Source organism: Bacillus rossius, chromosome 16 (assembly GCF_032445375.1).
Source record: "Bacillus rossius redtenbacheri isolate Brsri chromosome 16, Brsri_v3, whole genome shotgun sequence".
Lineage (NCBI taxonomy): Eukaryota > Metazoa > Arthropoda > Insecta > Phasmatodea > Bacillidae > Bacillus > Bacillus rossius.
In genome coordinates this window covers 11,883,431-12,006,397 of record NC_086343.1, presented here as the reverse complement: position 1 = coordinate 12,006,397, position 122,967 = coordinate 11,883,431, and the positions used below count along the sequence as shown (strand labels likewise).

General features: G+C 37.3%; 3 protein-coding genes and 1 long non-coding RNA gene across 12 annotated transcripts; 2 read left to right on the top strand and 2 right to left on the bottom strand.

Moving 5' to 3' along the window:
• Window positions 1–1,287: 1,287 nt before the first annotated feature.
• LOC134539989 (probable dimethyladenosine transferase) lies at window positions 1,288–28,573 on the top strand. 2 transcript variants are annotated; one of them, XM_063382400.1, is made up of 6 exons: window positions 1,288–1,526; window positions 2,719–2,905; window positions 6,809–7,112; window positions 9,705–9,926; window positions 26,586–26,692; window positions 26,797–27,052. In XM_063382400.1, exons 1-6 carry the CDS (start codon window positions 1,472–1,474, stop codon window positions 26,837–26,839), a joined length of 918 nt encoding a protein of 305 aa, XP_063238470.1. In that variant the 5' UTR covers window positions 1,288–1,471; the 3' UTR covers window positions 26,840–27,052. The 2 variants fall into 2 exon arrangements, with proteins under 2 accessions (XP_063238470.1, XP_063238471.1); XM_063382401.1 differs by lacking the exon at window positions 26,797–27,052 and adding an exon at window positions 28,333–28,573 and having other exon boundaries at window positions 1,318–1,526.
• Window positions 27,044–65,545, bottom strand: LOC134539986 (peroxisomal acyl-coenzyme A oxidase 3-like). 6 transcript variants are annotated; one of them, XM_063382392.1, is made up of 13 exons: window positions 65,142–65,545; window positions 59,676–59,887; window positions 57,808–57,966; window positions 56,849–56,995; window positions 54,073–54,220; window positions 52,334–52,624; window positions 50,808–50,971; window positions 47,201–47,323; window positions 44,097–44,217; window positions 42,237–42,476; window positions 38,493–38,647; window positions 30,357–30,492; window positions 27,044–28,567 (listed from the first exon to the last, which is right to left on the bottom strand). In XM_063382392.1, exons 2-13 carry the CDS (start codon window positions 59,793–59,795, stop codon window positions 28,308–28,310), a joined length of 2,064 nt encoding a protein of 687 aa, XP_063238462.1. In that variant the 5' UTR covers window positions 59,796–59,887; window positions 65,142–65,545; the 3' UTR covers window positions 27,044–28,307. The 6 variants fall into 6 exon arrangements, with proteins under 6 accessions (XP_063238462.1, XP_063238464.1, XP_063238465.1 ...); XM_063382394.1 differs by having other exon boundaries at window positions 59,676–59,847; XM_063382395.1 differs by lacking the exon at window positions 65,142–65,545 and adding an exon at window positions 60,664–64,875 and having other exon boundaries at window positions 47,210–47,323.
• On the top strand, window positions 42,327–44,280 carry LOC134539990 (uncharacterized). Its single transcript, XR_010076379.1, has 2 exons — window positions 42,327–42,426; window positions 44,104–44,280. It is a non-coding gene; the product is annotated as an uncharacterized LOC134539990 (long non-coding RNA).
• A 1,510-nt stretch (window positions 65,546–67,055) lies between the features above and the next one.
• Window positions 67,056–93,966, bottom strand: LOC134539988 (peroxisomal acyl-coenzyme A oxidase 3-like). 3 transcript variants are annotated; one of them, XM_063382397.1, is made up of 13 exons: window positions 93,755–93,966; window positions 87,573–87,722; window positions 84,190–84,348; window positions 81,885–82,031; window positions 81,166–81,313; window positions 79,270–79,560; window positions 78,643–78,806; window positions 76,279–76,401; window positions 74,257–74,377; window positions 73,419–73,658; window positions 71,902–72,056; window positions 70,637–70,772; window positions 67,056–70,055 (listed from the first exon to the last, which is right to left on the bottom strand). In XM_063382397.1, exons 1-13 carry the CDS (start codon window positions 93,779–93,781, stop codon window positions 69,796–69,798), a joined length of 2,121 nt encoding a protein of 706 aa, XP_063238467.1. In that variant the 5' UTR covers window positions 93,782–93,966; the 3' UTR covers window positions 67,056–69,795. The 3 variants fall into 3 exon arrangements, with proteins under 3 accessions (XP_063238467.1, XP_063238468.1, XP_063238469.1); XM_063382398.1 differs by having other exon boundaries at window positions 93,618–93,958; XM_063382399.1 differs by having other exon boundaries at window positions 87,573–87,717; window positions 93,755–93,958.
• Window positions 93,967–122,967: the final 29,001 nt, after the last annotated feature.

Here is a 122,967-nt window from a genome sequence, read left to right as displayed (position 1 = left end):
TTTAAAATAATGTAACTATCATTAGTTCTCGGCCAATCAGGAGCCATATTTTAAATATGGCAGGCATTGTTAGATTACTTAAATTAAGGTTTTACAAAAGAACGTAATGACCTATTAATGAATGGACATGTATAAGACATCGTCGGAAATTTATCCTGAAGAATAGCTAATCAGAAATAGGCATCCGCGCCAAAGGATGAAATAAACGTATTGTTTAAGTGTCAGTGAATATTAATAGGGCTTTATCCAAAAGGATTAAGATACTAGGAGCGTATAAAAACGTGAGTAAGAAATGACTGTCTCTGTTACTCCATTTCGTTAGTACGAAACACGTATCACATCCATACTTAGTTATTTTGCGGCCTAATTTCAAGAAAAACATTGAGAAACTGAAATATTGTAACATTAATTACGTGAATCTAATTTGACATACAATTTAACACACAACCTTAATTACCCAGTGGTCTGGGAGAGAGAGCATCAAAGCTCTACATACCGACTTAAATTACTTTGATCTAGCCGAGGTAAAGGTATATGTAAATCATAATTATATACTAAATCTGAGTATAAGATTTCGAACCCGAACAAAAGAGACACTTGATTATTTAATAAATGTGCGCATCGTCACTCCAGACATTTTCCAATATATATGTGTTCTGCAGTGCCAACAATTATTAGGATTTTGGAAGCAATAAATAATTTTACATTTTGATATAAACCTGAGATATTTTTAATTTCATTAATAAATCATTAAAATTACCATTGTGTTTTTATGATATTGTAATCTACTCATTACCAACTATATCCCTATCTATAAATGTATCTGTATACCTATCTATGTGTCAGTACAAGTAAATAGCAACAGCGGTTAAGCTAGTAACTGCACAATTTAAACGGACTAACAACTGAGAGACCTCTAGTAATGGAGCTCTAATTAAGCTAGCTCTACATAGGAAACTGGGTAGCAAAGTGGGGCCTCAGAAGGAGCTCTACAAGACTCTATGTAAATATCTTAGAAAATCTCTTAATTAGTGATCTATACTTAATCAAAGGCAAAATTTCAATATTAAATTATAAACATTGCAAAATTATAATATTAAATGATAAAATTTGTGTTGGTCTATAAATTATTGAACCCAATATGCATTTTAGTTCTATACCATTTCACCGTTAAAAAGAAAACATATCCAAAATTCTCAAGTAGAACAATTTATTATAGTGACATCCAAATTCACGCATACATATTTTCGCAATATTTTCCTGCATACTCTGTATTGTTTGTTCTATGGTGGCCATATTCAAATTCAACGCCGATTCTAATTTCTCAGCGATTCTACGTTGCAAGATGGCGAACGTTTACACGTTGAAACCTTTACGTTAATACCTTGGTTAATACCTGACTAGAAGAAAATGTGGTTCCGTCAGTAGTGGTATTTGTGTATTATTTTCTTTGTAAACATTACACGTCAAGATGCCAAAAGTAAAAACAGACAAGAAAAGGGAAAATCTTACAGTTGCCAAACAAGGTACCGAGTTATGTTAGCAATGATAGATTTAATTTTTAATTGAATTTTTGGTTGTGTCTGTCAAGTTGATTGCCCTATTCAGCCAATTTACACTATTTTATACAGTATTCTTTAATGTAGCTGTATTTTCTAAGCAACCATTCATATGAGAAACTACCGGTAAATTACCTAAATTATAGCAATGCCATTTTGCAGAATCCATACATCCCTTTGACCCTTATTATTATATATATATATAGCTGCAATTGGGTACAAAGTGCCTGGTGGCAAGCATTCTCCCTACTTTCTCCGCACTCTTCTGAATTGATCCACACTCCCAGCCGACACACTCTCCTCCTCCAGCCTATTTCATTCCCCTACCGTCCTCACGACCATCGCATTTTTTCCCCTTTCTGTTCTCCTCCTCTCTTTGAAAACCTTCTTAGTATTTTCCTTCCTACTTCTAGGCATTCCCATTTTGACTTTTCCCCCCAGCTCTCCCCATCCTCCCACTCCACTCAGCACCTGGTACATCTTTACCAATCTCTCCTTCTGTCTTCTATCCTTTAAGCTCTCCCATCTCATCCCTATTATCATCTCTGTGGTACTGCACTCCCCCTTCCCTTCTCTGTCCGTTCTCCTCCACTTGCCCTTCACCCATCTAGCTGCTCTCCTCTGTACCCCCTCCAGCTCCCTCTCAAGTACTGCCGTATATGGGTCCCACACTGCTGCGGCATACTCCATCATGGGGCGGAGCATAGTTTTATAGGCCTTGTCACGTATGCTGCTGCTTCCCCCTCTGAGCACTCGTCCCAGCATGCCCAGGGCCTGTCTGCTCTTCTTGACTACCTTGTCTACATGCTCCCCCCACCCCAGGTTACCCTGCAGCACCACCCCTAGATATTTATAGCTGTGGGCCTCACTTATCACGTCTCCCCTCCAGCGATATTCCCTCCTGACAATCTTCCTCTTCCTGGTAAACCTGACCACTTTCGTCTGTCCACATTTATTTTCATGCCATTATCTTCCACCCACTCTTCCAGCCTTTCCAGATCATCCTGTAACCCATTTCTCTCCGCATCCATGTATACCACGCAGTCATCTGCAAACAGCCTGATATGCCCTTTTATCTCCTCACCTGCCTTCATTGGTTAGAGTATCTGTACTAATGGTAAAACATTTAGGGTTTCTATGTGTGCTTTCGTTTTTACAGGCATTCTGTTCAACAAGAACTTTGGCCAGCACATATTGAAAAACCCACTCATTATACAAGCAATGGTTGAGAAATCTGCACTCAGGCCAACAGATGTTGCTTTGGAAGTTGGTCCCGGAACTGGAAACATGACAGTCAAACTGCTGGAGAAAGTGAAGAAAGTCATCGCGTGTGAAATTGATCCAAGGTACGTATTTACAATGTAACCTCCTTAACAAAACTTTTTTTTTTATTTATAACCATTAAGTCTACTCCCTCTATAATTAATTACCTATAGCTATTTCATTCAGTGATGCCAATGGGGGTTTCCCCCCTCCCCCCCAAATGTGGGGAAAAAAATTTTAAAGGGATTTTATTGATGAAAATATTTTTTAATGTATTTTTTTCATAGAAAATTAATTATTGTTTAACTCTGAATTTTTTTGTCTTATGTAAAATCTAAACTTCTAATGGAAGTCTCTGTTCCCCATGGTCTTCAACTTGAGCTAGACAGTAGCGTAACCAGAATATCTTTCAGTATGCTAAAAAGTTAAATGTGAAAATGTACGACTTTAAAAAAATACTGACACAAATGAAGAACAGGAAGCAAATGAGTTCTTTAAAATTATTAAGTAAGTCAGACACACTGAGATCACAAGGGGCACGGAGGGTGAGAGAGTCAGCCAGGACGATAGCGAGACAGTGTGCGATACAGTGAGCGAGACAGCAAGAGTCTCTTGTTAGTGATAACGGTGAGGGCGACCTACTAGAAAAAGACTCTTCGGTGGCTGTATCGGGTGACGAGCGAAAGGCTTTTGTGTGCAAAGATTGGAACACCTTGGATGGTGTTGCTGTGTGGCGGACAAGTGAGTAGTGCGAAGCAGTGTGTTGGGATGGAGGGGCGTGGTCAGAGACGAATAGTAGAGCTCCAGTGGGGGGTGTGATTGTGAATTTATTACAGTGGTTTTATTTTGTGGACAGCTTTTAGACTGTTATAAGTAAAGGAAAAAGGTTAAACATTAGTTATTAAATGAATGCATGATTAATTAATTTGGCTATACTTTCGAACCCTTTTTCCCCAGTTTGCAACATTATGAATAAAATAACCATATAAGAACTTGCTAAGAAACATCAGTGAACACTTTCAGAAGCTTGAGAGAAGTTTTTTTTTTGTTAGGTTTGATATTCCAGATAAACGATCACATCTGCTTGATTCCTCAGGCAACATTTAGTGTTGGAAGCCTTTACCTTAATCATGGCATGCCGGCTGTAGTTCTCGCTGCCTAAATATAGAGCTAGAAATGGGTTTAATTCTTTGGGCACACCACGTGAAGCACGTGTCTGCTAGCAAGTGGCGACATATTGTTGGTGTGCTCATGGCTGGATATGAGGTTGCCAGAGCTCGAAGGGCACCCAGTGAAGAGGGCTAGGTTTTAAAAAAAAATTCCTCATTACTTTTTGATTATAAGTTCCTGTAACAGCACTTTGACAGCATTGACTTCAGTGCTATTGACAGTGGTGCAATAAAATAATTTATAGTTGCCTGCTGCAATAATACCCATGTATGTGATGTTGAATTTTGAATTTTTATTAGTTATTTGTGACTAAATTATAACAGTAGTCAAGGAATTTTGTTTTCCAAAACTAAAATTAAGGGAATTTTTCATTACAGGTTTGCTAGCCAACATGCCAGGGCATGGGTACCAGGAGAGGCCCCGTTTGAGTTTCAATATTTTTTTAATGTGTAACATCTTAGCTCTCAGTATACAGCAATTGGTGGGAGTGATTTTGTGAATGCGATGGAAGTCGATGAACGGAAATGTGTAACAACCACGGTGCTGCCATCTGTGGGGGATGGCGCAAACCAAAGTTCACAAATACAAAGATAAACTTCATAGGATTAAAGTTGGGCAGGATTTTAATCAAAATTTCTTGTCAAAAACCAGGTTTAAAGCCAGAGTTTACAATTTTATCGGAGCTGTTAATCTGATGATTTGATAGTCTACGTAGCTGCTCCAGCAGATAACTTCTAGCTGCAGGTGCGGTAACTATGTGTGATTCACATCCAAAAATGTATTTGAAAATACAATTTGCATTTATTGATCACGTTCAGCATTTGTTTAAAAAATTTGTACTTAAAATTTTGTGTCCAAGTTTCATATTATACCGGTAAGTGTTTTTTGCAACATGACATATGAATTTGCTCGTTACCGAGGTTAGATTTTATACATCACTGGCGAGTACTGAAAGACTTATCCACTTTTCTTCTTCTTCTTCTTTTTTTTAAAATAAACTTTAGTTATTTCTAAGAGAAAGGGAACTTTTTTCATTGTCATCATGTTGGTACCATATGTATTAAACACATACGATGTTCATCCTGGGATTACCATGAAATAAGGAAAATAGATATTTTAAGTGGCTTACCATGATTTTTGAAACAGTCTATCAACGTAATTGTGCTTGATCTGCACTTATTTATTACATGCATTTTAATTTTTAATGACAAAGACAATCCCCCAATTTTTAATGACAAAATTAGCATTTTTCATGATGTCATTAAATCTTGGCTGTAGTCATTATTCTATGGATTTAATACCATTTACATTTGCACCCGTGCAGTGCAAGGGAAAGCCAATTGCACTGCAGTTGCACCCAACTTTTTTTTTTTTTTTCTGCCTGTGCCACAGTAGTGGTGCATGTGGAATGTGTTATTTAATTTGCATTCTCGTGTTGCATCAGCAGAGAGAAATGTTGCATCTGTCACATGGCCAGTAGCAAATTTCATTTTTATGTTCGTAATTCTGCAGCAGCACAATAAAGGTGCAGATTTTGTGTTGTGTCATAGGACAGCTGTATTTAATTGCCTCCCTGATGTGTTGTTAGTTGGATTAGGTGTAAGATTGGCTGTTAAAGCTTTAAGACTTTGTTTAACATGCCTAGTTAGTTTTTTTTGTCATTACTATTTAGGTATTTTTCTGTTAATTTATTCCATTGGGTCTCTTGCTTTTGTTGTTGGGTCACAAATTTTCTCACCAGATATTCACTAAAAGTTATTTTCAAGAGTTGTAAAAGGTCTTGAAAGTAATAATAGTTATAATTAACACTTGCGTGACTTTTTACAGCAATTAGATTTTTTTTTTTAATATGTGTTAAGGAAAGATGAGATATATTTACTGGAAAAACCATTTAAATACCAGCAGTAACAAAAAAATAAATAACCATCATGGCAGTTGATATCAAGCCTTGGGTGAAATTTTGTTTACAATTGTGAAAAGGTTTTACCAGGAGCATAAATACAATTCTATTTTAATAAAGGGGGCAATAGAACCATTTTGCCTGCTGTTTGCGTTAAAATTATTTCGATTTGGGGGTATCCAAGTTTATCTCTTGGTCCTAATGGCATGATCCTGTGGTACATGATGATGTACCTGATGTTATAATTTATAAGTTCGAAAGAATCCTGGACATAACAAAAACTTCTTGAGTAACAGTGAATTATATTCATAAGTTTAATGCAAGTGAAAAAAATTTTCCACAAGATGTGACATACTTGTTGAATTGTGATGTTTTTATTTGGTCAGCATCTTTCGACATGCTGAATTAAAACAGCAAGCATCATGTACTACAGTATCATGCCTTCGGAATCAAGGAATGAACTTGGATACATGATACAGAACAATTATACAATTATAGACCTCAGGGGGGGGGGGAAGGGTATTTTGCCCCCCCCCCCCTCCCCCCCTGAAACCATGAAGTGGGAGCAAACGGGGGCAATGAAAGTGCTGTGTAATAAATTTTTAGATAATAAACTGCTTAAATAGCACCATTTTCCACCTTGAAATACAGATTTTCCCGGGGTAGGACCCCCGTTTCAATAGGGGGATCGATGATTCTTTATAAAAAGGTATATTGCCCCCCCCCCCCCCCCCCCCCCTACTCCCTTCCGGAAATTTAGTTGTTGCGCCCCTGATGAACCTCCATTTGTTGGTGGGGAAATAGTTTTCTTAAGATATTTTAAGGGGATACATCTCCCCATAGTTTGACATTTGAAATTTGCTTCGAAGTGTTCAGGGAACGCACTATAAACGTGCACCACTCGTGTGCCGTGCAGGCTGGTGGCGGAGCTGCAGAAGCGCGTCCAAGGCACGCACCTGCAGTCGAGGCTGCAGATAATGATCGGGGACGTGCTCAAGTCGGACCTGCCCTTCTTCGACGTGTGCGTGGCCAACATCCCGTACCAGATCTCGTCCCCGCTGGTATTCAAGCTGCTGCTGCACCGGCCGTTCTTCCGCTGCGCGGTGATCATGTTCCAGCGCGAGTTCGCGCAGCGGCTGGTGGCCAAGCCGGGCGACAAGCTGTACTGCCGGCTGTCCGTCAACACCCAGCTGCTGGCCCGCGTCGACCTCCTCATGAAGGTTAGCGTGCCCCACCCCCGACGGTCCAGAGGCTCGTCTTAGCTCGGCATTTTGTAACAAACAAAATGACTAACATAATGAAGAGTCATGATGTCTTTACGGCAATTGTGGTGGGTACGTGCTACATTGTAACTGAAATCATTTGGAGCCAAATGTGGTTGGAGGCGTTGTATGCTTGAGCTGGATCCTATCGTTTCCTTTAGTATTTTAGCTAATGTGTCCTAGATATCGTATCCTACTGAGTTGAATGTTTTATCCAAATGTGTGTCCGTTTCACTGAATGTTTGTTGACAAGTCTGTAGCCAGGGTTGAATATGTAATGGTTCAAAAACCACTTGGTCTTGTAGTAAGCATAAAATACATATTTCAGGGATGTTTCAGGGATAAAAAATCACTACCCGTGAAGCAGGACCGAAAGAACGTCTCCACTCCGATTCGCACAGTCAGGTTAGGCCGCACTTCAACAAAACCAATTTCCTTGACTTAGCTTCTTGTAAAAAAAAAAATTTTTTTGAAGTTGAAGGCTGTGAAAACTGGTTTATTTGGGTTTACAAACATGAACATTAGAATAGGATTTGGTGTGACAGCAACAGGTTAGAACGCTCGTGATAATGCGACGAAGGATACCAGACGTTGCCAAACCTGGAAATTCCGTACTCTCAGTTGACGAGTTAAGCTACAGACTTTTGCATATATTTAGGATCTAATAATCACGTTAAATGAATCCAGGCTTTAAGGCCCCGTATCACGCGCTATGTTGATTTTTTTCCTTCATTTCTTGTTACAATCTTTATTTAAGAGCTATTTCTAAAAAAAAATTAAATAATACCTCCCTTGCATTAGTTGTTCTATCACAAATGTTTTCAACAGCATAATATAATGGGTGTGAATATTCATGAAAGTGATAAACAGTTAGAAAGTTTTAAGTGACTTTTACACACATGATATTACACTAAGTGAACATCTGTTGAAAATATTTGTAACAACAACAAATGCAAGGGTGGTATTATATTAAAATTTCAGAAATAGCCTTTAGAGAAAAGAAATTACAGAATAAAAAAATAATTGAGGCCATGGAATGTCAGGCCAAGCCTCAACCTCTCATCGACATTTGGGTCGTTGGAGATGTGGAGGTGGTGATGAAAGGAGAAACGACTTATTGATAAAACGCACCCGAAAAAAAATAGGCCACCATATTTCCCACTTGCAAAAAATCTTGTTTCAACTCCCCAAGGAAGGTGATTGATCATACAGCTCAACCACGAACTGGGCCCACTTATATTTCAACACGCCCCAAGTTGTAAGCCATTATGAAACCAACTGCAATTGAACGTTCATGTCACTCAAGACTAGATGTCTTCTTTCAAGGACAGTGGCCAATGAATAGGGAGAAGATTTTATTATTGTTTTTTTTATAAACAGGTTTTTGTGTGTTTTAATTTTTATATATTGCCTTAATTCATTTATAAAATGCTTACTAAAATATTTCTTGATATTTAAATTTCACCAAAATTGTCACATTTTTTTTGACACCTGATGCACTTATACATTAAAATCATTAGTAATAAGAATGTCTAGAACAGAACTACTCAGGAAAATAAAAATAGACAAATTTCTGTCTCTTTGAAACATGTGCCGTCATTTACGTAAAAACATGTTACTGACGTAATAAATGCAAGATCAAACAATTTTTTTTTTTTTTCGTGCACTTAGGTTATACATTCTTATACAAAATTGATGCCAGTTAAATTAAATGAATTTACATTATTAAAAATTAAATTTTTGTAATTTGAGTTAAATTTTGTCAAATTTTCATCACATTAAGGTGTTAATCTGTGTATTAACTTGCATTATGGTGTTTTATGTGATGTATTGCCGTCATGGAAAGTCAGGGACTTTACTTGAAATCCTGGAAAAGTCATGAAAATTTTCCTGTGAGAGTAATTTGAGAGGATAATGTCATGCTCCAGTTCTGTCATCAAGCATACTGTGAAAGCATTTTTTGTTCAGATGGTGTTTTATTATGTGGTCATTCAAAGGATAAAATGTTGTATGCTTGATTCTGTTTGAACCAGGTTAGCCATGGTGATGGCTGAACCTGAATTATCTTTATCTCTTTCGGAAAAAAACTAAAAGATTTTAATTAATGTGAGAAATTTGTAATTTTGGCTGTGCAAAGACAGTGATAAGTGCAGGTGATTTTATTACAAATTTGTGTGGACAACCTGGGTTATGATTGGCTCAGGGTCATAACTTATAAAAAAAAAGTAAACCTATGTATATTTAAAGTAAATGTCAGAATTTTTAATTTAAAAAGACTTAAAATAAGGTGATACCAGATATGATATTCTGGGGACATATTTTTTTTTTTAAAATTACATGTATTAAAACAAAAGAATTCATTGAGCTTTAAGTAGTAATGTTTTTGTGATTTGAGTGTAATATGTTGGTAGATTTAATTTTATTATTTGACTTAACTAGCATTTTGGATTAATCTGTGACTTGCTGGGGCTCTAATTGTAGCGTTGTCATAATTGTTTTTTCAGTGCTGTGGCTTTCTGTTGTTTTATTTTGCTTTCCTCTTGCCCGCAGGTTGGCAAGAACAACTTCCGACCACCTCCAAAGGTGGAATCCAGCGTGGTGCGCATCGAGCCGCGCAATCCGCCGCCGCCCGTCAACTTCACAGAGTGGGACGGCCTGACGCGCATCGCGTTCAACCGCAAGAACAAGACCCTGAGCGCCGTGTTCAAGCAGTCGCTGGTGGTGACGGCGCTCGCCAACAGTCACCGCATATACTGCTCCATGAAGAACATTGTGAGTACCCCTACCTGCTTGAGGCACACCGTGTTGGGTCATTTCATTTTCTTGTCAATGCTGTTATTTGAGGGTTTTTACTGTAAATTGAATGTTGTTTGCTGTACTTCATTTGTTGATGGGGGCACAAATTTTCTCACCAGATACTTAACAAATGTAATTTTCGAGCTATTGGAAGTTTACAAGTGATTGTTACAGCTATTTTATATATTATTAGCTTAAGTACCTAGCATTTTCCAGGCTAAACGCATCATAATATAAGGAACATCACTACCAGTTTCAAGTCTGGAGGACATACACTTGAAAAATGGTAAATTTTGATTTTAAAGTGCCATTGATTGCATTAAGCCTACGCAACAGCAAAACTGGGACACCATTCATTCTTCAGCTTCATTTTGTGGGAAGGCAGGTAACCCCAAGGCAAGACGCGATGGACGAATCAAACAATAGCACTTTACAAATTCAAGGCAATGCCATCTATTGACGAAGTTCTAAACTAAACTGTTATTAGCACCTCCAGTTCGCTAGCAGCCGCAAGCTTCACTAAGCGGATGGATTTCGTCGAGAAGGATAGGAAGTTGCCAGGCCTTACTATATGTCAATGTGGCGGATATAGAGAAATGATATAAATTAAATAAATATCTTGTGATGACTTTTTCACACCACTATACCATTACAATTATGCAGGAATGGTACTGTAACGTTTTCCACCCCCGACTCACGTTTGTTCGGGCGCCATTGGTTGTTGCACAACTCCCCAACCAAAGGGATTTTCCAGCGGTTCAGTGGTTACCGAAAAATGGCTACACAAGAGTTTGTCGCATCACTTCCACTCAACCAACTCGCAACACGTTGATCCAGTCCTTTTTCAGTCTCGCTTCCTTCCTCCTCCCCTGTGCACCTTACACCCCCCGTTTTCTCACAGCGTCCCCTCCTCCATCTTGACCTTCTTTCTCCTCCGTCCTCACTTCCGCTGGCAGTCCGTATCCCTCCGCCACACGCCAAATGAGGGAAATTGACTTCACCACTGTTTAGCAAGCTCACTTATTCTAACAAAGTCTAATTTCAGAAAATGTTTAACCACTATTATTGACGTCCTACAAGTTAGTTCACACGCAAAAGTTTCAAGCTAAAAACTAAGTGGATCAGGGCGCAAGAAAGTAGTTCCTAGCCAATAACAGCCCCCTGGCTGTAGACAATACTGCTATCAAAGTTGGAAAAAAGTGGCTTAACTGCCATTTTATCAGGGCATGGGGGTAAGCTGCAGTCCACCTCACAACCCCCCAGATAAAGTCATCCTAATGGGTGACTCTCACAACATTCAGATGGCTTTCTCTCTCAGCAGGCTCACATCAGTCACTGCACTAGTAGCATGATCAACACAAATAACATTCCTCATTCTCCTCTATATAATAACACCACTTATCTACACAGGTTCTTAGTTGTCATGGCTTCTAGTCTCCCACTAGGGTAACCCAACCATGTTGCCCCTACCACATGAGATCCAGTCATGGCCCCTTTCTTTAACACCCTCAAATCACATGTCACAAAAGTAAGGCTTCAGTAACCCTTGATTAAAGATACCCCGCACTTCATTATTTTTGACCCCCACCAGTTCCCAAACATTCGGGCCCACTGCCTTGCTTAACCTGAAAGGTCCCTCATAGAGTAGGTGAAGTTTCTTGGTTTCCTTCTGCAAATAGTTACTTTTCTCACTAACTCTGAGTAATACTAGGTCCCCTACCTGGAATCTCTGAAACGGTTTACTTTGTTGCTGACCCCTCTTTAACGCTGCATGCTTCAAGCGAAGGCGTACTTCTTTCACCCTATCTTCCCTACTCAATTCATCACCTGCAGGAAACACACATTGTCCTGCTAGCTCATCCCGTTGTCTTTCATCTGTCACAATCTCTCGAGGAGAGAACCCGGTCCCACTGTGTACCTGCTCATTAAGCACTCTGTTGATGAGCGGAACTGCATCAGCCCACTTACTATGGCTATCATGGCAGTAGGTCCGCAGCAATCTCCCTATTTCCCGCATGACTCTCTCACTAGGGTTGCTTTGGGGATGTCGGACAGAACTGTGCACTACTTCTGTTCCTGCCCAGGCGCACTCCCATCTCCACATGTCTGATGTAAATTGCGTCCCATGATCGCTAAGCACCCTCTTAGGTACCCCATACTCACTGAAATACTGATTGATCAGCTTGCTAACACAAGCAGCTGCGGTAGCTTTCTTTAATGGATAACAACAGACCAGCTTTGAGAACACATCCAACACTACGAACAGATACTGAACACCGCCCCGACCCTTTGGTAATGGTCCATACAAATCAACTGCGATTAGCTCCCCAGGCCCCTCAGGAATAATCGGCACCCAACTGCCCTCCCAGCTCCTATTCGGATACTTGGCCTTCTGGCATATGTCACAACTCCGTAATATCTTCCTAATACTTTTCTCCATGCTCACCCAGTAGTAGCTATTTGTTGCTAACCACAGAACTTTCTTGGCCCCAAAATGACCATTGCTGCGATGCAAATGCCAAACAAGCCTTTTCACCCAGCACTCAGGAACACATAACTTCCAGTCCACTGTACCTGCCTTTTCCTTTCTAAAAAGTAACCCCCCAGATAAACAATACCACTGCTTTAAATTTTCTGCCCTTGCATTACTTCCCCCCTGACTGGTGGTTTCCAATGATTTGATTACATCACCCCACACATGATCCTCTCTCTGCCGTTCCCCTAGCTGACCGAACTCAGCCACCAAGATCTCGTCTCGCTCCACGGTCATCCCTGCCATCACTGGTCCCGTTCGTGGTTTTTCCTCCAGCATTATCTCCCCCCCCTCTATCACGGTGCGGCTCAACAGATCAGCATCTTGGTTTTCACCCCCCTTCACATACACTATCTCTAGACGATATTCCTGCATTGCTAAACACCAGCGTGTTAGCCGGCTTCCCATTAACTTGCAAGACATAAGGAACGAAAGCGAATGGTGGTCTGATAATACCACAACCGAGCTGCCTAACAACAGATTACGCAGCTTTCCCAAACCCCACACTACGGCCAGACACTCTCTCTCAGTGACTGTATACGCACGCTCCGCAGGGCTCAGCGTCCTACTCAGCAACCCTATAAGCTCCTCTTCCCCCTTCTCGCCTCGTTGAAAGCACTTCACCCCTATTCCGTAACTGGATGCATCAGTGCACAAAAAAAAAGGTTTGCTCATGTTAGGATGCCTTACTATACAGTTGTCAATAAACAAGGCCTTTGCTCGTTCAAAACTGTCTTCACACTCCTGCTCCCACTGCCACTTACAACCTTTCTTTAATAACCTGAGTAATGGTTCCACAGTATCAGCAAATCTTTCGGCAAACCGCCGGTAAAAATTGCACAACCCTAAAAATCCCTTCAGCTCCTTGACTGACTGTGGCCTAGGAAAATCTTTTATTAACTTTACTTTATCAGGGTCCGGTCTGATCCCCTCTGCACTGAGCTGAAACCCCAAAAACTTTACTTCTCTTCTCAGAAACTTTGACTTGGATAACCTCAGCGTCAGGTTCACCTCTCTAAGCCTACACAACAGTTTATCCCAAATCTGTACATGCTGTTCAAACGTCTCTGTGGCAATCAGAACATCATCTACATAAGTATGCACCACTGACTCTAGCTCGGGTCCCAACGAAGCATCCACCGCTCTGCAGAACTCCCCAACGCTATTTGGTAGGCCAAAAGGGAGCACTTTAAATTGATACGACCGCCCTCTGTACAAAAAAGCTGTATACGGCCTATCTTCCTTCTTTAGTGGTACCTGCCAATACCCTTTTGTGAAGTCGGTCGTGCTGATATATTTACTGCCGTAAAATGATTCAAACAGGGAATCAGGTTCGACCGGGCTTTGCCTGTCAGGCACAATATGATCTTTCACCCCCCGGGAATCAACACAAATTCGTACACTCCCGTCGCTTTTCCTTACACACACAAGCGGATTGACAAATGGGCTGTTCCCCCGCTCTATAATACCCTTCTCCACCATTTCTTTGATCTGTCTTTCCACTTCCTCGCTGCATGCTCTAGGTATTGGGTAACTTTTCCCTTTGAATGGGGTGGTTCTGGTCACCGGTATGGTTGCAGTATACTCGGTTGTCAGCCCTGGCTCGTCGCTGAACACATCGCTATAGCGGCGCAGTACTTCCCGCAGCTCCTCTCTCTCCCCTTCGCTCCCCTCCTCACAGGCCGCCAACACACTGTCCAACCTCTCCTCCCAGCCACTCAAGGACACATGGCTCCTGCTTATCTCTTCCCCTCCTACAGCAAGCGCTAGTTCTCTCTCCTCTCTCCCCTTCTCCCACTCCTCTACGTACTGCACTCGCAGCGACCCCCCACCCCGCTCGAACACCGTTGTGCCCTGCAGCATTCTGTATTCTTTAGTGCTGACGAAAATACTCCCTGTCACAAAGCTTACTACTACCTCGTGCGTTGCCATGAAATCAATGCCAATTATTATTTCCTTAGCTAACTGTGGGATGACCAAACAGTTTGCAAAATACTCATCTGGCCCTATCTTGAAATTCAGATATACCTGTTTATTTACTTTCTTGCTTTTTCCCCTTGTTGCTCCTATTATGGTTAACTGCGGCACTGGAAGTACCGGAAACTCATATCCTAACCTGTTTAAGTTCTCCAGAAACTGTTCGCACACACCAGACACTTCTGACCCAGAATCAAACAAGATTGCCACACCCTGGTCTCCTACTTTGCATGCCAGTTCCGGAACGACTCTGCCTTTCACTACAGTTTCTGCCTCGTTTAATAAAAAATTTCTATCGTCAGTGAAAATTACATCAATACTATCACGGGTTTCTGCCCGGTCAACAGACTGCCTCCTATCAGTGTGGATCTGCCTAACCTGGCAGCTTAGGCTAGGCGACCCTCTCCGTTTCCCGGAACAGCACCGTCCTTGTGTTCATTGTTTTGATTTCTATCTGTCCTCTCTCCTGCTCCGCGCCCTTCACCGGCTGTCGCCCAGTCTCCCTTCCTTCCACCCCTCCATCTGTCCCTCCCCCCTCCTTGCCACCCCCCTCGCCAGTTGCTGTTGCCATCGGCTGGCCTGCCTTCTTCCCTGCCTTCCCCCCTCACATTCCCGGGGTGACCTTGGGCGTCCCTCCCCTCCTGCGCTACTCCACTCCATCCGTCGCCTCTTTGGCCTCCGCCACTTCCCCCCATCCCACGCTCTAAGCGATGGTCTGTGTCACGATTTCCTGTCCTGTAAAATCCTCCCCCCTTCTTACGCAGCGCACTGAGCCTATCCAACTCCTTCAGCACTTTTCTAAGTTGCTCAATTGTCGTGATTTCCTTGCCCACTAATGCCTCCTGCACCCGCAGTGGTGACTGTGTGTAAATCATGGTTATTATTTCCTCCTCACCTAATGGCGTGTCATAGTACCTGGCTCTTTCTACCACACTACTCAGATGGCTCTCCAGGCTCCCTTCAACACACCGTCCCCGGTACAGTTCAGCTCTATCAGTTCCCTGAATTCTCTTGTCCCAGTATTCCGCGGTAAACTCACGCTCGAAGTCAGCAAAATTCGCCATTCGGTGGTCACAGAGCCTAAGCCAGTTGCTACTACCCCCTGTTATTGACCTCTTGGCCACTACCAATTTCTCCTCACTCCCACAACCATACATAGAAAAAAACTCCTTTAGGTTGCTGGTATGTTTACGCGGGTGTACATTTCCGTTCCCGGTGAACTTCGGTATGTCACGATCGTGGTATTGTGGTGCACAACGTCCGCCCCTACTTGTGTTGTCCTCCCTGGTCTCTCCCCGCTTGTTTACTTCCCCCTGACTTTCACAGGTAGCTGTTTCTACTGCTGCACTTCCCAGCCTGCTTGTTCGACTCCGGTTAACAAGCTCACTTTCCCCTGGCTGCACCCTGACCTCCTGTTCCAGCGCTAACATTTTATTCCCAAGCCTTGTTATTTCCTGGCTATGCTCAGCAACTTGTCCGCTGACCTCCATCCACCTTCCCTCTCCCTGTTCCTGCCCACTCTCTACTACTCTCAGGCGATTTTCAACCTCACCCAAACGCAGTTCACAGGAGTTCTCAAAGCTAATCTGCCTAGCCATCACTTTATCCCCTTCCTCCCTCATTTCTTTTCTGAAAGCACTCATTTCCTCCCGCAATCCAATAAACTGATTATTCTGTTCACGAAATTTGTTCTCCACCGTTAGTTGGAATGATTGCTGACCTTTGATAATTTCCCTCAACATGTCCATAACTTCACTACTTTCGCTACCTTGCGGAGATAGCGGTGTGCTGTCGGCCGCACTGGGTGGGCTAACAACGCTCGCGCCAGCCCCTTCACCATCTCTCTCCCTTCCCCTACTTTCCCCTCCTTCAGCGGTTATCCCCAAATCCTTTTCATTCCCGTTACTCCGTTCTGCGTCACCCCTCGCGCCCCCGCTACGAGTATCTACTGGGGCCATGACTGTCTCCTGTGTTTACAATATTAAACCACTTGCACAAAGGTTATATAACGCCTAATTACGTAACTATGTTTACCCTGATCCACAAAACACTTGAAAGCAGGACAAGAATAACAGGCAGACGGCCATAGTTATAGAACACAAAGGACACCAACTATTGTTTCACAGGAGCTCGGCTCGACGGAAAACCACACCATGTGACAGTTACTTCTTTCCTCCGCAAAACACCACTCCCTCAAAAACCCGCGGAACACAGCTCATCCATCTAGTCTCGTATCGGCACTTCACTCATGTTTGTTATGGCAAATTACACTGACCTTAATCATCCTGTTTCATGAATACCTTACACGCAGCTTCTCCTTTGTTTCTCTTCTCTCGCAGCCATATTTCTCCCTGAATACTTCTTTCTTCAGGTCCCTGTTCGGGCGCCAGCTCAGTTGTAACGTTTTCCACCCCCGACTCACGTTTGTTCGGGCGCCATTGGTTGTTGCACAACTCCCCAACCAAAGGGATTTTCCAGCGGTTCAGTGGTTACCGAAAAATGGCTACACAAGAGTTTGTCGCATCACTTCCACTCAACCAACTCGCAACACGTTGATCCAGTCCTTTTTCAGTCTCGCTTCCTTCCTCCTCCCCTGTGCACCTTACACCCCCCGTTTTCTCACAGCGTCCCCTCCTCCATCTTGACCTTCTTTCTCCTCCGTCCTCACTTCCGCTGGCAGTCCGTATCCCTCCGCCACACGCCAAATGAGGGAAATTGACTTCACCACTGTTTAGCAAGCTCACTTATTCTAACAAAGTCTAATTTCAGAAAATGTTTAACCACTATTATTGACGTCCTACAAGTTAGTTCACACGCAAAAGTTTCAAGCTAAAAACTAAGTGGATCAGGGCGCAAGAAAGTAGTTCCTAGCCAATAACAGCCCCCTGGCTGTAGACAATACTGCTATCAAAGTTGGAAAAAAGTGGCTTAACTGCCATTTTATCAGGGCATGGGGGTAAGCTGCAGTCCACCTCACAGTACTCTTACGATTGACTCATGAATTATAGAAAATTGATGTGTGCCGTTTCTAATCTAATTATAAGGGACTTATTATTACTATTTATTAATTATAACTTTCAACGTAGAAAATCAGAAATTAATAAAATAAAAGGATTACCATTGAATTAGTAATGACAAGACAATATCAGTCACTGAGTTATATCTCTACTTTTCCACTAATACAGTAGAACCCGTTTATAGTGAACCCGCCTATAATGAATTCCCGTTTATTGTGAATTTCTGTCTCAGTCCCGGCAAAATGATTTGAGGTTATGTATTAATTTATTGGATATAGCGCACAACTTTTGTCAATGTTGATACGTTTTCCCGTGTACCACGAACAAATTTTGCCGACATAATGCACATTTATCTCAAATATTTTCATATAATTAAAAGTTTTTTCACAAAACGTCTATTCTGGATCACATTGAAGTTTTTCTCCGCAATACGCTACTCGATTGTCCACTGTTCATATTATAAACAAGCCGTATTCGAGTGGCCTCGGTAGGCTACGTGTAGCCAAAAATGGTGATCAGTTTGGTTAAAATAAAAAATAGTTTTCCCTGCATAGTTAAAGAATGGGCGAACGCATGTACATTTATTATGTTATCAACATTATAAATAAATTACCGCCACACAAATATATATTTACATTATAGCAGCAAATTCAATATTTTTACGTCTCATTTTTATCGTTCACGTTTCGGACATTTTGATCGGGTAAGGTTCGTAAGACTACCACTAGATAGAACTCTGTGGACAAAATTTTTCCATAGAAAGTGAGAAAATTTCGTTCCAGCTTTAGCAACTGCGATACTAAATGATACGTAGTAATCTTTGATGCATCAGACTCGTTATTTTTCGTTTATTTACTTTTGACGGTAAAAAGAATTACGTGTTATTAAGCTGCAAATGTGCTTCAATAAGAAATACGTACATAAAAATGGGTGAAAAACGCGGTAAAAAACGTAAGGCATTATCTGTGGAAGATAAACTGGACATTATTGAAAAGGGAGACTCCAACCCCACTGTCCCGCACGTGTTAATAGCAAAGGAACTGGGAATTGCAACATCCACATTAAGTACAATATTAAACAAGCTGAACAATCTTCTTTCTCAAGCTGCGATAACGTCACAGAGAATTAAATGTCCGAAAAAAGGATAATACGCCGATTTCCAAGAACCATTAGGTAATAGAAAGTGTAGTTCATTAAAAATAATATCTGCATTTGCTCATAAAACTGTTGCTTTGAGTATACATTAAGTACAATATTAAACAAGCTGAACAATCTTCTTTCTCAAGCTGCGATAACGTCACAGAGAATTAAATGTCCGAAAAAAGGATAATACGCCGATTTCCAAGAACCATTAGGTAATAGAAAGTGTAGTTCATTAAAAATAATATCTGCATTTGCTCATAAAACTGTTGCTTTGAGTATTTTCATTCGTTCTTTTCTTGGCTTAGGCCTATGTGTAATTAAGATTTTGCTTTTGAGTATGTATTGCCAATATGAAAGTTTTCCCAGATATAAAGTTTTCCCAGATATAAAGTTTCCCCTCTATAGTGAACATATAAACTACTCCCTTCAGATTCGTTATAACAGGGTTCTACTGTAATTAAAAAAATTTCATTGCCCTGATCAGTGTGAAATTTGATAGCAAATAATTTTCCTAAATTCTCAAACCAGTAATAAATAAGTGTTGGTTACTTCAATCTCACAATGGTTCTTTTTTGCAATATTAATTGGAAACACTGCCTTTGAGTAGATACATTAATCACAAGCAATACATGTTTCTTTTAGCAATTAAAATAATGACATTTTTGAAGATAAGCAAGTTTGAATATTACGTATGTAGGGAAATGCTGTCTTCTAAGGAGTATCTTGGAAAATATGTACTCACATTGACATTACAATAAGTTCTTCTTTATAGTCTCAACTGTGTAGTATTGGGTTACGTACTTGAACTATATGACAATCGTGATAGTTTGGGGGTATAACTGCACCACAGCTCCGAAGATGATTGATTCTGCAACCGTCTATATTCCTCGTAGTATCTTCTCTCAGCGCACCAAATAGTAATGTCAGTATTAACACCAGCATTTGCTTAAATGTATAATATTCTTCATAGCACACATCAATTGTATTTATTTTTTATTTAAACTTCAGTAATATTCTTTGAATACTATAAAATTCGGTAGGTGAAATGTGTGTACCACTATTCTGTTTGAGGAGTCTGTACATCCTGGAATGTTTTTCAGTCACAATGTTTTATTGCTGCTATAGTAATCTCTTGATTATCTATGTTATTGGGACCTACCAATGCCCGGGATAGTTGAAATCCTGTAAAAAAAAAAAATTAATCTGTTTTACAATAAGGGCCGCCTTCAAATTTGAGTCACACCATATGTTTGTCTTCAGTAGATTTCTAAACACAAGTGAAGTCTTTGTGTTCTGAGTCTCAGCTTATTGGGATGTAAACAATACAGCAATGAGTCACCATGTGGTCTTTCTCCGTCTGCTGGAGGCAGTAATCACCCACTCCTCTCCCCCCCTTCCCCTTTTATCCTCTTGTATTTAATTTTTTTACCCCTCAGTGGCAAGTTATTTTTCTTCAGAGTTCCTCGTCCTTTCGTAAACTAGCATGCAGAGAAACTTGTGCCAGGCTGGAGGAATATATAAGTAGCATTTCAATACATTGAGTTTCGGAGGCATGTTTTTCAAAGACTGAACACAGGAAAGTTTCCACAACTAAAGCAATACGTGCACATCTTGCGGAGCTGTGGCTGAAGTTTTAAAAGCGTGGAAAATAAATAGCACGAGAAAACGTTATTGTTGGCCTCATTAAAACCTGTTGTGATACACGTGAAGATTGCCGTCACATATGTTGCTAATTCATGGTAATTTGTAACTGTTGAAGAGGGAAAGTAGGTGGTGGATGATATGAAGGATGCAAGGATCCGGGTTGGTCCAAACAGCTTTCTGACACTGCAACAGGGTTAAAGATCTCGAAAGGCCAAGCAAAGAAGGGCGCCAAAGCAATGCTATCTTTTTGTACAACTTTGGAATACAACAAACTAATAAATAAACTAAATTTAAGCACGGAATACCGGATAATCTGCACCCTGAACATTTTGAGTTTACTGTAATTACAAAGCACAATTCTCTTTTATGTTAAAAACTAAGTGTCCTTATTCTATTTGTAACTAATACCACATGGATACTGAATTATTAGTAAGTCATTGTGCATAGGTGCATATAAGTGGAAAAATTAAACAATTATTTACATTTATAAAATACAACTCTGTGAGTAATCTTATGATCTGTTTAGAAAATTTGAAACGAAGCGTAAAATTTAAGAATGCCAACTTAATAAATTTACAGTAAAAATTTCAAATTAAAATAAATTTAATAATCAAGATGGTATTTAAAGACAGAGCCTCAATATTTACCGTATTTACCTGCGTATGGGTCGCAGTTTTTATGCAGATTTTTTGTTTAGTAAAATGTACTGTGGACCAAACGCGAAAATTTCCATTTTGGGTAATAAAAAAAATTGCACTTTTGTGGTTGACTATAGCTTAAATAACTAGCCTGTGTTGGTGCAGAGAAGGTTAGACAGTTTTTTTTCCTGGACAAATACAGGGAATAATGCTTTATCCAACATATTTAAAATTGACGAATTGAGGGCACGGCTTGTGTAATTCACTTTAGGATGAGACTCGGTGTATCACTTGTTTACCTTTAGGATGTTCACGCCTTAAAATAATAAAGCGCACTGGCCAGCCAATTTATAGAAAAAAAAGCCTTTCAAAATTTACGCATGGTTTGTGTACTAGTTAAGTTTCACTTTGGCTAACAGCACAGCTGCCTAGCTGGTAACGTACTTGATGCCACCCAAACAGTCAGGATTTGATTCTTGCTGGTCAATTTTTTAAAATAATTTAATTAATTAATCTACTGTTTACTAATGTTATTTTATTATTGATATATAAATAATTTTGTTTGATTAAAAAAAATAATTTGTTAGATATTATTTGATATTTAAATTACAGTAATAATTCAATGTTTAAAATATAAAAAAGTAATGATTATAATAATAGTTATAATTAGTGCTTATAATAAATAAAAAGTTAGATTTTTAAATATGAATTTGTATTTTATATATATATATTTTTTAAAAAAAAAAAAACACCTGTATAATAATTATCATAAAAGCAATGGAAACTAAAAATCTTTTGGCATCTTGGACTGTAAATAAAAGATGATTATTTTCATTAACTATTACTCTATTATGAATTATTACTGTAATTTAGATTGCAAATATTTGTACAGTGGAACCTGGATAATTCGAACTTCTTTAATTCGAAATCTTCTTTAATTCGAATTTTCCTCTTGGTCCCTAGCATTTTGTATCTAAACAATGCTAAAAATCGTGGATGATTCGAATTTTATTTTGGATAATTCAAATTTTTGGTGCGTCTAATTTAGTGAATAAATTATAAACTACGGCTCAAAAAATTGTAAATTTATCGGGAAATACGTTTTACAAACAATACTCGGCAAAAGTTAAGCGTTTGACCAAATGCGCGGTAGCTTGTAGTGTGATGACTCACCCTTCCCCTCCCGCACACTTGTGCCGAGTGCCGACCGCCTGCGCGTAGCAACAACACGCAGCAGTAGTATCTCCAAGGTCACCCCTCCCCACACTCACCCCTCTCCACTCCGTACTGTACAACTGTGCATCGTTCTGTGTATCGTCTGTTTTGTAACATACAGTGTACTGTAGCTTATTTAAAATTGTCTTTTGATGTGTGATTACGTGTAGTTTTTACGTACAGTGACGTTTAGTGAGTGAACTGTGAGAGTAGCAACCATGGCGTCGACCTCATCTACAAAATCCCGTGCTTATAAAACTTTGACTCTAGCTGAAAAAGTAGCGGCGATTAGGGAAGTGGACAAAGGCGTGAAAAAGAAATTGGAAATCGCGAAGGACTTTGGGATTCCACCCAACACTCTATCCACTTTCTTGAAGAATAGAGATAAAATTCTCAGCAGTGCAGAGGAATTTGATAAAGACCGAAAATGACTACGAGAACCAGATAACCCAGACGTCGACAATTGTGTTCTTAAGTGGTTCAAGCAAGCCAGAGACAAAAAAATTCCGTTGAGTGGTCCCCTAATAAGGGTAAAGGCCGAGCAATTCGCTAAAGAATTGGGCAAACAAAATTTCAAAGCTAGCACTGGATGGCTGGATGGTTTCAAAGAACGTAATAAAATTACGTTCAAAGCAGTCTGTGGCGAAAGTGGGGCAGTGAACCAGCAAGAAGCCGGCCAGTGGAAGCGAGATTTAGAAGAGATGATCCAAGATAGAGACCCAAACAATATTTTCAATGTTGATGAGACTGGCCTTTTTTTTAAATGCACACCGGACAAAACATTGGCATTTAAAAGCGAAAAATGTCATGGTGGAAAACTAAGCAAAGAAAGAGTGACGCTTTTAGTCGGAGCAAACATGGACGGCTCAGAAAAGCTGCCCTTGTTGATGATTGGAAAATCGGCTAATCCCCGTTGTTTTAAGAATGTCAAGTCGAAACCGGTGGATTACGTTAACAGCTCAAACGCTTGGATGACAGGCGACCTGTTTTCAAAGTGGCTAATAAAGTTGGACAAGAAGTTTATTAAAGAAAAGCGTCAGGTGGTCCTCTTCATCGACAACTGTACTGCGCATAACACCATACCAGTGTTGAAATGTGTTAAAGTGGTTTTTTTCCCAGCCAATATGACATCTGTTGTCCAGCCAATGGACCAAGGGATAATAAAAAATTTGAAACATTTCTACAGAACCATGCTGGTAGAAATCATACTGTCCGGAGATGGAAACGCCCTGAAAATAAAGCTCGATATTCTGCAAGCTTCCAGAATGTGTAAGCAAGCGTGGGACAGAGTGAAGCCAGAAACAATCAAAAACTGTTTTAAAAAGGCAGGTTTTGTTAAAACCGAGGACGAAACTGTGGAAGCCACTGAAGCAGAAGCCATTCCAGCAGCAGTCGACGGCTGGGAGAATGTGGGAGCCGACCCGACCATCTCGTACGAAGACTTTCTCAATGTCGATGAAGATGTTGCGGTGTGTGGTGACGTCACTGACACCGAAATCATCGCAGAGGTGCTCGGCAGTGAGAAGCAAGACGATGACGGGGAAGGTTCGGAAGAAGAGATCGCTGGAGTAGAAGAAGAACCGGTGCCGAGTGCAGCTGACGCCATGAATCACATAAAAGAACTTAGACTTTTTTTGAGAGCCGAATTAATGTAAGTGATTCATACTTCATCTCTTTGAATAAGTTAGAATCTTTTGTAATGGCCGAGAGCCTTAATTCGAGAAAACAGGCCAAAATATCATCTTTTTTTCAAAAACAATAGGTTGTTTTTATGTTTCAGTTCAATAGTTTTAAGGTCATTTTAATATGTATGTATCGTTTAGGCATTAATCGATGTATTTATTCAAAAAATGTCAACCAATAAAGAGTTTTAATAGAAAATATGATTTTTTATTGTTTTGGCCCTATTTATATTACGAACTTCCTTAATTCGAATTTTTGGATAATTCGAAGTTTTTGACTGGTCCCTTGAGTTTCAAATTATCCAAGTTCTACTGTATTAAAAAAAGGTGACTCATCAGCGAGAATCAAAACCTGTGCGTCTGGATGGCATACAAGTACGTAACCACCTAAGTCACTGTGCCGTTGGCCACAGTGAAACTTAACTAGTACATAAACTGTGCTTAAAATTTCAAAGTACAGTAAAACACCGTTTTAACGAACTTCATTAGAGCGAACAATTCATTACTACGAACTATGCCTTTGGTCCCGTCAGACGTCCATATAACATAACGTAAAAAAATTTCACTAGTACGAATTTTCTGGTTCAAATTTTTTAAATATTCTATAAATATTCATTTGAACGAACACTTTTCTGCCCGGCACGGTAAACGACAAACGGATAAAATCGTCGCCATTCACCCACAAACTGCCATCTTATTTATTTTGATACGCGCCATAGATGACTGCAATGGACTAGTGTTGAAATTAATGCACAAAACTAGTGTAGCGACTAAAGCGCTGCATTGTGGTGTTCGCTGACATTACTCTTTGTTCTATGCTCGCACGACGTGTTTAACCGATGCGAAGTGCTACATCATAAAGTATTGCTACACACACATCTCTGGTCGTTTTCTTGTTTATTGTTTGAGAAACGTGCGGTAGCCCACAACTCACATAGTTTCGGTTCCCTAGCACGTTCGTGCAACTTCGGATTTCTCTCAAAAATTGAAATTATAAAAATCGAAGGGTTGTGTTAGGTTAGTCACAACATGCTTGATCTTCTGATGTAGTGGCTGAAGTGGCGTTAATACCAAATCGCAAAACTTCGGAAATCTTCGCAAATTCTTGCAGGGAACCGAAACTACGTGAGTTGTAGGCTTCCCAGAAACGTGGCTATACTACATGTATAACTTATTTTTACATGTGTAGGGTGCATTTGTTTTTATAGTTTAAAAAACCGTACTACTGAACATGTCTTCTAGGAAACGACTTGAAATGTTAAAAGCAGTAGATAAAGAAAATAAAAAGACTGATGTGGCTAAAAAGTTAGGTATCTCCAAATCAACATTATTTACAATTCTCACCCAGCGATCCAGTTTGGAAGACAATAAAATGTAAAAAAAAAAAATTCCTAACTTTTAAATTTTATATTTTTGATTTATTACAGCATTTTTGCAAACAGCTTGTCTTGATTCCAAAGGTAGGCTTACTGCTTTGGCAAACAACTTACCTACGTATTTCTGTATTGTACATATACATACTAGTATGTATGTATGTATGTAGTATGTATCTTGATCCCAAAGTATAGCTGTTAAAGTAATTGATGCTTGTACCACTCATATTGGTATTAGATTTTCTACTTTGTTTTTTAACAAGATCGAGTTATGTTCAAAACCCCAAAACAGGCAATCATTGTGATTTCGGTATAAAGAACTTCATTATAACAAACTGCCATAATTTTGGTCCCTTCGTGTTCTTTATAATGAAGCTCTACTGTATTTTTTTTTTAGGCATTGACTGACAAGTGCAATTTATTGTTTTAAAGCGTGAACATCCTAAAGGTATACTATTAATACACAGAGGCTCCTCCTGATGTGAGTTTCCCAAGTCATGCCCTCCACTGTGAGATAGAAGTGTGTCTCTGCTGTAGATTAACCAAGCGGATTAAACTATGTGCAGTTTAAACTTCCTGTGTATATGCACAGTAAAAGGTCTTATCTGGCTGGCATGTTCGGGAACATGCTGTGCTGAAATCAAAACTGACAGTAATGAAACTCACTGCAAAGGTTTGCTGATTTACACCACAATGGTTTAAAACATGGTTTAATCCATGTGGTTTTTATATAAAAAAAGTTTTTTTAAAAAAATATATCTTAATTTTTTAATGAGATTCTATACCCACTCTAATAACATCAAAAGTTTGATCATTAATGTTTCTTTTGATTTACAGGAACAAAATACTATATAATAATGAAGATCTTATAATTTAAATTATCTGAATAAGCCGTAAAGCATACCCAACTAAATACTCATCTCAAATTTAAAAAAAAATATTAAATAGTTAATTTCTATTCTGTGGGAAATCCCAGACTGTTTTGTAAATCCCTATTCTATGCGAAACACCCATTCTATGTATTTCCTGTAGGGAAATATCCTTTCTGTGGTTAAGTCCTAGTCAATGTGCAGATTTGCTGAGATTCAGTTCTTTGATTTAGAACTTCTCTGGTTAAACATGAGTGGCAGAAAGTGAGATGTATGGCTTTCATTTAAACATGGTGAGAACCGAAATAACTAATGTGATAAAAAGCATGGTTTGAACATTAAATACTTGGTTTAAACCACCTGGGTATCTTTGCACGGGAGCAGATCTATTGGGACTGGAGTACAGAACGTGCCAAATCATAGAACGCCGGATTAAAGACCTTTCATTGTGTTAAGGAAATATTTAACTATTAACTTCATATAAATTACAGCATTCATGTCGTAGATTGAAGTGGTTTTGTTTTGTTGTGTTGTGTTCCCATAGCCCATTCCTGAGGATTTTGACATGAAACAGAAGATTGAAGATGTTTTGAAAACTGGCGACTGGGAAACAAAGCGGGCCCGAACATTGGATATCGACGACTTCATGATGTGAGTTGGCTTGTTGGAAACATGTCCCAAGCATTTTAACTAGTCTTTGTCCAGAGCTCAGGTTTGATTCATTAATTTTTTTTTTTTTTTTTGTATGTTTTCAGGCTACTTACAGCATTCAACAAAGAGAACATTCATTTCTCGTGAAATTCCTTAATGGAAAAACAGCAGGTGTAAAAATTCCTCTGCTGATTTAATGAAAGATCAGATACATTTGTTGTTTAATTCTTTTATATTAAAACTACAAATGCATCTCAAACATTACAGCATATTTTTATGTCGACACATGAATAATATGATATAGTTGTCAGATGAGTCAATTTGTTTTGTAAATAAAATATAAAACAATGGTTTACTAAACAGCTGGTTACTTTAATATTTTTTCTACATTGTTAACATAATTACAGAAATAATGTGTTAAAAAGTTTTAATGGTTCTAGTTAATACTTATGTTTAAATCTGCATAATACAAACAGACCTTGTAACTAGTCAAGATTTTATAGTGAATTGGGATAGAACTGGGATGTATGTTATTCACCATATACATAGACCATCACGTAAGCACATGCATGCTGTATACGACCAAAATGTTCATTAACTCAAGGAAATTATGCAGCATTTAAGCTAAACTATCCGACACTTTTTTTTTATTTTGTAAAATTAATTGATCATCATTATTTTAACTTGAATTACGTAATTAGATTTTTTACTACTCAAAAAAAACTCTACCTCTGGAAAATTATATGTGACGACTGATGGATGTAAATTCAAAGGTTGAGTTGAAAAAAAATTAGTGCAGCTTATAATTTTTAGTATTTTTGCTCCATGGATATGTGTGAAAACTCGCTAACCATTATTTTTTCATCCTATATTTTCTTCCTTGAATTCTTGCTTTAAATTTTAAAAATTATATTCAACAGCATTGATTATGCCTGCTCACTGTGGTGATCACAAACATGAACCAGCATTATGGATGATCAGGTGTTTGCCTTTCAGTTAACATCTGCATGATGAGAATGCAATTGATAACCCCGATTTTTCAAGATGACAACAGCAAAGTTCATCTGGCTGATGCATATGAGACTGGTTTCATGAACACTCCCCCAACCCTATTACATTTCAATTGGCCTGCGAAATCTCCCAACTTGAACCCCATTGAAAATCTGAGTGACATGTTTGAACAGCACATAAAACACTGACATCAGATTCCCTGCGATTTAGTGGAATTGTGCGATCAAATCTTCAGTGGGTAGCTTAACATGGATGTGATGTACCTGCACAACCTAGTGGACTCACTTCCTAACTGAATCCAGACTGTTAACAAGTCCGGAGTTCGAGTTACTCTGTATTAAATGATGCTTACAGCGATTTCTCCGGTAGCTTAACTAATTTCAACGAATTTTAAAATAAAAATTTCCTTATGTTATTTGTGATAGAAGAGCAAAATTTATTTATTGTCAATGTTATTTGTCTACTGACACTTGCATGATGATGTGCATCAGACGAGAGCATGTGTGATGTCCATGGTTCATTTTCGGTGATACTCTAATGCCTGCTGCCAGGAGAACAGTGTTGTAAAAGTTGTCGACCCCAATGGAGACACAACCACCAGGCATCACAGCTTGGACTGGGCCTGCCAGGCGGTGACGTCCCGCCACCACGCGGGCCGCTCGAATGCCTGCGGGGTCTGGTACACGGCCGCCTGGATGTTGCGGTACACCTGGCCGTCCGACCGGCCCAGCACGGAGTTGAGGAAGAAGTCCGGGGGGGCGACGGCGTCCGCCAGCGCGACGGCCTCGGGCTTCAGCTGGGCGCACAGTTGCAGGATGCCGTCCCGCAGCATCCTGGCTGGACCGCTGCCAGACACGTACCGGCCTGCAGGTGAGACACAAGTTAACTTCATGTGCTATCATAAAAAATTTTTTACAAAACTAAGTTACTGAATTCTCACGTAAATGAAAAATTACAGTAAAGCCCTCATTAAGAAATTTACACTTTGTCAATTCCTAAGAAATAATTTTAATTTTTGCATCATTTGTGTGAAAATCATAAATGCTGTAATATAAATTTATATTCATTAAAGTTTTACACAAACCATATTAAAATTTATTTTTTCCATATGAACAATGTTGACTATAATACGCCATGACCCAAACATTCAAGGTATTATAGAGTCAGTGTAGCATTGAAATACCCTCTTATCGCATAATCGTCGCACCCATATTTTAGGGCGTCAAAATTTGTATTTATAAACCCTCTCGAATAAACGTTGCACAATGTTTTTGGTCCCGCTATTAGATTACAAGCGCTTTGTGTGGGTATTTTTTCCGCATGAAATGATGTATTTTAAAATAGAAATCTAATATTTATTCGGACATTAACTCTTATTTAATTAACGAATATAAGAAGTAGTCTGATGTGTAAATTTTCTTTTAAAGACATTTTAAAAGTTACAACCTTCATTTGTTCGTCTTGTGTCGCTGCAGTGTACTGCTTACAAAACTGTAGCCAGCGCTCGTTGCAATCATTAATGTTTGGTTATGTTGCTTTCCATATAGAGCGCGCACACGTAGCCGAATATCAATATCTCGCCAATGCATGCAACATGCGCTCTTTTTGGTTATGTTGCTTCCCGTATAGAGCACGCACAAGTAGCAGAATATCAATATCTCGCCGATGCATGCAACATGCGCTCTTTTTGGTTATGTTGCTTCCCGTATAGAGCACGCACAAGTAGCAGAATATCAATATTTCGCAGAGTGCATGCAACGCGCGCTCTCTGTCGATTGCAGAGTTAACTACATATGATGGCCCGCACTCTTTCGTGGTGTGTACTGCGATGATAGTCACGCGTTAGTTCGGCTTGCATTTGGATCACAGATTTTGTTTTTATATTTAAATTTTTAGAAAGGTTTTTTTGCATGACTTATTAATTTAAATTGCTTGGCGTGCTCTTTTATACTTCACTTTTTAAATAAACATACTTTACATGAATGGGTTTTGTTTTTATGAATAACTATATCTAACAAAAAAAAATATTTTCCCGCATAATCGTTGCAACCCTACTTTTTAAACTTGATATTAGAATAAAATGTGCGACGGTATATAATTTGTGTAGTTTTCCTATAAGAGTTGTAAAATGGCATTCTAAAAGTTAAAACGATCTGCTGTGGATCACATCTATTATGAGACATCATCTAACATTGTAGATAGTCGTTAAAGTTTTATAGTCTTACATTTCACGTTAAACTAATGAAAATTTTCGTATAGACACTTTAATATTAATTTTAGTTAACAGTAAGTGGAACAAGGTGGTGCAGTTCCATAGTGTGCCTCACTCTTTGCAGTACAGAGTAAATGATGGCCATTGTTACCAGACTGGTAATATCTTGATGCTCTGTTGCTAAATATATGCCGTAGAATACAAAAGTTTTATAATAAACATTATAATGTTATTAAATGTATCTGAAACATTGTATTATGGAAAGGAAAAATTGGGAATGCAAATTTTGGTAATGGATTTTATTGTCATGTTCCGAGAAACTCACTCATGCAGTAATATATTTAACATGTATGAGTTGTTAATAATATAAATCTGAGAAGCTGAAACTAGAAGACCATGAGTTTGAATTCAATAAACTTTCTTGGCTAAAATGAATCTCACCTTCATAAAGGGTTGTCAGGTGCTTCTCCAGTCTCCATGCCCCAAAGAGAGAGCACAGTTTGACTAGGACTGCTTGTAGATTTGGTGCCATATTTTTACTTGTTGCTAGTTGCCAAAATTTCAAAATAATGAAGTGCTGAAAAGAAAAATTTTAAAATCAATTATTTAACAATATTTCCCCTATTTTTGAAAAGAAAAAAAAACCTAGAAACATATCATTGAAAGAATACACTATTAAATTTTGTGTGATAAGTTGGTTCCAATTCAAGGATTCACAAACCAATTTTAGCTAAGTCATTTTTTTTCCCTACTTAATGGAAGAAAATAAAATGCTACGTTCGAAAAATTACAAAAAATATCAATGACTTTCTAGAACATTTCCGCCCAAATTTTGGAGAAAGTTTTACGGTGTTACAGAACTTTCCTTAATGGTTGGAATGTTACAGAATATTGCATAATTCACTAAGAAAATTGTTGCCTTCTAGAATGGCTCTGAGACTTTGAATGGACTTCTTATTGCTTACTTAACCACTGGTTGGCATAGAATTGTGATTTTCATCCACAGGGCTAAGATGAAACCAATGGATTTTATTTAAAGGTTTTATTTTTTTTTTCTTCCTCAATGTACCTTTCAAACTAATGATTCATTCCAAGACTGTTCTTACTTGCATAAGACATACAAATAAAAAACAGCTTTCTGTTAAAAACTAAATTTTTAGTGAATTATTAACAATAAAAGCCCTATTTGCTGGAATACAAGATATTATCAAACTGATGCAATATTTAGTCACATAAATTGAGTTAAAGCTTTTTTCTGTTTTTGCAAATACTTTCCCCATTTCTAACTAGTGTTGGGCCGATTCCTAAAATATACCGATTCCATTTTCGATTCTTAAATCAAAGGGTAAATTCTTCAAATCCAATTCCGATTCCTTAATTTTTAACTGACAATGTTCAACAGAGTAATATACTCAGAAAAAAAAGTTGTTTATGATTTTAAAAATGTAATTGCATTGTGCTTCATTTTCTGTGCATAAAATAACGTTATATAATGTTAAAAAAGCATTTTCATTACCCTCAAGTTACGCTACCTTGAATTTCTAGAACAACTAGCTGCCCGACCCGGCTTCACACGGTTGTATTTATGGGGGGGGAAATGAGACCAAATCTCCTATTTACAGTTATAATAAATGAAATAAAATGAAAATTAATTAATTTTGACAAAAACTTAATACAATGCTTTGTAATGTACCGAAGAAAAAACGAATAGCACCGATGGTTTCCCGACTCTCAAGCACGCAACGTTGTCATGGAAACGAAGTACCCACTGTTTCCCGGGCTTAAACACCAATCAACATTGATAATCAGTTTATTATTAATTATAAATTATTAAGACTATTAATCAAAATAAAAACTACCCTATCTCTCAAGTTGGAAACAATTACACATAAATGCCAATTTTCATCGAAATCGGTTGACTTGGTAAAGAGTTCACTGGACCTTTTTAGAAATCAAATGTAGTTAGTAATTGTCTTCTTAATTTGAATAATTTATATCACTTTCAAATCCCGACCGACTTTGTTCTACCAGTGTATAGTTATTTACCTGTATATATCTAAAAATTGGTGGTCTGTATTTAATGAGTGATGAGGACTACACTAACAATGAAATAGTCGTTGCCATGGAGACGAATGAAGCATCAACAATGCTACAGCCGTTGCCGTGGTGATTTTCTGCCAACTCATACATACATCACATTAGAAAACTCTAAAATTATCAGATTAAGACCATTAATCGAAATAAAAACTATCCTATCTCTCAAGTTGGATCGAACTGCACATGGTGTGCGAATTTTATTATAATCGGTTAAGTGGTTTAGGAGTCCATTGAGGACAAACATTGTGACACGAGATTTATATATATTAAGATTTGGCCTTTTAACCTTGCATATAATAAGACGAAACACATGTTCAAACACTACCAATAATCAAAGATATCTTATGACGTAAATTGTAAATAATGTTATAACTTAACCAACTTTAGATACCTTACATTGTCAACTCAATTTATTTATTGTAAAAAAAGAAGGTTTTTATGGTTAGGTTAAGAATTTTATTTTCAAGCACAACTACATAATGATCCAAATAAAATGACAATATAACCTCATTTTTACATATTTCAAGGGACCAGGGCCAAAAAAAATAAAAAGAGGGAAATGTAAAAATAAAACTTTATTATCTCATTATGATGGAAACAAATATGCACCACACTAAAATAAAATGAGATGTTTACTTTAATATATTAACTACAACTTAATCATCTCACTTGGTGAAAAGAATAAATCCACCCAGTCTTGCAGTTCTTCACAACCGTAAAGAGAAAATAAATTTTCTGTTCTTGAGTAAGAAATATCTGTGCATGTTTAAGCATCTCAAAATTTCCACATTTTGTGGTGAGATTTTCTTACACAAAATGGTAAATATGTAGTTGGGCGGTATTTGCGAAAAAAAAAAAAAATGTTAAAGATCTGAAAATACTTAAATTCTATGGTCTTTAGCTTCCTCTTTTCATTAAACCCGGCGGAGATAAGAAATTCCAAATTCTTTAGGAGATATCGCCGTTCTTATTTTGCAATACAGACCTGTGCAATAATTCGACCGAAGCAATTTTTTATTTTGCAGTGTGTTCATGAATGCCTAATTAATTAAAATGGTGGATTAGGTCAGGTCAGTTACATTATAAATACTTTCAAACTAAGCGGACATTAAAAATAATGTGAATTAATTTTAATGGTTGTTTAGTTTTAAAGTATTTATAATGTAACTGACCTGACCAAACAAACCGGGACAAAGGATGAACAGTAGGAACTCATGTAATTTTTTGTTTACTTATTACTTGTGCAACAATATCCAAATAACAAATAAAACATTAAAATTTGAAACGTTAAAAACTCTAAAAACTCACCTAAGTTAGAGGCGGGTACAATTCCTTTGCCATTAGTAGAAAATGATTTAGTCATTCTCCTATGTCGCGAAAAAAAAATTCATACTCGTAAACAAGAAACAATGGTGAATGCCGCATGAATGCACATATATTATGATGGAAATTAAAAAATTCAATATTTCCTACAGAATTTGGAATTTCTTATCTCCGCCGGGTTTAATGAAAAGAGGAAGTTAAATAGCATTAATAAAAGTATTTTCTGATTTTTAACATTTTTTTTTTCCACAAATACTGCCCAACTACATATTTACCCACAAAATATTTAAACTCTTCAAATAAGCCATGTTAACATTTAATTCATTTCAGAAATTTTTGGAAACAATTCTGTTGATAACACAACTACTTTCAAAAGATTGTTTATGTTTAGTAATAAACATTTACGAACGTTTCAGCAGAAATGCTTGGAAATTCAGATTTGCCAACTGCCTTTCCAAAATATTTCTAATGTAAAACGAGCATCGCTAAACACACACAAGAACGCAGATTTACAGCAATTTGGTCATGTTGCTTTTAAACTTATTTTAATATGGTCACAGTAATCCACTGAATTTTAGTAAAATCTCATTAAAAAATTATTTTATTTATAATTATTTAAAGTGCAGAGATGTGAAACATCTTAATTTTCACGTTCACGTCACCAAAGATGTGGTTCATGACCGTATGGTTTACCATGGCAGGTAGCACAAACAAAAAATTAGGTTGTTTACAATGGCAAACGTAGCTGCCATGATCAAATAGTTAACGTTTAGTAAATAAAATTTACATTATTTTCTTTAAACATTGATGGTTTTGTCTAATTTTTTTGAAGGTTTACTATTAAATGCAGTGCTGCTGCAACGTAATTTCCAAAAAATGTTTTCGCTTAAAGCGGGAAAGTAGATACTGCATTTGTACTGTAGGGAAAATGGTGGTGCAAGTAAATAAATACTTTAATCACCAAAATTCGTAAATCTCAGTTCCGTAAAAGATTTTATTATGTAGTTCAAAATTAAATTTGCATACATTTTGATATTTTCTTACGTTGCGTAGGAGATGTATTTTGCAAACTTACAAAAACAATGCAGGAATCGGTCATCATTCCAAAACCATTGTATTCTGAATCCCGCGATTATGGCGGAATCGGTCTGTACCACCGATTCCACCATAATCGCGGGATTCAGAATACAATGGTTTTAATCGACCATGACCGATTCCTGCATTGTTTTTGTAAGTTTGCAAAATACATCTCCTACACAACGTAGGAAAATATTAAAATGTATGCAAATTTAATTTTTAAACTACATAATAAAATCTTTTTTACAGAACTGAGATTTACGAATTTCGGTGATTAACAGATTTATTTACTTGCACCGCCATTTTCCCTACAGTACAAATGCAGTATCTACTTTCCCGCTTTAAGTGAAAGCATTTTTCGGAAATTACGTTGCAGCAGCACTGCATTTAATAGTAAACCTTCAAAAAAAATTAGACAAAACCATCAATATTTAAAGGAAATAATGTAAATTTTATTTCCTAAACATTAACTTTTGATCATGGCAGCTACGTTTGCCATGGTAAACCATACGGCCATGAACCAAATCTTTTGTGACGTGACCGTGAAAATTAAAATGTTTCACATATCTGCACTTTAAACTTAATATAAAAAAAAAATAATTATTTAACGAGATTTTACCAAAATTCACAGTGGATTACTGCAACCAAATTAAAATAAGTTTAAAAACAACATAACCAAATTACTGTAAATGACGTTCTTGTGCGTGTTTAGTGATGCTCGTTTTAAATTAGAAATATTTTGGAAAGGCAGTTGGCAAATCAGAATTTCCAAACATTGCTGCTGAAATGTTCGTAAATTGTTATTACTAAACATAAACAATCTTTTGAAAGTAGTTGTGTTAGTTAGTTCAACAGAATTGTTTCCAATAGATTTTTGAAATTAATAAAATGTTATCACGCAATTAAATATTTTGTGTAAGAAAATATCACCATAAAATGTGGCCATTTTGAGATACTTAAACATGCACAGATGTTTTTAGTGTGGTGCATATATGTTTTTATCATAATTCCTCTTTTTATTTTTTTTGGTGCTGGTTTCTTGAAATAAGTAACAACCAAGGCCCTATTTCATAAAACTTGACAGGCCTGACATTTGTAAATTTTGACATAATTGTCGCATAAATGTCAATTTGTAATTACAAGTGTACGTTTCATATAAAAAGAGGTTGTCAGGCAAAGAATCTTAGGTGTTGTCTACATAATGGAGCCAGATGTTAGGAGGGCAATTACTTATGCTAAGTGCTTTTTGCTCAAAGTTCTCCATAAATATATTGGCCATAAATGGTGAAAGAGAAGAGCCCATTGCCATGCCATCGGTCTGTTTGTAGAAAATATCCTTGAACTGGAAATGTGGTGTGGTGACAAAGAGGGTAATTAATCATTTCCATTCTGGATGGGATTGCTATTATGGTTCTGTCCTTTAGAGTTGGATCAGCCTCCAATTTGGCCTTGACAATTCAGAGTGTTTCGGCTACTGGCACATTGGTGAAGAGGCTTTGGAATTCAAAACTCACCAGGGTATCATTGTTTTCTATTTTCAGTGTTTTGACTATAGAAATAAAAAGATTGGAATCATTGACAAAAGTATCTGTCTGTCCTGCTAGTGGCTCAACAATTTTCAGGAGATATTTTGATAGTTACTGGCATGGGGAATTACAGCAACTGATGATCGGGCACAGAGGCATGTTGGGTTTATGAATTTTTGGAAGACCGTAAATGTGGGGTGCTTTACTGCTGTGTGGCGTCAGTTCTGATCTAGTTCTTTCTGGGATGTGATTCTGATGTTTTTTTAGAGTTTGGTACACTTTTCTTTCAATGCTGGCTGTGGGGTCTTTTACCAGTTTTGTATATTGATCTATGGTGATCAAATCAGTAATTTTTTGGTCATAGTCTGGTTTGTCAAGTATGACTGTAGCACGACCCTTCACGACCCTTATCAGCTGGGAGGATTACAACGGTATGGTCGATTTTCAGAGTTTTGATGGCCTTGAGTTCATCAGGCGGCAGATTTGGTTTAGGCGGACCAGCTGAGGTGATGGAATGTGCGTACAGCAATCACCTCAGCTGGTCCGCCTAAACCAAATCTGCCGCCTGATGAACTCAAGGCCATCAAAACTCTGAAAATCGACCATACCGTTGTAATCCTGCCAGCTGATAAGGGTCGTGCTACAGTCATACTTGACAAACCAGACTATGACCAAAAATTTACTGATTTGATCACCATAGATCAATATACAAAACTGGTAAAAGGCCCCACAGCCAGCATTGAAAGAAAAGTGTACCAAACTCTAAAAAAACATCAGAATCACATCCCAGAAAGAACTAGATCAGAACTGACGCCACACAGCAGTAAAGCACCCCACATTTACGGTCTTCCAAAAATTCATAAACCCAACATGCCTCTGTGCCCGATCATCAGTTGCTGTAATTCCCCATGCCAGTAACTATCAAAATATCTCCTGAAAATTGTTGAGCCACTAGCAGGACAGACAGATACTTTTGTCAATGATACCAATCTTTTTATTTCTATAGTCAAAACACTGAAAATAGAATTCAATGATAACCGGGTGAGTTTTGACGTCCAAAGCCTCTTCACCAATGTGCCAATAGCCGAAACACTCTGAATTGTCAAGGCCAAATTGGAGGCTGATCTAAATCTAGACAGAACCATTATAGCAATCCCATCCAGCATGGAAATGATTACCCTCTGTGTCACCACAACATATTTCCAGTTCAAGGATATTTTCTACAAACAGACCGATGGCATGGCAATGGGCTCTTCTCTTTCACCATTTATGGCCAATATATTTATGGAAAACTTTGAGCAAGAAGCACTTAGAAAAAGTAATAGCCCTCCTAACATCTGGCTCCATTATGTAGACGACACCTTCACTGTCTGGCAACATGGACTTGAAACTTTGGAGGAATTTGTGAACCACCTTAACTCTCTGAGGCCATCAATAAAGTTCACCTATGAAAAAGAAACCAACGGTAGCATTCCTTTCCTGGATGTACAAGTCAGCAGAAAAAAAACAACAGTCTGGAAACTAAAGTATACAAGAAACCTACGCACACAGGCCAATACCTTAATTTTGCATCCAACCATCCTAGAACAACAAAAACTGGCATAATTCACACACTAACCAACCGAGCCTAGATTATTTGTTCTGATGAGAAATTTATTGCGGTTGAAAACAATCATATAAAAAAGGAACTCATAGCCAATGGTTGTTAAGGTGTCAACACCATCAAACAGCATATGAAATCCAACAAATCCACAGAAACTGAGAAAAAGGCAGCAACCCTAGTCATTCCATATGTTCAAGGGGTTTCAGAAAAAAAATAAGACGCCTGGGAAACAAATATGGACTTAAAACAGCATTCCATTTTAAATCTACTATTAAAAGTATTGTTACCAAGGTGAAACCAGCCACAAAAAAATTACAAACCCCCAACTGTGTGCTATCAGATTCCCTGTGAATGTGGACACATGTACGTAGGTGAAACTGGCAGAGCTCTATCCACCCGAATCAAAGAACACAAAAACAACTGCAAGAAGGGTGAAACCCTAAAATCCAGACTTGCTGAACATACATGGGAAAATAGCCACAAAATTCTCTGGGAAGACTCCACACCACTCATACAGGAATCTGATAAAATAAAAAGGAAAATCAAAGAATCAGCTTTCATTATTAGCTTAAATTGTGTTTTTGTCATTTGTGTTTTTTGTAGTTTTCTTCTACAGACATACATGTGCTTAGCAATGACGTATGTCCAAAATCTTACATCAAGTCAATATATTTTAACTTCTTCAATTTTTAGGCAATATTGTTTCTAAGTCTCACATGATAGACCAGTGTTAGTTTTTGACTAGATATTCTTTGGAAAAAATCATTTGAGTTTTATTTAGGCCAATAAAGTAGCAAATAAGTAACAAATTTGAAGAATCTGTATTTGGTGAAAATATGTCTTAAGAAATAAACTAGTTAATGAATAACACGTGTCTTATTTCTCACTTATTTAGCAGCAACCCATTAATAACTAATTATTTGAAACGAAAGAGTGTTTCACTAAACTAACCTCCACAAATGCAACGGACAGGTTCCTGGCAAAATATGCCTGCGAGTTGTTCTTGGCTTCAAATGAATCAAGTCCTTGTTTGCGCAAACTTCTCACTTTCTCGTCGAAACTGCGCAGCAAGTAACATACAAGCCACCTGTACGCAGCCAATATCGCTGGAATAATAAAGTAACCAGTCTAAGACTTTTGTTGACAACTCAATCAATGCTTTTTTTTTAATGATAATGCATGTCTAGGGATGGGGCGAATCCAATTTTTTTTTCTGAATCCGAATCTATAGCCGATTGCAGAACCTTGAATCTGAACCCAAATATTCACAAAGCTACGCAAGCTTATTTTTATTACAGAATTTTTTAAGTGTCGTGTCGTGTCATGTCATGTACTAAAAGCAGCAGTGTAAAACCAGAAATATAAATAAAATATTTTGTTGTCCCTCTTGAAATACAAGTGTGTGTTTCCACACACAGCACAATGAGTAACTTATCATGTTTGAGGCATTCATCAATACTATTGATTTGTGCTGTGGTAGAGAAAATTACTACAATTGAGATATTAAATTTCTCTCTTGTGTTACAAATGTATTACATACCACATGATTCTTTCAGAAATGGCATCAATTAACCCATAGTTATATTTCGCATAAAACTTCTTGTTTCCACAAAGTTGAGAATTCACTAGAAATGTAAAAAAATATAGTAATTATGTAATTTATCACGTTTCACTAATTCTTAGGGTCCTTAACTATTAATCTGTGTCGTGGTAGCAATTCACTGTTAATGTGGTTATATTTACCTAAAAAGAAATATTTTTATCACAAGTTTTCAAGATGAAAATAATACAGTGAAACCCCTTATTTACGTTTTCCCGTTATTTGCACTATATTCTTCAGGTCCCGTTTAGTTCCCATTTAATCCAATACAATACTTTCACGCGAATTACGTCTCAAAAATTGAATCCATCTCGCTATTTAAATCACATAACAACCATAGTAGGCCTAAAAACATTGTGAAAAACGTAACTTTTATAGTCGGCAGTGAACATTTTAAATCTCAAAATATACATATTTTATAACATGAAAAGTTGCTTTTATTTCTAAACATATAATAATTTAAGCCTAGGCGTGTAAAAGTCTGAGTAATTATAGCAGGAGAAAATCTAAAATGTACTAGGGAAAAACGTAAACTCACGAATGTATAAACGTTCTGATACTATATTTATGCCAACTTAGGCGAAATACTGGTACGAGACATAAACTTCACAAGATAAAATGAGCGGAGTCTTGGTAACTGTTTTATACATATTTTATAATTTCGGAAGTATTGTACAGTTGACACGTATTTTTTAAACTAACCATTTATTTCTGAAGATCGTAAATAATTAATTATTGGTATCAAGACATCAAGATGAACGTAAACTTGAACACGTTACAGCAGCGAGAAAACTGGTGCGTATACCAATAAACTGGTATTAGAACTGACAAAACTGGTACACGGGAGGTGGAGCTTATATTTTTTTCCGCTAAGCTCGTATCTATTGGCTGGCTGCTGATGGAACGTCACGATTCTGGGCGGAGCGTTGAGTGAGTTATACTGCGCATGCGCAGCTCAGAGAACAGAGAGAGCCAGCCGGCGGCTACTCCGCACCGTAACAGCCGATTGAGTACGATGACCTTTCTCCGCGCAGGGCGCGCTATTGACGGTAAATTTCCAATTTGCTGCTTTTTTTTTTTTTAATTTTTTTTACTGTGGTGCAATGCGTATGTGTAATGTAGCCCATATTTGTTATGAACGCTGCAGGATGCGACTGTATTTTAATTTTAATTAACTTTAACGCGTTTCTTACTTTTCCCTTTATTTACACTTTCCCGCTTTTTAAACTTTTTTACTTTGTCCCCATGAAAAGTGCAAATAAGGGGTTTTGCTGTATTTGTTTTGCTTTCGAAGCATTTGATGTATTTTTAAATCATTTTTGAGCATAGCATGTCATGATAATGCAAATCATACGCTTTCTTGTACAACAAACGTAACCTCAATGCCATGTCATCAAAATTTAATTTTTTAATGAACGGATCTTGATATGAATACTACATTGAATCTTATGAATCCTAATATCCCAAGAATTCAATGGATTAGTTGAATCTTAAGATTCAATTGCCCCATCCCTATGCATGTTACATTAGTAGGGACAAGAAAAAACTAAAACACCACCGAAAAGCATGTCAGAGCACAGTGTAATGCCAAAAAGCAATTAAAATCATAAAATCAATCAGCATTTTTACACAACCAATAACAAAAAAATAAAAAAAATTTTAAGTAGAAAATTTTAATAAATATAATTTACTCAGAATAAATTTTTTACCAAACTGAAGTGTCTACATAGATTGGCAAAATTAATAATATATTTATTGTTCCAAGTAATTTTGCTCTACACATGCTGATTACAAATTATTTTAATGTATAAGTGCTTCACGTATCTGTCAAAATGGACTTTTTTTAGTGGAATAAGTAATTATATTATATTTAGGTGTTATATCTGTTAAAATACATATATAACTCACATTAGCAAAATCCCAAAGTCAAAACGATTTTGTGTAAGGACAGTTTTGATTAGCCAGGACTTGCCAATAATGTACTATAAATGCCTAATCCAAATGTTTATAATTTTTTTTATACCCGGATTTATTGCATAATTGTATCACGCGCATAATCGTCGCAACCATATTTTTGGGAGTCAAAATTTGGATTTAAAAAGCGTAAATGTTGCATGATGTTTTTGGCCCCACTATTAGATTCCGAGCGCTTTTGCAGGTATCTTTTCTGTATAAAAATTTTTTTTAAGTAGAAAGCTAATATTTATCCGGACATTACCACGTACTTATTTAATTAACAGAAATACGAAGTTGTCTGACGTGTAAATTTTCTTTTAAAGACTTTTTAAACGTTATAACCTTCATCTATCGTCTGCGTCGCCGCAGTGTACCGCTTATAAAAATGCCAGCGCGAGTTGGCATCATTCATGTTTGGTTATGTTGCTTCTCGTATAGAGCGCGCACACGTAGTCGAATATCGAAATCTCACCGATTCATGCAACGCGCGCTCTCTGTCTAGTGCCGAGTTAACGAATTTTAATAGCTAGCACTCTTTTGTGGTAAGTGTGTACTACGACGATAGTTACACAGACTCAAGAGGCTTGCGTTCGGGTCACAGATTTTGTTTTTCTATTTAAAGTTGAAGAAAGGTTTTTGTTGCATGAATTATTAATATAAATTGTTTGGCATGCTCTTGTATACTCCACTTTTTTTTTAAATAAACGTACTTTCCAAGAACGGGTTGTTTTTATGAATAACTTTACCTAACAACAAAAGTTTTTTCCCTGCATAATCGTCGCACCCCTATTTTTCAAACTTGATTTTAGTATAAAATGTGCTACAATTATGCGAGAAAACACGGTAGTAAGACAGCCCAACAATTGTTAAATTTTTGTTTAAATTATTTCCTATAATGTAAATTTAGAACTCACCCTTTATTTAAAAAAAAAAAAAAAAATTGTAAAATATTTTTGTCTAAAGGTTCTGAAATTGGTTCTTTAGATATTTGTAGACACACTGAAAAAACAACACCACCAAAATCTTCTGTTTTAAAAACAAAATTGACTTAACAATAAAACCTTAAAATTTTTTGCCTCGGCGCTTCAGTTAAAATATATGTTGAAAAGCAGCAAGTAAACCACAAACGTGAAGCTCACCCTCCGGTCGGACGGCCTCGTCGGCGCTGGACGCGGAGAACCGGGCGGCCAGTAGCCGGTCGGCGTGGGCCAGGAAGCCGACGGACCCCATCGGGCTGGCGAAGGGCTTGTCGGAGCGGTCGCCCCGGCGGGCCCACAGCTGCAGCAGCCAGTTGCTGTTCTGCTGCACCAGCACGCTGTTCTCCCCCTCGTAGGTGCAGCACGCGTCGTTGTTGTTGCGCAGGTCCCCCAGACCCGCCGCTGACCACGGCACAACAAAAAACATATATATTTTAAAAAAATTTGTCTTTACTTGGTATCAGGTCACTTACACTTTTACACTAACATAACTTTAGATCCTAAATCATGTCGCAGACAATTACGGTGGCCTTATAAATCTCTAATTTAACAAATTTTCAAAGCCTTGCATGAAAATCTACTTCCAGCCCAATCTGAATTGCAGTATTTAGGGAAGGGACAGAGAACAGTTGTATAAGTTTCTCTGTGGCGTGTCAGTTAAAATCAAACATCTTGTAAGCTGGGCACTATATTTCAATGGAAATGTGTTGGAAGGAACAAATTGGCAGAGTAAAATATGTAGTAGATGGAGTTCTACAGAATCAAATAGTGCCAACTCTGCACAGCCCAGTTATGCATCAATTGTTCAAAAATAATTTTTTTTTTATTGTATGCTTACCAGGCTCCATCGCCCATTAACCAATACATGGTCAATATATTTTGAACAGGTAAAGCACTTGAATAAAATGGAGCCTACTAAATATTTTCCACCCCTTTTAACCACTCCCTACTTAAAAGAATTTAGTTCCCTACTTCTCTATTTACGTTACTCTACCCTGTGCTGACAGCTCATAAGATGTTTGGCTGGTACTATATCTGTCTTCTGCCAGATGATGAATATGTACAATATTGTGGTCCAATTCCAGTAAAGATTCATGTAAACTTATGTAAAATGTTTTATTTGATTGTTTAATCTTTGCACTGTACTGTACTCCCTTTACTTTTTCATCAATCTATCAACTCCCATCAGGTCCTAACAGGCCAGCAAACAAAAGTGACCTTGTTTAAGCTCAAATTGTAACTTAACTCTCAATCTTACCACTGAAAAACATATTTGCGTGTGCTATCATGCGAGAGTTGCAATTGTCTCTTAACCCCTGAGGAAACTGGCCCACAACCAAATAAATTTTACTTCCCCACATACCTACTTATAAATATGTGTAAGATGAAATTTTTTTTCCTTCAAAAATATAGTTCTGCTGACACTGAATATATCAAACAGACAGCCATCGAATTTATTTAATTCTAAGGTGTTCCAATTTTTTTCAAAAATGGCATGTAGCTTAATTGGTTATTTTTATTTTCTTGTAATTACTATTATATGAGGGCTATTCCTGCACATTTCTGACAGCTCTGTTGTATGTTATCTCAACAGATATTATACTAAACATTATTTATTAGTGGTAAAGGTCATAATTATGATCACTTGTGTGACCTTCTACAACTCAAAAATAATGTTGAGTAAATAATGGTGACAAAAATTCCTGACCTAACAACAAATGCGAGAGAGCTACGGAAAAGAATTTACACAACAATCATCTGAAAATAGCATGAAAATGAAATAACCAACTTTGTGTGAGAGCCAGAGCCTTGAAAAAATCGAATGCACCAATACTAGCCTTCACCTTAGGTAATCTGTAACTTAAATTTAAATGTGTCTTACTGAGAAGAGTGCAACTATAGCATGTTAAGCCATTATATATATATATATATATGTGTGTGTGTTTGTTAAAGTTACTTCTAATTTTAAATCAGCAAATCAAAACCTTTGGCAAACTTGGCCAACGGTCACATCGTTTTTACCTTTCAGATAGCCGTGGCCACCGCACGCCTCTCGACACTCCTGTATGCCGTCTCGCGCGAGCCAGGCGCAAAGTGGCTTGGCCCCTGAAGACAGACCATGGATCTCTGCACCCAGTGTCATCTGAAAATATCAGTTCCTGCCAAAATTAGTCTGACAATAAATACAGACAATTTTATCATGGTATTACAGGTTATATTTTATTATTGCTGTTGTTTTCCAATGCTATTTTTGTCAAAATTATGTAAATTTGATTATGATTCAGTTTCCATATTATTATTATTTAATACCAGTTTGTAACTTAGAGGAACCAGGATAGTTCAGACGAATTGAAAATCTCAGTGAATTAGACTTTGTCACTAATCTTGTATGTAATTCGTTCACAGAAAATTTTACAGAATACAAACTCTATAAGGGGGGCAGAATATGTATAAAATTGAGATTTATTAACCTAATTAATGGAGATTTAGTCCAGAACAAATTTAGCTGAAACGCATACATTTAAGCAACCGGGGAGCTGAGCCAAATAGCCACTGTCCCTCTTGACAGTGTCACTGGGAGCTATGTGAGAGCTTGGCAGCTTCGTCATCACCATGGGCTGAGAACTGGTGTTTTATTGTGAGTACACTAGAGTCCCGTTATAGCGAGGTGTCACGGTTCCGGGTTTGATCCTCGCTATAACCGTGTCCTCGCTATAACCGAATTGGACAAATTTTGGCCCCAAAAAAATATAAATTAACCGAAAATAGCATAAAAATTGTGTTTAAACCTGTATAATTGGAAAATAACAGGTTATATTAACGAAATCTTAATTTCTGTGAGCAGATGTGTGAATTCTCTTTAAAACGATACCCCATAAGTACGGGTGCGATCACCGATTGCGTCAAAATAACCAGAATACCCTGCCACGCCACGTAAGTATAGCATCTTGGCCCGCGGCCGACACAGCATTGTCCTGCTATCTATTGACGCGGGCTGTCTGCTAGCGGCCATGTTGGTTCGGGATGTTGCTAACAGGTGGTGCTAGTGTAGCGCGACGATTTAATTCATTACAAAAAAGCAGTAGTGCGGTTGCGGCAACGCACGTACGCCTCAAACGTAATAGTCGCTGGAAAACTATACTTTTTTTCATTTAAAGAAACCTGTCAACTTTTTTAGAAAATAAATTTGGGATTAAACTCAAACCATCACCACCCCTTTCCCGGACAGATACTACAACTGACCAAAACAAAAGTTACAAGAAAACTGCCCTAGCGATTCGGAAATAAATACGGTAGTGCCTACTAGAGGTGTAAAAGTAACGAAAAAATGTGTACCCGTATGTATTTGTTACTATAACAATTAGTACTCATTACTATTGTATCGTTACGTTACTCGTTACTTCTGATACCGCATAACATGCTATGTTATGATGCAGCAACGACTCGAGTCGTATAGCGTACGCGTACAGTATGACGGTGCGTAAATAATAATAAATAGAATATAAACAATTAACAATATTTGATATTTAACAGTTTTTGTTAACCAAGAAACAATTAAATCTCATTAGAGTGGCTTTTTAATATTATCTCTTAAGATAACCAAGAAAACGTGAAAATACGCGATTATAAAAACAAAAACATACATATTTCTAATTTGTAAAAAATACTTTCTTACGTTGTTTCTGTTCCAATCTCAAACTTTGTCAACACACGGCACAGATAACTCACGGAAGTTTGATAAAAGAAAGAAAGGACGGGATTCTATTTTTAAAGCCACGCACTTAGGTGGCGACTGCAAGGCTGAATAATGTGACAGCGTTAACGGCAAGACGTCTAGCGGCGAGCGAGAGGGGTGGAGATAAAGCAGACAAATAACAAAAGCACGCTTCAAGCCATCACGCCGTAAATTCCTCAAAAATACCTCGTTATAGCCGTGTTCTCGCTATTACCGTGCTCGCTATAACGAGATTCTACTGTAGTTAGCATTTGCTATCAGCGAGAGAAACAATCATAATCACTGCTGGTCATCTACATTTAAATTCTAAACAACCAAACGAAATCTTAAAATGGTCAGATCTCTTGACAGTAAGAAGTCGACTCCTCCTTAAATGTCCCGCCTGTAAATTAGAAGAATTTGCAAAAAAATATTATTTGCGAAAGGGAGAGTTCAGCAGAAGAGAGCTACTGATCGTGGTTAGTCATGTTACTGCTTCCACTTGATTATTTATTTTACTTATGTTCAAACAGTGTTTTGTGTAATACTCATGTTCTAAGAAAATTTTTTTAATCAATGTTAAAATTAAACACGGTAAACTGTCTTAAAATATTCTTGAGTTATTAATCAAAAGTAACAGCCCTACTATCGCCAGCTAGAATCTGCTGTCGCTTCAACAGTAAAACAAGTATTTATTCTAAATGGATAATTGAGGATTCATCCAGTATCAAAAGGAATGCCAGAGACAGATACGTTATATTCCTGAAGCCAAGATTTTTGAGCAAAATTTTTTGTGTATGCTGCGTAAACTGTGACGGCTTCTTCTTCATCCAGTATCATAAGGGATGCCAGGGACAGATACTTTCTGTCCCTGAAGCCAAGATTTTTGAGGAAATATTTTTGTGTTTGCTGCGTAAACTATGTGAAGGCCTCTTCTGTGGCTTTAGTAGTCCTCCTAGGGCCTTCATGCTAGCTTTCTCCTAGGTTCCTGGTGCTACAACATCATAGCGATAAATTGGATACTAGTTGTCTTGTACTTTATAGTATTGGGATCATTTTCTCCAGTACCATACTGTAATTTCATAACGAGTCCCTTGGAAAGAAATATTTTTACACAACAGTAAATTGTGAATTCTGATCCAAATAAGAATATATAAAAGCTTAAGTTTTCTTTAATCATGTAGAAAACATACATGTAAACTATTTTGAGAAAGTGCTCCACCAATCAGTAAAAACATATATACCTATCCACTTTAAAAAGCATAGGAGTAACTTAATTTGGCTGAGATTGATTAATCGAAAAGAAATTCCTGTTGAAACATTTACTAAAAATCTCCAGTGGTGCCAAAGTATTGTGAATTTCTAAGTAAAATAGTACCATAATTATAAATATAATGCTACCAAAGCTCACCAAACTTGCCATGTCTTCAGTTCGTCCTGAATTCTTGCTGAAGTCCATCATTACACTGGTGAAGAAATTTGAGAAATTTATGAAAGCATATGCTGCTGCCAAGTAAGGAAACACACGCCATTGCTGAAAACAGAGACGACATTTGTCAAAACTAGAAACTGGAATTGCTACAAATAAATTAGTAGGTACTTAATCATAGCCATGTCTATCACAAACTGCTTAAACATAAAAGTGAAAAGCAGTTTTAAGAGTGAATGAACCCAAGACACAGTAAGATTGTAATTACAACATTTCTAAGAATTGATTATTATACATAGTACCAACCTACTTGCATAATACCCACTATAGAATAATAGTTACTGTCTTTATTTTCAGAGTCCTGAATAAATTATAAAAAAATCCTCTAGCTAGAATACACAACTAAACATCAACCCACATCTCAACAGATACTTCAAGTTAATATCATATCCTTAATCTTAACTTTTAAAAATACAAGAATAACCAAATTTCAAAAACAGAACTGTGACACGCATTTCAGTAACGCTGCTCTAGTGACGCAATGGAAATAGAAAATATTTCTAATCAGAAAGTGTCGCATTCGCAGTTTTTGTCACGCTGACGTGATTAGTGCTTGGCTACATTTTCATTTTCATGTATGCTACAAAGCAGAGATGGCACAGATAAAGGTTATGATGTTTGAAATAGTGTTAAAAGGAGAATTTATGCATCAAAAACTTTATTTTTTTTTTAAATTAAATAAGTTAAACAGTAATATTCTAACGAAAATGGATGTTGTTTCATACGGGAAACTACCTAAGTTCTTGGGCAACTTCTTCAATTGTGTGGGAAAACATACATCAGAGAGAAAATGGTGCGCCTGAAACTTTTGACCGCATCTTTCAGGAAATCATATTGGACGGGAATGTCTTAAAACAAATTTTTTGTCCTGCGATCCTTGGCAAGGTCATGTTTACTACCTACAAAAATGCTCTGAATCTAACGTTTACTAAAAACATCATGTGGTGGTTCTGCGACAATTTTTTTCCTAAAATAACATTGCAACGATTATGCAATAAAACACAGTATTTGAAATAATGTCCGACCAGTTGGCTCTGTGTTTTGAGCTCCTGAATGGTGAATGAAAGGTGCCAGATTGGGCACCTTCATGGATTTAAGACTGGGTATCGTGTTGCCCCTTCACCTCCATAATGCAGAATATGCCAACACCACAGTACAACCTGGAGTCACCGTGCTCAAAAATGAGTTTCAGGGACTGGTCATCATTTAAAAAAACTAACAAATCCCTATTTACGTTATAAACGAGATGCTGCAAATAACGATTATGGCCAAGGGTTTCAACTTAGAAAGAGGTCCACATTACAATTTTGATAAATACATCGAAGGATGGGCAATAACATCATAAATAATTTGGTGCAGGGTGGGGATTCAAAAACTTTAGAAAAACTACAATGCTCTTTGGATTTTGTTTTTTTTTCTTCTTTTTATTCAGAACCATATTTTGATGATCTGATCAACTGTTTTCGGCTTGACGTTGAGTTATGGAACATTCTGTATATTTATGCATGTACAGTAAAACCTCGCTCATACGGCCCCCGGTTCGTACATACACCTCGGTCGTACGTACATTTTATCTTGTGAAGTTTATGTCTCGTACCAGTATTTTGGCTAAGTTGTGACATAAATACAGTATCAGAACTTACAAGCAGTCACATAATATTCCCGACATTCCCGTTACGTTTATATATTCGTGAGTTTATGTTTTTCCCTCGAGCATTTTAGATTGAAAGTACCCACAATAATTTTTTTTGAGCAATTATATTGTGTGTTAATTATTATTTTATTGATATAAATATAAAAAAATGTAAACACTGGGCTTACGACACTGCCTTCAGTGTCGAGTTTTTATTTTATTTTTGCATTTCATTAGTAGGGACGCCAGAAAATGGTAAATAAAACTGGCTCATTTCGGTGTAAAAAAATGACAAAAGCGGTGCAAAAAATCGGTGTAAAAATAAGCAAGCGGTGCTAAAAATCTGTGTAAAAATTTGGTGAGATACATTAAATTAAAATTGAAATTGGCAAACGAGGATTGTTTTGCTTCAAATTTTTTTAAATTTTAATATTAAACATAAAATGCACTCAGTTGGCAAACACTAAAAAGTTTTTAATGTTTCTAGTTTTCTTCTTGGTCTTGTCTCCTTTACAGCAACCCTGTGTTCCCCTAGCCGGTTCTATTCCATCTGTTTCTAACAAAATAATTAAAAAAAATTAAAAAATGCAATAAAAATACTGAACCACAGTACCTTGAACATATTTATTTAACCAGGTCCTCATGTTTGGGTCATCTGCTTTTTCCAAAGGTATGTTTGCCCCCACCATCATTTCAACAAAGTCAATTATAAATTGTTGTTTGTTTACAACTATGTTTTTAGAAGTTTGAAAAGCAGCTCCTATAGACGTCTGTTTTGCAGTACCGGTAGTCGACGTTGATGCCGCACATAATTTTTTTTTTATGAGTTGCGTTAGAAACGTGTTTTAGGCATGTGTCTCGACGCATCCAGTCCACATGAACGTTGTAAAACTTACACATTATTATCTTATCCTTAACATCAAATATATAAAATCCTTCCTGCTTCATCTCTCGTTCTCGATCGAAAACCGTAACTATTTTCGGCATCTTAACACAAAAATAAGCACTACTAACTAGATGCTTGGAAATTAATACCGAGTAACCGAGACGTCATAAAAAAAAACACTACTGCAAGCTGCACCGTAAAAACATTTATGCCGTAGTGGCACACACACGAAAAAATATTATGTTCGGCCAGAATGAAACTATTATGTAAGCGTAAATATTGTGTTCGCTTCTGTGCGCTAGAATTTTTGAGAACTAATACCAACTACACGAAAATTGTGTTCGTAACGCTGCTACATAGCGGCAACGTAAATATACACGTTTGCCGCCATGTTGGAACTACAATCGATTTCGTTACGCAATATCAATACAATTGATAGTAAGATTATTTACAGTATCCGACCAATGTAAACATTCTTGGTAACGGAAATTACGTGGATTTCGCGCAAAGTTTCGTGTTTTGTGAAAAATAGCAGATTTCGTGAAAACTGTGAAATAGTGCCCAATTTCGCGGTATTTCGTGTATTTCGCGGTTCACCATTTGCTAGGGTCCCTATTGATTAGCTCAAGTGTTGTTTCTGCAAGAATAGGATATAATTTCGATCGAAAATACATCAGCATAAGATATAGACACGGCAGGTCATTTCCCGTGGCAGCAGGACTCGGCAACTGCAATTCACTTCCCGCGGCAGCGGTGGGAAAAATGGTGGGGAGGGGGGGAGGGGGAGATAACCACAAATGGACGTAATTTGGCCTCGCTGGTTCGTACGTACAACTCGGTCGTAAGGACAAATTTTGGAGACCCGTGAGTGTACATAGAATCGAGGTTTCACTGTATATAATTTTAACAGCAATACTTATTTTTTGAGAAGGATATTGGGCAAAATCTCGACTCTAGTTGTTGAACACGAAGATCAGCTAGACAGGCCTCCGCAGAGGGACCGCGCTCACCTGCAGCTGGTACTCGATGACTGGCAGCTCCTCGTCGTCGGACGGGCCAAACTGCCTGCGCACGGCCGAGTACCGCACCGCGATGGTCATGGCCTTGGTCAGGTACTGCGTGCAGGAGCCGATGATGGAGACACGGCCCGCTGACAGGTTCCCGAGCACCGCGCCTGCCACACACACGACATGCACTGAAGCTAGCGCATGCACACACCTGTACGTGCATTCTAGCACAGTAGAATTCCGCTAATCCAGACCCCCCTCTCACCGGAAATCTGATTAAACCGGCATCAGTTCATAGGTTAGGTGTACATATGCATTAGTATTAAAACTAATACATATTAAAATTAAGGAAGAGTTATATTTATAGAAAAAAAATTGGTATTTATAATTTTGCCAATGTAAAATTTGTATTCCGTGCATCCCGTTTAACACTGACTTTCAGTGATCCAGAAATGGTCCATTTCCATCTAGTCCAGATGTACTGTACTGTCATAACATAATACTTGAACGCAGTTACTTAAAAATCTTTTTATAACATAACGAGTAGATCATTTCTCATCAGAATATTATCTTGTGAATACAATAGAAACTCATTTTCCCCAATTACGGGTTTTACAACTTTCATTTTGCAGTTCCAAAATTTTTAACCCACTCTTAATTATCCTTACACCTAACTCCATGCATAATATTTTAATATTCCATACACAGGGCTGCTAATGATCCTTAAAATTCCCCTAAAGTCCTGTTTCCTATCCTTGAATCCAAAAAAATTAAATGTTTCATTCTACACTCTAACATAAGACCAACTTCCAAATTACACAACAGCCATTAAAAATAAATTTTCTATACGAACTTCCAAATTACACAAAATCCATTAAAAATCTATTTTCTACACATAAAAAACCTAAGGTATAAGCTGACAAATATTGTACATATTATTATAATTGATAATGTATAATTAAACAGAACTGGCATCTAACTTGGAACTAAAACTTGATCTTCACTAATTACCATAGACAAGATTTTATGGTTTAATATTTTAAAAAAAATTTATTTTTATATATGCTGTTTGTTTTATGAAGATGGTGCGACATACAAAATAAAATATATTCAAAAGTAACAAAAATATGTTTTTTTTTAAAAAAAAGGAGTGTCATTTTAATAGTGGTACTAAACACATTTTATTCTCAAACAAAAAGTTAATTGTCAAAAATGTGTGCATTTCAAGTTTAGTATCTGCAACTTTTCAAACCTCACGATTAAAAAAAATCTAAATAAAAATTGTAAACGTTAACATGGCCATAAGCCCGTACCTGCAAAAGTAATCTGCGCGTCCGCATAATTTTTAAGGTTTCCAATTAATTATATTTGCAATAGACTTGTTAATTTTTATCCTATCCTGAACTTAAAAAAAATTTCTCGAAACTTAACTAGGCCCCAAATATTTTGCTCCTCCTATAAATGGTACTGTGCGTGTCAAAAACACTTTTTTTCACAGCACACGAAAGAAACAAGTAATCGGAACGTACCAAATCTCTTCCTGGGATCATTTATCGGTGTCACGTACGCCCCGTCCGGGGTGACGTCCCCCGTCTTGTTGAGCAGGTTCTCGCGCGGGACCCGGTAGTTGTCGAACATGACGAAGCCGTTGTCGATGCCGTTCAGGCCGACCTTCTCCCCGAGGTCGCCGACCACGACCCCCGCGTGGGGCAGCAGGGTCGCGGTGCTCCTCACCGGGACCACGAACGCGTGCAGGCCGTGGTTCGAGCCGTCGGGCGTGATCAGCTGGGCGAACACCACCGCGTGAGTGCACGTCTTGCCTGGAACGACCACCATCATTCGCCCCTGTGATGTTCAATACAAACAATATTCACATGTCAATCTGTCCTCAACCAACAAATTTTTTTTCACCCCTTTTGGCCATCCATACCGATAGAGCTGACATATAGGGACCTTCCTACAAGTATATATACAATAAATAAAAATTATTACATGTGAGCAAACTATCGTAGCGGTTGCACCAGGGCCTCCAAAGTGTGGTTTTTAAGGCTTATGCTATAAACATGATTTTTTTTTCCCCTTTTGGCCATCCATACCGATAGAGCTGACATATAGTGATCTTCCTACAAGTATATACAATAAATAAAAATTATTACATGTGAGCAAACTATCGTAGCGGTTGCACCAGGGCCTCCAAAGTGTGGTTTAAAGGCTTATGCTATAAACATGATTTTTTTCACCGCTTTTGGCCATCCATACCGATAGAGCTGACATATAGGGATCTTCCTACAAATATATACAATAAATAAAAATTAGTATTACATGTGAGCAAACTATTGTAGCGGTTGAACCAATCTGTCCTCAACCAACAAATTTTTTTTTCAAAAGTCACTAATACGCTTGGACTGAAAGATGTAACTACTAACTACAAAGGCGACTTCTGAAACTATTCAAAAGCAACAAAATACTCCTGCTTAAGGTAGGCTCTCACACACCATTTTTTTTTCCCTTCATTTTCTCATCATTATTAATAATTAATAATCTCTTGCATATTTTGAACAGATATTTACAGCGTTATATAATAAGTGTAAAAAGTCACTCAAGTGTTTCCAATTGTCATTACTTGCGTGAATTTTTAGTAAATATCTGTTGAAAATATCTGTGACAGTACAACAAATTAAAAGTGGTATAGGGTAAAACTGACTAAAATAGCACTTAACTAATAGTAATGATGAGGAAAAAAAATCAACATGGCACGAGGGACCCCATCTTAAGAAAAGAGATACGAATCAAAAGACACCATATTGGTTTCAACATTTTTAATGCCGTACCAAAGCTTAGTATTAATAATTGACCTTCGTTAGGGCAGTGTTCACACATTAAGAGATTTTAGAAGACTATAAATTAGTGCAGTTGTAAATATTCCCAAAAATGAATTCAATACTAAATGCCAATGACTCCACATGGGAAACTATTTGCAATAGCCAATTAATATCTACTTCAGCATTCCACTAAATTATAAAGTAAACTTTAAAGAAAACAATTTTGAAAATCAAATGACAGAAAGTTGTAACTGCCTAATACATAACTGTTAAAACAAAGATAGAATCTTTCGGGGTCTACCTCGCCCAGTTAATGACCATATAAAACCTATTGAACAGTTAAAATCACTAATATTTTCTGAAAGATCCATCCACATAATTTAATGGGTTCACCACTATTTATTATCACGTAATTAATTTAGTACAGGCACCAGGCTTCCTGTTACCTAAACATCCAACCCAGAATTTCGCAGATTCAAAGTTGGGGGAATGAAGAATGAACTCTTGTGTCGCTGGATCATAGGTGGCAGTGGTCATCATGCCCTTCGCATTGCTACCGTGAGCGACTTCTGTCAGGGCAAAACAACCAGCAATCTGAAAGGAACACGAAAAATACAGAGTGTCCATAAAAGAATGTCCCAGTTTCAATGGTACATTATAACAGTTTAATATAGACTATTTACAACAAATCATACACCAAATGGAAGGTTAACTAACCTAATTTTTCTTACAAATGTTCAATATGTGCACCTTTAGTTATACGGCACACATCCCACCTAAAGTCCAATTCTTCCCACACTTTGGTTAACAAGTCCAGAGTAATGGAAGCAATAGCCTCTTCGATTTTGTGTCTCAACTCTAGCACATCATTAGGTAGCAGCAGAATGTAGACACAATCTTTTATAAAGCCCCGAAGGAAAAAAAAAAATTGCATGGTGTTATGTCATGTGAACGTGGAGACCAGCGAAAAAGAGTTCTGTCATCTCGACCAGTACGATCAATCCAATGGTCAGGGACTTCATCGTTCAACCACTCTTGTAAAAAGAGATTCCAATGGGGAGGGTTGAAATTACAGATTCACTCTTAGCGAATAGCAGAACACAAAACGCTTCACACTCAGGAGTCGCCATTTTGCATAGATGACGCTGCAAGCGAGAAAACAGCAAAGCAGAAATCGCGCATGGGTTTATCTCAAACTGTTTGAGTAAATCTTTAATTGTGAACTTGAACCAACACTCTACAACGTTTATAGTTGATACTATTAAAATTTATAACCGAGACATTCTTTTATGGAAATACTGTACTTTACTTGACATAGCTGTTTCAAAAATTGTCCAACTATCACACGTTTAACAGCCATAGTAAGTTGGTTACTGTTTAACAACATACTACAATAAAAGGTCTATGATTTTGTCGGGTTATCAAAGTTAATTATAGTTTTAAGGGGAATACTAAATGTAAAATGTAACCAGCTATAAAACAGGAATCTGACAAGAACAAAATTCTAAAGAACTAAATATGCAGGAAGCACAGTGAAGCTACCTGATGACCACAGTAAACAGCCAGAATCCACATGAAAAATTTGAACACAAGTGGCTCATTTGGTGCCGGTTTGAAGACTTTTCACAGTAATATCCTTCACAGATTATGATAAATTATATCCTCTACAAACAGTTTAGCATTCTAAACAAAATTCAAATTTAACACTACGGATTGTAGGTCCAAAGAAAAAATTTATTCAGTCATATACGTAAAACAAACAGTGAACTACTATAGGTTGTTAAGTTTGCCTCAATGAATATTAATTTTCTAAATAACTAGTAAATTTTAAGCTTGAGATAAAATTTATTTCACACTAGCCACGCACTCTGGTTCCCCAGTTAGCCTAAATTGGTCCACCTCATTAAGTGGAAACCAAATGAAAGCAACAAGAGCATATTAGGTATTTCTGGTTTCTACAAATACCTGCTGAACCAATTTCACGACAATATCAGGGCATTTTAATAAATTTTTACAACATTTTTGAATGACAGTGTAATCTTTAAAATATAATCCACAAAATTAAACATATTTTGTAACATATCTATTATTCACAGGAATGTGCATATTTTTGTGTTATAAAGTTAAAACTTTACAGAGATAATTTTCACATGTTTTAAAAGGGCAGTGTACAAATATTTTTATTTAATAAGAAACAAACTAAAAAGTAAGGCACCAATGAAAAGGCTTCTGAAAATTAAATTTGTATGACTTGCAACAGTGTGACTGCAGAGTTCCACACTCTTTCTTCTGCCAATTATCCTAATTTTTTTTCTGTCCCATATAGGGAAATATATCTGGCAAGATAACAAATAAATTACATTACACAGTTTGCACCATTATTACTTTTAAGTACCTAACAATATTAGTCTGAAGAATATAATAAATATATTTGTTTGATCAAACTTTGATTTTTATTGGTTTTTTGTTTTTAAAATTTTTATATATTTATATAATATATGTATATAAATTGCTTTAATTGTATATTTAATTTAGTTATGTATTGTTTAAATCCCTTATACTACATAGTAGCCTATGTGCAATTATTGATAATTTCTGTTTTGCATCAAACTCACCACAGATGTGCAAATTCTAACCTCTGTAACAAGCAAATTCATGTGTTCTCATGTTGCAAATACACTTATAATACAAAACTTGGACAAAAAAAATTAATTTGGGATTCTTTAAATTAATGCCTAGTATGATAAAACAAATATACCCAAATTGTGTTTTCAACTACATACATTTCTTGACAAGAATCACATGTTTCCACGCCCACCGCTAGAATTCGCTGCCGGAGCAGCTACGTCGACTATAGAATCATTCCATTTGCAGAGCGAAATTTGTAACTAAATAATAAAACTGCTCTGATAAAAGCTGAAAAGACTTGGAAAAATAATAAAACCCAGCTATAGACCTGATTTTTGACAAGGAATTTTATAAAAATACTGCTCATCTTGTTAAAATTCACTAAAAAAAAGTCACTACTATAAAGTTTTCCTTTTGGCTTTGTGAACTTTGGCTGATGCCATCCACCACAGATGACAGCACCACTGTTACACATTTCTGTTCCGTTCACGACATTACTCCCACCAAATGCTGCATACAGAGAGCTAAGATGTTACACATGAAAAAATGTAGCTGAAAGTATGGAGATTGCAACAGTGACCCTCCAGAACTCACCCTTCCTTCGGTGTTGTCCTTCACGAAGTGGCCGTGCCTCTCCGTGCCCAGGTTCACAATGGCCTGCTTGAACAGGCCGAACGACAACCCTATCTTCACGGCAAGGCTCGGGTCGTAGTGACTGAGACAGCTGCCCACCGCCGATGCCTGTGGTCAAGGATGCACTCACTTAGATTTTTTAAAAAAACTATATACATTATGCATACTTACATTTTTTTTTTTAAATAAAAAGAGGATATATATTTATACTACAGATGTATCTTTTAACTTTTGAATACTCTCGACACTTTTACTTGCTTACAAAACAATAAAATTAAAATAACAAGTGAACTATAAATACTGAATCACCTTGATTACTGCAATATATGTGAAACGAAATACAATTATCACTTTTATTTTAGTTAATAATGAGCTCAAAATATTATCAAAAACTATGTCACTGAAAACCGTGACATGTGACACAAAGAAGGAATATTGGGGAATAGGCAACCATGGTCGAAAATTAAGGAATTGTACCATTTGCCGTGAGGGATAAGTTACATAATAGTAAAATTAAATCAGGGTCTTGGACCGGGTTTTGAACCCCAATCCCTCCACAATGTGGGTACGTCTTCTTGTACTGCGCACGTTAACCTCGCAGAACTAAAATAAAATATTTTTGTTATTTTAAACGCTTTACAGCCTGCCAAACTAGCAGTCAAAGCTCAATGAGCGTCAAATAAATTAATAAGGATTTAATGACTCATCAACATTGAGACCATTAAAAATGGACAGGGGTAAACTCTGAGGTGGAGCAGCAGGAATGAACAGCGGGGGAAACAGGAATGAGCAACGTCCGGCAAAAATTCTGGTTTGACCCTGCTAGGATGTGATCCGGGATCGCATCGACGGGAGGCGAGTTCCGGTGACTCGACTGAACACACGGGACACTGAACTGAAGTGGTCCGGCACCAACGAACCTTCGCTCGCTCGTCCAGGCCTTCGGCTCTGGACGGGAAGTCATACTGGAGGACTCGGTACATCTGCTGCGTGGCTCGTCTTCGCTCCTCGTCCAACCTCGGAGTCGCAGAGCTGCGTTGAAACAAGGGGTCTCTTTCCAGCGTCTTCATTATGGTCACCTACAACATGCACAACAGTAGCACACAAATAAAGCAACTCACAGCATCCATAAACATGCGTAATAATTTATTGTCTGAGTACTGCAAGTAAGCAATGACCAAAATAAAATAAAATAAATCACAAATTTACTAGCCACTGACATGAAAAATAATCATTCTTATAAGATTTAAAAATTACTTTGTATGCTTTTACTTTCAGTTGCTATCCAAATGAATGTGAAAGGTAAAATGCTAATTTGGATGAATTTGAAACAGAGATAACTCATAGGACTTTTCATTGTGGAAAAAAGAACAGTTCTTTAAGGAAAATCAATTAAAATCCTTTGACAAAGATAACGTGTGGCGACACAGACCACGACAGCGAGCAAAGGGTGCGGCTAGCAAGCGTCATGTGGGCAAGATGGACAACTCAGGTTAGTGGTTTTTACTTAATTTATTCATTTATTCTATTTTTTTTTTTTAGCAGTTGAGGCGTGAATGCCTTTTCTTACACTGAACCATGAGAGATAAAAAATGTACAATAAGTTATATATAGGAATCGAACATGAGATTACGTACTAACAAATTACAGCAATTACAAATGAATCATTTACCAATTTAACACCCCAAGTTTAGCACTAACACAAAACCATATAAAATATTGTAATAAAAACTAAATACTAAAATATAATTAATTTCTAAAATAAAACATTTAATGTGGTTTAAAATAAAACAATTATTAAAATACAATTAAATTTCTTATTATGATAATGTCATTCTCTCTCACACACACATACATATTCATTCAGTATTCCCCTTGTTTGAGTGTGTGTGAATTTAGAGAGCCAATTTGGTGAAGTGACACAATGTTTGGATGTATTTCAAATTAAGTAAATGTAACAAACACACTATATCTTTCTCCGACCGAGGTTATCAACATAGACTTTCTAAAGGTAGGGACTGCAAAAATTTGCGTGTTCGATGACCTCTAGGAAAGACTAAATATTCCTCTGTATACTCGGGCAAAGTCACCTGACTGCTGACTTATTGGACGTCTCACTTGGATTGTCTGTGATTGGATTTTTCTTTAGTTTATGGTTTCCTGATAGCATTCTCCATATACACCGTAAGCCAATAACAGAAGCAATACAAAAGTTTAAATATTTAAGTTTCATGAAATGAATCTGCAAATTATTTTCATCTCTACCAATGGGTCTACTTTTAACTATGTAAGAATTACCTACCTAGTTAAAATTCTTTAATCTTTATTTGTATTCTTAAATTTCTCCACTTTAGGTTTTGTTGAATGAGTTCATCAACTCCAGGAAAACCCCCATGTGGAGAAAACCAAAGGATGTAAACTTGCAATCATACATACTATGCAAACAAAGTCGCAAGCAAACACTATTACTGAATATGAAAATACTGCAGCTGTTATGACTGTGACAATTTAAAAACAAAGCAAACTTGAGCCAAACTCTGTCAATTAACATCAATACTGATCTGGTTCCAATTTATAAGCATGAATTGGGCTTGAAAGCAGCCACTGTAATTATTTATTGAAAATGCAAAAAACGTTTATACTCTCTCGTGATTACAAATTCCTTATATTTTTAAACAGTATGCAACAATTTTCAGAGGAAATGGCTCTGAAAGCTACAGTGGTTATATTATGTCTACAGTACTTTAAAAAAAAGCATTCAGTGTGACACACTTATATTTACCATTACCTTGAACCTGAGAATATCCTCATTTTCCAAAACCAATTTCATTTTCTTCCAATCGAAACTCGCCTTACTCCTGTACTTATCCAATGGACCAGGCGGAAAATCTTCCAAGAGCTCGGCCATTATTTATTGAGCTTGGTCTCGGTTTTGAATTAAACTTCCTCCAATGAACCAACTACAAACAAACCATTAGTAAAAAATTACTTCCATGGAATCTGAAAACCATGCAAAACAAGGTAAATATTTTTGAGTGCACACAACATGCAAAATGAAAAAAAATTATAAACATAAAAAAGTACACCTTACCATGAAACTATTTTCTTTAACATAATATATTAAACAATAGCATTCAAGTTTAAAGCATACAGTTTCCTACCATTTTAATTAATTAGGCATTCACAAAGATACGGCAAAATAAAAAAAAATTTCGGTGGTCGAATGATTGCACAGGTCTTGTATTGCAAAATAAGAATGGCGATATCTCCTTAAGTATTTGGAACGTCTTATCTCCGCCGTGTTTAATGAAAAGAGGAAGTGGAAGAGCATATAATAAAAGTATTTTTGGGATTTTTAGCATTTATTTTCACAAATACCACTACTCTACATATTTACCTTCATTTATTATAAATTTACACAACAAATTAGTGTTTAATTTGAAAGCTTTTAGTGGTGGCAGAAAATGGTGATAGAACAGGAGGAAAAGTACAACTGTTGCTATGGACTGGCTCTCTCTACCAATAAACATAGTTGGATCATTTATGAAAACCTAGGTTTACAAAAATACTAGTGGTGCACCGATATGACTTTACCGATTACTGATTATGAGAGCAATAATCAGCAGATACGGATTCAGTTACTAATTATAATGAACAAATTTTTTAAGTGTAATAATTCACACAAATTTTTTTTATTCCCATGTGAATTTAATAACAAGATTAGGTACATCGGAATTACAGTACTTGTGAAGTGTTTTCTGGAAGGGATGTTATACCTAGGAACTGTCTTGGCCATGAGGTGTCTGAAACCATTATTATTTATTGACTATAGCATAAGGCTGCATATCTTCACAAATCATTTCTGCTATTAACTGTGTCAGTTCTAATGATCTTGTGTAATTCACAGCATACAGTATTTTCTTTTCCATGTCTGTTATTTGTTTTTGAGCCAATTTCATTACCCCATCTGTATCACAAGCATCTGTGATTACATTACCACACTTCTCCACTAATTTATCAGGATGCATTCGCTTGATGTGGTTCCATAGGTTAGTAATAGTGTATCCCTGCTGATTGGTCAGTCCACTACCACCACCACGAGAAATTGTTTTACAAAGTAAACATGTTGCTTGATTTTTTTCAAAGTTCATAGAAAAAATGTTTCCACACTTCACTTTTCTCCCTACTCACCATCTCACAATAATATTATACAAACGACACAAAACCAATTATAACACATGTGATTTTATTTATGTTGACTAAATATATAAAATTATAAATTCTTTTTCACTTTTCGTTGAATAACCCAAATAACACATCGGATAATGTTGCCAAAGACGCCCATAACGAGTTGGTAAAACCCAGTGATAAAATCAGGACGGTATAGGGAACGAGATTTTTAACCGCTACTACGACTCGAAAAGATCGATTGTCATAGAATCCATTGTAACTCCTTGTAGTATTTCGAGTGCGTGCCATCTGTTTTACGTTAATGGCTGTAGGTAATGTAAAAGGCCACTAAACAAGAGACATAACAAAAGACACAAAGTATAAATAAACAAACATGTGGGAAAATTTTTTTTTACTGTTCAAGGCAAAGCGTTTTATTAAACTTTATTAAGTATTTGTAATTAAGATCTGACGGAGTTAGATTAATTTTGTAATAAATATTACCGTATTTCGTCCTAAAATGTCTAACAAAATATTACGCGGTAAAAACCTACTAAATTACACGGGCTGAGTATCAGTATATATAACACTTTGCACAAATACGGTATGTATCGTATTATTAAAAAAGTTTTACTTCATTCCAAATAATTTATCTGAATCGCAAAAAAATTGTATAATATCCGTTTTAGATAATACTTTACTAATAAATGAAACGCGTTGATAATCTGGAAAATATTCGTTAAGCTAATCTCAGATTACAATTCATCGGTATACGCATCGGTGCACCACTAAAAATACAACTTTGGAAACTGATCATACCTTTAAAATTTAATAATACATAAATGATTTAATTTCAGTATTTGCAATTACCTACCCAACCCCTACCTCCACCCAACAATAATATTGGAGAAAATGAGTCATGGTGAACAATGTTCTGGAAAAATTATGGGGCAACAAGGTAAAGTAAAATGTCTGAATTGGTACCCACTCTTTTCACTAGGGAAAATGAATCACTGTATGAATGAAAATGAATAATTTAATGTACACATTATGTCTCCTCCATATCAGGGCAGTTAGAAACAATAAGAGATGATAAATAGCACAACAATTATTTCGCAGATTCATTTCACTCCAGGCTAGACTCAACTTGCCTATATACAACCAAGCCTTTTAAGTGCTTATTGGTCGATAACAAGGTCACATCTTTGTTGATGATGTGCAGGGTCATCAAGGGCATGTCAAGAGCACTGTAATCTATTCATTAATTTGGAGCAGATGAAAATCTGTATGTATGATGTACACAGGGTTCATAAACGAATGTCCCTGTTTCAATGGTATATTGTAACTGTTTACTTTAGACTATTGACAATGAATCACACATAAAATTAAAGGTAAACTAACCTAGCTTTTCTTACAAACTTCAATATGTGCACCTTTAGTTATGCGGCACACATCCAACCTGAAGTCCAATTCTTCCCTCACTTTGTTTAACAAGTCTGAGTACCTAATGGAACCAATAGCGTCTTCAATTCTGTGTCTCAACTCTGGAAACTCATTAGGTAGCGGCGGAAAGTAGACACAATCTCTTATAAAGTCCCAAAGGAAAAATCGCGTGGCCTTATGTCAAGTGAACGTGGAAGCCAGCGATAAAGAACTCTTTCGTCTCGACCATTACAACCAATCCAATTGTCAGGGGCTTTGACGTTTAACCACACTCGTACAAAGAGATTCCAATGGGGAGGGGCTCCTTCCTGTTGCCAAATAAAGTTTACAGGTTCACCCTCTAATAATTAGGGAAAGAGCCATTCTTTCAACATAGGTGGCACAGCATGCGAGAAAACCACAAAGCAGTACTCGTGCATGCGCTTATATAAAATCTGTCACGAAAAACCCAGGGTTTGAACCAGCCAGAAATGGAATTTGACTGCCTCACAAGGAAGTGATTACTGCAGTTATACCTTATACATATACTTAAACCTGATAGTCCCTATAACTATTTACAGATAGGCCTGTGCAGATACTAGTTTTTTTATGCAAAGCGAACATCAAATAGAATGTTGAAAATATTTGTGAAGTATAATCAAATTCCAAATATTGTTCTCAGCGAAGCTGTATTACACTTCTATACTAATATTATAAAGCTGAAGAGTTTGTTTGTTTGTTTGAACGTGCTAATCTCAGGAACCACTGGTCCGATTTGAAAAATTCTTTGTGTTGGATAGTACATTTATCGAGGAAGGCTATAGGCTATATTATATTATCAATAACATTAGGGATCCTTACTAAAAGTCCAATTTAGAATCAAATGCGTTGGAGGGGGTTAGATACAACATGCAGTACATGTACAAAGTGTGTGTTGACAATGCCGCAGGCGCTAAAAGTTTATTTCCTATTGCCTATTAACATTGTTGCCACACACTAGATGCCTTATCATTCTTAATTTTCCCACACAAGTAAAAAACACCCGTGTGATATTAACAACGAAGCAATCAGTACCCTCATAAGAGTTCAATTAGTATTTAAATACTTTTTATCACTATAATCGCAAACCTAAACTCCTATTGTTTTTTTCCTCTCTCTGTGTTTAATTTGTTTTTTATTGCCCTTTTTTTTTCAAGTATATATATTTTACAGACTTGAAACTTCACAGTAATGTACCTTATGTTACGCAGGATGACATTTTCCGAAAATTAGATCCCATGGGTGGTTAAAACCAGGCAACAGTGGGTACTTTGTCTGCATGAGAACAGGATTTTGCATTGTTCATGCCTTCTGCGTCTCCATGGCAACGGGCATCGCGCGGCAGTGGCGTACCCACAAGGAAGGGCATGTATAATGATCAGCGCAAGAGTGATCTGCCTGTAGACTGCCGTAGCGAAGTACGGGTACATCAGTTGTACGTTGCGTGCACGAGTCGGGAAACCATCGGTGCTATTCATTTTCTCTCCGGTACATTATATATAGGGACACCTGTATTTCGCGAATACATTGCGTGTCAAGGTATGTCACAAAACACTGTAGCTTTTTCTTAGAGTAATGGCAAATCGTGTGCGTGCAGCAGTACGGTATCCACATTCCCATTGGCCCCGTCAAGTGCGGGAAAACACCTCTCGCCGACCACACCAATAACTACAAGAAAAAACTACGGTGTTTTGCAATGTACCTAGACACGAAATGTATTCGCGAAATACAGGTGTCCCTAATTATACAGCATTGTAATATATTTTCACTGAATTTTTTTTTATTTACCATTACTGTAAATGGGAGATGTGGCTTAATTTTTTTCCATTAGTATAGCCGTGCGAAGCTGGGTCAGGCAGCTAGTATTTTATAAAATACGTGATTGAAGTAAAAAAAAAAAATATCATTTAACATTTTTTGTGATGTTTAAACTAATTAAGTTTTTAACCAATTGGGCCCTAGGCCTATATATTCAATAAAAATTATAAAATAACCATGCACAAAATTAATACTAAGCATTTATAAAAGGAAATGGAGTGGCAATTTTTGATTTTAAGTACCTAACCAACTTAATTCAAGCAAAACATAGGTATACAACACAAAAAAAACAACTAAATATTTTCATGATCAAATCTTAAGCTTCCAACGTTTTAAAGCTCTGCAACAAATGCAAAGTTTGAATTCGGATGCGAAGCTTTGCATCACAACCTAGCTTCAAATAAAACAAATAGCATTATTTCCTGGTGAAGTCAAATCTAATATTAAAAAGAGCTTAGATTGATTCACTTAGTCAAAGCTTCACACAGGCCTAATTTACAATACATAGTAATTAGTCCCTATTTAGAATATGTACATATTTTTTTCATAATTCTGTAGATAGAGAGAATGAAGACAGCACAAACTGAAGTGATTTATTTTAAGAACAAATTTATGTGTAACTTCACTGGTTTTTGATAGTGAAGACTTAAAAGTGAAGTTTTTCACACAAATTTTATTCTTGCAGAATTTAACTTAAAAAATAAAATTTTTGTGCAATTAATTATTTAGTGCTTCACACTTATATCTTTCAGATTCTTGTACTCTACTCAACTAGCAACTTTAATTAATTATAAAATTCACTTACCTGTATACATGACACTAGGACACTATCAAATGCTGATTTTTTGTTGTTGTGTGAATGTTTTGAGGTGTGGCAACTCGTGCAAAGTTCAGCTGATAAGACAGCCTTCAAGCGTGACAGAGAAATGAACAATTTAGTAGTTCTTTATGTGGCACTTATTTATCTATTCTTAGCAGCCTTAATCTAATCTCTCTAAAAGGTCACCTTGGTACTTAAACCTTATCTACTTGATCAACGTGAAATTGCACACATTTCTATTTTTATCAGATAAGATACTGAGGTGAATTTAAATATTTATCTGTTCATAATAAATTACTTTTCTTTAAAGTATTGTTTTTTACATTATCTAAATAATTAAAATAATTCAGTCAAAACGTGTTCGCTCACAAAAACAATGACTGTCGGCCTGGTGACATGAAACGACAAACAATTTTAAAAGACTAAATCTCGACAGTCTTAAAAGAGGATATACATTCACTACTTTTACCCACTTAGTTCCGAGTCACGTCGAATCCCGGCAATTTTCCCGGTTTTCACGGTTGGTACTTGGTAGACAACCTGCAAGTATGATACCTCAATTTTTTTACACACACATACTTGTTAGTGTTGAACATATCTGGTATATAAACCAGTCAAAGAAGTAACATTCAGATAGAGCGGCAACAGCACTTGTGCACCATTAAATACAAAGCAACAAATTATTGATGCGATGAATGAAAAAACAATATTTTGCTTTTTCCTTAATAGCCATTTGCTTCATTCTTTGCGTATTTACCTCAAACGATGCCCAAGTGTTCAGCTGATGTTCAGCTGTTCAGATGTTGTCAGCAGCAGCTCAGAAGAAAAAGACAGAAGCTTTCAGGGCTAGTTTATCTCGCGCCTACTAGAATGCACTAGTGACAAATGCGCAAAACATGGTCAGCTACTAATCAGAAATGTTATTAGCACCTATTTAGGAAATGTTATTCCCAAGTCTTATTATATCAGCAATGTGGTACATGAATTGTTCAAATTTTATTTTAAGTTGGTTACTCGCAAAATTTTATTCAATATTTATTTAAATGTACTTCAAATGTATTTAGACGTATATTTATAATGTAAATTAATTTTGACAGGAACAGAATCTTTATTAAAATGGGTGTCACCAACCACACTTACCTGATTGGAAAACAAAGTATTTTGATTAACATACAAAAAAAATTGGTTGTCTGTAAAGTCGGTTTACGGACGATAGTTTAACGTGACGTCATAACAAAACATTGATGAAATGTTTGCATACTTTTATGAATAAAATTGAATCATTTTTATTGTATTATCACTATTTTGTATGGATACAAAGAAGGAGTGAAATGAAATCTACAATTTAATTCATAAATTTACTTTCATTTGCACTCATTAATTCAAATATGTTTATTACTTTAACGAACAGATTATTTTAACTATAACTTTTATACATGTTTGCTATTTAACTTCTTCCAATCTGTGTTATTCTGTTAAGGATAGGACGATGATAGGAAAAGTAGGAAAATGTGCCTCGAAAGTCAAATCGATGGTTGTTCCAATCGAGTGGAAGAGAGATAGATGCGGCGCAAGCAAACAATGAGCGTAACGGGGCAATGTGCGTTACCGGACACTTTTTCGTGCGTGCAGCCGGCGTTCATCGATTTATTAGACGTTGTCAAGTCAAAAAAACATATTTGTTTAGCGTTCTGTTTTCCTGGAACAAATTAAGAGCATTACTTTGAGGGTCAGCAGAATTCAAAACCATGAAGCTTACATCAAAGACAAACCACACCAGTAACCTTCTAGATGATAAAAAAATATAAATTTATTTGTAAATACACCTATACTCACTTTACAGTTAAATAAATATATTAAACTAATACCCTTTCATTCAAAAATACTTATATACCATGATTATCTGATTAAAAAATATACTTGCTTATATCTCCATTACCTAATTACATACAAAACACTGTAACAACATACCCTTCTTAACATTAGATCCAGTAGAAAGTTTAACAATAATTTTAAAAATCCTAAGAGTTTCTGATTCAGTGATTTTACATGAGTATTTATAATGATACTTGACATGTAACACATAAAAGTACATCAACAGTTACCTACAACCCTGTCCACAAAAATTACACACCACCACTTATTCCTGCAAATGTTAAGTTTCCAAGGGACCATTAAGTTCACAACAATCTTGTAATTTCTGTCATCTTGGAACAATTGTATGATGTCTCTCACTTGTATAGTCACATACTTTTCAAAACGAAATTACTGAAAGTAGAAAAACTGAAGAAATAACATAGAAAATAAAATCACCGCAATTAAAAAAAAAAAGAAAAAAACAATTAACCATAAACATAGAATTACCACAATTTACACATATCAGGTACATAATTTTTATCAGATTTAGAACATGTACATGAGTAATTCCAAACAGAAACCATGTTTCTAAAATTACTATAATAATAATAATCTAGGATTAATTTATAAAAATAAAACTAGATAACCAACTGTCAAAACTATAAATTTAAAAAAATTAACATTGTTGCCTGGTTTATCACTTCTATATCACATCAATAAATATGTGTTGATCAAGGTATCCACCCAAAACTGCAGTGAAACTTACCTGACAAAAATTTCAAAATTTTCAATTTTTTTTAAAATAATTATTTAATTATTTTGAGATTTTCTCACAGAAATAAAGAAAATCCATCCTCATGGCTGGTCTACTTCTCTCTCTACTTTATTTTATATTATACTTAAAAATTTTATTAATCAAAACTAATAGCAAAAAAAACTATATAAGTGAACAGTAAGACAGCAAAAAAAAAACACAGGGAAAAATGTATTAATTTTGTACAAAATAATAAACAGGATAAATAACGTAATTAATTATGTTTTCTTTAGTCTTTCAAACTACAAATTGAAAGAACTCACTCTTAGTGACAAACCTTTTAACTTAGAGCTGTACTAATATGAATCGCCAGAAGCCAATTTTACCGATATGTACATACTTAGTTTAAATGGCATTTTTACCGATTCATGATACGCTTGTTAATTTTTGGCCGAAATTATTGAAAAATGAAAGCGCCTGTCATAACCTAAAAATCCACCACTTCTCTTTTCACTTTTTGTACTACTACCTACATATTATCTTTGAAAGATTTGGGCAATGGGAGTGCATGACTTGATGTAAGTTTTTGGACATACGCCATTGCTAAGATCTTAGCAATGGCGTATGTCCAAAAACTTACATCAAGTCACTACCTAGTTACTTTTAAAATCATTTCTTAGCTACGTGTGCCAGCCGTACATATTAAAAATCCTATGTTTAAATGACGTTCTTGAATATAATGCAGCATATATAAATATATCACTAACATTTTAAAGTTAGATAAGAACAAAAACTTGCTTTATTTAGAGCACGGCTACCACAACGAACAACGGAAAAACCAACTGCTTGAACTGCAAAGAAACGTTCGTAATATTGTGACGGAGACATTTTTAATTAACTTACATAGTTTTTAAAATTAAATAAAAAAAATAAAAAAAATAATATATTTCTTCACATAACGTAAATTACTCTTATTGTTTCTGTGCATAGCGACCAAATGAAATACATTTCCGTATAAATGTTTGGAACCGTAAATTTTCACCGCCTCATGCACTAAAATGGTATTGGAATTCCCGTTCTTGAATTGTTAACATGTACAAAGTATCGTTAAAATTTTCAATTCATTTTTTTAAACTTTGTATTTTGTGAATAGATATATTTCATAGCTACCTATTATTAATTAATATGTTTTATACAATGAATGATGTATTAAATAACTTCATTTTCCAGCCTCTATTATTAAATTCATGTTTTAATTAGCAACTAACGGGTCGTCAACAACAAATGAAAACAAACTAAAAATAAGAGTTAAAAAAAGAGAGGTTATGTTCCATTTTTAATATAAAATACATGTGCATTTGAATTGCATGTTTTTCTTGGAATGATTTATTTTGGGTAAACCAGTAAAATTATAAATTTTTTTAACAAAAAGTGTTTTCTCCTTTATTGGTTCGGAATTAGTGAATCAACAACAGCTGTATATTCATATCTGCAAATGTTGTGAATCCGTACAGCTCTACATTTAACATATTTTTAAACTCTAAAAAACATTTGTCTTGTGTTTGGATCATGATACTTTCCCCTCAAATTACTATCATTGGGGAAATTCCATAACTTTTCCAGGATTTCATGTGAATCCTCCGACTTGCTCCGACTAATTCCAACTTTCCCTAATTTTTTTCTTTCTGCCTTTCAGAATTTGTGGACACCCTGATAATACAATTTTGCATGATGAAGAAACTTTTGAAAATACATATTCAAAATAAGAATACCCCTAAAATGTTGAGATAAGGGGTTCGAGAAGTGTGTGTTACACCCACCACAGTTAACCCTTTCATAAAATATATTTGTTTTTACGAATTTGAAACTCATAAAATGCCATAATGCCAGAAACGTCACAATGTCACCGAATGCTCACAGCCGAGAGACGAGAGACGAGAGAGGAGAACTGACCTCGAAGGCTAAGTTCACGAGGAAATGGCATCACGGGTACGGGGCCGGCCGTGCACCAGACAAGAGGCCAGGGCATCACAGCTTGGACCGGGTCTGCCAGGCGGCGACGTCCCGCCACCACGCGGGCCGCTCGAACGCCTGCGGGGTCTGGTACACGGCCGCCTGGATGTTGCGGTACACCTGGCCGTCCGAACGGCCCAGCACGGAGTTGAGGAAGAAGTCCGGGGGGGCGACGGCGTCCGCCAGCGCGACGGCCTCGGGCTTCAGCCGGGCGCACAGTTGCAGGATGCCGTCCCGCAGCATCCCGGCTGGACCGCTGCCCGACACGTACTGGCCTGGAAGACGAGCGCAATAGGCGTAATTCCATCCATCCATCCATCCATCCATCAAAGTACGAGTTTGCCAAAATTTTTGACGGATGGACGTAATTTTTATAAGTAATAGTATATTTGGCTTGAATTAAAATAAATTTTTAGTCTCCTTAGGTAGGTATTTGCATCAAGCTGTTACCAATGTGTTAAGTTGTCTTCTAGCTTTTTTTTATCCTCGGTAAACACTACATTTCATCACTTCGCATATTTTGTTAAAAGTACTGAATGTTTTAACAATTTTTCACAATGATACCAGTTGGGCATTAACGTTTTCTAGGTTATTGCACATGCGAAGTTAAATAACTGAATGGCTTTACATGGCAAACAACCAGTTCTTCAATTGGACTTAAATGTCAATAGTATTTCTATTTACATCAAGGCCTCAAACCACGTGGAAAAACTGAACGCTATCAATACATGCTCGGCTGTTGGCGGGCATGTTACAAACTCAAAATAAAATTTTAAAAAGTCAAAGAATTTTAATGGTAACAAGCACACAAATAGAATTATAAAATAAAACATTTCACTAAAAATATAGCACTGACCTTCATAAAGTATTGCCAGATGCCTCTGCAAACTCCACGCACCGTACAACGAACAAAGATTCAACAAAACTGGTCTGAAGGCAGGATCCATAGTCTTCTCCGAAATAAAGTTCCAAAATTTCAGCAGAATAAAATGCTATGAATGTGAATAGAGAAAAAAAAAAAACCACATGTAAAAACTGTATAGCAAATTTACAAAAAAATTTCCTAAAAAAAAAAGGTAATGATTAACAGAGACCTCTAAAACTTGTGTTATTTTCTGCATCCAGGTTTATAATCCACAGTTGTGTGCATAGTAAGGTCAACACCATGTGTTCATTGGTTGCCACTTGGACCTTTGAGAATATGTGTTCTAGTTTTTGGTTTAAATCATATTTGAATACAAATATGTAAATATCAAAATATCCTCAAATAGCAAGAGTGGTGGATTTCCCCACTTTATAATTATAATATTTTTAAGTTCAGATTTAAAAATATACTTCTGTAAATTTATATAATGGTTATACTTATAATAATATTAATTATAATTCATAAAAAAATTATATAATGGATATAAATATTACAACACAATTATAAAGTAGGTTTCATTTCTAATTTTTAGGGATTTTCTGCTTTAACGTAGCTTTTTTCAACTTTCCTAAATTGCGGAACATCCCCACGTCTGAACTTTAGTTATTCTGCTGTTTACTGTGCATATATGCATAAATTGTACGTATATCATTATGACAAGCCCAGTAGTAAATTAAAAATTTTATCGTACAACAGTGACTCAACCTTTTCATTGATAGTTACATACAGTGAAATGAAACAGCTTCACTACAATTTGAATACAATTAAATATTTCTTTTTTTTTCGATAAGTGAGTATTTGACATCACAAACAATACAAATAATAATAAGTAAATTATTAGTGTGGTTGGTTCCCCCCCCCCCCCCCCCCCCCTTCAAAATTTTGAATACTCACACAGGCTTACATATCGCCATATTTCACCCTATATATGAGTCACTCATGATTTGGTTAGGATAGTTTAGGACAATTTTCACTGGCTTCTAGTTCTCCAGTGCGTGTCCAACGACAAGGGTCATAGGAATATACCAACACTTATACATTAGACTCTCACCAAATAATAATGCAAAAATGGCAGGTCTCCAGTGAACGAAACACAGTAACCAGGGTTTTATTAAAAAAATAATAAAATCAAACTAACCACACCCAAGCCATAATACTGTTTAAATAAACAATACAAAATAAGGAAACGCACTAACCTCTACAAAAGCAATGGAGAGCGTCCTTGCATAATACGCTTGGGTCTCATTCCTTGCCTCAAAAGAAGACATTCCTTGCTTGCGCAAACTTTTCAGTCTGTCAGCTGACCCTCGCAGCAAGTAGCAAACGAGCCACTCGTAAGCAGCTAGCAGCGCTGAAACACCAAGGAGCAAAAACACATTTAAACCTTGAGGTGGGAAAGGGATGGGGGAAGAAGGAATAATCCAGGAAGAAGTGTCCATCACATGGGCATTTTATAAACAATAGCCACAGTATTTATGTGGTACAACTCCCGCAAATTCAGTGGACTGGTAGCATAAGTATGTCAGTTATAGATGCAAGTGTACAATGACTTATAGTTAATCCCTGTTAATACATTTCTCTCAGTACACTAGAGTCCCACTAATTCAGACCTTGCTCGATCTGTCATTCCATTAATCCGAATGGGATTAAAATTTAAAAAAAAAAGCAGGACTGTCTATGTTTATAACATGTGTTTTCCTTAGTTTGTGTAGTATTTGTTTTCTCTATGTACACGTATTGTTTGAAGGTGTGTATGTTTGTGCCCAAAATTAAAGCAAAGACACTAAAGACTAATAATACCAAACAGCTCCAAGAATTTTGTCATGGTATGGCCAGTGTGAACAATGTAGCCGTTTAATACCTGTGGTACAAACATTCTGACAACAAAAAAACGAACATTTTTAAATCATCTTACAGATTTATGGTAGATATAAACCTACAGTTCTTAATGTTTTACAAATGAAGTTAATAATATTTGATAACAGATAATATTATATATCATTGGACAATTTATCTGTAAAATATATTTGTAATTACACCCATGGGCGTCGCAACCGGGGGGGACGGGGGGGACATGTCCTCCCCAATAATAAAAGTCTTCAATTTTGTCCCCTCCAATAATATATTTAGTTTCGTAGTTATATTAAAAATATGATTTCTGTGATATAACCCATATGTTGCGCATGGTGCATTTAGTCCAATCGTGGTAATGTGAGCACTTTTTAATTTGATTTTCGTGTAAAATCAAAATCAGGTCCGATACCGAATACAGATGTGTTAACTGTGTTTTTACAAATTTGTTTCCTGAAAATATTTTTTAGAAAAAATAAATTATATATTGCAACCAACTATAATAAGAATATTTTGGAAAGAAAAATGCCTAAAAACCACCTTTTTGCACCTTCAAACCCCAAATTTTCCCGGGGGAGGACCCCCGGACCCCCCGCTTTTTTTTCCAGGGGATGGATATTCCTCAACAACTAAATCAATTGAAGGTCCCCCCCCCAAAAAATATATCCTTGCGACGCCCATGATTACACCTCTTGCAGTTAGGTTATTGTTCACCCTCTTGTATGTGTTGTTAGTACAGAGCTGTCCGGTGTGTCTTTAGTATTTTTGATCATAGTTCTCCAACTGTCCGTGGCATGTCACAGATATGTGAATAAATAAAATCACTAATCTGGCCTGGCCATGGTCGTGGCAAGGAGCTCACCCTCCGGTCTGACGGCCTCGTCAGCGGTGGACGCGGAGAACCGGGCGGCCAGGAGCCGGTCGGCGTGGGCCAGGAAGCCGACGGACCCCAGGGGGCTGGCGAAGGGCTTGTCGGAGCGGTCGCCCCGGCGGGCCCACAGCTGCAGCAGCCAGTTGCTGTTCTGCTGCACCAGCACACTGTTCTCCCCCTCGTAGGTGCAGCACGCGTCGTTGTTGTTGCGCAGGTCCCCCAGGCCCGCCGCTGGCCACGGCACAATATTGTTTTTATTTGGTATTACGGCACTTACGCTTTTACACTAACATAACTTAAAGCATTGTGATAAATGGAGAAATGACGGAACCATGAAATTATGGTGTTAATAGGTGGGAAAATGTTACGAACAGCATTTTTTAAATTTTAATGCACATTGTTCTTTATACAACATATGTTTTCACATACTGTGTTTTTAAATCTGATGAGTAGGGACCAGATTTTAAGATTTTATTTTGAAGACGATTTCGTTTTTAAAACAGGAGATATTGTTTTTTTTATTTTTATAAATCCATTTTTTCATAAAAAAAATAGCGTATATTTCAACCAATACTAGACTCATATACAACTAAATACTAATTTCACCAAAATAGTATCATTCTGACTATTGTGTAGATGCACTTCTAAAATAAAATAATTTGTAATATGGTATACCTAGGGAAAAGCTATTTTGAATAAGGATTAATTTTTGCATTTTATTTAATTCTTACAATTTACTACTTGATTTTTCACAAACAATCGTATAGCTGCTTCGTTGTACGAGGTTTTACCGTACGTCTCTGAGTGGTGTGAGTAGCGAGATGCCCACCTTTCAGGTATCCGTGGCCTCCGCAAGCTTCCCTGCACTCTTGTATCGCGTCCCTCGACAGCCAAGAGCAAACTGGCTTGGCCCCAGACGACAGTCCGTGAATCTCCGCCCCGAGCTCCATCTTGGAACAAAATTATACTGCACTCACTCGATTAAACCACACACAATTTTTCGAACAATGTGTGATTAAAATGGCTCACTCAAGACTTGGTAGCAATGCACAGAAAATTTTTTCGTCAAGCTCCGAGGTTGGTTAACCTGCTGTTTGTTAATGGACCATGGACATCTTGCATGTGGTTTGAACTGTGAGTTTTTTTTTGTCAGAAAGTTATTGCTATCATTACACAAATGTTTGAGGTTGCGATCATCTACGGTTGCTGAAAAAACCCTAAACTGATTAAAAATGTTTGGTGCAAGGCTCAATGTAAAAAAACAAATAATTTTTGTTACTGTCCAAACATTAGTGGTGACAGCTTATTTGAGTGTAACAGCTTATCCGGGTAATACATACAGTATATAATACGGTATACAAAATAAATCAGCAACTGTTCGGACTATGAATCATCAAGACCAGCCACATCTACAACAGGAGGACTTGTATGTTGATTTATTGGCACTGCCAGTGGTACATGTAAGTGGCACTACCGTAGTTAGTTAGCAGCATGGAAAATTGACAAGTACAGGTGGTGCTACTGTAGCTAGTAGCCCAGGAAGTTCACATTTAGAGATCAACACAACAAAAGTCACTTTGATACATACACAGAGTTGCTAAGTAAGTTCACGCAGAACTATTTTTCTCCTCTTCCTTTTGGTAGTTTTTAGCTTCACCAGGAATGTTATTAATTTACAAGAGCCAAGAGGAAATGAATCAGAAGATGAAGCTAGGAGTGGTAGAAAGGGGACGAGGAGGAGAGGGGAGAGAGAAAAAAAAGAAGGGAAATCTAGTTGGGGTGAGGGGCTGAAAATGTCTTAATTAGAGAGAAGCTGTTACATTGTGTTTGAAATATGGGTTTGTATTTGAAAAATATTTGATATTCATGAATAACTTATCAATGCAAGATTACAAATTGAAAAAATGTTTATTTGTTACCAACAGAATCACCAAATGGGTCTTATTCACAAAAAATTTTAATTAATAAATTGTAACATATATGTAGCTAAGATAATATATTGAAAAATTTGAATTTGTTTTCTGTAACTTAATACATAAGAACATTGTTTTTAGGTTTAACAAATAATGTGATTATGAGTTAAAATTAATAATAACACACTATTCATGTTTATATAATCAGTTCGATCTACAAAAAAAATTTCAAACTTAAAATTTTATTGGTTTAAGAAAATGCATGTCAATTTTTAATCAGTTTGATCTACAAAAAAAATTTCAAACTAAAAATTTTTTTGGTTTAAGAAAATGCATGTCAATTTTTTTTTTTCTTTCAATTTACACCTCTATTATGATTCCATATATATTTCTCTTAGATTCATTTTACTGTATTTTGGATCAATTTTCCTTAGATTCCTGTTAAGTGTGAAAAAAAAAGTTTTACTGTTATGTTAAAATTTTAATGGAACATAATTTGATATTCTTAATAACTTTAAAATGTTTTAAAGATTATACATTAACTTACAACAAGATACTTTTTTTCAAAGTAACTAATTCACACCAACATTAGATGTATTCTGAAATCCCCCACCCCTTTTTTTTCTCGCAAAAAAACAAACCAAATCGGTACTTTTGTCAATCCAATTACACCAAATTATGTACTCTATTTTAAAAAATTATTCTACAACCAATATGTTCACAGGATGTTGTAATAAACCATTCACAAAGCAACTTAATCCTCCTTAACCATATCAAAATACTGTATGCCTAACATGGAATTTACACAAAGTAATATATAATAGGAAAAAGTTTAATACTATAGAAATTTTTTTTGCATTTTATTTAATTCTTACAATTGATACTTGATTTTCACAATCGTATAGTAGATACTGTATATTATTTGTAGCATTGCTTACCAAATTATCCAAGTCCTCTCCTTTCTGAGATATTTCAACAAAGTCTTGCATGACGTTGGCAAAGAAGTTGGAGAAATAAGTCAATGCATACACAGCGGCAAGGTAGGGAAATAAACGCCATTGCTGAGGGAGAAAAAATAAACTATCACCATGCACGTCCAATTTTCAAAACAAGTTTTAATTTTGAAAACTAAACAAACAAAAAGTTTCATTAAAGACATCACCACTTAAAATCAAAGCTAACTACAGTGCTTACATTGATATGTTACCAGAGCAATAAAAAAAAAAAAATTGTGTGTGGCAGACATGTGCGTTAGAAGATAGTTATTGAGTTAACAACTATGCAAGCACGTAAGCATGCAAGTGCACCAAGTACACAAGTATACAAGTGTACAAATATGCAAGTGTGCTACAATGCAAACATGCCATCAAGTGCTGTTATACAGAATCTGTACAATACAGTAGAATCCCGCTGATGCGACCCCTCACGGTTTCAGGAAAAATGGACTTATAAACGGAATGGTTGCAATAGAGAATTCTGGCCAATTTTTACCTCCCCCCCCCCCCCCCCCCAAAAACAAAAAAAAAACCAAATACATTTAAAATCGCCTCTGTTCGCATAGATTTCATATTCAAATAGTCTATGGTGTAAAAAACACAACTTTTTAAATTCATATTACACCTCGGACTCGCATACCCCAAACAATGGGTTCTGATAAATATTCACGCTAAGTGAATTCATGTCACGCGAGTTCGGCTATGCTAGCCGGCTGGTTGTTATTTTCGTTCAAAACGTGGCCAAGGAACTTGTGTGGATCAGGTAGAAAACATTCGGCTATAAACGAAAGATATAAAAACAATGCTATCCTGAAATGCTGTAACATGTTTTTGGAGTAGATAATCACAGAGACAGACCAACAGGATGCGCTCCCGCCCTCGCCGTCAGCGATGTTTATTTTGACAGCTCAAGCAATTATCTTTTCCACGGCCCTTCACAGCGTAAAAAAAGAAGAAAAACACGTTCGAATGCAGATGGAAAAGTAACTATGCAGTAAAATAAATATATTTACGGCCCTGCTAAATTTTTCTATTCAATAAAATTTGAGATATTAGTGATTTTTCAGCAGAAACTGCTGTGTGACCAATAAACAAATTGTATCATAATAACTTAAACTTATAAAGTATTTAATAACGGCGAAGGACAGTCGTATAAGCCCATAAAAATATTTATTTTACCGAGAATGGACTATACAACCTGGCTTTTGAGGCACGCGGTGTGGGAGGGGAGGAGGACGCTGACAGTTTCTCACGCAGAAGGTTGAAATAAGGAAGGGAATGTGTTGAAATGTTAGTTGGAAAAGGAGGGGAGGGTGTTTTTACATGGTTTGTGGCTCTGGGAGGGATGAGCCTTGAAGAATTATCAGGGGATGGGAGAGGTAAGAGGCATGTCACGTATGACGTCAAGCCGCCGCTACCGCCAGCCTGGCCGGATGAGTTTCTTATGCTCTCGCAGAAGCTACCACAGTGGCTTTTCGTGCGGGCGGGTAAGATAACATGATAGCTGAGACGGCTTTTCGTGCAATAGTGGACGCGCCGAGCTCGGCTAGACAGTCTAGAGGGGTGGCATCTATTTTTATCCGTCTTTTGTATGCCTGCCTGCTTACAGTACAGCTCTCACCAAGATAAACGTGAACACATAGCGCCCAACAAAGTGTAACAGACTTGTTTTTCAGCCGATTTTACTCCAATTTTCGACTTTCTCTGCTCAAATTTTTCATGGTTTCTCAAAAAACGGTCGTATAAATGGAATGGACGCATCAGAAGGGGGTCGCATCAGAGGGGGGGCGCATCAGCGGGATTCTACTGTACGTAAATTAGCATTGCACTTTTCGTTATCATCTGAGCATTACACTTCTCCTAATGCTCCAATTACATTGTCTCTTCTTACCGGCTGTAAAAAAGTTACACTTAAAAAAAAAATTACTTACTGCAAAAACTATTTTTTTAAAAAATATAAATGTTAATGAATGAATTACGAGTTAAAGTATAGTCAATATCAAAGCCATCTGAGTGGAGTAAGGGGTGAAACGATGAGTTAGTTTAGTGACTGATGAGGAAAATTACAGTGTGACATTCCCATGTTTCAGACTAGCGAAAAAAATCTGGGCATGACCCCCACAAAGAATCGAACCCAGATCTCAGTTTGTTTTAGGAGACAGAGCGATCTGACAGCTTGAACCACCTCGGTCCCCTGGTGGCGCTGAAATCCCAGAATGAAACTAGGTTGTGACTATTTGAAACATCACACGAGCATCACTGTAACCAAATTTCATCACAACGAAAGCTGACGCCAACACGACAAACCTGCAGCTGGTACTCGATGACGGGCAGCTCCTCGTCGTCGGACGGGCCAAACTGCCTGCGCACGGCTGAGTACCGCACTGCGATGGTCACAGCCTTGGTCAGGTACTGCGTGCTGGAGCCGATGATGGAGACACGGCCCGAGGACAGGTTCCCGAGCATCGCGCCTGCAGAACACGCACCCAGCTGACCCGACCCGTCGTCCACAGCTGACACGACCGTGTCTGACTGACGACCGTGTTGCGAAAGTAGTATACAATCAAGGCACCCAGATAAAATTTAGCGTTACTATTGTCACTATCCCATGTGCAAATGCGGAAGGTTTGTGTACATAAAAATTTACATCCCAAGTGAGGCTTTAGTACATACCATTAACATTACGATATTAAGAGAATATTTTGATATTCACACTTGAATTTGACTCGAACCATAAAACTGATATTCCTACAGACCTACCCACCCGATGATACGGCCCCGAGAGACATTCCCATCTCGTGTTCGCTGCGGGCTAGCACTCCCGACACGCTAGCTGGTGCCCTTTCCCTCACCCACTATCAGACACACCTGTCATTCCGTCACCCCCGTACTACAAACAGAAGTACATTAAAAACGCACGGTTTGCATTCTTACCAAACCTTTTCCGAGGATCGGAAACCGGCGTGACGTACTCCCCTTCCGGCGTGACGTCCGCCATCTTGTTGAGCAGGTTCTCCCGGGGGATCCTGTAGTCGCTGAAGACGACGAAGCCGTTGTCGAGCCCGTTGAGGCCGACCTTCTCCCCAAGGTCGCCGACGACGATGCCCGGGTGCGGGCAGAGCGTCTTGGTGCTCCTCACCGGGACCACGAACGCGTGGAGGCCTTGGTCCGTGCCGTCGGGAGTCACCAGCTTGGCGAACACCACGGCGTGGGTGCACGTCTTGCCTGGAACCGGTGACGCCACTTACAGGGGAACGAGCTCTGCCGTTGGCGGTCGGCGCGTGTTCAAAACATATTCCTTACTCGTGAATTATTGAATATTTGATTTTATTTGTTAACAGTATATACACCAAATGGAACTCGTCAAAAAATATAAAATATAAAATTTGTAAACAATTAATAACTAATTTTGAATAATCTAGAAACATTCATTGGTAAAAAACGTAAGCAAAAAGTTATTCAAAACTTTTATAATATACATATTTATTTTGTAAATACCATTTTAGTTTCTGTTTAATATTTTTCTGAAAACCAAAGTAACCATTTATAACCAATTGGTTACTGTGAACTATATCACTCTTTATCTATTTGTGTGTTTTGTCGTAAAGTTATTGATATTTATCATTGTGAAACAGAGAAAATACATGATGCCAAAAAGTTTTATTGAGAAATTTGGATTTGTTTTTTTGCAACATAGTACATACCTACATCTTTTTTCATATTTAATAAATAATCGGTGACTATGGTAAAAATTATTGAAATACTCTATTTTTATACATAATCAATTAGCAAGAATATGAACCATTCAGATGGTGGGTAGGCTTCAGCTAATCCTGTTTTTTCATTTGACCCAAATTTTGAATAAACAATTTCACGATGTTAGCTAATCATAACTAACATCTCTGAATAAATGACAACAGTGTAAAGCTGATCCTCCATACATAGTGTACATCTCAAAATAAAAATATTTTTTAAGTTTGAGCTCATTATACATTAAATATAATGTTAATATACTGGGGATGGTCTCAGAATCATATTAAGATTTTAAAAAAAGGTTCTTCTAAATCTCTTATTTCATTACAGAAAAAAAAAAGACTGATAAAATGTAAATTAATTTGATTCTTCAATGAAAAAGCCACTTATAAAACTGTTCACACATTTGAGGTTTAACCGATAATGTAGCCAGTAGAGAATTATAACTTCAAAAGTAATGTGCCTGAAATCATTACTTTATAAAATTTGAATTTTAAAAAAGAAAAGGAATAGTATACCAAACATGATATCCAAATACTTTTAAAACAAAACCTGGATGTACATTCTGTAAGGCCTGTTCTGCAATGGCAAATAAACTGAGACAGAGCATGTAAACGGAGACAGATCATCCAGAACATTTCACTAACACATCTGCTGCTTCCACAACACATGAAAACATAACAAATGGCAACCAATGAGATTACATTTGAAGGTTACAAAATATTAATTTAATTTTATATATATATATATAAAACCACAACACGGGCAGAATTTAAGTAAATAATAAATTTGAACGACAAAGTAGTAATAGAACACTAAATATTCTTGTATTTGAAACAATTTTGAACATATTTAGAACATAAACAAACATGGCTACCACCGCAGCAAATTACTTGGCCGTACGGAAGAGCTCAGAATTGCAGAGCTAATCTGTACAGGTCCCTCTCCGTCTGCGTGCTGTTGTAGGAACTATGTTCTGTGATATCGGACTCCGTTTCCATGTCATTGTAGAACGGGCCTAAATGAACAACGTCTAGAAAAGACGAGATCAGTAACCACCATTTCTAACTTTGTTACCTAAGCATCCCACCCAGCACTTGGCTGCTTCGAAATCAGGGGAGTGAAGTACAAATTCTTGCGTTGCGGGGTCGTAAGTTGCTGTAGTCCGTATGCTCTTCGCATTACTGCCGTGGGAGAACTCTGTCAACGCAAAACCGCCACTAATCTGATGAAAAGAAAATCACGTTTGACAGATTTATGGTAATTCAATAAGCAGCAATATGAAACACAGATAGACAGCATTCACATCCAACACCAGTTCATCAAATGAATAATCAAGCAAAATAATGAACTGTTATGGTAACAAATCTTAAAAAAAATTACAAATGTACGTCAACAGTAATTTTTTTTGTATTTTAGCAATAAGTACCTAAATACAATCTTTTAAAACACCTATTATAATTTCCTTTAAAATATATTCCAAAATGATTCTCACTTATCAGAAAAAAATTCTTACTTCAACAAGTAAAAAATTAACAAAGTACGTAAATATGTAGTAATTTGTTGAATAATTAGTTTATAATCGTCATGATCGTGCTGCGTTAACTGTCAAAATGTAAATTACTTCATCGTAACAAAACATATAAAATTAATAAAAGTCATGGAAATCCTTCAGCGGGACATTTCAGAATTAACGGAATCCTCATGCTGCACAAATAATTTTACATTTAGGTGAGAGAATTTCCAACAGTATTTGTTTTGCTAATATATAACAGCACTCGTAAGAGTACACTTACCATTGCCTCTGAATTTTCTTTGACGAACTGTTCATGCCTTGCTGTTCCCAAATTTGAAATAGCATGCCTAAACAAGCCAAACGAGAGGGCAAGTTTGATCGATACACTTGGGTCGTAGTATGCAAGGCAATACACCAACAGGGAACCCTGGTTGAAAACAAAACAAAAAATACAATAAAATAATACAATAACACTCAAACAAAATTATTATTACATATAAATAGAGACAAGATTTTATGGTTTTATTTTAAGGCCAATTACGTTTTTAAAACTGGAGATTTCTGTGTTATTGTTTTTATAGTTATGAAATCTGTTTGTTAAAAAAGAAAAATGTAAGAAATTAAAAAAATTATGATACTGAAATGTTCCATGATACTAATTTCTCCAAAACAGTGTCAGTTTGACTGATACATGATGCACTTTTTCAATAGAATGATTTGTAACAAGCATGTCTAACTATTCGGAACATATAAAATAAATTTGTAAAGTACCAAGTCTGTATTTGAAAAATATACTAATGTCGAAAAATATACTCAAGCCATAATGTAAAAACCATAACTAATAACAGTTTCAAGATTAAGAAGAAAAACTTTTTCCAATATTTTTTTTTATTAAAATGTGAATTTAATATTTAAAAGATTACATATTTTTCATTTCAGTGAAGCTTTGATTGAAAACACTGATTAGATTCATGATTTTAATTGCATTTTGGTGCTTTGTTTTGTATTAACTTGAATTTCTATGTTATATGGTGGATTGAAATGCTTTTCGTGTTATTTCTATTTTATTGCAATTCTCCGTACATATAATCTTGTCCCTACACATACGAAGAGGAAATAAACTTGAAAAAACTGTTTCTGACTATTTTGGAGGAATGACCTCACAAGACAAAAGACGGATGATACATATTTCTACATTAACCTTGTATCAAGATGTATCTCTGCATGCTTTCACAACCTGCATCTTCAACTTTGTGAACGGCAGGCATAGATCTGATGCTCTCATATAATAACTCTAGAAACAGAACTCTGACCAAAATGTTTTAAGCTTTCAATTTCACTACGAAAGAGTAAAGGAGGGCTGCATCATTTCAGATTCCACAGTTAATGCTTACTTTTTTTGAAGTGAAACATCTTTGCTGAGGGGGCTACAATTGTTGCGCGTTACGAAAATTCAGAGCGCATGAGGGGAATAGTTAGGTACGTTGTGGGGGAACCGGTAGAGCAGGAGAGTGCGTCTCTGCGGCAACGCCACTCCAACACATGCGCTAACGGTAGAATTGGAAGAGATGCCTGGGTAAGGGGAGGGGGGGGGGGGGGAGAATACGTATGTAGCGTAGCATGCAATATGCTAATTGTAACGGCTGGAAGTAAGAAGGCAGAGAAGAGGTAGAAACGTCACAGCCGTGATGCCACGGAATTCTAATAATGCTGCTTGTGTTTTGACTACTCCTCAGTTTTCGTAACGGCTAACGATTGATGCTACCACATTTCTTTTATTTTATTTAAAGCATTTACAATTTATTTATTTATTCGTGTGGAAAAAAGTTACTAATTTGTGCAATTAAATTTATAAGTTATAATTCATTTTCATGTGAATAGTGTGATTGAAGTTGTAAAAAAAAAAGATGTATAGACTTAAGAGGTTAGCTTTACAAGTGTACTTTATTTTTGGTATGTTAACACTGTGATTTCAAATGTCAAAAGGACTTATAGACCTTTAAGTTAGACTTTATGAGTAATTTATGTAGGATTTGAGTGTTTTTTTTTACACGATGCTTTTGAAACATTAAAAAAAAAACTTAATTTCAGCAAATTTTAAAAAATAATTGTGAACGCACATTTTGAAGAAGAATAATTTCTTACAACACTAGTAATATACTTATCCCCTTTTTCCTGGAAAAAAAAACAACAGGATCAGGATGTCTCAAAGCAGTGGCGTAGCCAGGATTTGTGTATGGGGGGTGTTAAGAAGCATGGCCCCCCCCCCCCCCCCCCCCCACGTATTAAATCGGGGGGTCCTCCCCCGGGAAAATTTGGATTTTAAGGTGTAAAATAGTGCTATTTTAGCAGTTTCTGGTACTTATATTTAAATACAGTATTGTAATGGTAAAAATTTTATTAATTTTAATATGAAATTTGTTTGAGTGATGAATACGAAATTAATTAAAGATTTGGTGCTAAGGGGAGGAGGGGGGGGGGGGGGGTTTGAACCACTACCCCCCCCCTCCCCCCCCGGATACGCCCCTGTCTCAACACCAATTTTGGTTCCAAACTTCCGAAGTCTCACGACGACGGGCACAAACCTGCATCATCTCCGACATCCCGACGTCCGGGGATATGAACATGTGCTCGAGCGTGCGGTACATCTGCTGCACCGCGCGGTGCCGCTGCTCGTCCAATGGGAGGGACGTGGGGCTGTGCTGGAACAACGGGTCTTTCTCCAGCGTGTTCCACACCCTCATCTGCAAAACAAAATACACACATAATTTAATGGGAGTATTGCTCAAGAAGTGTTAAGGTGGAATCACAATGCCCCGACGACCCCGACACGACGAAAAATTTTCAACGGCCAATAAGAACTTGGTTCATCCCAACGAAACAAGGTTCTTATTGGCTGTTGAAAATTTTTCGTCGTGTCAGGACAGTCGTGTCGGGGTCGTCGGGGCATTGTGATTCCACCTTTAGAAGTGAAACTTCACAGAACAATGGGAGAGGAAATGAACAGAGTACACAAATTGTTTGAAACAAGCACTTAAGTATACAAACATACAGGTATGTGAGAGAACAAGCACATATGCAAGTATTTGAGAACAGGAGTATGCGAGTGTGTTAAGTATACACACAAGCGTGGTATAACGCAAGTATGCCGACGACCACTGCTACTGCCACCATCTATTTTTTCAAGAAGAAATTCGATAGCTGAAATAAAACTTAACAATAAACAATGTAAGTTTACAATCATTAACAAACATGGTGACATACATCCTGCCAAGATTCTTACAGTAATCTGACATCCTGCTTAATTTTGATTCCCCTTTCCAACCCCCATCCCGATCTAGTGCCCCACTCCTAAATTTTGTATTTTTCGTTTCCCTTACGCCCTGATGAGTCATCACCTCTATTTACCCTGCAGGCTGTAAAATTATTGGATGGGTCGGTACCGGTTCTCAGCATCTATACCGGCAACGAGAACCACAGCTAAAATGTCGGTGCCGGTACCCGTAATATAAAAAAAAAAACCTTTACGAAAATTGTCCTTCACTACAACTTAACTGCTGCATAAAATGGCTCAACTCACTACAAATTCACATATAAATTAATTTTTTGGACTTCTGTGGAATAATATTCATCATATAATAACTATAAAAAAAATTACACGTGAAAAAATTTAATAGTCTCATTACATCTGTAAACTAAGTACGTTTTTCAATCAAAAAATCTTAATTGACAGTTGAAGGTGCCATAGATATAGTTCACTGATGTGTGCAACTGTATAACGTGCCTCAGCAGAGATATGTGAACAGAAAGACGCCATATGTGTTTCACTGGTTTTTAAAATAGGCAGCTAATTGAGTCATTCACACATAAGGATGTGTGACTTTAATAGTCATAACTAGAAATAATCACACGTAATAATATGCAAGAAAACTAGCATTACATAACTGTACAACTGCAGTGCATAGGGTAAGTGGTTGGTCCTGTGATTCAAGCTAATGTCTTGATGTGATTCAAACCCTGTCACTGAGAAAAAAAAAATTTAACTGCTTGTTGCATTAAACAATTTGTACTTAATGCAAAATTGGAAAAAATAAATAAATAAAATTAATTTTTTTTTTTGTTAGTCCAATTATTGCTATAATAATTTTAATTCATAGCTCAGTCCATTGGTTTCGTTATTTAATGCTGGGTAAGCCAATAACCTTAAATTTTTTACTAATAATAAAAAAATTAAATCTTCAAATGAAACACTATCTTTTATTAAGAAATGAATGTTCATAAATAAAGTATGCACAAATAAAGCATTTATATGAAGTGCACACCTGGCAAATGAAAATACAAGATGGTTACCTTTAATTTTGAACTATAGTTTACACTATGCTTGTTTCTTTGTCTCACTTGTTATTTACAGTTTCTCAACAAACATATAAAAATAATGTGAAGGTGGCATTTTGAACTCTTTAGATTAAATGAGCACAATTATTATTACTGAGAATTATTTCCACAAGATGACTAACTACATGAAATTATAAGATTATATTATAAATAACCTACATACATCAAAGCAGACACCAATTCCTTTATAACATGTTTATATTATAATATGACTACATTTCCAAACTTGCATAACAAAGAAAATTGAATCTCATTAAGTAGAAAATTGCACAGGATTTTTCATTAATAGGTACATACCTCTGATTTTCTTGCAAGTGAAGTATAGATTATAAACTATAAAGTATCAAAAATCCATTCCAGGGTTAAACAACTTTAGAATAAATGGCTGAATTTTTTTTTGGGTTTTTTGTTTTTGTTATAACAGCAAAATGTTTATGTTTACCTAAATAAGTAGTTTCTTTGGTCGGTAACTGCGTTGGCTGTTTTACTGTTAGTACTTTAGGTTTTGTTTGTGCGAAGAAACATAAGTTTGCTTTTTTTCTGCCTTACAAACTTTCGCAGTGTCACCACAGTTGTAAACTCAAATGTTTAATCACGGGAGTGTGTGACCTACATAGTTAATAACTACACTTTATATTTGTTCTACCAGCCAATAAAATTTTGATTCCAAAATTCATAAGATATTTTAGTACAACACATTTGTATTTTAGAAAAATTTGTTTTATTCATAATACTTAAGAAATATACAAGCTGGTTTTTATTCGTTACGTTGCCGCTGTGATGTCATGCCCACTCTCAAGTCTCGGAGGAGAGGAAATCAAAAAAACTCGAATTTACCTGAGAGACTATAGAATCTTAACAATTACCCACTTAGAATACCTACATTTTATTTTCTCTCGATATTTTCTGTCGTTAAAAACCCTATCGAGGGAACTCAATACATCGAGAGGACTTGATGGATGTAATGATATACTTAGAATAGGCCCCCTAATTTGCAGTATGAGAATTCTCCTGTTTTTTTTTTTTTTTAATTTTAAATTTTAATTTAATCTGGTTATTCTGACTGATATCCAAACTATTATCACTAGGGATGCTCCAATTAAATCCTCAAATCCTAAAATACCATCAAATACTTAGTACTCAAGTAGTATTTGAAGTTTACTACATCTATTTTTTTCCTTCATACATACATATCCTGTTAGTTACCACTCCCAGGATATTTTACTTTTAACAAGAAATATATAAATAAAATTAAAATATGTATTGATTCTGGAAACTTAGTTCATGAATAAAACACTTAAAGGGTTAAATTTTTCAACACAATTATTAATATTTTTTTTCATTTCGTGTATATTATTTTATTTTGGACCTTTGAGAACTAGATTCGGATAGTCTAAGTACTCTTTGGGATTCGAATTTGAGATTCTGATTCGAGAAAATAGGGATTTTGAACCATCACTAATTATCAAAACGAAACTGTGACGTAAGTGAAATGCAAAAATTTAGGTTTACTACCACAATTCTAATTTTCTGACTGCATTTCCAACAAAATCAGAAAGCAGCGCAGTATTACCTTGTATCTCACGATGTCTTCACCTTCGAGAAAAACTTTCAGCTTCTTCCAATCAAAACTTGCTTGCTTCCTGTACCGGTCCAGCGGCCCAGGCGGGAGATCGGCAAGAAGCTCTGTCATCGCGGTAGTCGTGGAAAAATATTTTCTACGCTGAAACAAAATATCTCCATATGAATAATCTCTTCTCATAAATTACGATAAAGTATTTCTACTCAGCCACTCACTTCATTTAGGGTGTTCGTTAATTTTTATTCTAATAGGGTGGTTTTGAGTTGACACCAATTCCTGAATTATTTATTTCCCCAACAAAGATTAAGAATTTTTATCCAGGGTAAGAAGAGCTAATTCAATAGTGGGGTGTATCAAACACAAAATTTAAACAAAAAAAATTATTCACATTTTGATGTTAATTATATTAATAAATAATAGGGCAAAAATTTATATTATACATTTTGCAACAATAAAAATATTTCTGTTCAAATACCTACAGAATTAGTAAAAAAAAAAAGTTTGCATTTAAATTTTTGGATGGTGGGACAATATCAACCATGTATTTTTAATGACTGACAGTTGAACAAATTAAATATTTGCAACAACTGCAAAAAAAATACATAAAAATTTAAAAGAATACCTAATATTTTTAAACTTTTTTTTTATTATTTCTAACCATTAAAATGAAATATTCATTGCCATTTCACTAAACATAGAACATGCATTTGTTAAAATATAAATTATAAACAACGATTAAATTGTTTAAAAAAAAATTTTGTTCCCATACTCTTGCTATTCAAGTTTGATATTCGTATTCAAAAATATTTTGTCATTGTATTCAAATTTGGTTCAAATCAATAAAACTAATATTCATACAGGCCTAACTTTCGACGTAATGTTTACATGAATATATATATTTTTTTTCTTCCTTATTTAGGTATTTGTAAGGTTGCAGTTGTAAGTTCTTAGCGCGCAGTGAGCACGCAAACATGCCTCGAACAATAGTGTCTCTAGCCAAGTGTGAAGTGCATGCTGTCATTCGATTTCCGCATGCTGAGGGGTGCAACGCAGCCAAAATTCACAGACAAATTAGTAACGTGTGCGGACAAACTTTCACGAGCGACAGTAAAATGCGGCAATGACGCAGGATCTTTGAAGCAGGACGTACAGACGTTCATGATGCAGGCGGCCAGGGAAGGAAGCGGGCGTCAACCAATGATCTTGTTCAGCGATTTGTTCAAAAAATCTTCTCCATCATGGTAGAGCTGGAGAAATTTTAAAGCAGCGCCCATTTGCTGTGTTTCTTGGAAAAAAAAGATTTTGCACAGAGTTTGTGGTCATTTGTTATGATTTGAATAATTATACATGGTCCTATAGTCCTAGTAATGATCCAAAGTGTCATCAAGATGAAATATTAATAGGTTAAGGTAGATCATTTAATGAGTTATTTATAATTTTTATGACTGGGTGTTGTTTTTGAATTGCTTCATTCATTAGGTGATTCAAGACAATTGTCGGTATACAATTTTTGTGCTGATTCGTTTCAAAAACATTTCACGGCCAGCTCTCTACACCATTGTGGGTGAGAGAATCCAGTACCGCAAACTCTGTACGAGATGGGTTCCCAAGATGCGGTCCGACCATCACAGAAAAACAGCAAATGGGCGCCACCTTAAAATTTCTCCAGTGCTACCGTGATGGAGATTTTTTGAACAAAATCGTCACAAGGGCCGAGAAACAGGTCCAGTTCGAAATTGACAAAACAAAAGAGCAATCCAAACAGTGGCTGCAGTCTCATTCCCAGAGTAAATCAAAGATTTTCAAATGAACCTTCTCCAGCAGAAAGTGTATGCGTACCTACTGTGTTCTGTGACCAAAAAGGTTGTTCTCTTGGTGCAATTCATGGAACACAGCACAACCATCACTGCAGCCTCATGCAGCGTGACTCTTTGAACATCTACGAAGGACCATTCAGAACAAGCAGAGAGGAATGTTGTCATCGGGCATTGTCCTTCGTGACAATGCGCGGCCACACGCTGCAGCTGCAGCAAAAAAATCTCGTGAAGAGTTTACGGTGGACAGTGCTTGATCACCCACCATAACGCCCGGACTCGGCTCCCTCCGATTTCCATCTCTTTGCTTACATGAAAGGCTGGCTGGGAGAGTAGGGTGGCTTGGGGTAATTTGGGTGCAAAAATCACACAATTTTAAGTTTAGACCCTCTAAAATTGTTTACAGTGATAAAATATTCTTGTCAGTTTTTAATATGTTAGCAATGTGATCTTCTAGAATTAATTAATTGGGCTTTCAAATTTTGTTGAGCCATTCTTGATATCCTAATAATTTTAAGTATATCTGTACCCAATTTACCCCATGGATGGGGGAATTTGGGTATAATGCTTATTCTATTAGCTAATAAAGCATTTAAGGTATTTTATTCTCAAATAACCACAACAGCTAGTTAATTTATGAAATTAAGACAATGTTTAGGTTAAACAGGTTTACAAAACATTAATTTTAAATGTTGATTAAAAAAATAGCATTTGCAAGTTTACATATTAAAGAAACACTGCACAACCAAAGGCTTACTTGTTTACCTATTTTGTAAATTTAAAATATCTCCCATTGAAATCAGGGACTGAAAACACTTCAGATATTTGTGATACATCAACACACTCAATATCATCAACCTCTGGAAAAATGTAACGGTGACCATCCCCTTTGCATTGAATTAAAAACTTGACATTATATTGTTTTTTATTGTGTGCATCTTGTGATTCACCTATTACTTGGCCCCTGTACTCCTTCACTGTCTTGCCACATTCACTTTGATAGTTAACAGAGACCCACGATCCTGTAATTATTTCAGAACTTGAACTAGTTGTTGCAATAGGTCCACGACTTCCTTCTTCACTTTCATCACTTTCAAAAACAAGTTTTTCAACCACTTTGCTAAGCCTACCGTTTCCTTCTTCTTTCTTGCATTTAGTCAATACGCCTAATTCTTTCGCAGGTTTACGTCGAGGCCTACTGTTTTTCAATTTTTTATTTTCATTTATTAACTCTTCTTCTTCTTTTAGTCTTTCTTGGACTTCTTCGGATGTAAGCACTTCTCCAACACTGTTTTGTACTCTTCGTCGTTTCCGCTTTGAATTTGCCAAGGCTGCCTTCACCTCTGCTGACTGTTCAGGTGATAATGTTTGAATGATTGCTTCTCTTAATTTCTTCATTGGTGATGGATAGGGTTCATTAGTAGGACTATGCGTAGTCCTTGATGATGATCCCAGTAAGTTGTTTGCTTCGGAGTTGCTACTTGATGGGCCTGGCAAATTTAAGTCATCATTTGGGTTGTTAGGCCTGTTTGATGAGGCATTTTCAGGCATAGGCATCTCCACCGATTCTACAGATACAATTTTATTTACAAGGGCATCTTTATTAACTGGGTAGAGTCCAGAACCCTTAAAGCCACCAATCACATGTTCAGCTTTGAAAGAAACTGCCATGAGTTTCTTTAGAAGACTGGGAAATATAGCTTTATCTATATTTTTCAAGCGGGACTCACGGTACCAGGTTCGCAGGATGTCTCTCCAAGCGTTCTTCATGGGAGCAAACACACCTACATCTAATGGCTGAAGGGCATGAGATGTATTTGGAGGAAGGCAGAGAAGAATAATGTTGTGTTCTCTGGCTGTACATGTAACATTGTAGGTCAAATGACTGCCATGACCATCAAAGATGACCAGTATTGGCTTTTCAATGTGTTTTACTTTATTGACAAATGCATTGAGCCACTTTTCAAATATGTAGTCTTGCATCCAACCAGATTCTGTTACACCATATAGCGCACCAGTGGGTCCATTTTGAACCCAAGTACTTTGCAAGGCTCCAGTCCCCTTGAAAATGACACAAGGTGGATAACGTTCACCATCCACACTTGCCACAAACAGAACACTGTACTGGAGTTTTCCTGCACCTCCTGAACGAGAATAGGCCACTCTAGCACTCTTTGGTACAAAAACTTTACCTTTTGTAGGATCAGTTGCGAGACCTGTCTCATCAAGGTTAAAAATCCGTTCTGGGTGTCCATTGAGATTATTATCGTCAAGAACCTGCTGATAAAGTGTAAAAAACTCTCCGACAACAAACTGAGAAAGACCTTCTGCTCGTGATTTTGTTAAAAGCTCAGGTTTTCGCCTAACAAGACTTATCTTTCCACCTTTTTTCAAATGCAACAATGAAATCATATCCTGGCATGTCGTCTTTGAAAGGTGTCTTTCTGTCAACAGATTTCACGTAACTGTTCACCATGTATTTTAAATCTTGTCTGTCCAGGGGATATCCACATTTTGCCGTGTACACTAAAGCACTAACAATGTATTGCTCTTCTTCTTTCGATAGGACTGTACCCCTGCCAGCACCCTGATGAGAAGGTGGACATTCATGCCACCGCCTCAGTGTTTCATATGGAATGTTGAATTTTTTTGCTGCTGCATACACTGAGGAGCCCCTTTTCACTTCTTCTTTGGCATTTTCAAGATCACTGGACCCATATGTAGGTGTTCGTTTCTTAACATACGTACGAGGCATGATCTGAAACAAAAATAGAAATATTGTCAGATATGCCCTAGTTGATCTATAAACAATAAGTATACCCGAATTACCCATGTTTATAAATGGTAATTTGCAAAAAGAACTATTGATGCCATAGAATGTGCACTAAACATGTAGGCTATAATGTATACATACTAGTATTCTATCAGTTAAGTTTTATTTGATCATTTCTGAGTTATACTCAAATTACCTCACTATAACCAAATTACCCCGTCCCACCCTACCCAAATTACCCCATGTTTATAAATGGTAATTTGCAAAAAAAACTATTCATGTCAAATTATCTAATTTAATAGAAAGTGCACTAAACATATATAATGTATACATACCTGAATTTTATCAATGTATCATAACTGGTTTCTGAATAATTTTGCACTGATGTGATGAGTAGGCCTACCTAACTTCAGACACTTGTAAACAAAAACAAATCAAAATTTCTTTCAGAAAGTACCACCGTGACCAACACAACCTTCTCACATTTTGCCATAGATAGGGCTACACATGAAACAAATAACATGTATTTTATTCATGTCAGTAAAAAGACTGTGTTAAGTTTATTTAATAATTTATGAGTTATACTCAAATTACCCCACTATAACCAAATTACCCCGACCCACCCTAGTTTAGCTACTCATCAGCGTAGAGAATTGGCTGAAAGCACAGGTGGCTGCCTTCTATGACAATTGTGTTTGGAAAGGTGATACCACGCTACGGCAAATGTCTCAATCAGAGCATCAACTACGAAGAGAAGTAGCTGAAAGGTATATCTAAATGTTTTTTTTTTTTTTTTAAATAAGTAACAGTTTTGATTTACACTGTGATTTTCATTTCGCTACCGATCAGATCATAAAAAAAATTGCACTCTTAGATAAAGAGTAATTTCCTAGAGTAGGTGTTCATCCAAAAATATAAATTAATTAATTCCGAAGATGGTTCTTCTCAATACTAAATGTCCTAAAAAACACAGTTAAGCAGGAGCATACACAGATTTTCAATTGGGGGGAAGGAGAAGAGATACAACCTCTTTGCCTACTGTTTGTTTTCAAATCCTTCTTTTTTGATGTTGGGAATGATAGATTTTTAAGATTTCTTAGGATTTCACCCCTGCATAAACGCGACGTTAAATATTTTATATGTCACTAACCTACCTAGCTAAATTTTCACACCAATTTATAGTATTCTAAATGAAGCTGACTTAACTAGCCAACATACATCTAAAATAATTTAACCAACTGCTCAAAGCTGTAAACTACCGGTAAACTACTTGAAATATTGCAATATCGTTCTACAGAATCATCAAACATAGGTAATCCAAGGAACTCTAAAATTCTGAAAATGTTTTTTAATTTTATTTAGAAGGGTAACTACTCTAGAAAATTACTAATAAATTTTTTTCTACTGTATGATTTACCAAAACATACAATATCCAAACTTGGCCCTCACTTTTTTCTTAGAATTGTGCTAGAATATTCTTTGAAGAACTGCTTTATTTAAATTTCAACTTCGACAAAAATGTTTCAGTAGATAAATTTCATGTTGCTAAAACATCTTCCAAATCTAAAATCTAAAAAAGTACTCACAAATGTCTGCAGTAAGGTTCGTAACATAAATTCTAATGAGACTTAAAACATTTACTTCGAGTTCCAATAACAATTCTAAAACCAACACATTTAAGCATTCCCGAATTAAAAGTGCGTAAATGTGTAAAAGATAAGCATTACAAAGCACTTTCTCAAAGTTTTTTTACTGGTGTAAGTTGTTAGTGTCATTGTTTACATCGCTTTCTAAATCACAGATATTAATAAAATGATAGGTGGAAAGCTTACTGTCTAAAACCTTTAACAAATGTTTTCTTTTTCTTTTTCTTAAACATCATTGGCATATACAATGGACGTCTAGGCAGAGTTACAGTCAACTAGAGTGAAGCGGGACGCGACTGAAGGAGTGTTGGTGCAGGACGTTGGAGCAGCGATGGATGAGTCAAAGTTAACGATTACGCAAATTTCACTAGCCCTAATCTAAACCACATCCCGTCCATGACAAGCACTGTGGACCATGTACCGATTTATTATTTAGTAGCTAATTCCCGGCATGTGCTGCAATGGCTCTTTAATTTTAAAAAAATTGGTTTGAAGTAGGTACCCACATACAAAGCATCTCTCTCTACATCCCTCTATCTCTCTATGTCTGTCTATATCTATGCCTCTTTTCATATCCTCATGTAGATCTGCCTATATCCCCCTCTGCATCTCTATTATATATATATATATATATATATATATATATATATATATATCCTTCTCACGTTATAGCTCTATTTTTCTTTATCCCTCTACATTATCTATATATTAATCTCTATCTATCTCTCCATCAGCTCCGAATCTACGATTTTTCAGAACTGGGGCAGAAACTTGATAGTGGCATTTGAGATAAATTATTTTTGGAAACTCAAAAATATAAACTGGGTGGGAATTTTTTGTGAACAGGAGAATACTCGTAAGAACCCCTCAATAAATTTGCACTCTTTATTGCCTATTAGCTAATAATTTTCTCTTTTGTGAGACATTAAATTAAACATAGGAAACATACAACCAGTAAAGACTACAGACAAGCAAGACAGTTCACATTTCTTCAAGCTTTAGGTCCCAGCATTTTTCTTTCTCTCTCATCTTGCTACAGCTTTACACTGCGTGATTTCCTTTCTGTAAAGAATCAATTACTGTATGGGCCAGGAATCTTGCGAGCTGTCTGCGCGGGGGTGAAGGGGAAAGAGTGGTTCAAGGCCGGCAGGGGAAGTAGGGGTTGAAGGGGAAGGGAGTGTCATGCGATAGGAAATACCGTCTCCCTTCCTGCTTTACTAACTGTGTGAAGTATATTGACAGGTTAGTGTGCGACGAGTAATGGAGGCGAATGTAAAGCGTAGGAAAAGTAATAAAGTGATTCACAGCAAAGAGAGAGAAATTATTAGTAAAGTAAAATCAATTTGTGATCAAGAAGCTCGTGAAAAATGCCTTTCGATTCCTATTCACAAAGCAACGGAACGTGCTGCAAATTATACAGATGTAAGCAAAGCAACAGTGATGCGTATTCGAAAGAAACAAATTGCAATGCCAAATGAACCGCATACAACACCAGGGAAAAAGAGGTAAGCCATGCATTTTAAACATGTTTAATGTGCATTAGTGATATTAAACAAAGGGTATTTATCATTGGTTATGTTAGTTTTACAAAATACATCAGACGTGCATATGTTTTTTTATTATTAAGATTGCTACAGCATAATTTTTTTTTATGTGCAGGCCACGAAATAAACGCAAAATTGAGATCGACAGCTTCGATAAACGTGTCATAAGAGACACAATCCAGGAATTCTATGCGGTTAAAAAAGTTGTCCCCACAGTACGCAAATTGATTCCCGTATTAAAGGAAAAGGTAGGTTGGCAGTGGAGCCCTTCGTCGCTCAAGAGATTATTGCGAAGTATGGGCTTCGTCTGGAAACGGTGCGAAGACAGGCGGCGTTTGTTAATCGAACGAGCTGACATAGTGACGTGGCGCTCCAAGTACCTCACTCAAATTAGACAGTGTAGGTCTGAAGGTAAGGAAGTTTTTTACCTTGATGAGTCGTGGGTGGATACTAATCTCACATTCCAGAAATGTTGGCAACGCAAAAATGACGTAACGGGAGTAACCAAAGGAAATGCAACCAAGAGGCTAATATTGGTTCATATTGGTTCACAACGTGGATTTCTCCCAGGGGGATTATTGATATACAAGTCAGGTACGACAGTCGGAGATTATCACGGGGAAATGAATGCTGCTAATTTTGAAAAATGGCTGTCCGAACGTGTTCTACCAAACTTGCCGCCATCTTCTGCTATAGTAATGGACAATGCGCCATATCACTCCAAACAAGAGGATAAGCCTCCTTCGAAATACAGTACAAAAAACGAAATGATTACATGGCTGAAACGCAGAAGTGTAGAGTGTGATGAAAAAATGCTGAAATGTATGTTGATGGAACTAGTAGAAAAACACAAACCAAAGGAGAAAATATTTCGGGTTGATCAACTTTTAAAAAATGCAGGACATCATGTCATTCGACTCCCACCATACATGTGTGTGTTCAACGCTATTGAATTAGCGTGGGCAAAGATAAAGAGGTGCATTCGGGAATGTAATACCGTGGGAGAGTTCTCTGCGCAAGCACTTCAGACGCACACACTGGATGCTGTTAACTCTGTAACTAAGGATGACTGGGTAGGCTACTGCAATCATGTTCAAAAATTAGTAGACGAATACTGGAAGAGGGACTGCATCATAGACATGGCAATGGACCAGTTCTTAATAAATTTACATGACGACAGTGACGATGATGAATTCCTTTCATCAACGAGTAACAGTGTAATAGACAACAGTGATGAAAATAGTGATACTGACAGTGCTACATCGTGTTCGGCTCAGCCTTTGTAAGAATTGGTATTTATTCTTTGACTTATAGAGCTCTGGTAATATTTTAATGTTTCCATATCGCCTCGTTTCACATAACTAAGAGGTGCAATTTTGCCACTCTTGGCTTACATGAGCTGCGGATCTAACCAACACTGCCTTCACTGTGGTGAGTTTCGAAACTTTGGTCAATTTTTTTTTACAGTCACACATCATGTTAGAATTATAAGTGTCTATATGTGTTCAGTGTAACAAAATGCCATTACGTTTTTACAGATACACATTTCAATGTTGCGCTTTCATTACTGCGCTGTATGTTTTTATAACGCCTAATATATAGCCGGGCCGTGCCTAGTTCCGTGCGCGCCGCCCCGCCGCCGCTTCGTTCTGCCGATCCGTGCCGAGCAATGTTTGTTGTCGGAACTATGGGATGCAGCTCGCTACTTTCGTGGTCCCTACAGTAGCTCATCTAAGTTCGTCTCACAGGCAGTTTTATTTTCAATAGTTAGAATCGTAAGGCCAGATGGACGTTCCTGACTCATTTTTGAGCGCAGATAGTATTTAATTATTTTCAATTTGCTGAAGTTTCGCTTGCAGATGTCGTCGGTAATATGCAGTACATCCTTAAAGCTATACTATACCATTCGGAAACGCTTCTTGCAAGTCATGCTTGCACAGATGTTATAACAGGTCGAATGCAATTGATTTTTTTATTAATTTCGATTTCTAGCTTTTTGAATAATTACAGACGAGTTTCTGGCAAAAATTAGTTTCACTCAAGTCTTTCGAATATTTTCGTGCCAGATCGGCTCCATTGTTCTGCAGATCCTCAGCCGATGTATTTAAAAACAAGTGGCTACTGAGGAAGGCGAAATTTTCATGTAGACTATTTACGCCCTCTACCCTTATTTCAATTTCTGTTCAAATTTTGTCAGATACTCATTTTATATCTTTGTAAAATAGCCCAGTCGGGTCTAGTGTTCTTTGGTTCGTCCTCTCAGATTTCGTTGTATTGCATTTTCTTCCTGGAAATTCGTTTGCTTTCGAAGACTGGCTCGATTTCCATCTTATCTCATACAGGTGCAGCTTCTTCGATCCATTGTTATATTGGATTTTCTCTCATTTCTTGCGAGTTCTTAACAAGACCTTGCATTAGCGCCACATAATGCGAATTTATATTGTCCTCTTTCTGTATTTCGATGTTCACTCTATTAATCTCTCGAAGAATATTAGCCCAAATTGTTAAGTTCAGAATAAATTTAAAATCCAACACTGCATGTAGTAGAATACCAGCTTCATGCCTAGATTCTGCCGCAAGCGAGGATTCTTCAATTTCTTCCTGAGCTTTGGCAACTTCCAGTAAATAATTTAATAGTGCTTTAACAGCTGGGTGTTTAGCCGACCATCTTGTTTGACTACCTACGTCCTTTTAAGTTGGTTTATGTACACTTTTGCATTATTTTCCACCGCGAGGTGGATCCAACAAACAAAGTTTTTGTACAAGCTAGACACTTTGTGAAGCAAGTTTTTTTTTTGTATCAAAAATGTGAGTTTGGCGGCCCCTGAAATTGCCGCCTGGGGCAGATACCCCGGTTTGTAAACCCCTCCCCCCCTCCAACGATTATTCGGACCATAGAAAAGAAGCGAAGATTCATTTCGCGATAGGCTATAATCCAAATACGTTTAACTTAAGGCTACTTCTGTGATTGGCGAACAGTTGATTAGAAGAACTCTGAGCCAATGAATAACTTTCCACAAAAAAATTATCGAATCACAAGCATCCCCGTTAACAGGTGTCCCGAATCATTAGCCAATGAGCAGGTGTAATTTGCCCGAGTACTTAAGGGGCCCGCCTCGTCAGGGGTGTATGTGTGTTAGTGAGGCGGGATGATAAGCGCGACGCTCGACGGTATTTCTAGCGCGGTATCGCCTCTAAGCACAAGTCTCTGAACTGGCGCGCATTCGTCTGGTCGTCACAGGATAACTGTGAAATTTGAGCGGTGACCGTAACATTATGTGGCGGAGAAATGAAGATAAAGGTGTTATGCAAGCCCCTTAAGTGCTTTCAAGAATCTGTACTGATTGCTGTATGCCTAAAAATTACTCTGAAAACACGCGTTTTAGGCATTTTAACGCTTCTTAAAATACCGTTTAAAAACTTAATCCGAAATTAAAAGTACTTTTCGGCCCTCAGCGAACTCTTAAATGCTATTCGTAAATAGGCCCCACTTGGATATCTTGAGTAGTTTTGAAATCGCGTTGTTTTTCCTGAAGCTCTGCACACCGTGTGTGTGCCCGGGTAGACGGGCCCCTTAAGAGGATCGTAGAGTCTATTCCAGAGGTCATCGAACCGCGAATTTTTCCAGTCCCTAGAAATAATATAGCTCATTAATTAAATTTTATTTTGAAGTTTGTTTTAGTTTTGGGCCATTTCCTATTAACTTTTAGGTTACATGATTACGTCCTTTCGTTTAGGCCGTCGAGTCTGACATTCCCGCGTTCTTCCGTTAATTGTCCGTCCGTCGGCTGCTGAACTATTTACGGCATTCAGCACCGTCACACACACAGACACACACATACACATATTCGTTTAAGAGCTGCCAACTGTTGTGAAAGCGTCACTGTTCCTGTGTTTTCACTCGATTATATTTAATGCTCGAAAAAAGAAGACAAAAAATGAACAAGAACGCTAAGATGTCAACAGGCAAGGCGGAACTACAATAGTCCGTCACCTTCGTCCGTCACCCATCCGTCTGTCACTCTTTCGTCCGTCAACGCCACGCATCTAACTAATCAATTTACAACTTGACTTAATCCGTCCGTCAGAATATTTTTCCCGAATAAGTGCTGCCAACAATCCCATGTTTTTTTTTTCTCTCTTGGAGATTTAAATTGATGTTTGTTATTTAAATCACGTTTATGTACGTACTGTATTAGCATTTCCTCGGAAAAATTCAAGAGTTGTGATTCAATTTTTTGGACATGAGTTTTAAGAACCATAGTGTTATTATATAAAACACATGAATGACCTTAAAAAAAAACAGGCCTGGGTTCTGGTAACAATTGACTGCCGCAGCTAAAACAATAGATTTGATCCATCCATCCGTCCGTCAAAAGTTAAGAGTTTGCCGAGCTTTCGACGGGCCGACGGATAGAATTTTTCGGACCATCCGAGTGGCTGCAGATCACGGTCGGACAGACGGACGGACGGACAAAGGCGACGGGCTATTGTAATCCTGCCTTCAGTTACAACATTTACACGTTTATTTTAAGCGTAACAAAACTTCAAATAGGCACTACCTGCTTCTTTAATGGCTTCCTGGCATTCTTTTAGCGGTCGAGTAGAATGTGGCCAAAGTTGTTTGTATACTTTTTACGGTCGGTTTCGGAATTACGGGTCTCGAAATCACGCCGAAGAGGAGGAGGTTGTACGCTCGTAAAAAAAGAAGTTAAAACCTCTTTTTCTGTTGAAACTTTAACACTGATTTCAATTAGTGAAAAAGTTGGGGTGGGCTCTCTCAGATCCTCAAGGACATGTCCATAAAATATCTGGACTGGCTCTGAGCTTACCACGCAATTTAGTTCAGCACTTTTTTTTTTCTGTAAACGTATCGGCTGTATTATAATTTTTTTTTTTTTAAATCCTTTCCCTGAGTTGAGGTTTGAGAGGTAGGTGTGGTTTTCCTCTAAAATTTGCCACACTGTAAACTGAACCCTTAATTTTTTTTTTACCAGAAAATATGACGTCACTAGTACAATGTTTTGCTCTTTGTCACCACGTTTGTTCCACTTGCACTTCTATGGCGACACCGAACGTTTTCGGAGTGTGGAGGCTAGGAGGAAGTCTTGTAGCTGCGGATACGTCAATTGCACATTGCACATATATTATTATTCTGAAGCCTCTTAACTCTACTAGAAAATGACATTTCAGGTTTACATGCACCTGAAAACATATAGATAGGATACAACCTGTAATTTCACTATACTATTTTTAACAAAAGGCTAATTTTTGTCCGTTCTTACGTGCAATGAAAGCATGAAATCACGTGGAATGCAGTTTTGGGTTAACCGTTCGTATGTAGCTCTTTATTTTTAGTGCATCATTAATTAAATCAATAAAAACGAGGCTATGCCAAAACCATAGACCCATGAGTTTTTCAGGGTTTTGGTAAAACTTATTTATAACTAGCTTATAACCCGCGCCACAAAAATATGTTGAAAATATAGGTGACACCCTCAATTATTTCAATGAAATAATCTTGCTACAACGACATAATTACCGGTGGTTGTAGAAATTCATTCAATTAAACGTACTAATCCAGACATTCAATGCTCCATCATAAATTATGAATAATAGAGAAGCTTCCACTTCAATGATGTATACCAACCTTTGGAAGCACTTATGTAAGACCATGAGTCGTATACATGCGTTCAACTTATTTTGTCGTAATGAACCTGTAGCTGAAGATTGTCCTGTGCATTAATTAACCATTAAATTATTTCTATTTTAACAAGAATATCAAAGCCGAATCATCGAAGAAATTAAAGTTTCAGTTTGGCTACTATTTTTTTTTTTAAAAAAAGAGTATTAATTTTTTAAAAAAAATATAGCTAGGGAGGGTCCTTAACACCATTTATTTTCTTGGGGAATATTCCTAGCACCCCCCCCCCCTTTTTACACCCCATAGGTTCCCTGGTAAGGTCCTTCCGAAAAACATTAGGGCTGAGCAAAATGTGTAAGGCCTGAGGCCCCCCCCCCTCCCCCCACCAAGAGGTCTAGGGCACTTCAAACAGGGAAGTCGGAAACGCAAGCAGAAACACAAGCAGTTGAAAGTTGGGCGATACTTGCGTTGCGTGATTGCGCGTTTCTTGCTTTTTTTTTATACAAACCCGGCCTTCGGTTCGGTCTTACATTTTCTTGTCATTACTATTATTTTACGGCTTTTCCTGTAAATTCATCACGGTTGAGTCCTTGCATATTATGTTCCGTCTCAAATTTTTTTTTTCTGTGAATGTTTACTAAAAATTTAACGGTTGTATAAAGTCACGGTAGTTGTAAATCACTTTGCGTGTCCTTTTTACAGCTCGAAAATAAATTTAAACACGTGAAGAAGAAAATTCGTAACCTAACCTCAAATGCAATGGAGTAATCCGAATGAATTTATACGGAATGACAAGGAATAAATAAATAAATAAATAAATAAATAAATAAATAAATAAATAAATAAATAGTTTGGCATGGACACCCGAACTCAAGGGGTTATATGATAACCCACCTTCATTACAAACAACATTTATACGAACTTATTTTATATTCACCACATCATAGGATAAATTCGTCACGGGGTAAAAAAAAAAAAAAAAAAAAAGTATAAAAGCGTGAGATGGTCGGTTGTTGCATCCCGGATCTACCGGGAGCGTTTGCCCAGCGGCCGCTAGACAGCGCCAAAGTCGAGGTCTCTTCCATCTCTCTCTCTCTCTCTCTCTCTCTCTGTCTCGCGCGCGCGCGCACCGCTCCCCTTCTCTTCCCCCCTCAAAGGCTCAACGTCCACCCCTCCCTCCCCCCTCTCATGTACTTCCTTTCTCCTACGTCGCAAACTGTCTACTTGGGTGGTCCCGTCTTCCCGCCTCGTCGTCCTGGGTGGTCACGGGGCGCGCTGTTGTGGAAAGACAGACAGAGAGACTGTCGAACAGACGGAGACGACGGGAGTGCCTAGGCCGCGAGGGAAACGAAAGGAGGGTGGAGGAAGAAGAGGGGAGGGGGAAGAAACCAAAAAAAAAAAATAATAAGACGCTATGGTTGGCACGCGTTTAATTGGCGGCCCCGCTTCAAAGTGTACTACTACTCTCAATACGTCCCACCACGCCGTGGAAAAAAAAAAAAAAATAATAATAATAATTTTACGTGTCGATGGGTCTTAAAAGGATCGGTCCTGCTCGCCGAGTTTTGTTTATAAATTTCCTTGTCATTTATTTATCGACTTTATTGGTTGTGAAGTTAAGGCGGTACGCCTTTTCTTACACTTAACCACGCTAAACATTTACATTTCTCCACATTAACATTGCATATTAAAAGTAATATACCTATAGCATAGCAAAATAATACTTGCAATAAAACAAACTTGAATGTAAACTAGATATGCAACGATAAAAAAAGGTAACTTATTTTATTCAACTCGAAAATGGCACACACACCTGCTGAAACGTAATTAAAGGCTAAGAATCATTACGTAGGGACTGGAAAAATTCGCGGTTTCAATGACCACTAGGATAGACTCCACGTTTCTCTATGTACTCGGGCAACTATCACCTGGTCATTGGCTACCGACTCGGGACACCTGTTTACTGCGATTCTTATGATTCGATACTTCTTTTGTTTGAGTGTTTGCCATTGGCTCAGAGTCCTTCAGGTAAATTGCGGTCCAATCACTGACGCAGCATTAAGCTAAACGAGTTTGGATTCCAGCCTGTCTCGAAAGGAATCCGCGAATTTTTCCGGTCTCTAGTCATTAGTTGCCAATATGATATAGTATATCCCCACACATTGACGCACACATTCTTACAGTAGGTATGCCGCTAAGTGATCATGCTGAGTAGGTGTTCCAGAGATGTTTCTCCAGCCTGTGCTTTGGAGGTTACCAGGTTATTATACTGCCTTGTCACCTGGTACACTTTGTTTCTGAGCCTGCTAATCGTGGCTGCAAGATATCCTGACAAGCTTTTGGTTGAATGTACAAGGATTGCCAGCATAGAGTTGTTTGTGGATCGCGTCTCGTGGCTATAGTAGCTGAGTGGATAGTTTAAACTGGCCGACAGATAGCTGATGGATCCCGACTGCAGTGCATTATAAGTAGACCCGGAAATTTCGCGGATTCATTTAGTCTCAAGCTAGAATGCAAGCCTTCACACTCTCGCACTGTGTTGATGATTGGCACGCAGTTGTTTGGACACGGCCCTCTACGACCGTGAGCCAACGATGTCCAGCTAGGAGAGAAGTAAGCGAATCAGGTAGTGCCAAATAACAAGGATAAACATGTTCTCGCTAAGAAATCAACCGATGGGAAAGATAACATGGGTCGAGCACACCTATAACTTTGAATTCTATCCTGAGGCCAGAAGACTCCGCGAAATTTCCGGGTCTCTAATTAGGCTGTCCGTAATTCGGCACTTTCTTGGTTTAGTGTTTCCCATTGGCTCACAGTTCCCCGGATAAAATGTGGGCCAATCGCAGAAGCGGTACGAAGGTATAGTGTTTTTGATGCTAGCCTATCGCGAAATGAATCCGCGAATTTTGCATGTCTCTATACAATTTGTAACAAATCGCCAGTATTTATTTACTCTAGCTTATAAGGAACCGTTCACACACACATTCATTGGCCCGATTTAATACGATACTTATAAAGTGAACTTGCTAACGAAATTAATAATAACACATTCCTTTTAATCACTATCGCTACCACTGACTAAAGTTTCCTTGATTGCATTGTTCACGCTCGTGATTTTTTTTTTAATTACTCTAATACTTTTAACACAATCTTTCGCTCCCTCCATCGTGGTTACCCACGTTGGGGGGTGGGGATGTTTTCCCTTTCATAGTTTACATTTATGTAATCCATATAAACGCAGAAAGTAAAATCACATGTGTGAATAAATAATCCGTTAATCCGTCAATAGGGGCAGGCATTTTTCGCGAATAAATCTGAACGCCTGTTAGACTGCAACAAGGAATACCCGCACCAGCGGTTTCTTCCTTGTGATTGGCGGCCGTCTGCGAGAGAAGTCGTTGCCGTATTTGACCGAGCCACTCAGGACGCGTTTACTTCCGCTCTGAATTACTGTGATTGGTGTTGAAACATTCGACATGCGCCTGTAAGAAACTCACCCAATCACGAAACACAGACGACGTTATAGTGTTTTAACTTATAACTAGAAACCTGCAAAATTCGCGGATTCATTCGGTGATAGGCTAGAATTCAAACACATATACCTCTTAGATAATTTTGCTATTTGCTTACTGTTCATCTGGACGAATCTCAACCAGTTATAAACCCTCAACCAAAGAAGGATCGAATCACAGACAAACCAGCTGAGACGACTTACAAGTCGGCAGCCAATGAACTTGCGTTATTTGCCCGAGTGTACAGGGGTATGTGCAGTCTATCCTGAAGGCCATCGAAACCGCGAATTTTGCAGGTCTCTTCTTATAACTAATCTCGGAACCTTTTCGCGAAATATGCATGGCCCTATCCGCCAATATTGTAACTCTAACTAGTCTAACAGGTCTCCCGGACAACAGGCGCCTATTTGTCGCGACACACGGCACTCACCAACTGGCAGGCTGGTATCCAGACATGCGTGTCGAAGGAAAAACTAGCTGAACTAAAGAAGGCCTTCATCTTTGAACTCGCTTGCAGAAACCTCGCTTCTCCAAATACACGGGCCTCGTTTCATCTCGCGACAAGCATTTCGGGAGCGAGCCTCTATTACGGCGCGCCCTTTCGCTAATAAGTAGGGCCATGCATATTTCGCGGAAAGATTCCGACACTAGTTATAAGGTTAAAACACGGTATCACCGTCTGTGTTTCGTGATCGGGTGAAGTTCTTTCAGGTACATGTAGATTGATACAACACCAACCACAGTGATTCAGTGTGAAAGCAAATACGTCCTGAGTGGTCATCGGTCAAACAAAGCAACGGCTTATCTCTCAGACAACCGCCAATCTCAAGGAAGAAACCGCTGTTGCAGTCTAATAGGCGTTCATATTTATTCGCGAAAAATTCCTGCCCCTACTGTTAAGACACACTTCGCAGCTATGGCCACGCAAGTTAAGTAGCAAAAAAACTTGGCCGCTGATCAAATAAAAAAAACATATATAACAGTATTTTTTTTTTGTACTTTTAAAATTATACTCCTTGAAAACTCAGTTGCCAACGATATCACTTGTAAAATTAAAAGACAAAGCTTTGTACCCATTTGAAATTTTCAAAGCTAAACCATGCAGTTTTACAAGTGAGGTTATGTGCCCGTATGTATAATTTATTTGTATTGTTAATTATTGTGTAATTATTTAATAACTAATTAAAATAAAACATTTGAATAAACATAAGCATATTTATAGATTTTTATTATAAATTAAAAATGATCACTATTATTTAACTAAAATAAATAATTATATGCACGTGTGTATATTTATATCGAATACAGAGTATTTATTTAAATATTTTTATTTAATTGAATTCATACTTTACCAACCGTATTAAAAATATCACTCCAGTACTTTTATCATAATATTTATATTTATTATTTGCATGCAAAATTAAAATAAGTTTTTTTATCACGCCAATAATTTCTAACGAGCGTACATAATTTCACGCGCCCATTGATTGATTTATTTATTTATCGTCTTTGTGATGAAGTTAAGGCGATACTGCTTTTCTTACACATAACCACACTAAACTAACTCTAATGCTAACTAAATGTCCAAATATATATAAAAGCTAAACCTCGAAATTAAGCGTAGACATACGCCTGGATTGTAATTGAAAATGAAGATCAACGTGTAGTTTCCCCCAGGCCTGAGGCAGGGCCTACACGGATGGAATGGGGCTGACACTCATAAGTAGAGACCGGAAAAATTTGCGGATTCATTTCACGATATGATATAATCCAAACCACTGTACCTTTATATTGCTTCTCTGATTGGTTCACAGTTTATCTGAAGGACTTTGAGCCAATGAAAAACCTTCAACCAAAAAAGTATCAAATCGCAAGCGTCCCAGTTGACAGGTGTCACGAGTCAGTAGCCAATTAGTAGGGACACCTGTATTTCGCGATTTCATTTCATGTCAAGGTATTTCACAAAACGCTGTAGCTTTTTCTAAGAGTCATGGGAAATTGCGAGGGTGCAGCAGTACGGTGACCACATTCTCATTGGCCCCGTCAAGAGCGGGACGACACCTCTCACCGACCTCAGCCAATAACCACAGGAGAAAAGCTACAGTATTTTGTAAAATACCTTGACACGAAATGTATTCGCGAAATACAGGTGTCCCTACCAATTAGCAGGTGGCATTTGCCCGAATGTGTAGGGGGTTGTGGAGTCTATCCTAGAGAAAACCACACGGGCCAAAAAAAACACTCGTGTGACTTGCGCTACGCCTTCGTTTTGAGTTCTGCGCCATAAAACGTCATGGTTGCCACCTGAAATTAAACAGCTGTCCCGCACACGACGAGAAGACCCGCGTGCCAGAAGCACCATAGAGCGTCGCTCCTTATCATCCCGCTTCAATATATGTGCTCGGATTAGTGTTTTTTTTCCTAACCTAACTAAAAACTAAGTGTATTTGGATTAGGGATAGACTCTAAGTGCGTCTCAGGCCGAAGCCCATACGCTCTCATCGTGCAGGGTTTAAGCCATGCAGGAGAGGAAGCATGCATCATGTACTAGGAGGGGGATTGGCCAGCCATGGCAACGTTTTAAGCCATGACTAACTCCCATCACTGACTATACTAGACTAAAAACTAGATAAGTTGGGCCCAGGTCAAACCTGCATAGACACATGGGAAAACCCTGGGCACTTTTAACATGCGGGAAGCAGAAATTCCATGCATTAACAACAAGCAGTTTGGTTACGGAAAACAGAAGGATGGTTCCGGAAGAAGAGTTGGACAGAGTAGAAATTTAAACTACTAAGCAAAAGGGCGGGAGCTCGGACATTGTTGTCCGCATTTGATTTGGGTGGCACTGGTTGTTTCGGGGGGCGAGACTTTAGTCGTTTCCCGCCGGGTCGCCGGCCAGCCTAGATTTGTGTGGATGCACTGTAGCTCGTGCAACCGACGTTGCGGGGTTAGGATTGTTTGGAGAAGGGGTGTGGAGGGATGGTGGCTCTAGTAAGTTTGTGATTGGTGGCGGAGGGGCCGAGAGAGAAAAGGGGAAAGGGGGGCAGAGACACAACTTCGCGCCCCCCACGCAAGCAGCGTTTCCGCCCCCGGTCCGACTTGGGTGGCCGCGACTGTAACGTCAGTCTTCCGCGGTTGTTTGGGTTATTGTCATGTGTGGGTTTGGGGGGGGGGGTGAGGGAGGAAGGGAGCAGGAAGAAAAAGAAGGGGAGGGGGCCAGGTGCCGACGTCACGCGCGCGCGTGTGCACGATACGTCTCAGTGGGACGTGAGACTAACCTGTTCTGCTAACTCGGTTACAAGGCGAGCCATTTTCAATAACAGTCGAGAGAGTTGAATAACTAGTTTTTCTCCCCCCTCCCTCTCTTTTTTCTGAGCGTGTGCTCTTGCTACAATCGTGCATCGCAACATCAACGAACATTACCAACGCTTGGTGAAGTATCAAAACTTTTTAACTTCCTTGTCCACTATCCTTTTTTTTCCCGTACCCATTCTAAAAAAAAAATATTCCTCGGATAAACGTAACATTCCGTTTCCTCTTCTAAACGTACATCCCCGGTCAACGAAATAGTCAGGGGTGTGTCTGTGTTAGAGCCCGTCCACAATAGTCCGAACCTGTGCGTGGTGTCCTTATCCGAATGTGAGTGACGTCACATCGTCTCACCGAAAACTGCCCTGTCCACAATATTGCGATGTCCGATGTCCGAATGTAATGATTTCTAAAGTTGTCACCAGAGCTCAGTAAATGTGCCAAACCAAGTGTTTTTGTTTATTGTTTTGATTCTTTGTAGTTTGAGATTGAACTTATGAAAGTTATGTAAGTAATAAGTAACTTACAACACCTTCCATTTCCTTCAATCACAAAAACAAACACCACGTTTTCAAACGGGAACCGGAAATTCAAATATCGTGAGTGTTCTCTTCTTTTTCTGTGTCCGAAGTACACAGGTTGGGACAAAAAGTTCAAATTGACGAATGTCTTCGGACCAGGTAGGTTCGGACCTTCGCCCACTTGACGCATGACGTCAGAGGGTCACGTGGACCAATCAGCGACGAGTGTCCTTCGGACGCAGTTTAGGACATTGCTATTGTAGACGGGCCATTAAGACGAGATGACAAGTGCGACGCTCGCTGGTGCTTCTAGCGCCTCTGAACTGGCGCGCAGTCTTCTCGTCTTGCATAGGACAAACATGAGATCTGAGCGGTAACTACATTACATGGCGGAGAAATTAAGGTAAAGGTGACAAGTATCTGCACCGCGCGTTTAGTGTGTAAACATATTCCTGTAAACACACGTTTGAACCATTTTTCACTCTACTAAAAATACAGTTAGAAAAAACGAAATAAGGAAACAGAACTACCCCTCCGCCTTCTCGTTATTCTTAAATGCTTTTCGCAAACAGACCCCACACTGATAGCTTGAGAAGTTTTCCAATCGCGTGTTTTTTTTTTTTTTCTGTAGCTAGGCACACCAGACCGATGTCCTTATCCTACCTTTAAGTAGGAACTTAAAATTTGCGAAGTAATGCTATTAACTTATAGAATGGTAAACATTTACAAAAAGACCTTGAAAAACAAACTCGAGTCATTTTTCTGCCAGGATTCTCATAGCTAAGTACTGTAAAAAAATTCGCGGATTCAGTGACTAGGATAGACTCTACATGCCTCTACATACTCGATCAAAAGTCCCCTGTTCATTGGCTGCTGACTTGTGCGACGTCTGAAATGTATCACTCCGAGATTCGATTCTTCTTTGGTTGATGGTTTGTCATTAGCTCAAGAATCCTCCAGATAAACTGTGAGCAGGGTGAATTTTACTTCGTCGCAAAATGAATCCGTGAATTTATTCCGGTCTCCACTCATGGATCGTTGGTTTACAACTCAACTTTTCTTGCAACAAAGCGAGGTGATTGCAAATATGGTTCATAACTTCCGGTACGCACATCATTCTATTGCTGGTACTGCTTCCTTTTAAACCATTTACAGATCTGTTCTGTTGGTATTTCTATGGTAATTTTGAATGTATGCAATTTTATTTTTAATTCTTTAATGGCGAAATTACTTAGGAATACCAATCGAAACATATCTCAACTGCCTTTATGCTTGTAAGTCTAATTAAAAATCCCTTGTATTCTTATAACCCCCTTGTATTCTTATAACCTCCTTTATAAAAGTAATAATAATAAACATGTGAGCGAGTCTTTCAGTACTCGCCAGAGATGTGTACTTAACATCTAGTCTCGATAACGAGTAAATTCATATGTTCTCATGTTGCATATAAACTTATAAGTAGACTCCTGAAAAAGCTGCTGATTCAATTCATGGTAGGTTAGAATCCAAACTCTTTGCTGATTCGATGATTGGACCACAGTTTTAGCTCTGGGCAAATGAAAAACCTTCAGCAAAAGGAGTATCGAATAACAAGCGACTCGGGTAACAGGTCTCACAAGACAGTAGCCAATGAGCACGTGGCATGTATAAGTATGTATAAGAGCATGAGTATAAGTATGTATAAGATTTTCGGTACCACCCTAGAGGTCATTAGAACCGCGAATTATTCCAGTTCCTAATTATAATACGATACTCGGGCCTCGAACACGAAATTTAACCTATAATTCTTTAAGATAATATTTGATAAATACGCAAAATGTGTTGACGTGAAAACGTCTTTAAAATTACTTCCATAGTGGGAGGAAATTCAAAAGAAGAATGATTAAATCGGGGGATACAGTTTGGTGTTCCAGCTATACATCTAACATTCAATCCAAAATCTAACTACACCACTGGATAGCTAAAGGATCAAATAATTCGTTACGATAAGTGAGGACTGTGACGCATCGCGCGTGGTGGAGGGGGAAGCGCCGCCATTTTGAGGTCATTTTGCACGAAATAACTTTTTACTCGGAGAAGCTACGACGTTCGTTTACGTTTCAATCGTCAGCTCTCGTCAAAATCTATCGATTGCATATATAAAAAATTAGCGTAAAATAGTTACAGTGAATATGTGTTGTTAAAATAAAAAAATAGCGTATTTTATATTTTGTATAGAAATTATTACCTGTTACGTACAAGTATTCACGTACAACACACGGCCGTGTCCATGACACAGCCACGCCCCATTCTTTCAACTACATTTCTGGACATACAGCTATAATTCACTGTCGGAATCGTAAAAGTGGATACGTCGACTACCAAACCTTCGATTAGCAGACGGAAATTTTAAACTATATGATGGAACGATTCCAATAAAAAATACTAAACCCCGGCTTTGAACCATATTTTTGACAAGGAATTTTATTAAAACTCTGCCCATCTTGTTAAAAATTTATTAAACCGTTAATACTATAAACGTTTCCCTTTGTCTGTGTGAACTTCGGTTCGCGAAATCCACCATAGATCGCAGCACCGTCGCTCCCTAAAAACATTTCCATCGCATTACTTCCTGTTACACATTTCCGTCTCATTCACGAAAGTACTCCCACCAAATGCAGTATACCGAGAGCTAAGATGTTACGCAACAATAAATTAATAAAGGCAAATAATATATTATTATTTTCACGGAGGGACACAGTTACGCAAACACACACTATTTCTAGCACAAACTAGGATAACCATTTTATGTTAAGGAAAGCTCCTTGTTGTATGAATATTCAATCGAACTTAAACAAATTAATTTCTAAACCAATTTTCGAAACATTTTATAATGAAAATTTTTTTACAAGATTTTGCAATTACTAAAGCAACATACAGCAGTATATAATATGATGAAACAATTTTTTTTTTTTAAGTTTGGAGGTCACCAAATTTTGCAGCAAAATTTTAAAATTAACGATGAAATAAATTTAATAATAAACTTTTACTTCGAACTTGAGTTTTAAAACAGTCGAAATTCTTTCAAAATGATTGTGTATCTGATAAATGTGTATATGTGTCTATATATATATATATATATATATATATATATATATATATATAGTCTTCAGTGTTGAATTCAGTTTCGTGTGTCTGTATAGATTTTGTGGCACCTACGGCTTATTTAGTAAAACAAAAGTTTAAGAATCGTAAACACCAGATTGTGTTGTGCGTGGTGCTGGGTCTTCGTAATTCTCTTGCGTATCTGGTAAGATGTGTGTGTTTGTGTGTGTGTGTGTGAGTGTGTGTTTTGGTGGGAAGGGATGGGGGGGGGGGGGGCGGAATGCCCCATCGAAAATTGGTGCGGAAATCTAATTTCCATGCTTGAATGAACGCGTACATACAGCGTCGTAATAAAGCGGAACCCTTCCCCCCCCCCCCCCGTATTGTTTTTCCCCCCTTCGTCATCCGTTAACGGAGTGGGTGCGATAGAGGTCCTACCACGTTCGTGCGACTTCGGATTTCTCTCAAAAATTGAAATTTAAAAGGGTTAGGTTAGGTTAGGTCAGTCACAACATGCTTGAACTTCTGATTTAGCGGCTGAAGTGGCGTTAATACCAAAACGCAAAACTTCGGAAATCTTCGGAAATTATTGCAGGGAACCGAAACTACGTGAGTTGTAGGCTTCCCATAGAGGGCTCACCTAAGTACTATTATATGCAGGGCACGCTGGTTCGTATTGCCGTCGGCGATCTTCGTTAAGAAGCGAAAAAGGTAGGAGGGAAGGGTGATGGGGACGGGCGAGGAAGGGGGGGGGGAAGAGGTATCGGTGACGGGGCGGTAAGAATGCTGAAGACTCTGCTGTCATCACGGGAGAAGCAATTAGTGCGGCTGAAGGGGGGGAATGTGGCATGTGCGTGTGTGCGTGCGTGTGTGTGTGTGCGTGCGTGTGTGTGTGTGTGTGTACGTATATATAAATATATCTTCCGCCTTACGGCGAACTCAGTGGCGGTGGCGCCTGCTGTCGACCGGACGGCGAAACTGGAAGGAGGGGAACATTGATACATCTTCTCCCCTCCCCTTCGGGCTCCCCCCTCCCTACCCCCTCCCCCCATCCACACCCGGCATCCTCACCACGTTGCGGCCGCGACGAATGCCTTTGAGGCTCCGAGCCGACGCCAAGCCGGAAAAGGCCCGCGCCGACGGAAACGAAGTAAAAGGTCGGGAAAGGAAACGTTGATCGTTTTACGACTTCCCCCCCGCGACGCGATGAGTTTCTTGTATGGGCAGAAGGAGGAGAGAGAGAGAGAGAGACAGCGGCAAGGAATTCGCAGTTCTATGCGTAGCAGCAACGTTCCAAAAATCGCCGTTACGCATTGAACTTACGTACCGCCATCTTGGCACTCAAAATAATTGATCTCGTAATTAAATATATATATATATATATAATTATATATATATATATTAAGGCAGGTTTCGTAGAAAGACTACCTATTTACTTGCAGCCGTTACCATGGTGCGAATTCACGTAAAATGTTAACAAAAAATGTTATTTTTTTTCCTTCCGAAATCCATATACCCCAAAACTATCATCTGAAAATCTAATAACTCAATAACCCACATCTTCGCTCGTGTCAATTCCTGGGCATTGCTGATATTTTACCATTTTAAGGAAAAGTACATGAATAATTAGAAACTTTTTTTTTACAAAAGAATTAGACAAGATTAAATTTCAGGATTATATGAGATTTCATTCATAATCACTATCGTTTAAGGTTGACATTTTAAAAGGGGTAGTGTATAAGTCTGTTTTATTTTAACTACAGATTGAGGATGCCGATTTAGATGTATTTAACTTGGATATAATCACACTTAACGCCTTTCATTTTATCATGGAGGCTATTTTTAGATTGGTAAAATCCGCGCCTTTTCATTTGAAATTTATGTAATCTTTTACATTTCCACTTTAATTTTATTTAGTTAGATGTATGCTCAAAGTAATTATGTTTAATCTTACCACTTTTTTACTAAATTACAGATACCTCATTATTATGAGACTTTTGAATCAGTCGCAGCTTTATTTGAAATGTTTAATACTGGCATAACAGTTATTATCGTACGTGTCAGTAAATTAATAGTTTTTCTTAGTATTAATGAACCAAAACTTCCAAATATTTACCCTCCCGCATAGTTAGATTTTTTAATACGATTTTTATAATAAAAGTAAACTGACAGTCCTTTCACCCACTTTGCAATAAAAAAATATAGAAAAATTGTAAAACCACGCTATGAAACTAATTGTGTAGGTACGTCATACTGATCAGTTTGTTATCGTCTGTTTGATTTACTTCCAATAGTTTATCTATTGTTATAAATCCAATTTAACTCGTATTCACACTCACACTTTGCATTATATTACATTAACTTTTAAAATTACGGTCCGTCTCTCATTATGAAGGTTATTTTCCCTCAGTTTCTCATCGCCTCCTTTATTTGCTAAGAGATATGACTTAAGACTGTAAATCCAACCTACTTTTTTACCTCAGTTACCACTGGCAGGTTACCTTCTCTCACATTTGCCACTAGCAGGTTACCTTCACCTCACATTTGCCACTAGCAGGTTACCTTCACCTCACATTTGCCACTAGGAGGTTACCTTCCCTCACATTTGCCACTGGCAAGTTACCGTCACCTCACATTTGCCACTAGGAGGTTACCTTCCCTCACATTTGCCACTGGCAAGTTACCATCACCTTACATTTGCCACTAGGAGGTTACCTTCACCTCACATTTGCCACTAGCAGGTTACCTTCACCTCACATTTGCCACTAGGAGGTTACCTTCCCTCACATTTGCCACTGGCAAGTTACCGTCACCTCACATTTGCCACTAGGAGGTTACCTTCCCTCACATTTGCCACTGGCAAGTTACCGTCACCTTACATTTGCCACTAGGAGGTTACCTTCCCTCACATTTGCCACTGGCAAGTTACCGTCACCTCACATTTGCCACTAGGAGGTTACCTTCCCTCACATTTGCCACTGGCAAGTTACCGTCACCTCAAATTTGCCACTAGGAGGTTACCTTCCCTCACATTTGCCACTGGCAAGTTACCGTCACCTCACATTTGCCACTAGGAGGTTACCTTCCCTCACATTTGCCACTGGCAAGTTACCTTCACCTCACATTTGCCACTAGGAGGTTACCTTCCCTCACATTTGCCACTGGCAAGTTACCGTCACCTTACATTTGCCACTAGGAGGTTACCTTCCCTCACATTTGCCACTGGCAAGTTACCGTCACCTCACATTTGCCACTAGGAGGTTACCTTCCCTCACATTTGCCACTAGCAGGTTACCTTCACCTCACATTTGCCACTAGGAGGTTACCTTCCCTCACATTTGCCACTGGCAAGTTACCGTCACCTTACATTTGCCACTAGGAGGTTACCTTCCCTCACATTTTCCACTAGGAGGTTACCTTCCCTCACATTTGCCCTGGCAAGTTACCGTCACCTCACATTTGCCACTAGGAGGTTACCTTCCCTTACATTTGCCACTAGCAGGTTACCTTCACCTCACATTTGCCACTGGCAAGTTACCGTCACCTCACATTTGCCACTAGGAGGTTACCTTCCCTCACATTTGCCACTGGCAGGTTATCTCACCTCACATTTGGTCACTGCAGTTAAAATCAGGGGAAATGTCCTGTCTCTAATAATACTCTTCGCCGCACGACAGCGACATCCGACATCCGCGCGGGAGGTCCCTGTGGGTGCTGGCAGCTGTTGCCCCCGCGGCGAAGACAATGAAGCTGTCCCCGCCCCCCCTTACCAAGAGGGGAACAACTGGGAGTCGCGAGTCTCTTTTGTTAAACCCTCCACCCTCCTCCCCTCGTTCACCCCTCTGTACACCGGAGCATTTGTCTCTTCCACAATGGCGGGGACCATATTGCCTTCCCGCTGCTGCTACACCCTCCCACCAGCAACGTGGTTGGCATGGTATGAGCCTGTTCTTCAAAAATTTCCTTATAAGTAACTGGTCAATGTCCCAACCGACATAGCACGGAAGAACTCCCGGCTGTGTTTCAAACATGTCACTAAGTTACGTGACCTGATTCTGTGTACGAAAATTTTGACGTATCACGTAACTCCCGTTTTTTTTATAACAGTACAAAATTTTATAATAAAACATGGATATGAAATTTCTAGAGCCACGATTATTCCGCTTATTCAGTTTTACTCCAGGATAGAATCTGCTTGCGTATTAATAATCAAGTATCTTTAATGTGTCGATAACCAGGTCACATCCTTTGGCTGGTAACATTTGGTCGGGTGACCACTTATTCTCCCTGTTTACAACAGACGCGCTGTAGTCGAATCATCAACGTGAAATAGACGTAGATGCTTCAAGTCCACTTTGCCAACACATCGAATACGCCAAAAAGAAATCGTGGTTCTAGTAGTTTCTCTCTAACGATGACCATCCCTCACGTTAATATTCACTGCCTGTCTCTAATGAACGATTTATTTATCTGTAGGCATTGAAGATGCAAAGAAATAGCTCTGGTCCATAACCTTCGGGACTATATACTCGCCTCCTCGATGAATTTCGCCATGTCGGAGTAGAATGAGTTAGTGATTTCACTCAAATAAGCCAAAGAAAATGTGCTTTGTTTCATAAATTAGTTGCTATATAAAAAAATGTATGTTTGGTAAAACTAGAGGCGGATCCAGAAGCTCGTAAAATAATATATTATTTATTATTTATTTTTCCAAGCGCTTCCCAGGAAAAGTTTAATTTTCGATCAAAATTGATTGGCAGCTCCGGTCCTTTAAATTAATTTGGATCCGTCACCGAGTGAAGCAAACTTTTTTTGCACCTGTAACTACTGATTATTTTTAACTTTATTATTTGCTTATGAGTCGTATAAGCACGAGGCACCAAGTTACAAGCAAGAACTGAAGAAAAAAACACGTTGTAATTAAAATCACATTTTAACCATTATAGGGAAGAAGAAGCCTACGCGACGAGAAATATGTACCTTGTATAAGGATATCGTAAGCCCCTTCCGTCATAACAAATGGTAAAACAATAGTGAAACTACGTCCCTGTACATTCTTTATTTGTGGGCAGTGTTTTTTTTTTTTTTTTTTTTTTAAGTAAAGCATTTTTGCAGCCGGTAGAGTGATATCTGAATCACGTGGTAACATAAGTGGTTAGGTAACGGAGTTAACGTGTGCAACGTATTTAACGAATATTGCTCGATATCGGGATTTAAAAAAAAAAAAAAACGTTTTGAAGTGAAACGTTTTTGCGGCCGGTTACAAATGGCAGCAGAAGCGCATGATATCGTATACTTTCTCATACTTTTTGCATACGTTCGCATACATTCGCAACTCTTAAACACTCAACTCTGAGGTTTTTTTATCCGGTGTTAAGCATTAGAAATGTGACTTCATGTTAGGACATTTCCAATAGGGTTATGCATAACTCTTCAGCTATAATGAACCCATTCTTAGATACCCTTGAAGACGTGGACAGAGACAACTAAACGAAGGTCTATTTTCGACGCCAGATTACGCGCGTTTCCAAAAATAATAAAAACCAAGTATTCGGTTGACATTTAAAAGAAGACTAATGAATGTTCCAGTCTCGCCGCACGAGTCGCGCCAAGAGGTTAAGGCTGTTATGTACTCTTTCTCCTCCTCCTTCTCTGTCACGGGACGGTTCATTTGATCGCCGCTAGGAGCGCGCGGTCCAACTCCCCCGCCCCTGGGAGGCCCACTCGAGCGAGGCGTTGGCTCGCGACCACACCGACGAACCAGGTGCGTGGAAAAGCCCGACAAGTCACGATCTTTTTAAGGCACGGCTCCACACCATCATGTCACTTTATTTATTTATTTATTCATTTATTTTCATTGCCACTGTTATTCATCTTAAGACCATTCCTCCGAAAGTTCCACTACACTGTTACAGTAAATTTACAAACTTTTCAACGAAGAATTTATCTCGAATAAGCGCATACGGTCATATGGAATAGCGACCCCCCCCCCCCCTCCTTCCCCACGAGCCAAATATTTTCCCATAAACCCTCTAAAAATAAAAGTAAAACTGCAGAGATAAAATAATAATAATTATCTCCAGACAGCCTACCTGATCTTCGAAGCACGTTCAATTATTTTTAAAATGTATTTTACATATTTTACTGTGTGTAATTTTTTTTAAACATTAGTATTCTAAATATTTTGACTAAACTACAGTTTTAATGATGACTTAAAGGACGTAAAAAATATTTAATTAGCAGTTGTAATTAATGATTCCGGGATTCCTAAACTGGTATTGTAATGGAAGTAGTAAATGAATATACATGTGAGTAGTATATAAAAGGGGCTCTCCTGGTAAAGGTTCCAGATTGAGATGTCTGAGGTGTCGGCCGCCATATTTAATACTGAGTCACAGGGATCATCTTGGATGATCTTGACCTTGAATTTTGAATTTTATTTTGACCTTAGACCTTAGTCGCCATCTTCAAATAGAATGTCCCACTCCCCGAACGTTTCAATTTTCGTTACGGGCTTCATCTTAGATGTGTATGAGTTATCCTTGCACTTTTCGTTACGGTCGCCACCTTTAATTAATGTCACATCCACCATGTTGGATCTGATGTCACAACCATTTATTTCGACTGACAGAAAGTCCGCCATCCTGTTGTCGTCTGCCGGAGGCCGCCATCTTGGATGACAACACGACCGCCATTTTTTTTGTTCTGCTGGGGGCCGCCATCTTGAATACCAACATCTTTGTTTCTGCTGTTTGTTCCTAGAGATCGTCAGCAAAGCTCTGTCTCATGCACATAAGGTCGAAGTTCCATTAACTGCCAATGTTGTCGTGGTCCTTATCAACATATTTTGAATTTTTTTTATACAAAATACATTTTAACCTCGGTGATTCAAACCGTGACAGCTGCCCTGACCAAACGGCCATCGAGACATTTACCAGACCGAGAATTAAATAAGGTATATAAAAATTAACACACATGATCAGACTTGTAATTTTTTTTAATTTGAGGGAATAATAACATCACCTGCTAAAGGACGTTAACGCTGTTTTTTTTTTTAATGATTGCTACCAGCAGCGCTAGTTAACACACATCGCCTGCTAGAGAGCGCTGCCACATTGTTTTCAGTAATCGATACAAGAAACACTATTGCCACGTTGTACACATATCATCTGCTTGAGGGTGTTGCCAACATATTGATTTAATTTTTACCAGCTAGAGTGCAGTATTAAGTATTACTTTGACAGCCAACATCTTTTAATCCATCTTGGCCACCATTTTGACCAACCATAATTTTTGAAGCTATAAATTCGAGAAAATGTCCAAAATTCGATAAAAAAATCACTTGTTAAAATGATCATTGATTATATCGATTAGGCTATATATTTCGGTTACACGCTTAATGTCAATATCATTCAGTGAACAAGTATACAGAGATTTATTTGTATACTTATTGTATATATTTATTTTTCATAGTTTAGCGACATAGCGTTAGTTACACACCATTTTATTTATAGAGATGATGTCAATTTACAGTTCTAAATGATCGCTATAATTTGAAATAGTTTTATATAGTTTAAGATAATCAGCTTACAAAAAAACCTTAATTTTTCTATCTATTATTTTTAGATCATGTTTAGTATATATTTTTAAATATACCTTTGCTATAACGAAAAAAAGATAATTACTGCGTAAGAAAAAAATCTCATCTGCATTAAATGCCTCTAAGGTAGAATCCAACTAACACCTCACTAACACGAATGGAAAATAAAATAAAATATAATCGTGCCGATAATTGAAGGTTTTCTGACAGAGACAAGTAGTCATGCATTGCCTAAACTACAATTAAAAACACATCAGAGCTAAAGTAATTTGCCAGGGGAGCAAAAAACGAAAACAGTAACCGGAAGCCAAGCAAAACGAAAGTTAACTGGCTGCAGTTACTTTCTAATTTATGAAGTCTGATATTATAACAGCATCACCGCATATAGCAAGGAACTTCGGTTAACGGCAGTAAAATGTTATTCTAGACCAGGGGTCGGTAGAATTTCGAGTGAGATGAGTCAAATATTAAGTAAGCAGATATCCCATTTTTTTTTGTTTTAGATAGCCCTAACACGTACTTTCTCTGTGACTACATGGAATTTTAAGACGATAAGAAAATAAATAAAATCAAAATATTTTATTCACAAATTCAACATAAAAGTCTTAAAAATAAAGAATACTTAGGTAAACACACACGTAAATGTAAAAAATAAGCATGTATTCGATAGCGCATGTAGTGAAGTTTTATTTATTTTCTTATTACAACCCCAGGTTTTTGTTACCCCTTTCAATAATTGTTTGTATTATCAAAAATGGTTTCAGATAAAAGTTTTAGATAAAAAATTATCAGATTTACAAACAATTAGAACGTATTTGATGGTGTGCTTAATAAGAGAGTTGTAATTTTTTTTGTCATTCAACCCCTGTTTATTCCACCCTTACAGTAGGTAATGGTAGGTCGTATAAAAAATTACATCAGACGAATGTTGTAGATAATAATTCATGGCTTTGCAATATATTAGAACCATTTAGATAGTGTACTTGGTACGGTAATTATTAAATTAATTTTAATACTACCCCTGTTTTTTATAATCCCCCTCAGCAATGGCTCAACTTATAAAATTTTTTTTCAGATACAAGTGATAGATAAAAATTATAATATTTTCAAAAAAGTGAACTGATTTGATGGTGTGATTACTAAGGTAGTTATGAATTAATTTTTGTATTTTAACCCCTCTTTATCCACCCTTTGCTGTAATGATTATTTGTGAGAAAAATTGTTTCAGGCAAAAGTTTTAGATAATATTTATAAGATTTACAAACAATTTGAACGGATTTAATATTGTAATTACTAAGAAAGTTCTTAATGTTTTTTTGTCTTTCAGCCTCTCTTATTTTCCACCCCTTGAAGTAAATATTGGTCGTTTGAAAAATTATTGCAGACGGAAGGTGTAGTACAATAATTTATGGTTTTACAATAAATTGGAATGTATTTAATAGTGTACTTGTCAAGTAATACATTATTTTTTATATCTACCCCTGTTTTTTAATCTCGTTTATGCAATGGTTCGTTTTATAAAAAATTGTTTCATACAAATGTTTTAGATAAAAATTATACCATTTAGAAATAATTTTAACGGATTCTATAGTGTGACTAAAGGGAGTTATGAATTTATTTTGTCCTCTAAACATTTTTTCACACCTTTTGCAGTTATCGTATCAAAAATGTATTTATACAAAAATGTTTGATATTGCCCCTACGAATTATAATACGTTCAAACGGATGTGATATTCATCAAGTTAAGGAAGTTTTAGCGATTTTTCTGGTTTTCAAAAACCTTCCCCATTTCTACCCCTTTGGTTGGATATTGCCCATTAACAAGCTCAAGCGAGATTTTCCGGGATTTTATTTTATGTATCAGTTTGGGAGTGATTTGTGAAAAGTTACGGTAGTTATCGTGCTCCTAAACATGTTATATATATATATATATATATATATATATATATATATATATATAAACTTTTGTGTTGACGATGGTTTTGGGGCCGTGGACCATGAAACTAAAAACTATATAATAATTTTTCTGGAAGTCGCAGCATGGCAACAACTACAACCGATAGTATTTCTTTGAAATCAACCTCAAATTAGCACTGTCCACTGACGAAACAATGACATTCAGTTACATACCAGAGTTTTTCAAAGTGTAGCAGAGTTTAAACTAATTCCGAACCAAATTCAACGATTTTACGATTTGGTTTGGTTTAAACTCATTATAATTTACAGTGTAACAACAGATTAGCATTCATTAACCACGGACGGTTTGCTGTCCAGAGTGGGTGTGTTAGTCCCATTTTGACTCCGATAATGAACATGTCGCAGACCGCACGTACTCACTCCTTGTGTCGCAGTCACAATAGCAGAACGAGTGGGACGCGATTGACGCGTCCAACCAATCACCATCGTCACATCTGTGACGTCAGTGCGACAAAATAATCGAACGCCGCAAACTTCCCCAATTTTGAAAAAGTTTTCTTTCAACCCATCGCGTCGCGGTTGCGATTTTTACCGAAATCAGCATCACAAGTTGGTTCTCGAATGACGGTCAAATTTTTGCATTTGTAAAACAATTATATATATATTTTTTAAAGCTTTTCTTAGCTAAATTTGTGAAATATATATATATTTTTTTAAATAAGTTACGTGTGTGTGGGAGTACCTACAGTTCCAAAAGGATAGCACAATTAGTTAAGTACAGATATTTTAATCATATTACATTTTACACTAAACAAATTAAATGTCTCTTAACAAATTTATAACATTTTTCATTATTTCACTATTCACTCTCCCCACTGGGGCTCGGCTTGACAGTGGCTCTGCCTGCTGTTCGTCTAGGTCCCGACACACTGCCTCGTCCGTCGCACGCGACGAACCGTTATTTGCATCCCTCCTCCCCACTCACCCTCTTCACTTCACTGTCCTCGCAGGCAGTCATCCTCCTAGTTCATACGCTCCCCCCCTCCCCCCCGGAAAGGTCTCGCAGCCCTGCCAAAGTGTCGTGTCATCAGAAAACCCCTGACTTGACGCTCGAAGCTACGAGAACAGTGGCGTCCCAGTTATGACACTTCACGCAGACGCGGCTCTCGGAACGCGCCGAACACTCTAGAGAGAGGTATAGAGGCACCGCTGCTAATTGAACTAGGCGTGTAGCGATAATAGAGGTACGGGTGCTACCCGGTTTGCCCCTCCCCCTTTTTCCCGCTGGCTGGCCGGCCAACGTTGTCGCTAGTGTCCTCGTGACAATACGTTCACTTACAATGATTATTTTTGAACGAATATAAAATTTTAATTTTAAAAAGTTTCTCAAACGAGCCTATTAATTAAATTTAGCATGTAAACATTCATGGTCGAAGTTTTGTTTCGGTATGTCACTCAGTTTAAAGAGAGAAAAAAATGTCAGCATTTTTACGATAAAGTTATATTAAGGTGTCGCATCGCGTCCTTCACTTCGCATCTGTCGCGCCGTTGAGATTTTGGCTACGCCTTCACGCAGAAGCGCAAATCTATCGGGTTCTGAGATGTGAGGGGCGAAGTGGATCTTGCGACCCAAGTATAGAACTCAATCGTCACTTAACACACACGTTGTGTTCACGAGGTAACGAAAGTAGACCAGCTTATGATTTAGCAATTATCAATCATTCATTATCGACTGTAATTTTTTTTTGTAAATGTAACAGAAATATGAATGTTAACTTACAGATTTTTTTTTAATCTGTATATTTGCATGAAAACAACCATACTACTACAAAATAGTGTTCGCAGTAATACTGGGTTCGTATTGATTCACGGGCATTTATGCTTTGTGTTGTCCGAGTACATCCAATAGTTAAAACGTTATTTGAAAACCGTTCCCCGTATAGCTTTCCAGTATTAACTACGCGTATCAATAAGCATGATACAACAAAATAAAGTGATATTGTTATGAATATATTC

Coding starts and splice junctions, on each gene's coding strand:
- LOC134539989 (XM_063382400.1), top strand. CDS start 1,472: ATGCCAAAAGTAAAAACAGACAAGAAAAGGGAAAATCTTACAGTTGCC. Junction 7,113..9,704: donor GCGTCGACCTCCTCATGAAG/GTTAGCGTGCCC, acceptor TCTTGCCCGCAG/GTTGGCAAGAACAACTTCCG. Junction 26,693..26,796: donor GATATCGACGACTTCATGAT/GTGAGTTGGCTT, acceptor GTATGTTTTCAG/GCTACTTACAGCATTCAACA.
- LOC134539988 (XM_063382397.1), bottom strand. CDS start 93,781: ATGTTACGAACCTTACTGCAGACATTT. Junction 81,314..81,884: donor AAGAAAATTCAGAGGCAATG/GTAAGTGTACTC, acceptor TCTTTTCATCAG/ATTAGTGGCGGTTTTGCGTT. Junction 78,807..79,269: donor CGATCCTCGGAAAAGGTTTG/GTAAGAATGCAA, acceptor CGTGTTCTGCAG/GCGCGATGCTCGGGAACCTG.
- LOC134539986 (XM_063382392.1), bottom strand. CDS start 59,795: ATGGCCGAGCTCTTGGAAGATTTTCCGCCTGGTCCATTGGATAAGTAC. Junction 57,967..59,675: donor AGGATATTCTCAGGTTCAAG/GTAATGGTAAAT, acceptor TGCATGTTGTAG/GTGACCATAATGAAGACGCT. Junction 38,648..42,236: donor CGAGGCCGTCCGACCGGAGG/GTGAGCTTCACG, acceptor TTATTATTCCAG/CGATATTGGCTGCGTACAGG.